The sequence below is a fragment of the Watersipora subatra genome, chromosome 3, assembly GCF_963576615.1.
Source record: "Watersipora subatra chromosome 3, tzWatSuba1.1, whole genome shotgun sequence".
Taxonomy (NCBI): Eukaryota; Metazoa; Bryozoa; class Gymnolaemata; order Cheilostomatida; family Watersiporidae; genus Watersipora; species Watersipora subatra.
The window spans coordinates 70,303,461-70,432,050 of record NC_088710.1 but is presented as its reverse complement, the minus strand read 5'-3'; the positions used below and the strand labels follow the sequence as shown (position 1 = coordinate 70,432,050).

General features: G+C 37.0%; 5 protein-coding genes across 9 annotated transcripts in view; 2 read left to right on the top strand and 3 right to left on the bottom strand.

Annotated features, from left to right (window-relative positions):
- Positions 1-22,076, bottom strand: part of LOC137392027 (E3 ubiquitin-protein ligase CHFR-like) — a 28,451-nt gene extending 6,375 nt beyond the window's left edge. The window contains exons 1-8 of one of the 2 annotated variants that reach the window (XM_068078615.1): positions 21,972-22,076; positions 20,727-20,817; positions 19,294-19,400; positions 16,189-16,281; positions 15,242-15,395; positions 13,321-13,475; positions 12,029-12,096; positions 11,605-11,767 (exon numbers count right to left, since the gene is read on the bottom strand). In XM_068078615.1, coding sequence (XP_067934716.1) covers positions 11,605-11,767; positions 12,029-12,096; positions 13,321-13,475; positions 15,242-15,395; positions 16,189-16,281; positions 19,294-19,400; positions 20,727-20,817; positions 21,972-22,074 — 934 coding nt within the window. In that variant the 5' untranslated portion in view covers positions 22,075-22,076. Of the gene's footprint in view, positions 1-11,604; positions 11,768-12,028; positions 12,097-13,320; positions 13,476-15,241; positions 15,396-16,188; positions 16,282-19,293; positions 19,401-20,726; positions 20,818-21,955 lie in introns of both variants that reach the window. The other variant, XM_068078616.1, reaches the window with a different exon arrangement.
- Positions 22,077-38,918: 16,842 nt separating this feature from the next.
- Positions 38,919-80,984, top strand: LOC137389548 (adenylate cyclase type 2-like). The gene is made up of 22 exons (XM_068075582.1): positions 38,919-39,253; positions 39,607-39,771; positions 41,732-42,070; positions 45,553-45,702; positions 51,810-51,967; positions 52,828-52,939; positions 61,321-61,448; positions 62,938-63,096; positions 64,234-64,381; positions 65,632-65,781; positions 67,159-67,403; positions 67,952-68,039; positions 68,247-68,345; positions 68,909-68,995; positions 70,027-70,199; positions 71,638-71,722; positions 72,432-72,587; positions 72,776-72,922; positions 75,676-75,806; positions 77,860-77,969; positions 80,234-80,358; positions 80,796-80,984. The coding sequence occupies exons 1-22, from the start codon at positions 39,167-39,169 to the stop codon at positions 80,973-80,975; spliced, it is 3,222 nt and encodes a 1,073-aa protein (XP_067931683.1). The 5' UTR covers positions 38,919-39,166; the 3' UTR covers positions 80,976-80,984.
- Positions 80,985-81,129: 145 nt separating this feature from the next.
- LOC137389549 (tyrosine-protein phosphatase non-receptor type 2-like) lies at positions 81,130-106,292 on the bottom strand. 2 transcript variants are annotated; one of them, XM_068075583.1, is made up of 13 exons: positions 106,122-106,292; positions 102,983-103,082; positions 102,751-102,851; positions 90,170-90,268; positions 89,491-89,640; positions 88,998-89,225; positions 88,718-88,785; positions 87,218-87,410; positions 86,646-86,840; positions 85,287-85,441; positions 85,130-85,150; positions 84,507-84,601; positions 81,130-81,748 (listed from the first exon to the last, which is right to left on the bottom strand). In XM_068075583.1, exons 1-13 carry the CDS (start codon positions 106,194-106,196, stop codon positions 81,639-81,641), a joined length of 1,590 nt encoding a protein of 529 aa, XP_067931684.1. In that variant the 5' UTR covers positions 106,197-106,292; the 3' UTR covers positions 81,130-81,638. The 2 variants fall into 2 exon arrangements, with proteins under 2 accessions (XP_067931684.1, XP_067931685.1); XM_068075584.1 differs by lacking the exon at positions 85,130-85,150.
- Positions 106,293-106,545: 253 nt separating this feature from the next.
- Positions 106,546-120,563, top strand: LOC137392077 (serine/threonine-protein kinase greatwall-like). 2 transcript variants are annotated; one of them, XM_068078697.1, is made up of 10 exons: positions 106,546-106,652; positions 111,405-111,598; positions 112,562-112,787; positions 113,949-114,142; positions 114,246-114,410; positions 116,157-116,375; positions 116,812-117,403; positions 117,530-117,702; positions 120,134-120,346; positions 120,429-120,563. In XM_068078697.1, the coding sequence occupies exons 2-10, from the start codon at positions 111,443-111,445 to the stop codon at positions 120,561-120,563; spliced, it is 2,073 nt and encodes a 690-aa protein (XP_067934798.1). In that variant the 5' UTR covers positions 106,546-106,652; positions 111,405-111,442. The 2 variants fall into 2 exon arrangements, with proteins under 2 accessions (XP_067934798.1, XP_067934797.1); XM_068078696.1 differs by lacking the exon at positions 106,546-106,652 and having other exon boundaries at positions 111,404-111,598.
- Positions 120,564-121,243: 680 nt separating this feature from the next.
- LOC137392078 (nonsense-mediated mRNA decay factor SMG9-like) lies at positions 121,244-125,599 on the bottom strand. 2 transcript variants are annotated; one of them, XM_068078699.1, is made up of 10 exons: positions 125,513-125,599; positions 124,623-124,874; positions 124,304-124,421; positions 123,495-123,679; positions 123,186-123,381; positions 122,921-123,006; positions 122,556-122,666; positions 121,714-121,770; positions 121,500-121,614; positions 121,244-121,381 (listed from the first exon to the last, which is right to left on the bottom strand). In XM_068078699.1, the coding sequence occupies exons 2-10, from the start codon at positions 124,780-124,782 to the stop codon at positions 121,303-121,305; spliced, it is 1,107 nt and encodes a 368-aa protein (XP_067934800.1). In that variant the 5' UTR covers positions 124,783-124,874; positions 125,513-125,599; the 3' UTR covers positions 121,244-121,302. The 2 variants fall into 2 exon arrangements, with proteins under 2 accessions (XP_067934800.1, XP_067934799.1); XM_068078698.1 differs by having other exon boundaries at positions 124,623-124,803.
- Between the last annotated feature and the right edge of the window lie 2,991 nt (positions 125,600-128,590).

Sequence of the window (128,590 nt, the reverse complement as noted above, 5' to 3'; positions counted from 1 at the left end):
CCAATAGATAGAGGAGTGTTACAGACCCTATAGATAGAGGAGTGTTACAGACCCTATAGATAGAGGAGTGTTACATACCCTATAGGTAGAGGAGTGTTACAGACCCTATAGATAGAGGAGTGTTACATACCCTATAGATAGAGGAGTGTTACAGACCCTATAGATAGAGGAGTGTTACAGACCCTATAGATAGAGGAGTGTTACAGACCCTATAGGTAGAGGAGTGTTACATACTCTGTAGAGGAGTGTACATACCTATAGAGGAGTGTTACAGACCCTATAGATAGAGGAGTGTTACAGACCCTATAGATAGAGGAGTGTTACAGACTCTATAGATAGAGGAGTGTTACATACCCTATAGATAGAGGAGTGTTACATACCCTATAGATAGAGGAGTGTTACATACCCTATAGATAGAGGAGTGTTACAGACCCTATAGATAGAGGAGTGTTACATACCCTATAGATAGAGGAGTGTTACATACCCTATAGATAGAGGAGTGTTACAGACCCTATAGATAGAGGAGTGTTACAGACCCTATAGATAGAGGAGTGTTACAGACCCTATAGATAGAGGAGTGTTACAGACCCTATAGATAGAGGAGTGTTACATACCCTATAGATAGAGGAGTGTTACATACCCTATAGATAGAGGAGTGTTACATACCCTATAGATAGAGGAGTGTTACAGACCCTATAGATAGAGGAGTGTTACAGACCCTATAGATAGAGGAGTGTTACAGACCCTATAGATAGAGGAGTGTTACAGACCCTATAGATAGAGGAGTGTTACATACCCTATAGATAGAGGAGTGTTACAGACCCTATAGATAGAGGAGTGTTACAGACCCTATAGGTAGAGGAGTGTTACATACTCTGTAGATAGAGGAGTGTTACATACCCTATAGATAGAGGAGTGTTACAGACCCTATAGATAGAGGAGTGTTACAGACCCTATAGATAGAGGAGTGTTACAGACTCTATAGATAGAGGAGTGTTACATACCCTATAGATAGAGGAGTGTTACATACCCTATAGATAGAGGAGTGTTACAGACCCTATAGATAGAGGAGTGTTACAGACCCTATAGATAGAGGAGTGTTACAGACCCTATAGATAGAGGAGTGTTACAGACCCTATAGATAGAGGAGTGTTACAGACCCAATAGATAGAGGAGTGTTACATACCCTATAGATAGAGGAGTGTTACAGACCCTATAGATAGAGGAGTGTTACATACCCTATAGATAGAGGAGTGTTACATACCCTATAGGTCGAGGAGTGTTACATACCCTATAGATAGAGGAGTGTTACATACCCTATAGATAGAGGAGTGTTACAGACCCTATAGATAGAGGAGTGTTACATACCCTATAGATAGAGGAGTGTTACAGACCCTATAGATAGAGGAGTGTTACAGACCCTATAGATAGAGGAGTGTTACATACCCTATAGATAGAGGAGTGTTACAGACCCTATAGATAGAGGAGTGTTACAGACTCTATAGATAGAGGAGTGTTACATACCCTATAGATAGAGGAGTGTTACAGACCCTATAGATAGAGGAGTGTTACATACCCTATAGATAGAGGAGTGTTACAGACCCTATAGATAGAGGAGTGTTACAGACCCTATAGATAGAGGAGTGTTACAGACCCTATAGATAGAGGAGTGTTACAGACCCTATAGATAGAGGAGTGTTACAGACCCTATAGATAGAGGAGTGTTACATACCCTATAGATAGAGGAGTGTTACATACCCTATAGATAGAGGAGTGTTACAGACCCTATAGATAGAGGAGTGTTACAGACCCTATAGATAGAGGAGTGTTACAGACCCTATAGATAGAGGAGTGTTACAGACCCTATAGATAGAGGAGTGTTACAGACCCTATAGATAGAGGAGTGTTACAGACCCTATAGATAGAGGAGTGTTACAGACCCTATAGATAGAGGAGTGTTACAGACCCTATAGATAGAGGAGTGTTACAGACTCTATAGATAGAGGAGTGTTACATACCCTATAGATAGAGGAGTGTTACAGACCCTATAGATAGAGGAGTGTTACATACCCTATAGATAGAGGAGTGTTACAGACCCTATAGATAGAGGAGTGTTACAGACCCTATAGATAGAGGAGTGTTACAGACTCTATAGATAGAGGAGTGTTACATACCCTATAGATAGAGGAGTGTTACATACCCTATAGATAGAGGAGTGTTACAGACCCTATAGATAGAGGAGTGTTACAGACCCTATAGATAGAGGAGTGTTACAGACCCTATAGATAGAGGAGTGTTACAGACCCTATAGATAGAGGAGTGTTACAGACCCTATAGATAGAGGAGTGTTACATACCCTATAGATAGAGGAGTGTTACAGACCCTATAGATAGAGGAGTGTTACAGACCCTATAGATAGAGGAGTGTTACAGACCCTATAGATAGAGGAGTGTTACATACCCTATAGATAGAGGAGTGTTACATACCCTATAGGTCGAGGAGTGTTACATACCCTATAGATAGAGGAGTGTTACAGACCCTATAGATAGAGGAGTGTTACAGACCCTATAGATAGAGGAGTGTTACAGACTCTATAGATAGAGGAGTGTTACATACCCTATAGATAGAGGAGTGTTACATACCCTATAGATAGAGGAGTGTTACATACCCTATAGATAGAAGAGTGTTACATACCCTATAGATAGAGGAGTGTTACATACCCTATAGATAGAGGAGTGTTACATACCCTATAGATAGAGGAGTGTTACAGACCCTATAGATAGAGGAGTGTTACAGACCCTATAGATAGAGGAGTGTTACAGACTCTATAGATAGAGGAGTGTTACATACCCTATAGATAGAGGAGTGTTACATACCCTATAGATAGAGGAGTGTTACAGACTCTATAGATAGAGGAGTGTTACAGACCCTATAGGTAGAGGAGTGTTACATACTCTGTAGATAGAGGAGTGTTACAGACCCTATAGATAGAGGAGTGTTACAGACCCTATAGATAGAGGAGTGTTACAGACTCTATAGATAGAGGAGTGTTACATACCCTATAGATAGAGGAGTGTTACATACCCTATAGATAGAGGAGTGTTACAGACCCTATAGGTAGAGGAGTGTTACAGACCCTATAGGTAGAGGAATGTTACATACCCTATAGATAGAGGAGTGTTACATACCCTATAGATAGAGGAGTGTTACAGATCCTATAGATAGAAGAGTGTTACAGACCCTATAGATAGAGGAGTGTTACAGACCCTATAGGTAGAGGAGTGTTACAGACCCTATAGGTAGAGGAATGTTACATACCCTATAGATAGAGGAGTGTTACATACCCTATAGATAGAAGAGTGTTACATACCCTATAGATAGAGGAGTGTTACAGATCCTATAGATAGAAGAGTGTTACAGACCCTATAGATAGAGGAGTGTTACAGACCCTATAGATAGAGGAGTGTTACAGACCCTATAGATAGAGGAGTGTTACATACCCTATAGGTAGAGGAGTGTTACATACTCTGTAGATAGAGGAGTGTTACAGACCCTATAGATAGAGGAGTGTTACATACCCTATAGATAGAGGAGTGTTACAGACCCTATAGATAGAGGAGTGTTACATACCCTATAGATAGAGGAGTGTTACAGACCCTATAGATAGAGGAGTGTTACAGACTCTATAGATAGAGGAGTGTTACATACCCTATAGATAGAGGAGTGTTACAGACCCTATAGGTAGAGGAATGTTACATACCCTATAGGTCGAGGAGTGTTACATACCCTATAGATAGAGGAGTGTTACAGACCCTATAGATAGAAGAGTGTTACAGACCCTATAGGTAGAGGAGTGTTACAAACCCTATAGATAGAGGAGTGTTACAGACCCTATAGATAGAGGAGTGTTACAGACCCTATAGATAGAGGAGTGTTACATACCCTATAGGTAGAGGAATGTTACAGACCCTATAGATAGAGGAGTGTTACAGACTCTATAGATAGAGGAGTGTTACATACCCTATAGATAGAGGAGTGTTACATACCCTATAGGTAGAGGAGTGTTACATACCCTATAGATAGAGGAGTGTTACAGACCCTATAGATAGAAGAGTGTTACAGACCCTATAGGTAGAGGAGTGTTACAGACCCTATAGATAGAGGAGTGTTACAGACCCTATAGATAGAGGAGTGTTATTGACCCTATAGATAGAGGAGTGTTACAGACCCTATAGATAGAGGAGTGTTACAGACTCTATAGATAGAGGAGTGTTACATACCCTATAGATAGAGGAGTGTTACATACCCTATAGATAGAGGAGTGTTACAGACCCTATAGATAGAGGAGTGTTACAGACCCTATAGGTAGAGGAATGTTACATACCCTATAGGTCGAGGAGTGTTACATACCCTATAGATAGAGGAGTGTTACAGACCCTATAGATAGAAGAGTGTTACAGACCCTATAGGTAGAGGAGTGTTACAGACCCTATAGATAGAGGAGTGTTACATACCCTATAGATAGAGGAGTGTTACAGACCCTATAGATAGAGGAGTGTTACAGACCCAATAGATAGAGGAGTGTTACAGACCCTATAGATAGAGGAGTGTTACATACCCTATAGATAGAGGAGTGTTACATACCCTATAGATAGAGGAGTGTTACAGACCCTATAGATAGAGGAGTGTTACAGACCCAATAGATAGAGGAGTGTTACAGACCCTATAGATAGAGGAGTGTTACAGACCCTATAGATAGAGGAGTGTTACATACCCTATAGATAGAGGAGTGTTACAGACCCTATAGATAGAGGAGTGTTACAGACCCTATAGGTAGAGGAGTGTTACAGACCCTATAGATAGAGGAGTGTTACAGACCCTATAGATAGAGGAGTGTTACATACCCTATAGGTAGAGGAGTGTTACATACCCTATAGATAGAGGAGTGTTACAGACCCTATAGATAGAAGAGTGTTACAGACCCTATAGGTAGAGGAGTGTTACAGACCCTATAGATAGAGGAGTGTTACAGACCCTATAGATAGAGGAGTGTTACAGACCCTATAGATAGAGGAGTGTTACATACCCTATAGGTCGAGGAGTGTTACATACCCTATAGATAGAGGAGTGTTACAGACCCTATAGATAGAAGAGTGTTACAGACCCTATAGGTAGAGGAGTGTTACAGACCCTATAGATAGAGGAGTGTTACAGACCCTATAGATAGAGGAGTGTTACATACCCTATAGATAGAGGAGTGTTACAGACCCTATAGATAGAGGAGTGTTACATACCCTATAGGTCGAGGAGTGTTACAGACCCTATAGATAGAGGAGTGTTACAGACCCTATAGATAGAAGAGTGTTACAGACCCTATAGATAGAGGAGTGTTACAGACCCTATAGATAGAAGAGTGTTACAGACCCTATAGGTAGAGGAGTGTTACAGACCCTATAGATAGAGGAGTGTTACATACCCTATAGATAGAGGAGTGTTACAGACCCTATAGATAGAGGAGTGTTACATACCCTATAGATAGAGGAGTGTTACAGACCCTATAGATAGAGGAGTGTTACATACCCTATAGATAGAGGAGTGTTACATACCCTATAGATAGAGGAGTGTTACATACTCTGTAGATAGAGGAGTGTTACAGACCCTATAGATAGAGGAGTGTTACAGACCCTATAGATAGAGGAGTGTTACATACCCTATAGATAGAGGAGTGTTACAGACCCTATAGGTAGAGGAGTGTTACAGACCCTATAGATAGAGGAGTGTTACAGACCCTATAGGTAGAGGAGTGTTACAGACCCTATAGATAGAGGAGTGTTACAGACCCTATAGATAGAGGAGTGTTACAGACCCAATAGATAGAGGAGTGTTACAGACCCTATAGATAGAAGAGTGTTACATACCCTATAGATAGAGGAGTGTTACAGACCCTATAGATAGAGGAGTGTTACAGACCCTATAGATAGAAGAGTGTTACAGACCCTATAGGTAGAGGAGTGTTACAGACCCTATAGATAGAGGAGTGTTACAGACTCTATAGATAGAGGAGTGTTACAGACCCTATAGATAGAAGAGTGTTACAGACCCTATAGGTAGAGGAGTGTTACAGACCCTATAGATAGAGGAGTGTTACATACCCTATAGATAGAGGAGTGTAACAGACCCTATAGATAGAGGAGTGTTACATACCCTATAGATAGAGGAGTGTTACAGACCCTATAGATAGAGGAGTGTTACAGACCCTATAGATAGAGGAGTGTTACAGACCCTATAGATAGAGGAGTGTTACAGACTCTATAGATAGAGGAGTGTTACATACCCTATAGATAGAGGAGTGTTACATACCCTATAGATAGAGGAGTGTTACAGACCCTATAGATAGAGGAGTGTTACAGACCCTATAGATAGAGGAGTGTTACAGACCCTATAGATAGAGGAGTGTTACAGACCCTATAGATAGAGGAGTGTTACAGACCCTATAGATAGAGGAGTGTTACAGACCCTATAGATAGAGGAGTGTTACAGACTCTATAGATAGAGGAGTGTTACATACCCTATAGATAGAGGAGTGTTACATACCCTATAGATAGAGGAGTGTTACAGACCCTATAGATAGAGGAGTGTTACAGACCCTATAGATAGAGGAGTGTTACAGACCCTATAGATAGAGGAGTGTTACAGACCCTATAGATAGAGGAGTGTTACAGACCCTATAGATAGAGGAGTGTTACAGACCCAATAGATAGAGGAGTGTTACAGACCCTATAGATAGAAGAGTGTTACATACCCTATAGATAGAAGAGTGTTACATACCCTATAGATAGAGGAGTGTTACAGACCCTATAGATAGAGGAGTGTTACAGACCCTATAGATAGAAGAGTGTTACAGACCCTATAGGTAGAGGAGTGTTACAGACCCTATAGATAGAGGAGTGTTACATACCCTATAGATAGAGGAGTGTTACATACCCTATAGATAGAGGAGTGTTACATACCCTATAGATAGAGGAGTGTTACATACCCTATAGGTAGGAGTGTTACATACCCTATAGATAGAGGAGTGTTACATACCCTATAGATAGAGGAGTGTTACAGACCCTATAGATAGAGGAGTGTTACATACCCTATAGATAGAAGAGTGTTACAGACCCTATAGGTAGAGGAGTGTTACAGACCCTATAGATAGAGGAGTGTTACATACCCTATAGATAGAGGAGTGTTACAGACCCTATAGATAGAGGAGTGTTACATACCCTATAGATAGAGGAGTGTTACAGACCCTATAGATAGAGGAGTGTTACAGACCCTATAGATAGAGGAGTGTTACAGACTCTATAGATAGAGGAGTGTTACATACCCTATAGATAGAGGAGTGTTACATACCCTATAGATAGAGGAGTGTTACAGACCCTATAGATAGAAGAGTGTTACAGACCCTATAGGTAGAGGAGTGTTACAGACCCAATAGATAGAGGAGTGTTACAGACCCTATAGATAGAGGAGTGTTACAGACCCTATAGATAGAGGAGTGTTACAGACTCTATAGATAGAGGAGTGTTACATACCCTATAGATAGAGGAGTGTTACATACCCTATAGATAGAGGAGTGTTACATACCCTATAGATAGAGGAGTGTTACAGACCCTATAGATAGAGGAGTGTTACAGACCCTATAGATAGAGGAGTGTTACATACCCTATAGATAGAGGAGTGTTACAGACCCTATAGATAGAGGAGTGTTACAGACCCTATAGGTAGAGGAGTGTTACATACTCTGTAGATAGAGGAGTGTTACATACCCTATAGATAGAGGAGTGTTACAGACCCTATAGATAGAGGAGTGTTACAGACCCTATAGATAGAGGAGTGTTACAGACTCTATAGATAGAGGAGTGTTACAGACCCTATAGATAGAGGAGTGTTACAGACCCTATAGATAGAGGAGTGTTACAGACCCTATAGATAGAGGAGTGTTACATACCCTATAGATAGAGGAGTGTTACAGACCCTATAGATAGAGGAGTGTTACAGACTCTATAGATAGAGGAGTGTTACATACCCTATAGATAGAGGAGTGTTACATACCCTATAGATAGAGGAGTGTTACATACCCTATAGATAGAGGAGTGTTACAGACCCTATAGATAGAGGAGTGTTACAGACTCTATAGATAGAGGAGTGTTACATACCCTATAGATAGAGGAGTGTTACATACCCTATAGATAGAGGAGTGTTACATACCCTATAGATAGAGGAGTGTTACAGACCCTATAGATAGAGGAGTGTTACAGACCCTATAGATAGAGGAGTGTTACATACCCTATAGATAGAGGAGTGTTACAGACCCTATAGATAGAGGAGTGTTACAGACCCAATAGATAGAGGAGTGTTACAGACCCTATAGATAGAGGAGTGTTACAGACCCTATAGATAGAGGAGTGTTACATACCCTATAGATAGAGGAGTGTTACAGACCCTATAGATAGAGGAGTGTTACAGACCCTATAGATAGAGGAGTGTTACAGACCCTATAGATAGAGGAGTGTTACAGACCCTATAGATAGAGGAGTGTTACATACCCTATAGATAGAGGAGTGTTACAGACCCTATAGATAGAGGAGTGTTACAGACCCTATAGATAGAGGAGTGTTACAGACCCTATAGATAGAGGAGTGTTACAGACCCTATAGATAGAGGAGTGTTACATACCCTATAGATAGAGGAGTGTTACAGACCCTATAGATAGAGGAGTGTTACAGACCCTATAGATAGAGGAGTGTTACAGACCCTATAGATAGAGGAGTGTTACAGACCCTATAGATAGAGGAGTGTTACAGACTCTATAGATAGAGGAGTGTTACATACCCTATAGATAGAGGAGTGTTACATACCCTATAGATAGAAGAGTGTTACATACCCTATAGATAGAGGAGTGTTACATACCCTATAGATAGAGGAGTGTTACAGACCCTATAGATAGAGGAGTGTTACATACCCTATAGATAGAGGAGTGTTACATACCCTATAGATAGAGGAGTGTTACAGACCCTATAGATAGAGGAGTGTTACAGACTCTATAGATAGAGGAGTGTTACAGACTCTATAGATAGAGGAGTGTTACATACCCTATAGATAGAGGAGTGTTACATACCCTATAGATAGAAGAGTGTTACATACCCTATAGATAGAGGAGTGTTACATACCCTATAGATAGAAGAGTGTTACATACCCTATAGATAGAGGAGTGTTACATACCCTATAGATAGAGGAGTGTTACATACCCTATAGATAGAGGAGTGTTACAGACCCTATAGATAGAGGAGTGTTACAGACCCTATAGATAGAGGAGTGTTACAGACTCTATAGATAGAGGAGTGTTACATACCCTATAGATAGAGGAGTGTTACAGACTCTATAGATAGAGGAGTGTTACATACTCTGTAGATAGAGGAGTGTTACAGACCCTATAGATAGAGGAGTGTTACATACCCTATAGATAGAGGAGTGTTACAGACCCTATAGATAGAGGAGTGTTACAGACCCTATAGATAGAGGAGTGTTACAGACTCTATAGATAGAGGAGTGTTACATACCCTATAGATAGAGGAGTGTTACATACCCTATAGATAGAGGAGTGTTACAGACTCTATAGATAGAGGAGTGTTACATACTCTGTAGATAGAGGAGTGTTACAGACCCTATAGATAGAGGAGTGTTACATACCCTATAGATAGAGGAGTGTTACAGACCCTATAGATAGAGGAGTGTTACAGACCCAATAGATAGAGGAGTGTTACAGACTCTATAGATAGAGGAGTGTTACAGACCCTATAGATAGAGGAGTGTTACATACCCTATAGATAGAGGAGTGTTACAGACCCTATAGATAGAGGAGTGTTACATACCCTATAGATAGAGGAGTGTTACATACCCTATAGATAGAGGAGTGTTACATACCCTATAGATAGAGGAGTGTTACAGATCCTATAGATAGAAGAGTGTTACAGACCCTATAGATAGAGGAGTGTTACAGACCCAATAGATAGAGGAGTGTTACAGACTCTATAGATAGAGGAGTGTTACAGACCCTATAGATAGAGGAGTGTTACATACCCTATAGATAGAGGAGTGTTACAGACCCTATAGATAGAGGAGTGTTACAGACTCTATAGATAGAGGAGTGTTACAGACCCTATAGATAGAGGAGTGTTACATACCCTATAGATAGAGGAGTGTTACAGACCCTATAGATAGAGGAGTGTTACATACCCTATAGATAGAGGAGTGTTACATACTCTGTAGATAGAGGAGTGTTACAGACCCTATAGATAGAGGAGTGTTACATACCCTATAGATAGAGGAGTGTTACAGACCCTATAGATAGAGGAGTGTTACAGACCCAATAGATAGAGGAGTGTTACAGACTCTATAGATAGAGGAGTGTTACAGACCCTATAGATAGAGGAGTGTTACATACCCTATAGATAGAGGAGTGTTACAGACCCTATAGATAGAGGAGTGTTACAGACTCTATAGATAGAGGAGTGTTACAGACCCTATAGATAGAGGAGTGTTACATACCCTATAGATAGAGGAGTGTTACAGACCCTATAGATAGAGGAGTGTTACATACCCTATAGATAGAGGAGTGTTACATACCCTATAGATAGAGGAGTGTTACATACCCTATAGATAGAGGAGTGTTACATACCCTATAGATAGAGGAGTGTTACAGACCCTATAGATAGAGGAGTGTTACATACTCTGTAGATAGAGGAGTGTTACATACCCTATAGATAGAGGAGTGTTACATACCCTATAGGTAGAGGAGTGTTACAGACCCTATAGGTCGAGGAGTGTTACAGACCCTATAGATATGCAGTACAACCTCTACCTATGATTAACTTGATGCATAAAACTTTTAACACACCATGAAAAAGATCCAAAGCAAATATTTTAGGCTAGAGTCAAACTAATTTCCATAACATGATGAAGTCACTCGATGCAGCGGAACTTCATCATTGAATTTGAAAAAGTTGATGATAAAAATTAAAACTAAAATGTAAAATAATAATAAGTTAGAGTAAGCTATCTCTCTCACGTCTTCCTATGAATCTATACATTGCAGACTAGTACTTTCATTCGTCTTTCTAAAGTAAGATAACTATAAACCTTTTTATAGTTTACTCATTACATATTACTATAAAGCATTAGTTATATTGCTATGTGTAGCTACCTTCAGTATTTATTTACAAGTTATTATAGATTTTGAGGACGTTAAACCGATTAAACGAATTACAGTGTATTCTTATGGGAATATTTGACCTAACATATGACAGTTTTAAAATACAGAGCAAGTCTTAGAATGAATTAAATTCATGCGTTTAATTGGTTAAATACTGGATTGTAAAGTACTGCTGAATTATTAATAAATGTAGATAGATATTATACTTGAAGTAGTAGTCTATAGAAACGCAGATTGGTAGAACAAATCCTTAGTGACAATAATGGAAGAGAGCTGTGGTTGGGTGGTTATTAGAGAGAAACAGACAAATATTTCAGACTGACTACAGCGGTATATATACGAACCATTATAGCCTGGACACTGCCTGCATACGGGCACATTCATGTTGACAGGAAGATGAATAGGTGCTGCAGCCGCAGCCCCACCATCATCAGAGTTGTAGGAATCCTCAGACTCATCATAGCTCTCATCACTATCCATCCCATCTGGACGCCAGTCTTTCAGAACCTACACAAACACACCCTACAGGTTAGACATAGCATACTGGCGACTAGAATATTGTCCTGTGGTACAGCGTACAAACCCTATGCTAGTAGAGTGAGTCAAGTGGTATGAATCAATGATCATATGAAGCAGGTGTGTAGTAGATGTATTATTTTGCTGTGGCTGACACCCTTCTTGCTAAGTTCTACTGCCATGGCTAGTAACTAAGCACTAATATAATTGAGAGATGATAGCAGAAAGTAGGAACAATCGGATTGGACTGACCATAACTGGTTGTTTAATAGTGTTGTTTTCATCGAGCACATCGAGTTCATCCCTTGGTCTCTGCTTGTCTGCAAAACACACAACACTGTCCAGTCACTGCACCTCCTTGTAGCCAAAAAAATTTCTTTTAATGCAAAAAATACTATGGTAAAACAGCCTAGAAGACTGGCTAGGCCTTCTCACCATTCTTAACAAGAAAGGAACATACATGCTGGGTATCTACTATATAATATATGAATATCTCTGAATATTGGCAATGATAATCCTATTAATAACAATAATAATAATGATGTGAACTATAAACAAACACTTTCATAACTCAAACTATTCAGTAACTGATTTATGTTCTAAGGAGGTCAATACTACTTGTGTATAATATACAATATACTACTTACATAGCAGCAATACTACTAGTGTATAATATACAATATACTACTTACATAGCAGCAATACTACTTGTGTATAATATACAATATACTACTTACATAGCAGCAATACTACCTGTGTATAATATACAATATACTACTTACATAGCAGCAATACTACTTGTGTATAATATACAATATACTACTTACATAGCAGCAATACTACTTGTGTATAATATACAATATACTACTTACATAGCAGCAATACTACTTGTGTATAATATACAATATACTACTTACATAGCAGCAATACTACTAGTGTATAATATACAATATACTACTTACATAGCAGCAATACTACTTGTGTATAATATACAATATACTACTTACATAGCAGCAATACTACTTGTGTATAATATACAATATACTACTTACATAGCAGCAATACTACTTGTGTATAATATACAATATACTACTTACATAGTAGCAATACTACTTGTGTATAATATACAATGTACTACTTACATAGCAGCAATACTACTTGTGTATAATATACAATATACTACTTACATAGCAGCAATACTACTAGTGTATAATATACAATATACTACTTACATAGCAGCAATACTACTAGTGTATGAAATACTTGCAAATAGTAACAAGACTCAGCCTAAATAAGGCGTAGCCCTGATATGTTCAGCATCTATCAGCATGAGAAAACTCGAGTAAGGTAATCATAATTGTGACCCATAGAATAGTAGCTAGCTCCATGCATTGAATGTTAATGGAGCTGTGCACCTCAAACATTGGGAGTACATTAGTTACTTCTGTCTGTCTGTCTGTATGCATGTCTGCCTGCATACCTGTCTGTATGTCTGTATATAAATCAGTCTCATGAGCAAGAAAGTAATAAAGAGGTCTACTCACTGGGATTAGATTTCAAGTAGATCTCAATTAAATTGCGAAGTATGTGGTTTTGAGCTACAGATGTTGCCTTTTTTCTGCACGTTGGACACGCTTTTGACGTCCGCATCCACTGAGAGAAACAGCCAGCGCAGAATGTATGCATGCAAGGTTGCAAGCTGCAAGTAAGCAACGATTAGTGCAGAGATGGTAGTGTGGCTTACAGCGGGTTGTTCAAGTATCGTCCTGTTCAGGATTATGGGAAAGCCTGACATCGAAAATATCTTAAAACTATTGTTGACAATACCTACACTTCAGATCCTCATATGAAGCTTTCTTTTGGAAGACATGTCCCAAATATTAACCTACTAGCTGTACTACCCGGTGTTGCCCGCGTAACAAAAAAAGTATTTGCACAGAAAGTTGATTTGTATTTAACATATAACAACATTTTCCATTTTAACTTTCAAACTACATATCATGAGAGAAGTGTTTTGTGTAGTTGAAATAAATTAGGAGAAAATAAAAACAACTGTAAGGTTTTCAAACTTTGTCAAACAACTGTAACTTTCAAACTTCCTATCGTGAGGAGAATGTTTTATGCAAGTCAAATAAATTAAAAAATAAAACAACTATAAAAGTGTTTAAATGCAAATGTGAAATAATTATCAAGTAATAGCTAAATTAAGTCTGTTTTGCTACGATTACAATAAAAGATGCTTCGGTAATGATACAATTAATACGAACTGAGAAATCAAAATAAAAATCCTGAATATGTAGAATTAATAATAACAATTCTTGCATAGAAGTGTGCGAGCATAAAAAAGGTTGCTGTTCCAGCAGAAGCTATCCATCAAAACTTTGAATACGACGATACTGTTACCTCTTGGTAGTGGTACAAATGAAAAAGTGAGATATCGTACTGTCTTTGTCTGACCGAACGGAGAGAAAGAATGATGAGGTTCTTCTTACGGAGATAATATAATTGTCCCCGTGAAAAAAATTGGCCTTCACCCCAGATATAGTAATTGAAACTTATGAAAAATATTTCTTAACAGGGGCATTGTAACGTGTGGGTGCACTGCTCAAATAATAATTGTGTGCATACGGTATAACAGGGAATATATAACTTCATCTTCAAGAAAGCTTATGTATCTCAGTGGTAGAGCGCTTGGAAAAAATCTTGTGGATGCAATCATTGTGAGTTCAAATCCTTCAGAGCTGTGACATTTTAATCCCTAGATTTTAATAGCTATAGCTGGAAGGAAACACATACCAACGCTGAGAAATATACATCTATATATAGACTAATGTATGAAATATAGAAACACCAATTATAAGTTCCGTTATTGATAAATCCACATAGATGTGTAATTATTATTTTCTGGTCTACTAACAAATTCAACTTAAGTATAAGAGCTTTTTATATTTAATATAGATTTTATGTCAAATGACAATTACCTTTTTAAAAAACAAAATAAATCATTTATAGCAAAAACAAAACGAGCAAATAATAGGCCAGAACTGAGGTTTTTCAGAAAATCCATTCTTTGATTATATACATACTAGCCAATAACTCAATACTTAAACTACATTTATTTGGAGCATATTTACGGCTACAAAATTGAATCAAATCAAATGGAGATCCGCCAGATGATGAGAAGAGAAGCGGGAGTTACCATAGCTCGAGCAGAAGCTAGATAGAGAGTGTTTATACCAGGCACTATGAGAGTGAGCTCTCTCTTTACACTGTCTCCCACTGCTATAATGGATAAACAAATTATAAACGCACATACAGAGTATACTTTTAAATTCAGAGTAGTAAAATGTTTAAAGATTGCATTGATACACTCATGCAATAATCATGTATTTTTTTAAGAACTGTCGGACAGCGGTAGCTCATAGCCGGTGTGATGCACAGGGATATGGAGCAACTAGGATGTACCTAACGCAGTCATAGAGTAGCTCTTGACAGATGCAGCACAAGAGAGTCTCTTCTATCTCATCCACCTGTCTTGTTCCAAGGGTGCCTCGACCCGCTGTATCCTTGGTTGCTTCTGCATCAAGTTTAGGATGCTTTCTCAGCGGCTCATCCGGATCTAAAACAGTTAGAATACAACATGAATATTCCGTGGAGCAGTCTTTACTAAATGACTCATTCTCCACAGAACTTCAAACAGAACCGCTATGTTTGGTTAGAGTGCTACCTAATCTCATCAGCTAAACCATGGAAGCTATCAAATTCCATAAACATATCTCTCCCAACTGAAATACCTGGTGTTATTGGAGACCCTGAATGCAATGGTACAGTTATCACATATCTTGGTCTTTAATTAAGAAATTCCCATAATCCAGATAAACAATACATATTTCACGTATAACATACCAAAATATTGCTAAGTCAGCAAATTATTTTCTTCAAAACATTACACACGCACAAAAGGAGAACAAGGAAAGACAACTCTTTCTCTCAACATGAAGACAGAGTCAGACGATGGTTTTTTGAATTTGAGTGTAATGCACACCATGTACAGGTAGACATGTTCCAGCATGTTGTCTACTTTTGGACGTCTAGTGATTGAGGAAATGGCTTATTATCAGAGTCAATGCCAAGGTGTCACCTCATGAGATGAGCAATAGAGTGATAACCTTTACACATGAGACAGGTTCTTTAAAAAGCTTGAAAGGTTTTGCAACATGTTGTACAAAAGTGAATGGCTTGGATTGTCAGGTGAGCTGCTGATATACAAACCCAAACCAACTAATTGACCAGGTGCCTGTTATCAAAGATGGTACTCATACAACTATTTAGCAAATATGAAACAATATTTTTAAACAAAATCTACTCAAAGCAAAACAAATTTGAATAAAATTGGATTTTGAAAAACTCACCAGCATCCACTTCCTCTACTTCGTCATACTCCTGGGTGGCTTCAAAAGTATCTGACAACTTCTTGTCGAGCAGCTCAAATGCATAGGCCACATCTGAGAGGATAAAAGATCAGATGTGAACAAAAAGAACAGCCTCAACACACTCGCTCAACCACATACATATACAGGATATGTAATATAAACGAGGTACAAATATGGGGTAATGAAGTATTTACGGAAACTGACTGAACACAAAAGTTGTATGTATATGTTATGCGTATGTATATGTTATGCGAACGTACATGCTCTGCGTACGTACATGCTCTGCGTATGTATATGCTCTGCGTACGTATATGCTCTGCGTATGTATATGCTCTGCGTACGTATACGCTCTGCGTACGTATACGCTCTGCGTACGTATATGCTCTGCATACGTATATGCTCTGTGTACGTATATGCTCTGCATACGTATATGCTCTGTGTACGTATATGCTCTGCATACGTATATGCTCTGTGTACGTATATGCTCTGCATACGTATATGCTGTGTACGTATATGTAAAGAGTAAAATAAAATCTTACTACTTTTTTAACTTTGCTCAAATTTTGACAGGCTCAAGTACATAATGAGAGGCTATTAGACCATAAGCAATTGTTCACATGATAATATCATTAAGGCTGTTGATTTGCCAAACCGACTTGTCTATAGTTGCACAACAACGGTTCTAAGGTTGGAAAGAAATCATGATTTTATTTCGAACAAATTGAATTTTTTCAATTTCAATCAATTTATTTTCAATTTTTATGCTTTTTTTGATAAAATTTGACTTTTCACTAAATTTTGTTCGACAAGTTGTCTGCGAATTGCATTGCACACCAGAATACTGGTAAACCCACTGTCAAGTACTAGTAACAATATTAGTAATGCTTTAGTTTAACAACTTCTTATATTTCTTGCATTCATCAGCCATATAAAATCACAATTTGCAAACTACATGTAAGTTAGTGGCATAGAGCTACTAGCAGTTTAACATAAAAAGACACTATGAAATATTTAAGCACATTCTTCCTTAGGGTGTTTGATGCAGTTGGTCATGCAAAATATAAATATCAGTTTGCCAGTTTTCTCGGTTGTTTGATTACTTTTTAATGAGTTTTGCTTAATTATTTTTTAATGAGTATGCTTTACTTTTTAATCAAAAGTAAAGCATACTCTTGCTATAATGCTTTCACTTGGGCTGATTGCCGTAAAGAGTTAGATGTTGTAATGTGATTTATTAAACAGAGTAGTGAGACAAAACTGTACCAGTTACAGGTGCTACCTCACAATTAATCCTACTTTGAGGTTTACTAAATAAACTCATAGGTCCTAACTCCAAAGGTCCTAACTCCATAGCATTGTACTACACATGAAGTCAATTACCGTAAAACCTCTATTTGAACGCCACTTTTATTCGAAAGCCACCTCTATTTGACCGCCACTATAAGAAAAGGGTTGAAAAATAGAACGCCACCATTTAATTGAATGCCACCTCTATTTGACATCACTTTGACATTCTTTGATCTTTATGAACCCATAATAGCAAAGGATCAGTAAAAAAATGTCCACAAAACGGCAGTAATACATGTAATGACACAGTTACATCATTAACAAGTAATTTTCTCATGGATGCTGTTCGTATTGAGGTTTTCTAACTCTAAAGCTTACGGTTTTTCCTTTAAAACCAACACCATAAAAAAAATTAATAACTGTATCATGCTAATAGTAAATACTTGTTTAACGCGATCTTGATACTTCGACGTACATGAAAAACGGCTTACACTTTGGTGACATTTGTACTACTATTTTCAGACTATAACTTGTGCTTAGTGCGCATGTGGCTAAAACTTCATCAATACTTTCATGAAAACCTTTTTCAGATAACAATGCATAGAAGTTTTGCTCTGCTAAAAACTGTTTAAATGCTAATATCGACTAGTTCAGCAGTGCAGAAAAAGAGTTGAGGTCAGCAGACTATGTGTAAAGTATTGAACGGCCAAAAGAAGATGAAATGGTTCCATACGAAAACAACAAGCAGAACGCAACCTGCCGATCAAACGATGCAAACATTTTTGTTTCAAAAATGTTAATTTTTGTTTTCGCATGTATTACAATTATGGTTTGCTTATTTCACTTGTTTTTGGATATATATTTGTAGCATTTAATAAATTATTATTATATAACTTGTAAATTTTCAGGTTGATAGCATATTATTTGATAGCATCATTACGGTTATGTAAACTCGGCTTACAATAGATCGACATTAATAACTACTTTTCCATTGCACATAAAAAGCCAGTTTTGGCTGGAAACTGTAGCAAACATATCAATGAGTGCAATGAGCTTTAATGTAACATTGGTAAAAATAGTTATAAAATAAAAATATGCCTTCAAATTTAGAATGAAATAAAAAATTGGAAACTCGATCAAATTGCAATGCAGGCTATGAGATCATCGTTGGTCAATTGGAAGCAATAGATATGAACTGGTAGAGATATTTCTCAGCTTTTCAAAAAATCTACGACAAATTGGAGGTAAGTCATAGCAGATATATTGCATCCAAATCGGTTAATGTTGCTCTGCTCAAAGGAGAGTGCAAAATATTAAAGTTAAATTGAGCTAAATTCTGCCGAACTATTTGAAAAATACAACGCGTCCCTCTATTTGAACGTCACCTCTAATAAAATGCCACTACAGGGAAAGGGTTGAAAAATAGAGCGCCACGGCGTTCAAATAGAGGTTATGCGGTATCTTCATCACACTTGCTAATTCATGACTGGAGTAGTTGTACAGATTTGTTACACACATAACAATATAAGATTGTTGATCAAAAAACACTGATTTTTGCAAAATTATGGAAAAATTGTGATTTTCCCCAAAAAAAATCACTATTTAAATCATGAATTACCTAAATCATTTGTTTTTTTTTTTTCGTACCAATCTGAACGATTCCATCCAGCTGGTCAGTTGTTGATGATAAGAGGTAACCATTTTGTAGCTGAGTTTGTAAATGTCGCTAATATCAAAGTCAAAACATGTTTGACTTTGATATTAGCGCTTCTTTAAGTCGTGAAAGTCTCTACTTACTAGATTCAGTGCTATTCTTTTTAAAAACGATATGTATTTCATCACCGTGGTTCAGATCAGCTTTCTTCTGTTTCACCTTTGTCCCATCCACTTGAGTTCCATTTGTGCTGATAAAAAATAATTTGACATGAAAATGTAAGAGCCTATGAATGCTCATAAAATTCTAAGTCATTATTTAAGAGGCTCACCTCAGGCCTTTTGTCCCAATCTCACTTTATCAAGAAATAATTACTAAAAGTGATATTAGGTTAACTGAATGTGAAGCTATATATGTGAGATATAACTATATGTGAAGCCCAAAAGGTGTTACTGTTGTTGTAACAAATAGGATAGAATTAGTGCATTTCTCACTTACTGCCTTCTTCCTCTCTCTTCCCCTAATCTTTCTCATCTCCTGCCCTCTTCCTTTCTCTTCCTCTAATCTCTATCACCCCTTGCCCTCTTCGTTTCTCTTCCCCTAATCTCTCTCACCCCTGCCCTCTTTCTCTCTTTTCCCCTAATCTCTCTCACCCCTACCGTCTTCCTCTCTCTTCCCCTGATCTCTCATCTCCTGCCCTCTTTCCCCCTAATCTCTATCACTCCTTGCCCTTTTCGTTTCTCTTCCCCTAATCTCTCTCATCCCCTGCCCTCTTCCCCTAATCCCTCTCACCCCTACCGTCTTCCTCTCTCTTTCTCTAATCTCTCTCACCCCTGCCGCCTTCCTCTCTTTTCCCTTAATCTCTCTCACCCTGCCTTCTTCCTTTCTCTTCCCCTAATTTCTTTCATCCCTGCCGTCTTCCTCTCTCTTCCCTTAATCTCTCTCATCTCCTGCCCTCTTCCTTTCTCTTCCCCTAATCTCTCTCACCCCTGCCGTCTTCCTTTCTCTTCCCCTAATTTCTTTCATCCCCTGCGGTCTTCCTCTCTCTTCCCCTGATCTCTGATCTCCTGCCCTCTTTTGTCCTACTCTCTATCACTCCTTGCCCTCTTCGTTTCTCTTCCCCTAATCTCTCTCATCTCCTGCCCTCTTTTCCCCTAATATCTATCACTCCTTGACCTCTTCGCTTCTCTTCCCCTAATCTCTCTTTTCCCCTGCCTTCTTCCTCTCTCTTCCTCTAATCTCTCTCACCCCTGCCCTTTTTCTCTCTCTTCCCCTAATCTCTCTCTCTCTCCCTTTGCCTTCTTCCCCTCTCTATGTCTCAAAGATCAATGGTCTCTATCTCTTTACTACTTGAATATAGCTTGATAACTACTCAACATCAAATGCCTCTATATTTTCTCATCTTATGGACAACCTAATCATTAAGATTCTGGCTCAAACATATCTCTTATATCAACACTTCAAGACTAGAGGCATGTATTTATAGATCTCCCAGAAAACCTAACAATACTTATCAAATGCAAGTAAAGATATCTGAAGTAAGCAGTCACTAGTATTAAATAATCTAAAAAGGTACCTTGTGTCAGTCAGATACACTCTACCATCATCGGCTGTGATCTTACAGTGGTTTTGACTCACTAACTTGTTTGGAATTGACAAATCATTTTCTAGAAACATCAAGTGAAATTACATGAAGTGAAGACATTGTGCAATACTACGATAGACAACGCATAAGAAAGTGAATTTTGCCAAATTTAACTGTACATGTAAGTGACAATTTGCAAGATGATATCCTAAACAGTGTTGAGAAAAGAAAAAAAAATCAGACTCTTTGGATTTAAATCAAATTTCTTAATGTTTATGATTCTTTTGATAAGTTTGATTTTTTTTGCGATTTTCGCTCATGTAAATTGGTTGTGTGGTGCATTGCACATCAGAATAATAGTGAACCCATATTTTACTATTGATAACTTACATGCTTCAATTTGACAAATGCTTATATTTCTCGCATTCAGCAGTCCTCCAATTATAATGTGCGAAATACATGTAAGTTAATGGAGTAGAGCTACTATCAGTTTCACACAAAGCACAGATGAGAGCCAAAGATAAAAAATGCTATGAGATAGTGAGGCAAAACTGTACCAGTTACAGTACCTACCACACTATTAAATCTTACTTTGAGGTTTACTAAATAAACTCATAGGCCCTAACTCCAAAGGTACTTCTGTAGCATTATACTGCATAAGCAGTCAATTATCTCCATCACACTTGCTAATTAATGACAGAAGATGGCTTACAGATTTGTTACACACTCATCTAAACAAGATTCTTGGTCAAAAAACACTGATTTTGCTAATTTTCAAAAAAATACACAACAAATCGTGATTTTTGCATGCAAAAAATCATAGTTTAAATCAACGATTTAAATAATTTGTTTTTTTTAGCCAACCCTAATAATTACATTATTATGAGTGAGATTTTTAATCATTTATTCAGTTTGTATTCATATTAAATCTTCTTGCAAAACTATATCAATGGTGAAAACAAAATATAAAAAAAATCCTTAAACGAACTTTTAAAGTTAATTTCATCATCAGCATTCAGATGGGGGGGGGCGGTGAGGAGCTTGACTAACCTATACCAACTCTTAGTCTTCTTGGAAACAATTTGTAGATCTGTAGTCAAAAGTAAGCAGATCGATAAAAAATGTCATTACTCTACAACACCAGATCCCTGTCTGTCAGTGACTGATACTGGCTGATGAATTTATAGACTAGATATCTGGGTAGCACTAGCAAAGGTAGCTTACAAATTTTAATACCTGGCAATCTTCCAATTGTGAATGAGGTGCCAACAATCTCTATTATTTCCTCAGTTGAACCGAGATTGACCAATCGAGCCCATGGTTTGCCAGAATCTGCCATGCTGCCTCTATGTGACAGAAAAACTGAGAGATGAAACTTTAAAGTAGAATATTATGGAAGTCCCAATGATGCAGCTCAGAGAACCATGAAGAATGTGCTTCTAAGCCTAAACTGTGTAAAAGCAGGAAAGACAAACTAGGCTTCAACAGTTCCTGTTACAGTACAGACTCCTTTGTTTGTCAGAAAATGAAAAATAAAATAGCATGAAATCTTGACATCATATTGACACAATACTGCAAATTACAACATATGGTATGTGTATATTACACACATATCGAAAACCCTTACACGAATACTTCGTATTGTAGATTTTTGCTACTTGTGTATTTGAGCTTTGTAGCTAGTCTCAACTAACATGACGATGTACACCAACTCTCAACCTGGTCTCATCTAATATAGATTTATTGAATAAGTTTAAAACATCACATCTATACACCTAACATGCAAAAGAGAGCTATGGATAGAGATCACCATTAAAGCGTGTCTTTAACATACATATTCTATAAGTTGAGTGACTATGAATATATCTTGCGTATCTGACATGCGATTCAGTGTGGTGTAATTGTATTTTACATTAAATTTTTCTTTGTTATTAGATTGTTGCAAAACTAATTAAGTGAATTAACCAGAGTGCTTATAAATTAGTCATAACTACACCGATTTTCACTTGATGTGATATGGATTACTATATATAATGGACCATCTTTGAGTCATGGAACCACCTTGATATAGCAGGTAAATCAGCACTATGGTGAATCAGCTAACAAACTGCAAATGACTGTTAAGAATAAAGTAAATGACAATATATATTGTGATTGGTTATGAGAAACAAGCAATATACATACGTGCATAATACGAATTAATAAACTTGCAACGAAAATTTATCAAGCAAAGTGCATTATAACTAAAATGAATATTACTGACTAACTTAAGCACTAACAAGAAATTTCAAAAGAAACTACGTACTAGTCTAAAACTTTGCAAAAATGCAAAGTTATTTTTTGGCGATAGCCTTACGCTTAATCCTATCTAAACATACTAAGATTTGTTGCATGTTCTTTTTATAAATTCAGTTTTGTTTTTAGCAATGATTTATTAACGAACTTCGAGCAGCTAGAAAAGATGGCTAATTATTCATTTTACCACCACCACTGAAATCCACAATTCCTACCAGAATTTTGGCTGACTGATCAGACCTAGCAGAAAGACTAGTGAGAAGCTTCACTTGCTGCAATGCATGAAGCCAGATGGGTTTCTCCAAAATTGCAGCTGCTTATGTGAAAAACAATTAATTAAAAAAGTGATCTAACCTAATGAGTTTATGGTCAACTGTATATTTTGCAACATAAATATTGAGTAAATCTTGTAAAAATCTCCTTGTAGATTTCTTCACGTTAAACCACCAAGGGGTGTAAGAATCATGCCTCTGATAAATGCGATGGCAAACCATTTTAGGTCCAGTTTCCAAAGGCTAAATTCACCTTTGGTATTTATACAGACCAGTGCAGGCCAGCTCAGCCTATTTTGTGTTGAAGTGTAGCGCACTGCTGCTCTGTATGACTGGTTTTTATATTTTGCTTATTTTCTTTGAAGTCTCTGACAGTTTTTGGTAAAAAGCTATTGGAATAGAGACTATCGTTTGTTAGCACTGAAGTAGGTTGGCTTCAACACTGAGCCCTAGTTTTGATGAGGGTGTCTGGTCGATTTGTATTTTCCTTGTATGACTTTGGTAGAGCAGGATGGCTCTCTTCCATGCTGAGGATTAGCAGGCATAGCCACGGCTGCTGTCTTATTGTTGTAGTAGGATAACAGAAAGTTTTTCATGGCATTGGCAATTCCTCTATACCTTTGATTCCTGCTGTAAATCTTAACACTTAGGTTTTGGGCTAATGGCTCAAACCATTTTAGGCTAAAAGGTTTCGCTGAAATAAAGTAATGTTTATAGTGAATGAGATTTGCTGATTGAGACCAGTGTCATCTGCAAACAGAGCTACGGAGCAGTCTACAATTTCTGGCAAGTCATTTATGATTAGTAAAAACAGTATTGGTCCAGTAATGGACCCTTCTTGGCTGCTTAGAAAGCGTACACATCAGTCACGTATTCACCCTGGCTAAGATTCGTTTGAAGTTGTATTCAACTTTCTACGTTCTTTAATTTTTCGTTTTTTTAAAGGTTCGCCGTCTAATTCTTGACAGAATCACTGTTTCTGATTCAGATAAATCAATCTACTTCAACTGATTTGAATCTGTTTTTTTTTAAATTGCGTGCCATAAATTTAATACAAATCTGAAAGAATTCAAAAACAACCAATCACGTACGTTTGAAAAAAATCAATATAGATTCGTAAATATCATAGATCTAAAAGTTTTCGCAGTTTTATTTTGTTTAGCTGAAGAACACGAAACAACAATTTATTAGTTTATCGCAAACTAACAACCAAGACTGCGTTTAAATGCGATCAATAGCTACAAGACAATGACATTACAGTATTTGGTAATTTTTATGGTTAAGTAACACTGAAAGGTAACAGCAAATCTACGAATGTCCTCTGCTGTCCACAGAGAGGTGTGTTCAAACTCAACTCGAACACAAAACCAATCGGAAAATAGTTTCCGGTAGCGCAAGCGTATAAGTTTTCGAGATAGAACAGTCGTAGGGACTTCTAGTGGCCCCGATGTAGTACAGCCGTATAACATTCCCAACAATAGAAGTGAAAGCTGTTATAACAACGGAAAAGCGAAAACTTGAAACAAGATAGGAAGTGCCAGCGGTGCATTACTCGAGTTAGGCAGTCCGCAAGAATCTTCCGCAACATCTCAGTTTTCTGCAAAGGTTCATCTTTCTGCTCAAGCCAATTGGACAATCGCACTAAATTATCGTGATGTTGCAGCCTACGTAACGCCTAATTGTTGCAGTCAGTAATAATAATAATAATAATAATAATAATAATGTTTTACATATTATTATTATTTGTGTCCGTTTAGAAGAAAAATTCATGTGTGGCTTAAAGTCTTTAAAACACAGAAGACAGTAACAGAGATTGTCTTTGTACATTAATATCGTATCAAACAAAGATACGTTTCCATCCATCCATGACACACTGACCGAAATGAACGCATCTACTCACTACATGACCACACGTTCTAACAATCTAAACGCCCTCTCCTGTGACTCCATACCTGCCAACTCTCACGCATTAGGCGTGAGACTGACGCAATCACCCCAAAGAAAAAATGAAAATGCGTGAGAAATGCGTGAAATTTTTGCCCCAATTTCCACAATTTTATATATACTATCATTGATACATCAATTGCCCCAAAACCAAATCCCACGCATTGCCCCACTCTTAGGTTGGCAGGTCTGTGTGACTCTGGTCAGTTTTTGCAGGGATTCATCCTCAGGACATCTCGGGAGATCCGCACTGGGGAGATTGTAGCGGACTAACAAAAAAAGACCTAGCGATCGGAGGGTCCCTCTCTTGCTTCTCATGAGGCTCTAGGGACTAAACATCATCCAGATCCAGATATCATCCCAATTTTAATTTAGCTACAAAATTATGACATCAAAATAAAGTTTACTCACTAAGATCCTCAATTTGAGCAATGATATACAGCCCCCCTGTATATCATTGATTTGAGGGGGCTGTATATCATTGATTTGAGACAAAAAGCGTAAAAAATCATTTATTGACATGTCACAACTTTTTTATACGTATTCATGTGTACAACACAGTATATTTGTTAAATAACGTGCAGGTACATACCTTGATACGACACTGTAGAATAAGCCGATCCGTGAGTTGCCGTATAGCTTATATGTCATAGCACCGAGAAGCCAATCAAGCTGTTAATCTGATAGCTTTAATACCATGGCAAAAGCATCACTTACCTTGACTTGTCTCACCATTGCCTTAGACATCATTAGGCTACATAATACCTCAAAACACGATTACACACCATGCCCCCTCTCCTAGGAAAAAGCCACCTCAGAAGATCCTAATTTCATATATTGTTATTTCCAATCAAGTTACAAACTTCCAAGATCAAAACTACAATTTTCCTTTTATCCCAAATACTCTATCATCTCCTTCGCTTCCCAAGGACTCTTCCTCTGCAGCTAGGTCAAGGGTCTTGGACTCCTCTTGACCAGTGCAGGCGTCTGTCGTGCTGACAGGTTTGCTGTTTTTATAAACCCTGGGGTCTCAAAAGACTCCTCCAGGGAGCTTTTAGCAACGCCTACAGTTTCCACCCTGGCCTTCTCCGCACTCAAGCTTTCCTCCCTGGAATCGCCCTCTAGGCTTGGATTACACGAGCCAGGTCCAGCAGCCTTTTCTGCTTAAGCATGGGCGCCGGCAGAAACGCTGTCCACCGCGGGCCTATCTTTCACAAATCTAGCGAGCAAACAGGCTTTCACCTTGGCCATTTCAGCTAAGACGCCTTGGAGGGCGACAGAGCTCTCATACTCTTCACTCAATTCCATTTCCTCCTTCTCTAACTCCCTAATCTGCTCCTCAAACCTGCGCTGTAACCTCTCTCTCCTTAACCTAATATTTTTCCTTTTCTCCTCAAATTTATTCTCTTCCAAAAAGCTGTCGCTTTCTATTTCGTCTAAAAACTCATTCACTTTGTTCAATATAGAGGCTTTCTGAACTTTTCCACTGTTCTTTATTACACCGGCATAACTAGCACCAGATCGAGAAATTGATTCACTAGCTGACATTATGTCTAATTCTCTTTCAGCTTGATCCTTAAGACCAGACACCATTGGTTTGGGTGTTAATAAACGCTTAGGTTCCATATTTTCCTTCAAGTTCATTTTAAAACCTTAAAAGACGTCAGGAAACTCCTTTTGGTCAAAATCATCTTTGCACATACTATTAATTTCAAGCAGTTTTAGCTGATGTAACTCATGTAATCCTAAAAGATTTCTCCTAGAACCTGTTAAAACATACACGGAAGTGTCGACTGACCTAAAAGTGCTTCTGATTTCAACTTTACAAATTCCAGCTACAGATAGAGAAGATTCATCTGCGCCATATATACTACGTTCAGGTTTACTCAAACTCAGACCAAGCATTTTACTAGTCTCTTCTGTTACCGTAGAAACTTCTGCTCCTGTATCGAGTGTAAACTCAACATTTTTCCCATTTACTTTTAAAACTTGTTTAATGTCACTACTACATAGCCCATCTTTATTGCTTTTGGTGAATCTCACTCTATGTGGACTTTTTCTAAAACTCCTACTTTGTCTACTAGACTTGTACCTATCCCCTGATGGGCTTCTACTACTACCACTGCTGCTATATCTCTTACAATCACGTCTAGACTCTCGTCTTTCAATACACTTGTTGCAAGGACAATCCTTAGAAATGTGACCTCTCCTTGAACAAACATAGCACCTAGCACTCGAGCAATCCCTAACATGATGTCCTTCCCTGTTACAAGCAAAGCAAATAATACTTTTAGCAGAGGAATTATATCGTCTAGGTGATGACCTTTTATAACTTTGCCTACCTCTCCACCCAGGTGAAAAGGTGTCAGATCTAGCACTACCTGAACTATCTCTTCTAGGCAGCCTATAACTAGAATGCTCATCATGAGATTTCTCAATCTTTCTAGAAACGCGGCAAACAGGTGCAAGAAAACTACTGTCACTTGATTCCACCTTGATATCTCTCTTAGCATCACTGATAATAAATTCTGATTCTCTAGCTAAATGTCTAGCTTTCAATCTATTAGATAACTGCTCCCAAGTTAAGTCAGTCTTTTGCATTAGCCCTTTTCTGGCACCGGAATCACGCAAACCATTCACTGCTAAAGCTACACAAAAGCGCTGCCTTAAATCATCATTACCATCACCGAAATTCATATCTCTACTCAACTTTTCCACTCTCACCAAGTATTCTCTCTCTTCTTCCCCTAAAGCCTGTGAGACAGTAACAAACTTCATCGTTCTCACAAACACAATCTCCTCCCTCTCATAATGACCTCTCAAAAGATTTAAAGCCGTTTGAGAAGCATCAGCTGCTTGGCTCGCAATATCAAACCCTAAGCTTCTCAGTAACTCCATTCCTCTGCTACCGATAGCGCCCAGTAAAACTAACAGCTTAGTCCTCTCCGCAAAGAGTGGGACCCCACCTTCAGTATTATCCATACGGAACGAAGTAAGCTCGCACGCAACCTCAAACTCACTAAGCCAAGACTTAAAAGAACTAGAGACGTTTCCACTATCTAGCCTCAACTTAGGGAAAACACCAACATCTAGCTGTCTAGCAGCCATAATCGCACACAACTATGACAACCACTTTTGACACACCTAACAATTAACACCTCGAGGAATCACTATAGCACTACTACGATAATGCTACTCCACTACCTATACAACGTGGCAACCCAAATCTATAAATAACAATCACCTACCCGAACAACGCTACGACACAATAGCGTTACTAATTAATATTACCAACCCTCAACGATATATTAGAACAACACAGTATAATAACACCCCTCAATTAATTAATGTAACAACACAGTATCCTGCCTACGACGCCATGTTAAATAACGTGCAGGTACATACCTTGATACGACACTGTAGAATAAGCCGATCCGTGAGTTGCCGTATAGCTTATATGTCATAGCACCGAGAAGCCAATCAAGCTGTTAATCTGATAGCTTTAATACCATGGCAAAAGCATCACTTACCTTGACTTGTCTCACCATTGCCTTAGACATCATTAGGCTACATAATACCTCAAAACACGATTACACACCAATATTTACCTATTTTTTTATTTTTCAATATAATGGTTAAAATTGAACTTACGTCTGCATACCAATTAGTAGAGTGATTAATGGTTGCTAGATGTATTCGAATGATGGCTTCCTGTGGGATTAGTCTAAGCCAACCATTTTGTATCCCCTTTGTATACACATACCTACTGAAATGCTGACACCAAGCGTCAATATTTGTTGCGAGTTGGAGTTGTTTTTATTCAATGAAATGGAAGAATATTGCTCGTAATCTCATCTGTTCTGTGCGAATTATGTGAGTTTCTCAAATAATCAGTAGATGAATTGAAATTTTCTTGATCGGCTGCCAGTCTCAGTATTTTAAGCCAGAGAATGCACTAAACCAAAGATACAAGAGTTATTAAGTTTTTGCTTAAAATTTATGTCAGCTTAACTGCTAGGGATAAATTTAGACACGTAGATAATATGCCTAAACCGGTCTTATCCCATCACTGTTATTTGGTGTTTCCATTTCGGGTATGCCACTTGTTCTACTACGGTCTTTTTTATGCCACCTTTGGCGATGGTGTGTCCAGGATATGTAAGTGCTTCGAGAAAAAACTGATATTGGTCTTTGTTCAGTCCAATATTTACTTTTTCTACCCTCACCAATCTCACTCGCTCTCAAGTTCTAATTAGGATCTTTCAGTTGTGTCTCACTTCCCATAGACGACAATGTAGTCTGCAACTACCATAACACCTTCTAAACCAGCATTTTAAAGTCTCTATTATTTAGTCTCAACTTATTTAGTCTATACTAAAGTCTCAACTATTTTGTATTGAAAGATAAGCCGATACCTTCCGAAGAGATTCCAGAATGCAGTCATGTTGCTTGATGCTTCATGTAGTTTTACTTGCAGAAAACCATTTGAAGCGCAGTGATAATACATTGCTCTGCCTAGCTCTGATAGGATGCCTTCCAATGTATGTATTGGGAAATTACTTCTCCTGATTGTTTTGTTCAACCTGGCTGGGTCACTACAAAATCGTAGTTTTCTACGGTATTTGATTTTTGCCTATCCAGGTTGTAGAATAGTCAACTTTAAATATGATTCTGGCATCATTGATAGCACCACTTTGCAGTACACACATCGAGCTAGTTCTATGTTTGGATGTGTTTTTATGCAGTATTTTTTTGATAGACTGATGTGATGGCCATTCTTGGCAACCATCGTTACAAATGAGGAAAATGTGAGAATACTCGCATACATAGACAATACTCATACAGTGCATAGACAATGCTTGCACACTAGCACCAAAGTAGGCGAACAAATGTACAGTTCGACAATAAACAGCAAAGCACATTATATGTATAAATAAGCGCTAACACTTATTTACACTAACAACTACTTGAATGGATTTGATATAAGTGGGCAATAAAGCACAACTCTAGATTACTGTCATATTTTTCAGATGCTGTAAGATTATATTGTCATAGTTGAGCATGCCCTCTCAAACTGGAAGCCTGAGTCTATTAGTGTCTTTGTTGCGAATTTTACGCTTTGGTCAGGCAGTCTGTTTTGAGTCAGGTCTTTCTAAGAATTGATGGTTTTGACACAACGTAGCGGATGTCAGGTCTGGTTGAGATTATAAGATAGACAAGACTACCAACTGCTTGAAAGTAAGGAAATCCTGATTTCAAAAATTCTCAATGTACATTTTTTGTGGTCAAGGTCAGCTTTCCAGATTTGTTGTCTGGCATTTTACCTATTTGCATCCTGAGGTATGAAACATTCTAGCATCTGCTTGGCATAGCATTTCTGTGACATGGTGTACAAGCCATCAGGACTTTTGGCGAAGTCGATACTGAAAAACCATTGCCGGTGTCCTTAATCATCCATGTTAAATTGCTTGCATAGCTTTGTCTTGGTTGTATTGATAGTGTTAAGTTAGTTGCTGAAGATCAGTATATCCTCTACCAAAAAAGTAAAATTGCCAATGAGCTGCTCACTGAATTTGTATACACAGGGTCATTGAGAATCGCCATCAAGCCTTCCTCCTTGAAATAGCTAGTCAGGGTTGTATGCCGGTTACGTGCACTTTGCTTTCGTCTGTAAATAAACTTCAAGTAGCAAGTCAGTGGCTCACCATCATTGCTAATTTCTTCGAACTCTGAAGGGTAATGTCAACATCCGTGGAAGCATTGAGATAAGCTCTTCTGACATATATTTAGTGAATATGCATCTTGTTCATTGTTTTTAAGGGAGTTTATAGAGGTGAATGCAGAGGTTGGTGAGTGTGTGTCTGTGTAGTCCACACCTTCAACTTGCGTGCATCCTTTTGTCGCCTACCAGGTTTTGTATTAGTTTTCACCTTCTTGTTTTATGGTGTAAACCCAATGATTTTTAGCCTGAGTACGCTTGTCGGGGAGAGGGACAAATTCCCAGTTGTCATCCTTGAGAAGTAAGTCTATCTCGTTCTTCATCGCTGCTTGCCATCAGAGTTGCTTCGCCATTTGTGATGAGTACAGACTATAAAAACTTCTAATGCTTGCTGGCTATTAACGCAGCGCTCATACAGTTAGCACAAGGTAACTGGTTGGAATTGTAACTGGAGGACAAGTCAACTCAGGCCACACCAATAAGCATACCAGGCCAGACTGGGTTATATCAGCTGATAATGTCTCTTATAGTGCTAGTCAACAGACATCATGGAGGTAGCCTTTTTGTGATCTGGCTTTTTAGAGCTTAACCTTTTTAAACATGGTTATGCCTTTCCGTTTTTATTGGCCTTTTTCAACTACTATCAATCTATAGATTCAAGGATTTTTTTATAACAATTTCTTATCTTTTTGCCTTTAGACATTGTTTTTACATTTATCAGGTGTGTTGTGTAGATTTTTCAAGTTGATATATCTCATATAGTTTATGTATCTTATATAGCTTATATATCTTATATAGCTTATATATCTTGTATAGCTAATATATCTCATATAGCTTATGTATCTTTTATAGCTTATATATCTCATATAGCTTATCCCACGAGCAAACGAGCGGAGCGAAGTGTGGGAGTTTTTATGATAAATGCATGTGCACACAACTTACGAAAATTATTCATCAACAATGAGAGGAACCCTTGGCTAGAAATTTTATCAACAAATTTAAGCATCGGAATGTAAAGTCGTTAAAGTATAATAACGAGACAAAACACATTTAAACCTATTTGAATATGTTACCAAGTCTTTGTAAACCGTCGGTATTATCTTTAAACTTACCCATCTGATCGGATTATACACAAATAGACAGATTAATTTGAACGAAAATTGCCACAAAAAGCTTGAAAAGCTCGGTTTAATAAAAGTTAAGACCGAAAATTGAAACGCCAATAAAGCCGTGCGACAGATAGTAGAACTATTTAGCAGTGCGCATTTCACGAGAAAACCGTGCTCATTTCATCAGTCTATGGCATTTTTTACTTGTAATCGAATTTATTCGAAGGTTTCTGTAATAAACGTAGACCGTTTGAGGCGTAGACTGATTTACAGGTACGAAATTGTGGTACACAGTTTATCAGCCTGTGTTTTTTGTCCAATCACCGAAGGTTTCATTATTTGAAACGTTAGCCGAAATTCTTTACAACTTATGTACAAGCTAGGGCCGAACTACAACGCTCCTTCATGACGAAAACATTTTTTATTTTGCTACAGTTTTATACGCGTGAATGCTCCTACTGCTTTCTGTTAAAGATCGTTTATCAAAACCATTCTACATTCAACGCAACAAACTTTCAAACTGTGTATAGCTTGCCATTTTACTTCTAATTTTGCATTTCAGAGTTATAATAAACATATTTCTTTATTGTTGAATTACATACATTACAGTAAATTAGGCCTACAGCTTTATAACACTTTTGTAACAGCTTTTATTTTGCTGCAGTTTGCAGAAATCTTCGAGACGCGTGAACGCTCATAGGTTTTCTAATATTGCTGTATTACTATATTAACAATATTGGTTATTTTAATAATATCAGTGCATTCTACTTATAATATTGGCCAACATTGCATTTCTCCTATTGCAAGGGAGAGACATAAACGTGTAATATTTTCCTTTCATTGTTGTTGTTTGTCATGACCAAACACTTTTTAAATAAATTTTCTAAAAACCTATATAAATACCGCAACTTCTCGATATTGCTACCTATGACGTTTTGAAATGTAAACAAAATTGTGTATTGGTTTTCTATTATTACTATATTAATAAAATTGATTATTCCAAGAATATCAGTGCATTTTACTTCTAATATTGGCCAATATTGCATTTCTCCTATTGCAGGGGGAAAATATAAACATCTTTTCCATTCATTATTGCTTATTGTTGTATATAATAACACCCACACCCAGTACATTACAGCTACCATTGCAGTTATCCTATTGCACTGCAGAGCCATTTGATTGCTAATTTTGCATTTCTCGACCATCAGTACCCTTTATTTTTTTGCCAATATCTCTGGCCATCTCGTTGGTCGTGGGCTGTATGACAGTGGTATGAGTTGATATATCTCATATAGTTTATGTATCTTATATAGCTTATATAGCTTATATATCTTGTATAGCTTATATATCTCATATAGCTTATGTATCTTTTATAGCTTATATACCTCATATAGTTTATATATCTCATATAGCTTATATATCTCATATAGCTTATGTATCTCATATAGCTTATATATCTCATATACACTGTAGCTTATGTATCTTTTATAGCTTATATATCTCATATAGCTTATGTATCTTATATAGCTTATATATCTCATATAGCTTATGTATCTTTTATAGCTTATATATCTCATATAGCATATATATCTCATATAGCTTATATATCTCATATAGCTTATGTATCTTTTATAGCTTATATATCTCATATAGCTTATATATTTTATATAGCCCATGTATCTTATATTATATATATACATATTAAATATATATAGGGCCCATATTATATCTTATATGTATTTTATATAGCTTTTGTATCTTATATAGCTTATGTATCTTCTATAGCCTATGTAGTTTAGATATAATTATATAGCTTACAATTTTTTTTTGCTTCTTCTGTCTCTCATCACTCAACTGCAAAGTTTAACACAACATCTATTGCGTTTATTGCCATTATCAGAGTGGTTTTTGCCACAAGTGTATCCTTAGATCTTTCTGGAACTACTGTAGGTTAAAGATTTAGCATTGTGAGACAACCTATCTTGGCTAGGTTGTCTCAAGCATTTTCCACAGTATCTTACCATGCTGTTAATTATAAAAATGTAAGCATATTTTTTGACTTACAATTTTAGCTGTAGCAGATTTCTATTGCGTAGTCCCTCATTCATTAAAATTGTTTTCACCTGCTATGCCTGGCAGGCAGTCTTTGCATGGCTTAGGAGGTGACGATTGCATTTCTCTGCATAGTCCAGAAATATCACCGCAAGATGTGCAAGCACCAGTGTAGGTCTTGAAAGAATCCTGAGCAGCACTACTTATATATACTGGATGCTGCTAGCATCCAGAACTGTTTGAACAATGCATTGAGTAGTTGCCCGTTCACATGTATGAAAGGAGGTATGCTGTGGAATGTATCCTTTGCAGAAGAAACTGCTCATCGCTTCTTTGTTTTCACACTGAGATCCAGTGAGGTTGAGATCACAATCCCCTATGATTTGCTATTTTTATGCGTGTTTCAAGGCTGCCATCTTCCAACAGTGGTTCACAGAACCTGTTTAAGGATCTTGTTCACAACCATTTACTAAGTTTTATTTATGTATGGTACACATCCTCAGCTAAAAGCATCCAATGAATTCGGAGTTGTCTCGCCATAGATGGTATGTGTCCAAAATATTTTAGGAGGGTGGAGGCTCACTTGGTATGGAATGGCACACAAAAGAAATGATAGTGGTCTGTATGTATCAATCTTGTACCTAGTAAAAACTGCATGTACATAATTTATTATAATATAGCATTAAAAGCCTAAATTATTGCATAAATTAATATTTCTTTGCTAGAGGTTGGCAGCACCAGTGACAAAGTGAAAATCCAAGGAAAGGTTCTGGAGATCTGTTGCTATCGTTACTGTGAGGTTATGGCTAGTAAAAAATATAACCAATAAACAAAAAGAGCTTTCTTCTATAGCAAGCTTCAAAACGTACATTTCATCATACTTTTATTAAAAATTACAGTACTAAACTTTACTGTTGAGGTAATATTCAGTAATAATTGTGACTTGTCCTATCAAGCCATTTACTCAAGTGTGTGATGTATCAATTTATCAGTATTAATAGTATCACCTTAGAAAGTAGAAACTACATGTAGTTGACCATCTACAGCTAAGGTTACAGCTAAGGCTACAGCCAAGGCTAAACGAGTCTTTCATTTATGCTGGTCACTTCAGTCAATTTATCTTTCACCTCTTTCGCCTTTTGATTACCCTCATCACCATATACAACACTATTGTTGTAAGATATACCCTCATCACCATATACAACACTATTGTGGTAAGATATACCCTCATCACCATATACAACACTATTGTGGTAAGATATACCCTCATCACCATATACAACACTATTGTGGTAAGATATACCCTCATCACCATATACAACACTATTGTGGTAAGATATACCCTCATCACCATATACAACACTATTGTGGTAAGATATACCCTCATCACCATATACAACACTATTGTGGTAAGATATACCCTCATCACCATATACAACACTATTGTGGTAAGATATACCCTCATCACCATATACATCACTATTGTGGTAAGATATACCCTCATCACCATATACAACACTATTGTGGTAAGATATACCCTCATCACCATATACAACACTATTGTGGTAAGATATACCCTCATCACCATATACAACACTATTGTGGTAAGATATACCCTCATCACCATATACAACACTATTGTGGTAAGATATACCCTCATCGCCAAACACAACACTATTGTGGTAAGATATACCCTCATCACCATATACAACACTATTGTGGTAAGATATACCCTCCTCACCATATACAACACTATTGTGGTAAGATGTACCCCCCTCACCATATACAACATTATTGTGGTAAGATATACATACCCTCATCACCATACACAACATTATTGTGGTAAGATATACATACCCTCATCACCATACACAACACTATTGTGGTATCTTTGATGTAGGCTGTTTCTATGTCTACTCGACTACCGTAAAACCTCTATTTGAATGCCATGGGGCTGTATGTTTCAACTCCTCCCCTATAATAGTGGTCAAATAGAAATGGCATTCAAAGAGAGGCTGGCATTGTATTTTTCAAATAGCTTGTCACAGAATTTTGTGAAGATAAATTTTACCCTCTAACGGCAAAGTGAATGTCATCTATACTTGGCACCCTTATTCGGTTGGAGCGACATTAACCCTTTTGGATGCAATAAATCTGCTAGCTTACCTCTAACTTGTCAAAGATCTTTACATAAATATACATTGGGAAGCTGAAAAATATCTCAACCAGTTCATATCTATTGCTTGCAATTAACCTGCGATGATATTATAGCCTGTGTCCTGCTTTGCAATTTATTAGAGCTTTCAATTTTTTTATTTCATTTTAAATTTTAAAGCGTTTTCATTTTATAGCTACATTTAACGATGTTGTATAAAAGCTCATTACACTCATTGATATGTTTGCTACAGTTTGCAGCCAAAACTAGCTTTTTATGTGCAATAAAATAGGAGTTATCAGCGTTGATCCATTGCAAGCCGAGGTAAGATAATTGTAAGGATGCTATCAAATAATATGCTATAAATCTGCAAATTTCTAAGTTCTGTAATAATCTATCGAATGCTACAAATGTATATTCAAGAACAAGTGCCATAAATGAACCATACTTATAATACACGCATAAACGAACATTAATATTTTAAAAACAAAAGTATTTGCATTGTTTCCTCGGCCAGTTGCATTCTGATTATTGCTTTCGATAGAACGAACATCTTCTGGCTGTTCAATACATACTTTCCACAATGCTTTCTGAACTCAACTCTTCTTTTGCACTGCTGAACTAGTCAATATTAACATCCAAGCACTTTTTTGAGCAGAGCAAAACTTTTACGCGTTGCATTTCGCACAAATTATAAACTTTTAACCCAGATGGGCGCTAAGCACAACTTTTAACCTAAAGCTAGTCATTCATATACCATCGTAAATGTAAACCGTTTTTTACATACGTGCGTCAAAGTATCAAAACCGGGTTAAACAAGGAACTATTGTTAACCTGATACAGTTATTAATTATTTTTATGGTGTTTCTTTGAAAGTTTTAATGAAATGAACGAAAAACTTTGGAAATCGAAAACAAACTTTGATACAAACAGAAACAACGAAAGAATTTATTGTTATTGATGTAACCGAATCATTGCTAGTAGGATTTTGTGGATACTTTTCTACTAATCTCTTTCTATTATGGGTTCTTACAGATCAAAGAATGGCAAAGTGGCAGTCAAGTGGGGATGGCATTCGATTAAAGTGTTGCGCTTTATTTTTCAACCCTCTCTCTATAGTGGCAGTTAAATGGAGGTGGCGTTCAATTAGAGGTCTTACCGTAATTCAAATTGTAACACCTTAAATTGTATGTTAGACTTTTAAAATATGTTTAGCTTTAAAAAAAATATTAAATTTAACAATTCAACAAATATCAACTCACACCTTTGCAGCTTTGACCTAATGTTCATATGTAAAGGTCTAGATGACCAGTGTGTGAAGTTTTTGTTATGATATAATACCTAACAGAAGTTTTCAGAGTCCTAGCAGCATATTCTACCACATGCACTGTGGTACAGGTAATGGCTGTTTTGAAATTTACAGCTTGTTTACAATTTAGCTGTTGCTGCCAATGTCGCTGCTGCTTGTTGAATTGTTTTATTCGATGTGCAGAAAGTATATAAGTGTAGGAAGTATATAAAAGTGTACTGAAATATGCAGGTCTATCACTGCATCATTATGCTCTGTGGTCACAAATACAACAAAAGGCATTAAGACTCCTATTACGCTTAAGCATTTGCTAGATCATTTCAAAGTTGTCCTCTCTTGCTCTAGTGTAAATATTTTGTTTTTTTTTGTCATGTACCTCTCAAAATAGCGATACAAATATGTATTGCGATGGTCAGAGAGACAATAGAAAAAAATGACTATTTTTAAAGCTATTATTGCCCTTGCATTACGAGACATTGATGGATGAAGCACGCTATCCGCTATAAGGCCTATCACATACTTTCCTCCATTGTATACTCCACTTCAAAAGTTTACTGAAATGCTGTCAGTAGATCAAAGTCAGTTATTGCTTCTTGATTCCCCAATGTATGTATTTTATCATCTGAACCAGGTCTGTTGTCGAGATGTCAGATGTCACAAACCGATATCACCTAACTCAAAGTTTATATTGGAATGGTCTTATGAGGCTCGGTTAGCTCATCTACAAATATGATGTACGTGATAAACCACTACTCCGCAGTTAATGTTAGGATAGGGTTGACGAGACCAAGCTCTACACTCTAAACAATCCTGTCTAAATCTGAAGTTTAACAGACAACTTCTATATGCAAACGGCGCAAATTAATCCCTGTTTAATTTAAGGTCATTTGCAAGAAAGATTACTGTTTAGTGGCGTCAATTACATAAAAAATAGTTAGGTGGAGGTGATTGATGAAGTCATGGTTGACTGCTTGACGTATCTCATTAGTAAGAGTCGATCGGAAGAAGAGAGCTCAGCAATTTCTGTAATCCAGATTAAACAGGGAACACGCCACTAAGATTTTCTATTCCTCCACTCGCTCTCTCCGTAATGACCAACTGCCCTATAGGCATGAATGAGCAAGATATTACTCTACAGTAATCAGTAGACAACTGACAAGACTGGAGCGTTAGGCAGATGACTAGAATCAAAGCAGCCGCGTGGATGTTTTCTAACGACAATGTGATTTAGAGCTGCTGCCGAACTCGACTTGGATTTAACAGAAGTAAGGAGGTTAGAGCTGCTGCCAAACTCGACTCGGATTTAACAGAAGTAAGGAGGTGTGCATAAGGAGCTATTGTTAGAGTAATTACCCATTTGGTTTTCTGAGGCAATCCAACAGCAGAAGAAGATCTGCTAGGGTTTATGGCTATATATCTCTAAGCGGAGTATAAAAGATGCTAATTGCAAGAGATTAATGCTAAAGATGGGCAGAGATATGCATCAACTGTTATCTTCATCGCTATTACTGCAAGAAAACTGTTAGTCTCACCAGAGTTGCTGCCCGGAATTATAAGCTAGCGCTGACATACGGATATGTCTTCGACAAACCACCTGCCATATTACTCGGAGTCTGAAGTTACAGAATATGATGACAATGGGAATAACCGAAGATCAAATAAGGTATGCGTAGATTATAATTATGCAGGAGAGAGTTTTTTGATGGATAATTATTCTAATGAGAGAGTTATTAGATTTGAATTTAATCAGTAAACAGTGAACTAGTTCAATACAATTACTAACCATCTGCAAAGTTACCAAATGTACCAGTGGTTCTCCTTGATAAAGTGTCTTGTAATAACATTTCTATTCAAAATAATAATTTGAGAATTTCATCCGTTTCTGTAGATTTTAAGCATGAAAAGCTGTAGCCTTGGGCATCTAGTGTCTTGTTTAATAAGTCATATGCAAGCTTTACTCAGATTTGTGATGAATATTTGATAATGTTAACTCATGCGCGTTCTCTTTCGCTATAGAAAGCGAGAGAAGAGATCATGATGAAGATAGAGATGCTTTCAGAAGACTATCTCAATGTAAGAAAGCGAATCATTCTTCTCGTCTCGGCAGCTCTCACTCTCCTAGCTTCAGCTATTGTTCTCGGAACTATTCTCTACTTTAGGATCCGTAATGACAGATTCAAGGTTTGCTATAATACCTGTTTGTTGAAATGCTGACATGGTAACTTCAGCTGCCACCATGTAACCAACCAGCTAATCAGATTATCTTACTTTAATAACATTAGTTAGTTTTTTTCTATTTTTCCTTCTCTGCCATAACAACTGACAGCTGATGCAGTTTAGTCGATAGCCATACTGCTCTACGGGATAGAACTCCATGGATAGCTCTATGGAATAGAAAGGTAAAACAGAATAATCTGTGCTGTGACAACCTTCTCTTGGTTTCTTATAAACTTGCCCTTAGGAAATGGTTGGATATTTACTATGGTGTATGAAATTTAATAGTAGATAGTATGGAATGTGCTTATAAAAATAAAATTCAATTGTAGATAGTATGAAATGTGCTTATAAAAATAAAATTTAATTGTATAGTATGGAATGTGCTTATAAAAATAAAATAAAATTTATTCGTAAAAAGCAGCAAACATATGTACATTAAATGCTTCAGGCTAGTATCAACATACCTACACAACATCCATGGCATCAAGCTATGATACACTATTTTTATTTCAATGTATTTGTTCCTGAAAATATAAATGCCTGCATGCCCTTTCAAAATACAAGTCACCTGGTATGTTTAAAATCTTAATATAGTTTAAAGAAACACTGGCTTGTTCATTGTTTCTAGAAAGCTCTTCATCTGATGGTCATATTGACACGCGATGTAACAATATAGTCTACACCTGCGTTCCTATCAAAGCTAATATATCAATTGTAAGCAATGCTTTAGCTAGTTACTCTGTATTCAGGTATTTCAAGAGGCAATGAAAGTTTAATTCTCCTGCACATGCTGTCAGCTTTCTGCCGACTTGTGAAGTATTTGCATGTGTTTGGGTATATCTAGGGCCACCATCCCTTACCCTTCCTCTTCACTCTTTCCAATCTTTTCTGTATTTCCTCTACCCTTTCTCTTTACCTACTGCAGTTGTGTAACTCGAGATAGTCTATGCGCGGACAAAGCGGCTAGCATGTTAGACGAGAATGTTGCATAACAGATGTAGGCAGATTGGAATATGTGCCTCTACTTATAGGAATCATAGAGTCTGAGAAAGAGGATGTTTCGTAGCATTTTATTAATTATGTGCAAACGAGAAGCAGTGAGAAAAGAATGAACAGACAGTGGTTGGTACATAACTCCATCATTAGCTTCCACCTAGAACAGTCTTTCCATTGCAACAAGCCATAATAAAAGTAACGGCTAGCTATTTATTGTAATATAACTAATCAACGGGAGGGGCTGTGACTATCCATTCGGTGCTGTAAATAGAACAGAGAGGTACACTGGCAAATGTACTGCCTTTTGCGTGTAGAACTTGTTTAAAATTGAGCCCTCCCTTACACTTATTATCAAAAACTGGTAGGATAAGTTAGTAGGATACAATTTTTTACAAATTTTTAAAAGTAGCAGCTATTTCATTTTTAGATTTAAATTAAACATGAATTTGTGTGTTCTAGTCACCGGTTTATATGATAGTACAAACTGCTAGAGCTGACCAGACAAGAGTCTATGGCAAAAAATCAAAATTATTGTTGGTTTTTTAGCAATGTCGAGGATTAGAAATATTAGATTCATTGTTAAAAACTGAATGACTATAAGCGCTGTTAACTCTCAACTTGGTGTGATAGAGATGCAGCGGAGCTGTCAATGATACTGTAGTAACAGGTACAATATATCCAAACTCTTTAGCCATGTAGAGCTAACAGAATCTTCTCAAGAACAAATTCTCCAGCGAAACACGGAAATGGTATTTACAAAAATGTTATTTAGATTGTATGACAATGAAAACTGATATAAAAATGTGATGCAAATGTTAGCTTAGCGGTATGCTATATTATTACAAATTTATTCCATGGGAAAATTATCACAAATTTAAACAAATTTGGTTGTTCACAGCCGGTTCAACACTGGCCACTGTGCTTTTAGGGAGTGTCAATCGCCCAAAGTTTCTTTGGAATCCTACTATGTCTGGTAAGCCTGGCAACAGTCGTAGTCACCTCCATCACCTACACCTTCAAAAAAACGATCAAAGTACTCTCTATGGCGCTATGGGTCTGCTTCTGGCTGCTTATCCTCATAGGCAGCTTCAGAACTCCATTCGCAGTCACTACAGTATTATCCATAAGCGTTGTGATGCTTTATGTTATATTTCCTGTTCCGATTCTCTGGGCTGTGATTGGAGGTTGCATATCACTCGTAGCTCATGGCTGCCTACACATTCGGGATTTGGAGGATCATGGAAAGCATATTCCACACTACATCATAGTAAGTATTATCTCTTACCTCAGATGTCCTGTGGTCTCTTCTCAGAAATGGGCATTAATTGTGGGGTTCTTGTCCAGCGACTGATCTCAAATCAAATCTTGTCTCGCCTAACTGAAGTATAAGAGAGAAAAGTGAAGTGATAATTTGCTGTTTACACTAGGCAGTGTAATGTCAGCATTAGAGATAGATTGCATACACATAAATTGTAACCTGTGTTCTAATAGTTAAAAACTTAAAATAAGTAATTCACTCGGAGTCGCACGTACTCTTCTGGACTAATAAGGTGAAAAACTGCTCTATGGCAGCGCTTAACAAACCGATCATTGTCAGATCCAAAATTTGACCTGTGATAGGTCTGTGATAGGCCTGTGATTGGTCTGTGATAGGTCTGTGGTTGGTCTGTGATTGGTAGGTGATAGGTCTGTGATTGGTCTGTGATTAGTCTGTGATAGGTCTATGATTGGTCTGTAATAGGTGTGTGATTGGTTCGTGATAGTTTGTGAGGGCAAATTGAATACAGTTCAGCTGCTGCTACTCTCAAACCTAGAACAGGGAAAAAGAAATATTCCTTTAGAGATTTAGTCTTATTTCTGTTGGAGTAGTTTATTGTTTGAGTTCTGACTTTAATTTGTTATTATTCACCAACAAACATATATTTCAAATCATAGAATTTTGGAACGAAAGGCACTTTATAAGCAGAGATTTGTCTAGGAGTTCATAGCTGATCATGATTATCAGCTATTCTGTGTTGAGTGGATCGAGTGTTTACTATTATCATATTAATGTGTTTTTTAGTACATGTACATGTGTATCTGTGCATGATGATAAAACTGTTACAAAATATTGACTTGGTAGTACAGGTTTCATTGCAGGTCTCTTGTTAACTACGACATAAGATATGACTATGACTCTAAGATATACATAGAACTGTTTTAATAAAGTTCTTTAGAATAAAAGGAACTTTTTCACTTGGGTTTGTTAGTGTATAGGAATTTGTTTAGGCTGATCACCATACGCAGGTCAACCTAATTAAGGTTGAGGTATGGCTAGTTAAGGTTGATGCATGGCTGGATTAGGTTGTTATAGGGTTAGTTAAGGTTGCTGTAGGGTTAGTTAAGGTTGATGTATGGTTAGTTAAGGTTGATGTAGGGTTAGTTAAGATTGATATAGGGTTAGTTAAGGCTGATACATGCTTACTTAGGTTGATGCATAAAACCACAGTGAATAATACTGATCAATATTGATGAGAATACTTACCGTAAAACCTGTATTTGAATGCCGCCTTTATTTGAACGTTACCTCTATTTAAGCGCCACTATGGGAGAATGTTTGAGTGCCACCCTTTAATTGAACGCCAGTTCTATTTGAACACCACTTCTATTTGAACATTCGCGATCTTTACGAACCCATAATAGCAAGTGATCAGTAGAAAGGTGCACACAAACCGTACTAATAATGACTCGATTACAATAGCAGTTAATTCGTTTGTTGTTTCTATTCATATCAAAGTTTGTTTTGCAATTCTAAGTCTTTACAGTTTTTTGTTAAACTTTGAATGCAACACAATAGAAATAATTAGTAACTGTATCAGGCTAATAGTAGTTCCTTATTAAATGCGGTCTTGATACTTCAATGTATGTGAAAAATGTTTTTTGCATTTACGATGGAATCTATGCTACTACGCATTTTTAGGCTAAATTTTGAGGCTATTTTGATTACACACGGTTTCTCTTTAGTCGCACGAGAAGTGTATACATACATGTATACATTTACATGTATACGTTGGTCTTAATCTTTAAGAAGTTGGAATCATACTAATAAAAAATAAAGCATGAAAGGGAAGAAGCCTAAAATAGAATGCAGCTAGAATGTACATAAGGTAGCTAGAGTGTACATAAGATAGCTAGAGTGTACATAAGGTAGCTAAAGTGTACATAAGGCAGCTAAAGTGTACATAAGGTAGCTAGATTGTACAATGTACAATCTATGTACCTTCTTATGTACATTCTAGCTACCTTATGTACAGTGTACATTAGTACCTGGTACTAATGTACACTGTACATAAGGTAGCTAGAATGTACACAAGTTTGCTAAAGTGTACATAAGGTAGCTAGAGTGTACATAAGGTAGCTAGAGTGTACATAAGGTAGCTAGAGTGTACATAAGTTAGCTAGAGTGTACATAAGGTAGCTAGAGTGTACATAAGGTAGCTAGAATGTACATGAGTTCGCTAAAGTGTACATAAGCTAGCTAGAGTGTACATAATGTAGCTAGAGTGTACATAAGTTAGCTAGAATGTACATAAGGTAGCTAGAGTGTACATAAAGTAGCTAGAATGTACATAAGGTAGCTAGAGTGTACATAAGTTTGTTACCAGTGTTAACACGACCACCAGCTAACATTCTCAGGTTTAATCACAACTATATACTCTATCTGTATGAACTGCCACACACGATCCCTCACCCACTAATGCTCCCTAAATCAGGGTTTCATCCTTGCCTCTGATGACATGAATGGCCCCAAATATTGTCATAGTCGAGGCCATTATAATATAACTTATTCTTGACTCTTTCTGATGGGCCAGAGGCGTATTCGAATGCTGTATAGCTACGCATAGCTGTACACAATACCTAACTGTATCAGTGGCTGCGAACAAGAGATCTAGCAAAGAAATAGTGAATTCATTAAAACCTTTTTGTACACTTTTGCTCAACAAATGGAACCCGGAGGCAGCGTAACACTGTAACAATTTAGTCATGTATTAAGAACTGTATTGGCTGTTACGTAATTCTTTTGAGCATTCTCATTTGGGTGTTATTTTGCCACTTGTAATACCATATTATTGTGTTACTGTATTACCAGTTTTTTGTATTACGGTGTTATTGTACATATTGTTGCATCATTTTATACTAATAAAAACAAGATTTTTTGTATTACGGTATTATTGTACATATTGTTGCATAATTTTATACTTTATTGTTGTGTTACTGTACTATTGTATTGCTGCGTTAAGTATTAAGTATTCATTTGGTATAAAGTTATGTTCTTTATTAATAACCCTATGAAAGTTCTGTATCAAGTGTTTTAATAAAATATATTACATACACTTTGTTGTACCAAACGTACATTAGTGAAGTATGCAATGGTCAGGTAAGTTCACTCAGCTATCCAGTTTAAACAGCTATTTAGCAAACGCTAGTGAAGTTTCCGTTTTAGAAAACACTGATTTTCCCAATAATTGATTTTGTACTGTCACAGTGATCATGATGTGGTATAACACTGAAGGTAGACAGATATGCTTATGGGTGCTGCATTAAGCTGGCATGACAGATAGCAGCAACGCAGCAGGGGTGGCAGCAATAGAGTGATGCCCTCCATAAGTATTTTCCTCGCTATTATGTACTTACATCATATTTGCATCTGATGAGCATCTGGTGAACAGGCTCTGATCTTTATGGAAAGCTTTCTGTAATTGGTTGTAGATCACTACAGAGCAGTGCTGCCTGTTGGCTGCCAACATTTTTGGAGCCTATGTCAAGTTAACGACGGAACGATTCCACGCGCAAGCCTTCACTCAAACATTTGAAGACCTGGAAGCTCGTATTAACCTTCAGAAAGAGCGTGAGAGGCAGGTAAGGGACGGGGCGGTAGAAGCTTTTTAACAACAGGACTTAAGGTACTAACTAGTTTTCATAAACAGCAGTAGAAACGGAAGTCGGCCAGCGGCATTATTTAAAGATAAAATATGGCTAAATACAAGGTTCCTTTACAGAGCAGTTTTGTGCAAAACAATTTTGTTAGTCAACAGGCCGGATTCTCCTCCATCAGCCTCAAGTTTAGAATGGTTTTGGTTATCTGACCACGCGTTAGACCAAGTTTAGGGATGTAACGACGAACGCTGCCATCACTATGGTTACACGATGCCATCACTATGGTTATACGATGCCATCACTATGGTTACACGATGCGGTTAATCCGCAAGTCTGTGTCATCCACAAGATGGAAACAGCCAAAATCCGCAAGTCATGTGTGTTTTGTTACTAGCAAATTTTTATCGATAGTTTCATGCTTGTGAAAGATGAAAAGCATACTCCCAGCACTCGCGAATGATAGCAAAAAATGCCGCGCAAGCTATTCCGCTTTAAACATTTTCAACATTTCAGCCGTTCTTACTTTGATTTGAGCAGTCCCGAATGCATCGCTATCATATCTGGTATAGAGATCTTTTTTTTTTAAAAACACCAGCACTAGTCTGCAACATGCGAATATTCATTGATACACTTACCATACAGTTACTCATGGTGGGCACAATTCCAAATCTGCATCATCCGTGCGATGGAAACAGTGCATTTCTTATGTCTAACTCTCATATACAGTCCATACAGCCAAATTGTGACATACTATTAGTTTCATACATTTTCACTTTTAATCACCGTTTTAAATGCATATTTTAAGAAAACTCACTTGGCATCCACATTTAGTTATTAGGTCACACAGCTGCAATATAGAATAGAAAGTCCTTTGTCTTCCAAAGTGTATGTCTGAAAGTGGGTGTACAGTTCCTTCAACACGCCTGCTGTTTGATTGTAATATGATTGCCCATAAACCTTATCTCTAGTTGAGCTAAATATAGGTAAGGCAGTATAGTAGGTGATATATGGTTTCCTTTGATGTTAGAAACTGTATCTGCAGAGAGCAACTGGAATGAAATAAAACAAGATATGTCAAAAATGATTTCCTAAGATGTTACACTCGTAATGTTAGTAATTTACCATTGGCTATCCAGTTAGTTTCAGTGAGTTATTCGCATTTTTCATATCAGTTCAGAGAAAGCTGCATTTGTTTACTACGTTTTGCAGAACATTGCTCAGAAATAAAATAGTCTGATTGTTCTAGAGAGTTCTTTAACACTTCGAAGGTTGGGCCTGAGATAATTTGGGGAATTGTCTTCCCATCTGATCCGACCCTGAGTAAACTCGGCTGAGTAGTTTCACTTTGTTTTTCTGTACTTTCGATTTATGTCGGATTACGAAGTTTTGGTCGCACTGTGTGTGATATGTTCTTCAGTCAATACCAAAGTTTCAAGGCAATTGGACTATCAGTTATTGAGATAGACTAAGGGCACTTGTAACTGACCAAGACTACTAGTTATTAAGATAGACTGAGGGCACTTGTAACTGACCGAGACTATTAGTTATTAAAATAGACTGAGGGCACTTGTAACTGACCGAGACTATTAGTTATTAAGATAGACTGAGGGCACTTGTAACTGACCGAGACTATTAGTTATTAAGATAGACTAAGGGCACTTGTAACTGACCAAGACTATTAGTTATTAAGATAGACTGAGGGCACTTGTAACCGACCGAGACTATTAGTTGTTAAGATAGACTAAGGGCACTTGTAACTGACCGAGACTATTAGTTGTTAAGATAGACTGAGGGCACTTGTAACTGACCGAGACTATTAGTTATTAAGATAGACTGAGGGCACTTGTAACTGACCGAGACTACTAGTTATTAAGATAGACTGAGGGCACTTGTAACTGACCGAGAAATAAAAAATGGCTGCTGACAGAACATTAGTTTCTAATGACACACTGATTGACATTTTTGATTACGAAGGATCCAAACTAGACACAAGGATCCAAACTAACAAATACACACACTTTATCAGACTCAGTGTACATAACAAATACACACACTCTATCAGACTCAGTGTACATAACAAATACACACACTCTATCAGACTCAGTGTACATAACAAATACACACACTCTATCAGACTCAGTGTACATAACAAATACACACACTTTATCAGACTCAGTGTACATAACAAATACACACACTCTATCAGACTCAGTGTACATAACAAATACACACACTCTATCAGACTCAGTGTACATAACAAATACACACACTCTATCAGACTCAGTGTACATAACAAATACACACACTTTATCAGACTCAGTGTATATAACAAATACACACACTCTATCAGACTCAGTGTACATAAAAAATACACACACTCTATCAGACTCAGTGTACATAACAAATACACACACTTTATCAGACTCAGTGTACATAACAAATACACACACTTTATCAGACTCAGTGTACATAACAAATACACACACTCTATCAGACTCAGTGTACATAACAAATACACACACTCTATCAGACTCAGTGTACATAACAAATACACACACTCTATCAGACTCAGTGTACATCACAAATATATACACTCTATCAGACTCAGTGTACATAACAAATACACACACTCTATCAGACTCAGTGTACATAACAAATACACACACTCTATCAGACTCAGTGTACATAACAAATACACACACTCTATCAGACTCAGTGTACATAACAAATACACACACTTTATCAGACTCAGTGTACATAACAAATACACACACTTTATCAGACTCAGTGTACATAACAAATACACACACTCTATCAGACTCAGTGTACATAACAAATACACACACTCTATCAGACTCAGTGTACATAACAAATACACACACTCTATCAGACTCAGTGTACATAACAAATATATACACTCTATCAGACTCAGTGTACATAACAAATACACACACTCTATCAGACTCAGTGTACATAACAAATACACACACTCTATCAGACTCAGTGTACATAACAAATACACACACTCTATCAGACTCAGTGTACATAACAAATACACACACTCTATCAGACTCAGTGTACATAACAAATATACACACTCTACCAGACTCAGTGTACATAACAAATACACACACTCTATCAAACTCAGTGTACATAACAAATACACACACTCTATCAGACTCAGTGTACATAACAAATACACACACTCTACCAGACTCAGTGTACATAAAAAATACACACACTCTATCAGACTCAGTGTACATAACAAATACACACACTCTATCAGACTCAGTGTACATAACAAATACACACTCTATCAGACTCAGTGTACATAACAAATACACACACTCTATCAGACTCAGTGTACATAACAAATACACACACTCTATCAGACTCAGTGTACATAACAAATACACACACTCTATCAGACTCAGTGTACATAACAAATACACACACTCTATCAGACTGCATCTGTACTGCATCTCTATCTGTACTGCAGTCATTATGTTTCTTCAATTATCACTTCTTTGAAAGAGTGTACAAAAACTATTTACTGTTTGATTTCTGTTTTTTCATTGAATCCTACAAGCTTGGAACTCCAATATGATATACAGTTCAAAAAGAATTGCGCTACTCTAAGTGCTTTCACAGTCAAGTGAAAGTTCGTAATATGTTCCAGGATCTGAGATTATGCTTGTTCCACAAGATTAGGTCTAAAATGTTAAGAGACTGTTCTGCTCTGTTTTTGCCTCTTTTCTGCTTGGTCACTTTGGTTACCATGCGTTTAAACCGATGACCAGCTAGAAAACAACAAATACATGAAGGCTTATAGTATCTTGTGACATATTGGCTGAGTGTTGTGGGAGCTCAGTTGCTCACTTGTTTTGTCTCGTGGTGAAAGTTGCTAATATATTAGTCAAGGTTCATTAATCTTACCTTCATCTAGGCAGTACTATTTAATATCCTGCTTGCTGTTCTGCGTAGAACCATTCCATAATTCTTGGCTACCTTTACGGACTAAAGATAAGCTAACTTTGTTGTTCTGTTATTTGCAGATGCAGTCTTGTAACATTTCTTGTCAACTTTTCTGCTCATAAGTATCACATCAATTTATGCAGCTAAACCCAAACCATATCGAAGGATATTAAGTGTTAAGACAACCGCTTATAAAGCTTAGATTATAGATATGTCTGTCTTAACAGTACCATTCAATACATACGATATCAATATTAGTGTAACTGTGACCTCATGCCCACAGTGTCAGCCATAGGGCTGGGTATCAGCCACTATGATATACATATATTTAGTGTTCACTATCAACGATACCATATCTAATACACGATGTCAACAAGTGACTAGACTTGTAGGTGTTATTCCAAGTTGACAAAAGATTATTGTCACAAACTCTGGTACAAGTGTTAACTGACATATACCTAACAGCTCCTCTTTCACAATACAGGGTAATACAAAGTTCTCAACACGAGTTATCAACCATTGTATGCCTGACACTCACTGCCTGCCATGCTCTCTCTAATGCTCCGCATCAACTCTAGTATACATGTGCGTGACACTTTGTGGCAACTCTAGTATAGCTGCCGTCTATTTCAAATATAATGTACCTGACACTTGTTTTTAAATATAGTGTACCTGACACTTGTTTTTAAATATTGTATCCTTGACGCTTTGTGTCAAATCTAGTATACCTGACATTAAAGGTCAACCATGCTACACCTGACCTTAAAAGTCAAGCTGCGTTTACACCAGCCGATATGCAAACCGAGCTTTTGTAGTCGACCACTGAACGATTTTATGGGAGCTATCGACCAGATTTTTTTCGTTCACACCAGGACAAGTTTGGACAGAGAGTGGACGTTTTGCTAGTTTTTATTTGCAGGGTCAGATAACTTTAGCTGATATATTTTAGTGAATCATGCTTTGCATTTTGTTGACTGTTTCCTACAATTCCTACAAGGTTTCTCGTGGACTCTTTTAGCAAGTTTACTGATTGTTTTGCACTGCCCAGCTCATCACTAATAATGGATAACTATAATAGGAGGAACGATCATTTGCTGATATCCGCTTCAATTATTATAACCACTGCATGATAATTGAAGCATATGCTTCAATTATCATGCCGCTGTTATAATAATTTAACGCGATAATTATTATCGCGTTAATAAATCATTAATGTGATAATAGGCCTAGTTATCGTGGATCAACAATAATTCTGTTGATAGCACCCCTAAAGGGTTGCTATCAACACCAATAATGGATAAGAGGGGTGCTATCAACAGAATTATTACTCACAGTCGAAGCTATGACAAAAACGTGCGCAAATCTGAAAACAAATATGGTGTTCACTTTACGTAAATGACAACGTGTGACTCGCTGTGAGTCTGATTTCATTGGTTACTGAATTGAATTGGTAATTGAAAATCGGTCTATAATCATCCACCGTTCAAGCACAGCCCGATAAAAATTTTCTGAACAAAATCGGTCTCGGGCTCGTTTGTGCTTTTCACATGATGTGATTGTCGGTCAGTGAGAAAATCGAGCTAAGAATCAGCAAGACATCGGGTAGTGTGAACACAACTCCAGCCACACCATACTAGATGCTTGTGTCAACCATACTGCGGGCCAACACTAGTGCCAACCAGACTATAATTGACACACAAAATCAGCCATACCATTATAGGCATCTGGTATTGAAGTAAAATAATGGATTAGCCTTGTAAAGGTTCCATCGAAGATGAAAGATTGCTCCATCTGGCAGAGGGCATAATCCTTTGCTGGATTAACAATTTTGGCAAGTTGCCAGTACAAACATGGTAGCCTGCGCGGTTCCATGCTCCTTCAATGCCAGTCCCTAGTCAAAACTTATTGTCACTCAGCTCTTGGGTTTAGCCATTTATACGCATCTAAAGGTTCCCGCTCAATTGAGGTGGTTCATTTAGGATGCTGGTTGAGAAGTCCAGGCAGAGATCGTTTACAATGTGTAGATAGTAAAGTCGCTTATTAAAAAAATATCTAAAACATCCTTACAGTGAGACACGCGCTATGTTCACTCATTCAGTTAGTAATCTTTCTAGGAACAACTGCTCTTGAGTATTATACCCGCTGACTTAGCGCATCGGATGAGACAATCGATGATAGAGAGACTGAATGAAGAGACTGGAGGGCAGAGTAATAGCACAGCTGCCAAACGTCTCTGGCATGATTTCTATGTCCGTGAACACAAGCAAGTCAGGTTTGTCCCGCATCTTATCTTGTAGTTACTTTATGTTGGGTTCCATGCCGGCGGCCATACCTATGAAGCCGTCTGCGTTTACTATTCCGCTAGTATTTGTAGTATCTAGGAATGTCGTGTAGGAATGTCGTGAGTGGTTGATTTACCAGGCAACTATTTTAACACGCTCTGTGGTTAAAAGTTATATATAGAAAATGCAACGAATGATATAAAATTGAAATTCTTCGGTAATAATTATAATTTCTAATAAAGATTTATCTCTAGCCAACTGCCTCCAGGTGCAAAATATTGACGTCAATCAACCAAATGCAGCCACACATTTTACTCTTTGTCTCTAATATGCTGTTTATAGGTGGGTGGAGTAACAGGTCTTGGGCCGGGTAGTCTGAGAGAGTGAGTTTATTTCTACCCATCTCCCTGTATATCCGCTATTTATCACATTTTAGTAAAAATGAGACATTTAAAATGAGCTTGAAGGAAAGGGCTCTCACGTCTCATCCCAATACAATCTAGTTTATTAAAACACGATTATTACAAATTATTCAGCACTTACGCGTAACATGGACCTAGAGAGTGTAGGCAACTCACTAGTGTTGGCTCACCAAGGTGAGCCTCAGCTACATCAGAACCAGGCGTGATGCTCTTAGCTGACATATAAGCTTATCGGGCTAGCTTCCTAAAAACTAGAGAACTACGGATGGACGCAGTGAGATTATTGTCAGATTATCCGCTAGCACCTTGATTGCATAATTATTGTTTGTCATTGCTAACTCTATTAATCTACGTTTGTCAACTCAAGCGTATTTAGTGGTAAACTTTTCTATCAGTTCAACTCTATGTTTTGCCGCGGCTACTTGTAGTATCCTCTTTGCTGACCTCGTAAACTTTACTGATCTTACTACCAAATGCAGCGCCAAGGACCTGGTGACAATGCTCAACGAGATATATGGCAAGTTCGATGGCATCGCTAGTGTAAGTAGCCTCTTGCATATATATTACTCTATTTTTCTTTAAGGTAAACTTACGCAAAATTTTAGCAGATTTTCTCAGAAAGTGGCTGTATTTTTCTGTTATTAACGATTGTGTTTGAGGTGGTCTGATTGCCAGGATGTATCAACATTAAAATCGACAAAACTTGATCGCGGTTAAACTGCTCGGAAGAAAAATATTTGTCGAGATGACATCACTAGTTGCGTGGCTGCCTGTCTCTCTCGTTATTCATATTAGCTATTGCGTTCAAGTTGCAGCTTCACGCTTTGCTATCTTGTCGGTCTCTTTGTCTAAGTGCAACTGTAGGTGTCATAATCGCACTTTCGCTTAAATCTGAGCGTTTTAACCGCTCGCTGTCAAGTTTTGTTAATTTTAATCTTTAAACATCCTGGCAGTCAGATCAACTCAGACATCAAAAACAATTGCGAATGATAGAAAATACCCGATACTTACTGATATAGTCTACTAAAACTCTGGGCAAGTTCATCTTTAAGTGTAGAGACTAGTTGTCTACCGGATCTGTCTGAAACTGTAGATGTACGGCTACAATCAAACATCTTAAGATCTAAAGGAGGTGGTCAACGACTGGTTTTTTCTTCATAGAGAATCTATAAAATAAAGTAACTTTTCTCTCAGCAGAAATATGTTTATATCTGCTGGGAGGAGAGCTCTTATGATCAGGCTAAGTTGTATTATGTGGATTATGTTGAAGCACTGGTTTTTTTCCATTGCAGTCTGTTAAGAGCGGATTTAATATAAAAATATGCCATGGTGAACAGAAAGTTTGGATTAATGGAAGTACATTTGAGTATTTCCATTGCTTTTATAAGTGCATAATAAAATGCCAAACATTTTTACTTTACCCTAGGACACTTATGTATTCGCCTCATCTAACTTTCGCGTTTTCACGGAGTCATCCTCTTGCGAAAATTTCATGTGCGAAACTAAACTATCATAACGAACGAGCGAAAACGCGAAATTAAATAGCTTTGTTCATTGATAGTCCAAGAAACAAATGGCAGCAAGCGATCAAATTGCATTATCGACCTCGCCCACACCATTCTACCTGCGGTTCACAATTACAAATTAATCCCAAATTTATTAAGAAAATTTTTCTTATCAGTGAACCAGGCCCGTATTCCCTGGGGCAGCTGGCCGGCTGAGCCGTTCCAACTTTTTAGGAACTTTCCGCGGCTAAGTACAGTCAAACTCTGATAACTCGCCCTCGGATAAAATGTAACATTTCATCTCAAACACAAGGTTAACTCGAACAGATTTGTTTGGTCCGTTCCCACGCAATGATAAATTGCTTCAGATAACTCGACCTCAACATCATTTATTTGAAAAGTTATTTGCCCAACGGCTATGGAGACGGTTTTTATCGCTGTAGAATATCACTTTATTCGAAGCCATAGAGACAAACATCAACTTTCAGTAGTTCTTAGGCGTCATTCGTATCATCATCAGTGGCAAAATATTCTTGTTAACGACCTTTATAAAGGTTTGCAAGATATCAAGTTTTACTAAACAACATAAAATAAAATCGGCAAAATTGATCTTTGTTAAAACGCTCAAAAAAAAAAGATGTCTTTTTTCTGAGCATTTTAACTGCGGTCAAATTTTGCCTATTTTAATTTAAAAACGTCCCGTCAGTCACATCACCTAAAACAAAACAAATCTCAAAAAATAGAAAAATGTTGATACTTTCCGATAAAAATTTTTAAAACTTCACACGAGAAGCCCGGCTGAGGCCCTACATAAGAAAAACCTGTTGGGGGCTTACATCGCCCCCCTCAACACCCCCAGGTGTTCATAACTAGTTGCCTAACATTAGCCGCCCCAACTTGCAACCAGTGAATACAGGCCTGCGGTGAACTGAACCTGAGGAATCTAATTATGTTTGTTCCACTGCATTTATTTTCACATCACTATATTTTCGCACTCATCAGAGCTGCGAAATTAAGATGCAGTGAAATTTTACTCTGTATGCTACTCACGAAACTAAATACTAGCGAAATATAAGTGTCCTAGGGTAGTACATATACCCTTGTTTGATCACTTCAACATATGAATTTTCCAACTTTCAATATAGAATTTGATCAAATATTTGACTGTACTCCCCAGGTTACTTCCATCATATGAAGTTTGACAATTTTCAAAATATTGAAGTTTTGTGAATGAAAGTGAGGCAGCTGATGCAATATAAAACCAAAAATTACATAAACAATATATGACCTAATTTAAACATCAATTAGTCTAATTTCGAGTAAATTAAATTGTGTGTCTTCATCACTGCCTTTATCTCATAACCCACTCAATGCTGTCACTGCCTTTATCTCATAACCCACTCATTGCTGAGTCTACCTTTATCTCATAACCCACTCATTGCTGAGCCTACCTTCCCATACAGTTGTTTTTAAGGTAAAGAAACAAAAGCAACCTTTTTTTATTTACTATTGGTTTATAGATTTGGTGATTTGACATTTCTATTTTAATTTCTGCTACTTTTGTTTATTTTAATGCTATGTGTAACTACTCACAGTAGTCATTAAATAATTGAAACAGATTAAACAAATTATAGTAGATTACAGTAGGATGATCTGCTCCAACATACAATACAGAAAACAGAGTAAACTAGCTTCTTATGAAAAGGTTTGACTTCATGTTACTCAAAATTGCAATTGCAAAACTTTAAGTTTTAAATAAATTTAACGAGCAAAACTAGTATGCTGTCATTATTTTATATTTCTGCTGAATGTGATAGAAAATGTGTATCTTTATGTCTGTGAAGAAATTAATTGGTTTACCAGACATTCATATAGGAAACATGTTTTATATGATTATATTGCTGAGAACAGACTGGGGCATTGCGCTCTCTGTCACCACACCTGTAACAGGTGTCACAGGTGTCGTGAGTCTCTTTAGGAGACATTCAGTGTTTGGGTGGAGACAAGTGTCTGTAAAGCACCTCTTTGCTTCTTAATGTTGCCATAGTAGCGACACGGAATTTTCTTGCCAGGTTTGATACAAAGACCGAGCTGTTTAAAACAGTGTCTCCAGCTCTTATGTTAGATTTTCTTTGTAACCTTGAAGTATTGACCTTTGGACAATCCATGGCTGCTTTCTGATGATTGGCTTTTTTTTCGTAGTTGCTGGTTGCCATTATGTAGCATCTTCACTTCTCACCATCATTTGTGCAGGATGGACACTAGTTCTGTACTATTATATCCCGCAGTTCATTTGTCAGCCCTGGCAATAGTATCAATAGACCTGTGAAATCTCTTTCCATGCCTTGTACTTTGACCCACTCCGTTTTTAAATCCAAGCATTGTCTGTGATTTTGAATAATAGGTTTGAAGTAGCCCATCAATTTCTGCAACATTTTTTACATCAGATACCGCTTCTTTGTCATTGCCAGTTCAACTAGCAACATTTCCATCTTTAGTTAAATATCTGTCACTCTCACCACCTACTCTGTCACTCTTACCACATACTCTGTCACTCTTACCACCTACTCTGTCACTCTCACCACTTACTCTGTCACTCTTACCACCTACTCTGTCACTCTCACCACCTACTCTGTCACTCTCACCACCTACTCTGTCACTCTCACTACCTACGAAATGGGACCATTTTTTAGAATTTGTCTAGAAAATATCCTGCGATCCTTCACGTAAAATCCATAGTTTGCTGGGCATGTAATAGGTCATTTAGAACCTTTTGGTACTTGGCCTCCAAGAATGCTCCCTCGACATACAAAACAGAAGGTGTGTAATGCATGCGGCGTGTAGTGAGAGGAGTTGATGCTGATGCTCAAGCTGTAGTCATACATTTAAGTGTATGTGTGTGGTGTATGAGTGTGTAGAGGTGTGTGTAGTGTATGAGTGTGTATAGGTGTGTAGTGTATGAGTGTGTAGAGGTGTGTGTAGTGTATGAGTGTGTATAGGTGTGTAGTGTATGAGTGTGTATAGGTGTGTAGTGTATGAGTGTGTAGAGGTGTGTGTAGTGTATGAGTGTGTATTATAGGTGTGTGTAGTGTATGAGTGTGTGTGGTGTATGAGTGTGTAGAGGTGTGTGTAGTGTATGAGTGTGTATTATAGGTGTGTGTAGCGTATGAGTGTGTGTGGTGTATGAGTGTGTAGAGGTGTGTGTAGTGTATGAGTGTGTATTATAGGTGTGTGTAGCGTATGAGTGTGTGTAGTGTATGAGTGTGTGTAGTACAGAACTTTGTTTAATGTGTGAGGGTGCAAAGTAGGGGTGTGTAACATAAGAACTTCTCATATTAAAAAGGATGAGGCTTGTAACAGAGAAAATGTCACTTTGGGTAATTGTATATCGCTGGGTGGCAAATAGAGAGAGTGTCTGAGTGTCAGCATATGATGGTTGACTGCTGACTGATCCAAACACCCATATTTATAGTTCAGTAATTGTCCAATTTGTGACTGTATTGATCAATTGGCTCATTTCCTTGTCATGTCAGCTAAAGATGAAAAAATCTGCTTCCCACTACACTAAACTAACTAGCTGTGCTACCCGGCATTGCCTGGGTAATAAAAAAGTCTTTGATCGGAAATTTTATTTGAATTTAACATATAACAACATTTGCCATTCTAACTTTCAAACTACATATCATGAGAAAAGTGTTTAGTGCAGGCCAAATAAATTAGAAAAATAAAACAATTATAAAAAGGTTTAGATGTAAGTGTAAAATAATTAGGTAGTAATAAATAAACGATTATTTGGTAATGTTACAATTAATACGAAATGACAAAACAAAATAAAAATCCTGAATATGTAGAATTAATAATAACAATTCTTGCATAGAAGTGTGTGTGTATAAAAAAGTTACTGTTCCACCAGAAGCTATCCATCAAAACTTTGAATACAACGATACGGAGACAATATAATTGTCCGCGTGAGAATAATTGGACTTGACCCCCAGATATAGTAATCGAACTTTATAAAAAATATTTCTTAACAGGGCATCGTAACGCGTGGCTGCATCGGTAAAATAATCGGCGTGTGCTATAGCTATTGCCGGAATGACAGATCTACAGAGATATTTTAAGAAATATATATTAGCAGAGCTACCCGGCGTTGCCCGAGTATTAAAAATCACCTTATAAACAATGAGAAGTAGTGAGAGTTATTAGCTATTAATATTAGAGGGGAACGAGACATCTCGAGTATCGACCTGTCTTGTTCCGGATCGACCTAACTATTGTCAAACTCGAGACAGGAAATAGAACTAAAGCGCCTGCGCACGGCTGTTAAAACATGGCTTCTTGCGGTAACAACAACAACTCCATATATTGTAATGGATTGCGGGCAACTGCCTTTAAAGTTATATCCGGTCCATTACTACCTGTTATTATTGATTATGTTGGCCACCGAGTTTAATTATGTAGTCCGGACAACAACCCTGTTAATATATTGTAGTCCGGTTCTGTGTCCTTAAAACAGATACCGGGTCGTATCCAATTACCCTCCGGATAATCCGGTTGAATAAATAAGACTGTTGCGAGTAAAATATCTGTATTTTATCGCATGGTGTCCAAACACCAACTGCCCTTCATAAAATTCGGGCCTCTTTTATATACAACTAATCGCGGGTAAAACTTGCCCGGACACGGAGAAACGAACTAAAGGCCGTGTCGACCATAGTCCGTGTTCCGGGTAACAATGACATTATTGTAGTCCAATGTAAGAATATATACAGTAATTCATATAATTTCATGAGTACAATTTAAATATAATTCACATACTACTATTAATACACAAACAAAACTTAACATTAATGAAACAATAAGAATGAAAGTGTTATCGTGTGTTCTTTTAGTTGCGGTACTTCTTTGTAGATCTGGCTATCGGTTTCCTTACACATTTCATTACAATATAAAGTAAGACCTATTCAATAGATGTTAAAAATATACATGTACAAAGCGATATGTTTATAATAATTATTATCAATCAAGCTCAAAATTCTTAGAAATATATAACTTGGCTATTTTAGAGCTGTTTGTGTCACTTAACTCACTTTTGTTTACTAAAAATACAGTCATATCGCTATTAAAATGTTGTGTTTAAATCGTTTACACCAGGATAAAATTCAATTTAAAAAGAGGTTTATCAATTTCATATATTAAGTGCGCTAGTCCTTGTGTAGTGAAATCATCACCAAATGCTCATTATTTTACTGTCTCGTGTCATGAGTCTCGAATTTTTACAAGACAGTGTCTCGAGTCTCGTCTCGAACTTAAAAAACCTGTCTCGTTAGTAGTAGCCATAACTATATGAGTATAAGATGCATGTTAGTAGTAGTCATAACTATATGAGTATAATATACATGTTAGTAGTAGTCATAACTATATGAGTATAAGATGCATGTTAGTAGTAGTCATAACTATATGAGTATAAGATGCATGTTAATAGTAGTCATAACTATATGAGTATAAGATACATGTTAGTAGTAGTCATAACTATATGAGTATAAGATACATGTTAGTAGTAGTCATAACTATATGAGTATAAGATACATGTTAGTAGTAGTCATAACTATATGAGTATAATATACATGTTAGTAGTAGTCATAACTATATGAGTATAAGATGCATGTTAGTAGCAGTCATAACTATATGAGTATGAGATGCATGTTAGTAGTAGTCATAACTATATGAGTATAAGATACATGTTAGTAGTAGTCATAACTATATGAGTATAAGATACATGTTAGTAGTAGTCATAACTATATGAGTATAAGATGCATGTTAATAGTAGTCATAACTATATGAGTATAAGATGCATGTTAGTAGTAGTCATAACTATATGAGTATAAGATACATGTTAGTAGTAGTCATAACTATATGAGTATAAGATACATGTTAGTAGTAGTCATAACTATATGAGTATAAGATACATGTTAGTAGTAGTCATAACTATATGAGTATAAGATACATGTTAGTAGTAGTCATAACTATATGAGTATAATATACATGTTAGTAGTAGTAGTCATAACTGCAAATATGTAATGGTTTAAATGCTGAGCAGTAACAGGTATTGTGAGGCAAATCCAGTGGTTATATGGATGAAACCACCCGTGGTTAGTATGCCAGTTATTTTGCCGCACATTCATCAGCAACATGTCACTCTTCCTTCCTAATCTTCCAACTTTGTCCCAGCAGATTGTCTGCTAGACACCAGCTCTTGGCCAGACTGCAGGCCCATAAGTATTTCAGCATCGCTTGTCCCTTTATATAACCAAACATTATTGCTGGTTGTAGGTTATGCATGCCACAAACTCCTTCACTACTGCTGATACCTGCAGCGATGTTAAATTTCATTGCGCTGTAATAATAATGTGTTTTGTTGAGATATTGTTGTGCATGTAGTTGTACATCATAAAGTCTTGTGAACTTTGATCTACATATAATGTTACGTTTGGTAAAATAGTCTCAAACACTGTGTTATTTAAATGCGAGGCAAGTCACTGATACTAATTGAACCTCCATTTATAATGTGCTGACTATAGCTGATCTAACTTGTCCTTGCAACCAGGAAACACAAGTGCACAGAAGATGTTTTTATGAGTACTGTATTTATGATGATGCTTAACTGAGAATTACCGCTTCATGGTTTGTTATTTGAAGGAGTCGTGTTCCGGATGTGGGCCTGCTAGTAGCTTTAAAATTAATCTAATTTCAACAGACCACTTTAATATTACTCCTCGGGCTTTAAGAATTCGCAGATACATTCCTTTCCTCATGAATCAACTTCTAGCTATGCACACTTTTCTTCAAGTTGTCAGTTACTGGTTTTAACTGTTTCCTATGTCAATAAAAAACCGATGAGCTGATATGTTATGATACAGATACAGTAGCGTAGTAGGCTATATAGATATAGGCTTTACAGCTGCATGACATCAGTACCCCGACTAGGCCTGAAGATATGAGATCTGGCTAAAGTCTGTTTTCATCAGTCGGCTGGAAATGTACCACAATTACCATTAGCTCAAGTACATGCGTTATGAATTGCGTCTAATTTTAGCTTACCAATACAATCAAGTGGGAGCCTATTACAGGATGTCAGGTAATAAATATGGCTAATTACTACAGGGCAAGTGAGCGCTCTAGAACAATTCAAGGCTCATGCTGTGAATATTTATCCTCATGCTCTCCTGGTCTTACGAGTTTTATAGATTTGTCAACTGTGAAACGTCTCCCTAGTGTCTTCATTCGATCTATAAGTTGATCTATATGTTACCACTTTGACATCATTGTGGTAGAGCACTCCTAATAGTCGTTAAACGCAGAGGAAACAGCATAGAGGTATACAATGAAACCTACTGCAAGTATGTGACATTGTAGGCTAATGACTGTACGAGAATCAAGACACTGGGTGACTGTTACTGCTGTGTCTCAGGTATGCCTGTCTCTAGACCTCAACATGCACAGAATGTAGTCAAGGCAGGTCTACAGATGGTGCAAACCATCAAGTAAGTAGGAACAGAAGAGGCATTACACATGTATTCTCTTCTATGTCTGTCCAACTTGATAATCCATAGATATATAAACCTTTATATATCTATGTGATTATCTTATTGGAATCGTTGCATTTAACCAGCATTTTCTTGTACAGTGCCTATCAGGCGTGTTGTATAGTGTATACTATATATAATATATAATTTATAGCAAGAATATGATATAGTATATAGCAAGGATGTTGTCCAGAGCAAAGCAAGCATGTGGTATGGTGTATAGCAAGGATGTTGTATAGATTATAGCAAAAAGATTGCATATTGTATAGCAATAATGTTGTACAGTATATAGCAAGCATGTTGTATAGTATATAGCAAGCATGTTGTATAGTATATAGCAAGCATGTTGTAAGGTGTATAGCAAGGATGTTGTATAGTTTATGGCAAGCATAGTGTATATTGTATAGCAAGCATTAGTGCAGTCCATACCAATATGCTGTGTGGTGTATAACAATTGTGTTGTATTATTTATGCAATTGTGTTTTATAGTGTATGTCAAACAGGTTGTATAGTGTGTATCAAGCGTGTTATCTAGTGTACATCAAATGTGTTCCACAGTGTACAGCAAGATCGCTGATAGAAGTTTGCCAATAACGCTAAAATGGGTAACATCGTCTTTGTTCTTGTTTGTCATTAGGGAGCTTTAGCCAAGCAGGAAATGTGGTTGGATTTGTAAGACTGGAATGTGGGCTTGTCATAATGTAGGCTGGGCTAAGTAAACATGGGATAATGGGTGAAATGTCAGGATGTGGGCCTAAAAGGGAGTTTGTTGTTAGTGGACCTCAAAAGAGGAGGATTATTTTTAAACAAGCTTACAGATGAGCATATTTGAGACCAGAATAAGCTGGATTTGGAAAAGTCGAATCCTTTATGCTAAAAATTCATTGACAATAAAATATGGTGTGAGCTGTTAATGTTTTGTTTAACTCATTTATTGAATGTTTTGTTTGAAGTATTCATACATATGGTATATACACACATTTAGATGGATCCATATGTACATACATATGGTATATACACACATTTAGATGGATCTATATGTACATACAGATGGTATATATACACATTTAGATGGATCCATATGTACATTCATATGGTATATACACACACATTTAGATGGATCCATATGTACATACATATGAGCGCATTCAAAGATGCGCTTATGCGCATACAAGAACATGTGTGAAAATATGTACATGCGAACCTGCGCACAAGTGTATGCACCTACATACATACAGCAATATAAACACATGGGCTACATCCCATCATAATTTTGTCTCATAATATGTATGTGGGCCATATTTGAAGTATTTGACTGACCTTGTCTTTGTCACGAGCTTGGACTACGTATTATGCCGCCTTTATGTTTACATAACAGCCGGTGTAGGATATGGTTATACATATTACAGATATTCCTACATAAATATGACTTATCTGGTTTATTTAGGCTTATACGAGATTCTACGACAAGCATCCTTGACATGAGAATAGGGGTGCACACTGGGAACGTACTATGTGGTGTCCTTGGTACTGTCAAATGGAAGTACGACATCTGGTCGGAGGACGTGGCGTATGCCAACTTTCTGGAGTCTGCTGGCATACCCGGGTATGTTAATACTGGGCATGTAAGGCTGAAACCTTGATGTTTATGAATAGTATTTCCTTGTGTAGGCTACCCTTAAAACTAGGATTTGTGCAGGTAAGACCAGAGTATGTACAGTTGCAACGAGGATATGTGCAGGTAAAACCAGAGTATGTACAGTTGCAACTAGGATATGTGCAGGTAAGACCAGAGTATGTACAGTTGCAACGAGGATATGTGCAGGTAAGACCAGAGTATGTACAGTTGCAACTAGGATATGTGCAGGTAAGACCAGAGTATGTACAGTTGCAACAAGGATATGTGCAGGTAAGATCAGAGTATGTACAGTTGCAACGAGGATATGTGCAGGTAAGATCAGAGTATGTACAGTTGCAATGAGGATATGTGCAGGTAAGACCAGAGTATGTACAGTTGCAATGAGGATATGTGCAGGTAAGATCAGAGTATGTACAGTTGCAATGAGGATATGTGCAGGTAAGACCAGAGTATGTACAGTTGCAATGAGGATATGTTTTGTTTCGATGCAAGCTGAGGACTGAATTTATGCTCCGCTGGTTTGTAGAAAAAAAGAGAGTGTCTTGCATTCTTTGCAACTCCATCGTATCTGCCTCCATCTTGCTAAGTCTGTAAGAGAGTGTAACAAGAAAACTAAAATAACGTGATTTCAATCCTAAACAGATTCACTTAATCTCAACACGAATCTCTAACACTTGGTTCTCAAATTCGGTTCCTTCAGCTATTTTTGTTCGCCACTAGTGATTAGTTGATGTCGCTGTTGTCCTTCATGTTCTAGTTATGATAGATATGCTACTGTCATGCATAAATATCTGCGATGGAACAGAAAAACATTTTGAAATACCTTTAGTTTTAAATCACCGTGGAAATATGTTTTAGTTTATACTTCTGAAATTAACTTTTCAACTCAAGCCTTAATGTATCTACATTATTCTCATGTATGTACCTTTACTAAATGCTGCCACAATCATAGAGAATATTATAATGAATCTAGCATTATAGAGAGAAAACATTGTGTAAATACAAAGACACGTTGCCAGATGTCAAGAACAATATGGCTACTCTTCTACAGATGCTGGTGTTTAAATTAATTAATTACATTTTTAATAAACTAATTTCTATCAGGAAGATTCACATATCAAAGGAGACGATGATACAGTTAGCCGGCAGCTACAATGTGACTGAGGTAGATCCGTGCTTGCTTGACTCTGATGGGCTGCCTCTAGAGACCTATCTCATCAAAGACATTAATACTGACAATCTAAACACTTGTGTAAGTATGCACTGTAAGTCTGCGCCTGTAACTCTGTGCTGTAAGTCTGCGCCTGTAACTCTGCGCTGTAAGTCTGTGCTGTAAGTCAGTGCTGTAAGTATGTGCTGTAAGTCAGTGCCGTAAGTCTGCGCCGTAAGTCTGCGCCGTAAGTCTGCGCCGTAAGTCTGCGCCGTAAGTCTGCGCCGTAAGTCTGCGCCGTAAGTCTGCGCCGTAAGTCTGCGCCGTAAGTCTGCGCCGTAAGTCTGCGCCGTAAGTCTGCGCCGTAAGTCTGCGCCGTAAGTCTGCGCCGTAAGTCTGCGCCGTAAGTATGCGCCGTAAGTCTGCGCCGTAAGTCTGCGCCGTAAGTCTGCGCCGTAAGTCTGCATCGTAAATCTCGGCTGTAAGTCTGTGCTCTTTAGTAGAAGGATGTTTGCTTGGTTGTGATATTTTTCAGTTACTGTGAGTCATAACTGATGATTGTGAACCTGTGTAACTTATGGTTACACCCATATTATAAGCACATATTAGATATGTACATGTCAAGTTGGACAGGGCTTACACTTGTGTATAGATATTATTTACTAACATACCACTAAACACGCTCATCATTCTATAGTTTTTTATAAAAGCGATTCACGCTTAGTCATTGCTTTGTTTGAGTTACGGACCTGCACCTTTTATGTACTGGAGAGTTTATCATACAAAAATGTCTTTGACCCACAAAGCAAAATTGAAGAATAATCGAGAAACAAGCGATGCAGGTGGTAATTTATAGTTTGCTTTGCATGCATTTTTCACACATTAGTGTTTTGGTAAGTCCTAACCCCGCAATCGCCGCCATTAATATGATATGCTATATTGCTAACAGTAACACTAATTTAGCTCTCGATAATCTCTCCATAGATGCTACCAATCTTTCCATAGATGTTGCTAATCCTGACTCTTATGGTAATAAATTGATGGTTGGTCAGAGTGAATCACTGCTATCTTTGATCATTTCCTACGGGCTGAGCTCCTGTGTATATGATCGTCTCAGCATATTTGGGTATCTTTGAAATGTTCTATTTCAGTCGCTACAAGTTGGGCATGTTCACATGATTAAACTCGTTGCATTATCTATCCACATAGTATATAGATGACATTAGATTCCTCTCTCGAAGCTCTACCACAGTTAAACTGTTTGTTAGTAGACTAAGGTCGGGCGTACTTCAAACTTTCTAGACTTTCTAGTTCACTCTATTTAGAAATAAATCCATGTGCATTTATTACAGGAAAGAAAGGCCTCCTTTCAGAGGACCCGTTCATTTAGCAGCACGTCCTCCACTCAACAGTTATACACTTTTCTCAAATCTTGGGGAGCTCCCAAACCATTTGAAATGTTGGCGAACAATCTAGTCGTAGATGACACAACTCCTAAGAGGGTGAATACACTTCTAATTTTTTTTCAATTTTGTGAGCAAATCAGACAGAAGAAAAGAAGAAGTTTACATGTATTATGTAATGTTGGCATGCGTGAGGAAATAAGGAGAGATCTCCTGTAACAAATTCAGACAGAAAGTCTCATTTTTATTTGAATGACCGCTAAAAAAAATAAAAAGGCCTACCTTTTGTTTCATTTTTAACAATTTTAGAAATTATTTGTCATTTGTACAGAATAGCACTTTGCTTGTTTGAACTTATTAGAGTTTACTGGGATCTAGGAGAATGCTATTACAAATTACGTTATACCATATATTATATATCAAACTCATTCAGATATGTTTCACAGGTGTTAGCCTGTAGTATCTGGATGAATGCCAAAAGATTTGAACATAACACATTCCAAGCATCTCAGGACACAGTCAAACTTTTATTTTTATGCTTGCTATTACAGCTGTAATCCAAACCACAACAGAATTAGCATGTTAATGAACACACTCTCGTATACATACTACAGGAGGGAGTTAGGTTATTAGTTAAACCGTTAGTTCAGTCACTCATCAACAGTCCTGTTTAGTCTTCTACTAGTCTACTTGAGTATGTCAGGAATCAAAATGGTTTTTAGCCTTGCAATGGTGCTAGTCGTATACATGCAGGTATAGCCAAACCTTGCTGTTTGTGTTTCCTGTTCTTTTGAGAGCCTTAAGCCTTTTTCCCATTTACGTCGCAAAGCACCGGCGACAGCAACACAGGCTATTGCGGTGAAATGTGAACCTACATGCCGGGTACTGCCGGTAGTTGCCGGCGGTTAACGCAAGAGTTTAGCACTGTTCAAATTTCGCAAAAAGCCGCAGGCAAAACCTTCCCGAAATGCACTGTACAGGTGAAGATCACCATTATCAAAACGGCATGGCGAGCGAACATTTTATGCGATTATTATCGATGTAGCTTTATATGTAAACAGAAGCTGCTGAGCCTAGCGTCACAAGCGTTTGGCTGCGCAAGTTACCGCCGGGGTCTTGCAATCGATATGGGAATCAGGCTTCAGGCTTTACCGCAACTGTTGAGAGTCTTGATGTAAAAACCTAGTTGTGCTGGTGCACCAAGGTTAGGTCTGTATGCCTTGCATCAACATGCAGCTTTTGAGATGTTATTAGAATGAATGTTGTTATTTTCATTATCGTATTATAATTCTTCATCCTTGATTATTGAAGGCTGCTGTTTTCTAGGAATCCTCAATCACTCGGCTAGTCTCACTTGTTTAAGTAGGTGTATCTTTGTGTCTATGCCATTGGCTGAACAACAGATCTTCATTCTTGCAACCTAATAGATTTATAATCTGAACAATAAAACAATTTAGCTAGATTAGTTTTTTGTAGAGCTATGAAATGTTGGAAGCTTCTGCAAACTCTGCCTTTTTTCCGGATTACCTCTGCAAAGACTGCAATCTACGATTGTGCTATTTATCTGACAACTGCCCTCCGAGAGGCTCAGGAAAACACAATAATCCTCTCTTGCAAAAAACATTAACAAAGTTGAGATCAGAGTCAGCTTTTTGTCTCTCGATCACTGTATTTATCTATTATATATTCACAGCAATCATCAACATTACTATATTCTATGAGTAAGTATTGGCTCTCTATGTCTATGCATTGGAAGCTTGTTTATTTTAGTATGTCCACCCTTCTACAACTCTGCCAACAACTGGCTCATCCAACAGCATTGATATTCAAAGTTTTATATGTAAAGTGAAAGAATATGCTAGACGTTATTTCATTTTCATTATATGGTAAAACTTGTCTCCAAATGCTAGTATTATTAACCCATACTTAAGTTAATAATCAGTCAGTCAGGGGGTATAATTGACCATACTCGATCATTCATTGAAATATGATGTCAGAACCCAAACTGAATGTGCATTGACTTGGAACTTAGTCTAATAATTGAGTCAGCTGGCAGTAGTAATTGTTATCTTGTTGTTTTTAGCCAAATAGTTTTAGAGATATCTGGTATATTTTTGTTATCTGTATGAAAGTTGTCTTTACAAATTCATAGTCTACCTGGGCTAGATTGGTCATGGTTTTATGAAAAATTTGCTTTACTCTTTGTGTTAACGATTTTCCTAAAAGGGCGGTCTCCCATCCACCCTGTACTAGTTGTAAATGATTACAGGCAGAACTACGTGTACCTGATAGCACTTCTTAGTCTCCCTTACTTTGGATTCATAACCTACTTCTTTAAGGAAAGGAAACACAACCAGGTAGGCTTTATATTCCAAAACACACTTCAATTAGAGAAGAGCTTGTTTAACCCACATTATTCAATCAAAGATATTTTAATATGTATTCTATGACAAAACACCACTTTTGTATGTCAGTGATCGTTATATCAGAGTTGAGTGAAAGTTATAGCTATTGCTCCCGGCTGCACTTTAAATGATTGTGAGTGACATTTGTCTTATTTGCAGCATAAGAAACCATCACAAATCAAACACAGTGACATACCATACCACCTCATGATGGCTTCCACACTCATTGCCCATTTCACCATCGTATTGGTCACACATGTAAGACACAGATAAGCTTCATTTCATTATTTTTCAGCATGTGTCAGGGAGCATCTGCCCAAGTGCTCGATTGGCTTAAACCTTAGTTGAAACTGCCCAAACTTAAGTGAAAGCGTTCCATGCCTGAGCCACATTGTAGAGGTTTTCTTGAGGTAGGGCTGTCCACTCTCGGTTAAAGGTTCCCATTCATAAACCACAATTTTTTATGAAATCTAAATTTCTCAATTTTGAGTTACAATTTGCTCATTTTTAATTTGATTACCCGCTTATAAGTTACAGTTGTTTGGTTTTAGAACATTGTTGCAAACCTTTTGAGTTAAAGATGTGCACTTTTGATTAAAATTACACCCTCGAGAGTGGCTCAGTTTTTAGTTAAAGCAGCTGAAGGTGAAAATAGGCTTCTATTGTGCGTTTATTATTGTTGCTCCGCAGAGCTCGAGACTGATTAGGAAGCCAATAATTCACTTGTGATGTCAAAGGGTTTTGGTTGCAACTTTATTCGTTGCTTTCTGCCACAAACTTGTCTTGTCTGAAACTAACCTTTGCTAATGAACACATTTCAGTATGTAGGCGTACCACTCGGAGAACTTCCTGGAAACTTCTCAACTGATGCTATATCTATTGTCAGCGACTATGCTGACTTGACTGGAGTAAGTCATGTAAGATGCTAATTAGTACAGGTACACGAGTAAGTTAGCTAAGTTTTCAGATGAGTGGGGGTATTCTCAGCTATGTCTGTATTAGATCCCACAGAGACTTGTGGTATTTTTCTATCTATCTTTAAAGGTGTCTCTGTAAAAGTAGAAAGGAAGTGAGATAGATAGAGAGCGAATATTTCTATAAGATTACAATGCAATTTATTTAATCCATTCTTTAGTTAAAAAACAAGCAATAATAATAAAATAAGTTGCTGTTGTGACTCTGCATTAGCAATACCTGAATGGAAGTTTAGGTTCTGTGAGGAAGTCTCATAGTTGTTAGTGGTGATAGAGATATACTGTACGACGATGTTGTAAGTGGTGATAGAGATATACTGTACGACAATGTTGTAAGTGTTGATAGAGATATACTGTACGACGATGTTGTAAGTGGTGATAGAGATATACTATACACGATGTTGTAAGTGGTGATAGAGATATACTGTACGACGATGTTGTAAGTGGTGATAGAGATATACTGCACGACGATGTTGTAAGTGGTGATAGAGATATACTGTACGACGATGTTGTTAGTGGTGATAGAGATATGCTATACGACGATGTTGTAAGTGGTGATAGAGATATACTGTACGACAATGTTGTAAGAGGTGATAGAGATATACTGTACGACAATGTTGTAAGTGGTGATAGAGATATACTGTACGACAATGTTGTAAGTGGTGATAGAGATATACTGAACGATGATGCTGTAAGTGGTGATAGAGATATACTGTACGACGATGTTGTAAGTGGTGATAGAGATGTACTGTATGGCAATGATCGTTCTTATGGAACTGACCAGTATTTGACATATTCTTTGTCTTCATGTATGTAATCTGTAGTTCCAATTCTGTCATTGTTTCTTCTACAAGTACGGGTTGATGATTATAAAAAATAAAACATAAACATACATTGTATTAAACATAATAAAAGTTTTATTATATCAACAGAGACTTATGGTATATTTCTAACTATTTTTGCAGGTTTCTCGGTACTCAGATCTCTTGATGATTCTACCAATTTTCATATTTACTTATGCGAGTGCCACCCTGAAGCTCGTGGTTAATGTTGTCTCTCTGCTGGTGCTCATAGTTATCCTGGTGGTTAGGGAGGCAGCTTACTACCTGCCCTACCGCAGATACATCAGAAATGAAGGGTTGGTCAACTTCACTAACATACGTGTACTTACCACATAGGTCTACAAATAGATGAGAAAATTTGAAGATGAATGACCAAGTTGCACTTCTCCGGAATGAACGGCAGTAAAAACGAATCTTTGGTCACAATTTTTTTTGCTTTACTAGGAACTTTCAATCGAGATGTTGTTTGATGCAGCTTAACCTAAATGCTAAGATGCAAGTAATTGTGGATTTGCAAAAATTTATTGCTCTGCTGAATTGATATTTGTCACAACGCCTGGAAGTGTCAGACCTAGCCTGTGAGCGCTGATGGAATAGTTGTGTTGCTTTTGTTTAGTTATTTCAGTAGCTGTAATAACGAGCATATTTTTTGCTAGGTTTAATTAGGAGTTAATAATCTCCAGCTTTATGAGCTATATTTAAATTATATTTAAACCAAAGATTACAAAATATTTTGCAACCTTTAAAATCAAGATTTTAAAGGTTGCATGACTAAGAGTTGTGGGAAACCGCTAATGGGATACAATAAACCATAAAAGTTTCTAGAAGGCTCATAGCTCAATCTTACACCAGTAGAGTTCTTATGCCTAGTTCCGTTTTGCAAGGCCTGGTTCAGACCAATATTTTTGGATAATCAATCATGTGTTTCAATTCGCACGAGCAGTTGTGTCCCCGATTATTTGCGATACAGCAATTCGCAAAAAACACACGACTTCGCGTGATTTGCATTTTGGCCAGCTTCAAGAAATCACGTGACATCATCATCATCCTTACTGACTTTTTTCACCATTTAAATCTATTAAATATGACAGACAAAAAATTTTGCAACAGACCAAAAAGATGAATTGCTGCTTTCCTATTGTTAAAAGATTAAATAAAAGGAAGCAGGAAGTAAGATACAGAGGAAACCCGGGAGATGGTGAGTCAGACCGCTTATGATTGCAAGATGAAGAAAGGCCACTTCAACTCCTGGTTAAATCATACAAAATATTCCATTTTCATACAAGATATAATAACTACAACTAACCCATGAAAACGAAGACCTTACATTGTTAGTAAACAAAGTCCTGTCTCTTTTGCGGTGGAGGGACAAAACCACATAATGAGCCTGAAATTATGGCGGCACACTCAATTCACATCATTTTAGCGTAGCATAGTGAACCCACAACAACGTACGACCCGGCAGGATAATGCTCTTGTGGAGGGCGCCACGATTTAGTTGCGCCACCCTGTGATTTCATAGCTATTTGGCTCACATCAATCGCACGCCTGCATATGTTTGCTTTTCCTGGGCGCAGTACCTCACATGCCATTACACTCTATACATATGACATTGGTTTGAACCAGGTCTAAGGCTCCACCTGTTTTAACGTTGGGCTTTTGCGTTCATACCATTGGCTGCATGTGCTTTCTCATGATCAACATTGCTTGCTTATGTTGTATTGCTTGTTTTAGGAATGAGAAAGTAATTCCAGCAATATACGCAGCTATTGGCTGTTATGTATTTATCAGCATTCTCCTTCTCCTCTACAGCAAACAGGTAGATAGATATTAACATTATTTACACTAGCTAAGGCTGTTTAGAGCAAATTAGACCATGTGACAAAAAATAGTAAAGTAAATTGGGTGTAGTGAAAGAAAAAGCTACTTTTGTATAACGCCGTTCTGCAATGTAACTTAGCAAGATGTTGGTGTCTGATAAAAGGAGTTGTGGCTTGTTTGGTTAAACAGCAATGAAGTGGATGGTCAGGCAGATCGGAGATACGATTAGAGTATTTTAAACAGCACATATTTAAAAAGATATTTAGCTCCTCACCATTAAGGGCGATCAAACGCTGGTCATAGCTGTCAATATCAGGTAGCATAACCATGAAGCATAATTTTTAAAACCTTTCTAATTTTTCTTTATGTAAGACTTTTTTTTGGCAAGAAAATTATTGCAGTATTCAGTCTGTCTGCATATAATGGGACTGGCAATTCGATTTTTATAAAATCTTTCTCAAATTTAGTATTGCTTGTATTACCGCATGCGGATTGTAAAAGGACATCACTTTGCTGTTTTTCATTGATACAGCATTTCGGTTAGCTTCAGGACAAGCTTGTATCATAAATTACAAGTTATTGGTGTATGTATTATTTGTATGGATAGTGAGCGGTTCAAAGCCTGTGAGCCTCTGTAAGCCTGTGAACCTTGGTTCTCATTTACCATCACTGCTATTCACTATTTACCTTCTCTTGTTTCTATGTAGATGGAGAGCAGTCGGGCAACTCTTATTGTATGGAAAATGCAGTTTCATGTGGAGATTGTCGAGGTGGAGACTATGAAAAATCTCACTAAGCTCTTACTCATGAACATTCTTCCTCAGCACGTGGCTACCTATTACCTGGAACGACCCATACAGGAGGTTAGCGTCAGCATCTCATACAGTTCTAAAACAGTAGTTAAAGGTCACTCAGAATTGGCCCTGCAAGCTCTTCCAGCGTGTGCAGTCATAAATGTTTATTTGACACCTGAATGTAGATTCCAAATATATTCCTGATTTCCAATATCCTAAACAGCTGGTTGCTATAAGACCACTTTACTAATTTCAAGGAGCTGTATCACGAAAGCTACGACAATGCTTGCATCATGTTTGCGACTGTCATCCACTTTGATGAGTTCTTCAAGATGAGCAGTGGTTATGACAGAGAGCATCAGTGCCTGCGTCTTCTCAATGAGATCATTGGAGACTTTGATACAGTAAGCTATGGTCATACAAAGTACAGTAGACGCTCCTACAACGTAAATAATTTGCTCCGAAAACATTTACGTTGTAGGGATTTTATGTTATACGAGCTGTAAAATACATGTAAATTGGCACATAAAATAACACATTTCAAAATCTTCTCAAACCTCTTAAAATAAACATTTTAATTTAATGGCTGTATAGTAACTGTCACTATGGTATTATTGGTTTGTATGGACAACTTTTCTCTTTTGTCTTATCCCATGACCAAACATGACCAAAGTGAGTGTTTGGGAGCTTTACGATAAATGCATATGTGCACACAACTCCCGAAAAGTATCCACCAACAGCCATACCCAAACCCTTGTATCGAAATCCCATCAAAAAATTTAACCATTTTTCTTCCGAGTCGTTTAGGTATAATAATGATACAAAACACCTATACACCTATTTAAATACGTATGTTACCAAGTCTTTGAAAATTGTCGACAATATCCTAAAACTTACCCATCTGATCGAATGATACATAACTAGAAAGATTAAAATCACCATTAAAACTTGACAAGCCTTTTTAATCAAAATTAAGACTGGCCAACAAATGGCCATCTTAACTGGCCATCAGACTGGCACCCATAAAGCCGTGCGACAGATAGTAGAACCATAAAGCCGTGCGACAGATAGTAGAAAAACATGCACATTTCACCAGTCTATGGCCGAAATTACAGCTGGAATATCGTTTGTTGCTCTTTCTCCCGAGCTCGAAACATTATTGACTTACTTGTTAACAACTTCGCTAGGGAGCGCATCACTCGATTAGCTATCAATGACCAAATCCTACAACGTAAAAGAGACGAGACTACACTGCGCGACCTTTAACAGAACACTGCACTTATCTAACAAAACTATTTCTACTATTTTCGAAATGAACTTTTTCTAAACGCTTTATATGTCTCCTTTCTATATTTCTATAACTATATACGTATTTGCTTTATTATTAGTCTGATACAAAATACTTTACATATACTTATATAGGGCCTACATATAAATCTATTTACAACATTATTCTATATCATATACCATTATTCCATTTCTATTACTTTATATACAACTTTACATTCCCCATATACTTTCCATTCACAACATTCTTGACATTTTTCTATACTTACACTTCTAAAATAGAACTTTTTTACCTTTATATATCTATTTATATTACACTATCATATACAACTGTAATATCAACGATTAACCAATTACTTATATACCTGGTTTCACCCAACTTTACCTCCAAAATAAAATATAATTGTTAGTTGCACCTTTGTGGAATCATTCTCCCTCAAATTTATTTTATATCATCTCGAACAACTCTCATTTACACTATACTATGTCAATTCGTGCTGACAACTACTTTTTCAACAACCAGCACTACCCTTTATTTTTTCAATTATCACTTTGGTCATGGGCTGTATGACAGGGGAATTTCTAGTCACTTTTACTTGGTTTAGGGCCCATGATTATGGTAATTTTGTGTCAAGTTAAGAAGATCACACACCTTTAATATCACTTTAAATCGATTTCTCTACTTTTTTCTGTACAACAAGACCTGTGCTGTGAAGAAAAAGGTGTTTATTTCTACCATAAAGCAAAACCAAAAGTATATCATGACTATAATAAAAGCCGTGTTCGCTTATCCATCTGCTCGAAGTCATGAGTTGGAGGTTAGGATAATCTCCAACTCATTACATTCAGCTTGGTCGACACTCTAACATTTGCACCAATCAATCGCCTTTAGGTATTTTGTATACTTGTGCAGCGACTTAATATCTGCGCTTCATTGACACACCTGGCGATCTCTTACAGTGCACTGGACAGCAAGGGTGCTAGTATATATAATAGAGATACCTCTATGGACTGACAGGGTACTAGTATATATAATAGAGATACCTCTATGGACTGCCAGGGTACTAGTATATATTATAGAGATACCTCTATATACTGCCAGGGTACTAGTATATATTATAGAGATACCTCTATAGACTGCCAGGGTACTAGTATATATTATAGAGATACCTCTATAGACTGCCAGGGTACTAGTATATATTATAGAGATACCTCTATAGACTGCCGGGGTACTAGTATATATTATAGAGATACCTCTATAAATTGCTTTCTCTCCCAAGCGCAGCAGGAGAGAAAACGGTATTTTCAAGGCTAATTATGAGACTCTCGGTATGCAAATCGAATATGAAAACTTGCACCGACTTGATGCTTTACGTTATTTGGATTTTTTACATAGTACGAAGCAAAAACTTTACATAAATTTTTTACGTTAACTGGAATTAGGAGCTATAGGAACTATTGGAACTGTAGGAGTGTCTACTGTAACATCAATAAACTAGCTGTGTTTAGACAGCATACTTTTCTTACCAGTTAGCAAATGGCAGCAAACTGTTGACGAGCTGTTGACATATCGAATGAACCCTGTTAGTAAGCAGAATAGCTGCTATGAAAATTACTAATTATTGTCAGCTAAATATTGGTGTACGGAATGCAGTCAATCAGCTGTTAGCAGGTAGAATATTACCAGTAAGAAGATATCAGGTGTGATGTTGCCATATCCTTTTAGACATCGATAAATTCTATAGCGTATGCCTTTCTTATTATATCTCTTTCGGTGCTATTGCTTTTAAACTTGCCTTTCTGCACTCTGTAACCTAGTCTACAACTAATCTCTCCACATGTCACTACGCATGGTCTTTCATGCATTCAGTTGCTGTCAAAGTTGAAATACAGCGCCATAGAGAAGATGAAGACAGTCGGCAGCACATACATGGCAGCAGCTGGTCTTCAACCCGGCAGAGATATTTATGGCATCAGTAATGGAACTGTCAGCCTATCTCGGTAAGCCAGCAAAAACAGCAAGTTGTAGTTCTAGGCTAGAATATGTATGGTGAGCTTTGGGAAGTTCGTCTCGGCTCAAATTTGGTTCAGTATTGATCACTTTATCCACTAAGGGATTATTGAAAAAAGAACATTCTAGTTTTATTTCTTTTGCATTTTATATCAAGAAACTACATTGTAGATGAATGCTCGGTATTGCCGGGGTAAAAAAAATTCTTGCACAGAAAATGAATTTTCTTTAACGTATAACAACAGTAATCATTCTAATTTTTAAAAACCGTGTTTTGTGCAGTTCAAATAAATTAAGAGAAAAATAAAACAACTGTAAGGGTTTTCAAACTTTTTCAAACAATTAACTTTTAAATTTCATATCATGAAAAAAAGTTGTTCAAAAAAATTGAGAGAAAAAATAAAACTACTGTAAAAGTGTTTAAATGTTAATGTGAAATAGTTAGCAAATAATGGCTAAATAGTCGGTTTTGCTACGATTATGCTGAAAAATTATTTTGTATACTGTACAGTTATATGATTTTAATTTGTTTCAGTGTTGTAGCGAAAATATCGTATAGCGTAGTATAGAAACTCATAGTAATTATGGTAAAAATCATCAAAATTTCATATACATACTGTACATATTAAAAATTAGTAACAGAGCAATATGTTAACCTTAGTAACTATAGTTACCTACAGTAACTTTAGTGTATTTAGTGGTTATGATCTGCAAGAAAATGTAACATTACAATGTACTACATGCAGTATGTACCATGGAGAGTACTTACCTTCGAGACAGACGTATAAAATAAACGCTGAATTTAACGCTTTAACACTTGAAGCTAATTTTTAGTATGTATCTTACTAAACTAAACTTCAACTTTGTCATGGGCCAAAATTGTATTCAATCTGTTTTCGAATTTTGTTTTTGCTATAACTTATAACAAATAACGCTGAACCAAGCAACAACGTATATCTCTTTAAGGTGTTGTAGGAGGGATTTCGGCAAATAGCATATCGACATTTTTGTTATTATTTCGTAATCAAGTACACCTACTGCAAAATTTTGATTGCCTGAGAACTTTTTGTTAATATTGTATGACAAAGAGTCGAAAAAAAATCCTGCTTGTATGGGGAGGACAGAAAAATCATTGTGTTCCATATAGTAAGGCATAAGAAAAACTTATAACAGGGCATCGTGACCTGAGGGCACGCTGTATTAATTAATAATTGAGCGTGTACAATTGCGAAAAGGGTATACAGTATATGGTAAGAGCAATGGGAATGGTAAGAACAGCTTAGTTTTGTAGTTAGGTAGGCGTGGTTACAAACTTGAGGTTGCATTCTTTGTGAGTTCAAATCTAGTATGAGGCGCATTGTTCTTGTCTAGATTTTAATCGCCAGAGTTGGACAGACGAACGACAAAACTTTGAAATTTATACATATAGATTATACAGAGCAATTGTTTTAATGTCATCTCATCACATTACTGTCATCAAAGGTTGTTGGTCTTTCTACATCCGTAATACTGTTAGTAACTTTCTAGCTTATGCACTAACCTGGTGTACATCTGGCGTTTTAGTTTTTCATTGTTCTCATGACAAAGTCAAGCAGACCAACTTAAATTTTTTAATCAGTTATTTTATTTCCATGACTTATTCTCTTCCTAAGGTTCACTATCAGCATCCGCTTTCAAATCCGTGTTCATATCTACATAGCTTACTGAATTGTTTTTATTTTGATAGGAAAGTTGAGTTGTTGGTATTTAGGAATTAAATAAACGTCAGAGATTGTGGCTGATTCTATAGGGAGTCAAATGGCCTTACCTGGTAGATATTTAGCAGCCAATAAAAGACAAAGCAAGTTTTTCATGGTGAAATTAGCAATAACAGTCGTAGCCAAAGTGCGATAAAATAGATTTTACGAAAGCTAGGTGAAGGGTAAGCAACCACATGCACAGATGCATCAATGGCAGTTTATCCATGGGATGCTTTGGTTGCTACTAGTAGGTTGAGCCTAGGATTAGCTTTAGAGTTACAATGAGCTTCGGATGTGCTTGTAGCAGGACACCACAGCAATTTGTTCAAGTTATGACCGAGTTTGCTCTAGCCATGTTCTCTGTGCTAGACAATATCAACAAACACTCGTTCAACAACTTCCGCATGAGGATTGGTAAGTTTGCTCTTTCAGAAATGCAGTGCATACATGAGTATTGCTAATTCTAGAGTTGTCTTATCTGTGGTAGAGAACTGCATCTAATCACGTTTTTAAAATTGTCATTTTAAAAGCCTTACAGAAGAGTGTCTGTACGCTCTCCAACTTACGAACAAGAACTGTTCTGAATGGCCATTCATTAAGCAACTTTGTTCGTAAGTTGTTTTGTGTGGAAAAAGTTATATAAGGATATTTAAGGATTGTATAAATAATCTATATTGGTTTGTAATGCATTTAAAGAACACTAAATAATAACACAATGTGCTTTATAAAGATGTGTACAACTAGAGAGAAACAATACTACTGTAAAAGAAATGCTACTGAATTTTTACGAAAGTGTTGCTGGATGTCGCGATTATGTTAGCTGTGTAACTACATGGAAGGTTAAACTGTAATCTACTGTTTATATAAAACTGTTTATTTAATGATATTTGCGAAAAAGAGGAATTACACAGAAAAGGAAAATTGAAGGCAAAAGAAAGTGAAAACTGTGAAAAAAGAAAGCCTCACTACTAGGGAAAAGGCACCCAATACAAAGTCTAACTTACGGCATATCTGTACGAACATTTTTGACATACTCACAACACCGTGCATATCTACTGTTGTTGATAACATGAATGTTCGTAAAGTGGAATCGCATCTGTATCTCTAATGTTCTCCCTGTTCCGCACTGATTAGTTATGAGATTAAAGCACCAACCTTGTCTCAGGAATCTATTCAAGTAATGCATTTTTGACACCATTGGTAGGCTGCCTGCTAATGTCTGCTAATATAAGTGTTTGCACTTCTTTATGAAGTCGCCTAATATCTTCTGAACAGTGCGAATCATTTGGGTAACCACAGAGAAACTGAATTCACCATCTCTTCTTAAAACTGGTTTCATCATCTTCTTCAACCCCATTATGTACATGTAGCACTGATGTTGCTAATTATGTTCTACCTTCATCATAGTGCACATCTTTTCTGAACTCTGCTGTTTTTACAACAGTTTTCTTCATCTAAATTCTAAAGCCTAGTTCCCATATTGATTGCGAGACCCCAGCAGTAACTTGCGCAGCAAAACGCTTGCGACGCAAGGCGGCTTCTGTTCACATATAAAGCTGCATCGCTAATAATCGCATAAAATGTTCTCTTGCCATGCTGTTTCGATAATGGTGACCTTCCCTGTACAGTGCATTTCGGGAAAGTTTTGCCTGCGGTTTCTTGCGAAATTTGAACAGCGCTAAACTCTTGCGTTGACCGCCAGCAACTACCGGTGGTAGTTGGCAGCACCCATTTCACCGCAATAGCCTGTGGTGCTGTCGCCGGTGCTTGGCGGTGTATATGGAAATCAAGCTTTAGCCTCCTGTTTCATTTTGCTACTTTCAATCTCTCAGCCTGATAGTTGGAATTAAAAATTGACTGATTCTTCCCATTGCAAATTTTCTGAAAACACTCCAAGTAAGCAAGCAAGTGTGAAAGAGTGAAGAATGTGAATCACTTCAAACTGTCCTCATACGAGTAGGTTGACTGTATAAGTGATAACTTGATGTAATTTGAATCTAAGGCACATGTCCTTGTTGTTCTGATTTTGAAATGCAGCATTGCAAGCAAAATTAGAGCTTATGCATTCTGAAAAGTTCCACTATGTTCATACAAACTAAAAGAAGAGTGCATGCATCTACATGTAATATACACCATGTAATGAATCACACTGCCGGTTAAATCCTTTGGCGAATCTGTTTGCATGCATAGATTTGCCTCCCAGCAGTTGAATACCTTTCAAAAATTAATCAAATGGGAATTCGACAATGAGAAGCCATCTGCTTACCCACTTGGAAATATTAATTTAAGCCTGTGTTTTCAATAAACTTATCCTCTATTTATGTACTATTAATCAGTATTCTAACATTACATTGATTTAGCAATTTGAACCGCTTTACAATACAAGACCCAATTCTGGTGGCTCCAAAAATGTATGCTCTGGCCCTCCAGAAGACTGCTTGTCACTTGATAACCATTCTTTTTAACGCCTCGGTCTCAGGGTTACTAAATTTAGTAAAGCTTTTGTCTCTCACAATATTTACCAGTTTAAGGCCATGTGGCCACTTAGAGGAGCTTACTACAAAGTTTCTAAAACCATGTCGAAAGCTACCGCTGATGAGTTGCCCCACTCCGCCTTATATATTGAAAATAACAGCTATGAGAAGCTCTAGATTTCTCCATGTTTATATTTTGTTTAGGACTAAGTCATGGTCCAGTAATAGCTGGTGTCGTGGGTGCTCAGCGACCTCAATATGATGTTTGGGGTGATACAGTCAACATGGCCAGCAGAATGGACTCAGGAGGTGTTATAGGAAAAATTCAGGTTCGCTCTCACTGATACCAAAAGATGAATAAACATGTACTGCATTGTCTATTACTGTATCCAGTCAATATATCCAATGCCATATTCAGTCACTATAGACTTGACCCAAATGCTGTTCAACTATTTAGGCTGAATATAAAAAGCGTAGCACATTCTGTTCGTCTTATTGAACACATCATTAGTAAGTACCTTGCTATGTTTTGATGATTGTAATATTCGATTTCACAAACGGTTGAGTACTGTGCTTACACGAGGTTATGCATGATGGAGTTTGATCACAACTATGACAGGGGGTGATAGTCTCTTCAAGGTTATGTAATAGGTTCACATTGGTTTGAGCACAGGTACATACTAAACTTTCTTTGTCATACATTATTTTTCCACTTAGCCTATCGTATCAAATACTAGAAATTAATACATATATTTATTATTGACAGATGACAAAAAATACTGGCGAACTGTTAATGGCTGGAGGATACCCGGTGGTATGTCGCGGTGAGACAATTGTTAAAGGTAAAAGAGAACCTGTCACAACTTACCTTCTCGAGCCAGTTAGCAACCGACCGGCAGCTTCTTCGACAGCAGAACACAATTCTGTATCAGAAACAATTTGTTAATTTTCCAAAAGACATCTTGCTTGTGTTTACAAGCACACTAAGATAAAAATGCAGCATTATATGTTTGTTAGAAAAGCTTGCCAAAGGTGTTTAGGTGGCCTGTTACGGTGCAGATTCAAATACTCATAGCGATATAAACCACAACTAAGTAATATTTTCACTCAAGTGTGAATATTTATTTACACATAAAACAATTTATTTTTATATGAGAAACATTTTTGTAAAAAAGATACATTTTTCCAATCTCTTTGGAAACAATACAAACCAAAGTTAGAAGACAAATGTCTCCTACTCAGCCAACTTTATCTCAGAATAAAAATGTGAAACAGTGTTGTCAGCTAAGCATAGCCTAATAATAACAAAACAAATGTTTAATTCTTTAAGGTAGATCATTTGTTGATGAACATCAACCATAATTTAATGAAAGAGAATGTGCCAGCGCAGCGATACAAAATATCCTAGCTAAGTAGAAAATTCGCAGTGTGGCCAACAGTTGACCTGACAAGAGAGTACATGGTCTTCAATTGGTGGTAATTCATTAAACTCCAGCTACGAAGTGAAACAAGATATAAGCTGCAGCTCACCTCGCACAATATTCCTTTTATCTAAGATCAGACAAAATTCTATCGGTAAAATGTATTTATGAAGAGGTTTATAATAAAGCTATGATGAAAAAGGAGACTGATAGTAGAGGATGCCTGCAGCCACTAAGATGGATATCCCTGCGCCAACCATCAATCCCCAATGTGGAAAGAAATTCGGGTCTGAGTTACCTACAAACAAAGGAAGCGACTTTTCAAAGAGTGCTTCAAAGGGAGACTTATCTGCTACAGATATTCAAATAGAATCTGCCAAAAAGAATATGTATATGTAGTGAAATACGATTTCAACCAAAATACACATTTTTCAATAAAAGTAAACACATTAATCGTTAATATAATAGTTAATGTTTTTTACTTGACGTTTAATGATTACAATTGCTGGAATGTTTAAGCTATTGGAAAAACTATGCTTTATTACAGCGCGTGTCATACCAGGCTATCAGGCTACTAACAAGCAGCAAATCATTGCCAAAGGAATATATGCATACTAATCAAAAGGTATACATTATGACAGTACAAAATAAAAATGAACAAAACATCAATAGCTTACCTTAGAATGTTGAGCGCAGTAATATGACAGTTGCTGCATTATGAAAAGCACTTTTAAAAATATGGTTAGACAAGAGTTAGTTGGATACATGAATGTTTATATTTCCGGCGAATATTGTATGCTAGGAGTACACACGGTTGTTTTAAGCAAAAAAGCTCTCAAAAAATGAGTCAGAATCTTATAGCGTAAAACTGATGAAGATGCCTTACCTACATGTACGAACACAAAAAACTACTCATCTGATGATGTTCCTATGACAATGTGATGAACAATAAATAACAGCCCAGTTTTAAAACTCTTAGTACATTATAGTCGAAATCTTATTACAGTATATCCCCACATATAAGCCTATCTCGCATATAAGCTGACCCTAGGAAAACAGCCATGAAATCAGGGAATTTATAAAAGCCAACCTTACAAATCGTGACACGCCGTATGTACCTATTAAAGTGAAAAGGTTGCAAAAATGGAGCAAATTTCGCAGGTTTAGTACAAAACGTTTCTGATTGGTGAGTAGTTGCATAATTAGTCTATTGTGTCTCCGCTTAATTGAAAGGAAACAATCATGTTTGCATTGAGCCAATGGAAAACATCTTTGCACTTCACGCTGACCTTAGTTTCACTTCGGACAAACACATTTTTATAACTATTTCTTCGCGATGATCAGACACATTACAGCTATGGAGGTTTCAAAAATTGTAGATCAATGGACTGCTGATGACTATTCATTGGGCAATAGTAGTAGTAGTGACAGTGAGTGTTATGTTTTACAGTAATAATAATGCCTCAAGCTTATAATCTATAGTAATAGTGGTAACTCCACTGACTTGGCACACGCTTCACATGTCAATCACGATAATATGAAGAGGCCAAAAAGTGTCCAAACTCATTCTGCAACACATTTATGGCCTTTTTATAGTATCAGATGATGTAAAATTTTATGCTAATTAATTTGGTCAAATGTTATGACAACTTATATGCGGCAGCTTATGTCAAATATTTATTTTTACCTAATATTTAATTGTCTCCGTAAACAATTTATTTGGTAGCGAAAGAGTTAATGGTAAGGGTTAATGATTTAACCAAACAAAGGGGTCCAGCTTTTACGCGTATATAAGCCAAACCACTTAGTTTAATAAAAAAAATTTGTGCTCTAGAATCGGCTTATATGCTGTGATATACAGGAAATATTTTTCCTGAAATTTTTTGATCTTATTATTAGCACCGTATAAGCAAAATCTTGCAAAAGATAGTTACAAACCTTTCCAATTGTTATTGGACACGCCTAATTAATTACATAAATACAATTTGATCATTTCCTGAATGATGACCGCAGCCAAGCTATTGCACTTGCGCATGACTACCGAACACGTGACTACAGAACACGCGACTACAGAACACGTGACTACCGAACACGTGACTACAGAACACGTGACTACCGAACATGTGACTACCGTGGTTTTAATTCATACTGACACAACTGTACAATAGTTATTTTATCATCTGGTGTACATGGACAAGAATTTGAGCTGTTGCTTTTCTGTAAAACATTTTACTTCAATACAGGCTGATATCTTCTTGGCATATTGCCAAATACATGTACCTGCTATAAGTGGCTAGATTAAACGAATATATTAAGTTTTTAAAAAGTATCGATAGGGAGTCGGTGTTTTCTAGAGACTAAGGCTATTTCTGGGGTGACATTAGGGAAAAATCAAACAATCCAAGAAAACCCCAACGGCATGAATAAGGAAGGATATTTCCCATGAATTTCATAGAATATTCAGTGAGAATGGCTAGTTTTATCAATTTTAAATGTCTTATTTCTTGCAAGGTTACTCCAAGGTTACCCTTTTTAATTTCTATGAACTTTGGAGTATATGTACTCCACTGATAGGTCAGTGGTTAAGAGTATGGCGCAGATAGCCTGCTTTTTGCAGCCAGCCATGATAGCAATTTATACACATCCCTATATACTCTCTCAAATGGTGTGCGTTTGTTAAGAGGGAGAGAGAGGAGAGAAGGAGAGAGAGGGGGGGAGAGAGGGTGGGAGGAGAGAGGGTGGGAGGAGAGAGGGTGGGAGGAGAGAGGGTGGGAGGAGAGAGGGTGGGAGAAGAGAGGGTGGGAGAAGAGAGGGTGGGAGGAGAGAGGGTGGGAGGAGAGAGGATGGGAGAAGAGAGGGTGGGAGGAGAGAAGGTAGGGAGAGAGAGTGGGGGAGAGAGGGTGGGGGAGAGAGGGTGGGGGAGAGGGGGGAGATAGGGGGGAGAGGGAAGAGAAGGTGGGGAGAGAGGGGGAGGGGGAGAGGAGAGAGGGGGGAGAGGAACCTTACCACTAGATTTTAATAGTTGTGCTTGAGTTAAAGCAAGCATCTTTAGTCACCTGTAGCGAGTTGTTTAGCCCGCATCTCCTCGACTTTTTCTTTGAGCTTTCTCTTTCTCTCCTCTCGCATTTCTTCTCGTTTTCGTTTTATCGGACTAAAAGGTTTAAACACGATACTGTCATTATTTACGACATAGAAACGTGCAAAGATATGACTCCTATGTCTAGAATGAACGTAATGACAAGCAAAAAAAGCAATTCTTGCTGTTTTTTCATAGCTTTTTTCTCATGTTGCTCCATACCAGCTATCAGCGGGTGACTACAAGTGTTACAAATAAATGAGAGCTGAGCCTGAGTTAACACCAACAGGATTAAGAAAGTTTGGCAGGAAAAATCCAAGCAGAAACAAAAGTGTATACAAAGAAGGAAGTGAATAACTAATTTGACTGTGAGCATGGCGACAGTGCGTGTGAGGAGCGTACGAGGATCACACTTGACATACCCATCCAAGAGCTAATAGGAGACACTTTATCCACCTCATTACCAGGGTATTACCACACTTATGTGTCTCCCATGCTTCTTGGCACAATGTGTAAAGCAAAGGGTAAACCCAATCCGACAGCCAACAATAGCAACATTATGGAAACTATGAGTTAAGCCAAAAAAAATAAAATTATACTTACTTGTTATACATCTCGATAGGTCTGGAGACATAGCACCATCAATATCATACAAAGGCATGATAAAATAAAAAAGTACTTCCTAATGTTAGCTACTAGCGGCTTAACTAGCAGGAACAATAAATAAAATGACACTAGATGGCTTATGGGCAAACCGTACCTGCGATTGGCTGGATCTAAACCTTCCACATCCTCCCCAGAAACATTTCCTGAGTTATCAGCTTCAGATGACGTAGGTACAGCACCAGGAGCAGATCTCTGCCTATCAAATGTACTTGGGGGCCTTGGTGGAACCGGTGGTGGGTGCTCGTCCACCTGTAGAGATATTAACAATTATGATAACAATTATGTCAATATACTAAATCTAATGTTGATCCTAAGTCTATTTAAACACTGATATTAGACAGATAATAACATAAATAATAATAATAATGCCAATACAGTATACTTAATGTTAATCGCGGGTCTACTAAAACACATATCAGATATCACATAAATGCAAGCAAAGTGCACATGTGGCTACATTATGTATAACTTTAGCATTCTTCTACCAGCTGCACTTGCTAGCCATGGTTCCCCATCATATTAAATTATAAATTTGTCAACTTAAACAAGAATTATTGCAGAGGTATTATTATGTAGCTAGTTGTTAGAGTCACTTAAAATAAATGCAAACGACGAATATAATATCCCGTGGAAACCTTACCAAGGACGCAAGAAATCACAGAGAGGACAAAAGGGACAGAATAACACAAGTTGTTTGCCACTAACTAGACTGCTATTCTCCAATCAAGATAGATGCATGCGTCAGGTGACATATTTATAAACTGCTTGTTCACTTCTAACTAGTGGTTTCCAACCAAATTCACAGCCAATCATCTTTTACATTATAGGACTGCAGGAAATTATCTAGTCAGTAGTGCACCAAAAACCCATCATGAAACCATCCAATGAGTATACTTAAAGATTGAATTGCAACAAAAGTCACATTACAGTTATTTGGTATCAAAAGGTTCACCATGTCTTACTCTGTTGTGTTGTAGGTGCAAAATATGTGGAGACGTGATTACAAGCTCTTAAAAGCTCAAAAATGAACAGTTAATCGCAGCCATCACGAAAACGCCGTAGATTGGAATCCCTTTTCAAAACAGCTCAAATGGGACGTAGTTGAACATGATGGATTCTGTTTACACTTTCATGCAACCTCAGTTGTCGAAATATTTTCACAAATATATTCACAAATATACTTCACGCTTTCAATAAAACCATGTCTACTGTTTTTGCGCGTCTGTTTCATCAAAATTGTCATACTGTCACTTTGAGCACTGATATCTCAAAACCTACCGTAAAAATTCAATTATTCGAGTGCATATCATCCTCTGATAAACACGAGGAGCCTGTTGGTCACCTGTCATAGTATAATAAACCCAAATAAAGCGTGTATATAACATTATATAGGCATTAATTCCTTGTCATTCAGCAGAAGTAAATTGAAATCTGTCAGAGATTAGGCACTAACCGAGGCAGACTTGTGCAGGCTGGTAGTGCGGGTTGGTGGGTCAGGAATATTGGTCTTTGTCTGCGGTTCTGATGGGAAGGGGGCGGGCTGTGTGCGCTGAGGTTTAGGAGGGGGCTGGCCATTACTCGCTCCTTTTTCATCAACTGTCAAACTACTGGTCCGCACCGGTGGTGCAGGTCCGTTGTCCTTCGCAGTCTGCGAGAAAAAACACGGAATCACTGAGTACAGACAGTGATTCTAAGTTAGAGCTAAAGCAATATCTACTTCCAGGAAACCTCTCAACATACAAATACGCACTTTAGTATTTGTTTCTCTTTTCCTGAAAGTAAACAAAAAATACTGAGTTCCAGCTCTACAACGACACTCTGACACTGACACTCTACAATGACGCTCTACAGTGACATCGCTTAGCAATGACCTCAGGGTCATTGCATACATGACTGAGTTATTAATACTCATCACAGAACAGAGAAGACCAGTCCATACTTTAATCTTCAGTATCTATGATTAACATCAGCCTCTAGTTGAATCAGGAGAAATAAAATGCTGAAACAAAGGATATCCTTGCTTACATTTAAAATTGAGGTCATTTCTTGTGTGTCAGGATCAGAAAGGTCGGAACTGGACTCCACCAACTCCTCTTCTGTGTCGGATATATGGTCAGGTTGCGGTGACGGAGAGGGACTAGCAAGCAGGGCATGAGCACCATCCAGTATGGCCATGTAAGAAAACTTGAGCTGTTCTGGTCGTTGTATTAGGCCACACCTGAAGTGAACAAGACTTTCACGTGAAAAAACACTTGCTTTTAAGTAGAAACAACCTTTAGCTAGCAAAACCACATTGTGTTCACAGAGCTATTTTTATTTTTACTATTTACATTCCGATTCATATCTCAAAACCAGCACCCAAGATTGACCAGTAGAAATATGGTCTTATAGACAACTAATAAAAACTACTTAATAACAAACCGCTTTGGAGTTGCCCACCCACTTTCAGCATTCTTATTAAAGATGGGTGTTCTGAGAATTCTGCCAAGTTTTGAACCATCAGAAGCATATAATTCTCTACTTATATCTTTGTTGCTTTGTTACGAGCAGTAACTAGACTGTGTGACGCCTGAACTGTTGACAAGTTTAACATTTGTATAGTACTAGTTGAATGCTTGGAGTTGTCCGGGTAATAAAAGTTTGCACAGACAAAATTAAAATCCTGACTATGTTGAATTAATAATACCACTTCGTGCATAGAAGTGTGTGTGTGTATAGAAAAGGCTACTTTTCCAGCAGAAGCTATCCATCAAAACTTTGAATACGACGATACAGGTACCTCTTGATACTGGTACAAATGTAAAAATGAGATATCGGACTGTTTCTGTCCGACTGAACGGAGAGAGAACATAGAGGCTATTCTTACTCGAGATAATACAACTGTTCGCATGAAAAGTATTAGAAAAAGCGCGAAAAAACATCGAGAATCATAGAATTAATAGAGTTTCAATTAATACGTCATTTAGCGTATAAAATCGGAAAATGGTGTATATAGTAAGAGCTATGAATCGTAAGTCTTCGTAGACTTGTGGTTAGACAATCGGATTGCAAACATGTGGTTGCAATCTTCAAGGAGTTACAAATATTTGTGAGATTTTAATTCCAAGATTTTAATAGCTATAACTAGACATACCGAAGGACATACACACAAACTTGAGATTTGTATATATATAAAAGTTCAGCTTAGTAGAGTGTTTAATTGTTATTTTCAGTCAATTGCTTGTCAATCAGAATAAAATAGAAGACAATAGCCGAAAAGGCACTTGGTCACTTACTCCTTAAAATATTGTCTACCTAGAATAGGTAATCCCCTTTCTGCCACTAAGGACAGTCAAAGCAGCAATGATATTTTGTATAGCAAAAACGAAGGAAGTAAAAGCAAACCCAAATGAGAAAACTTCCCTAAGCAGCAAGGAGAGCAGTCTAAGGACTATGTCTGCTCTGAATGAAAGTCTACCAAGTAAATACAGTAATGTTTATTTGGGTCATAAGTTTAACTGATGCTGATTTTTTAGCAAAATTTACCTGTATCTTCTGAGATCAAGCAGCATAGAGCGAAGATCCATTGTGAGAAGACTTTTTCTGCGCTCTACCTACATAATAATAAGAAATACCATCCCCATCACATCATTCATGCCATTCAATAGCTACTCAGGTTGGTTGTACCCCTGGCCAGATCACAAAACATAATTAAATAACTAATGTGATGCGCATGTATAAAAACAATGGTTTTAATTCTGCACTTGACAAAAAGAGCAGAAAAAAGGGACAGCTGCTTCGAAACATCTGACTTGCCATGGAATACCTGCACTAATGCAGAATCCACCAGACAGAATGTGCCAGATCGTCCAATACCAGCGCTACAGTGAATAACTGGAGGGCCTACTTCCGCCACTTCAGAGCGCGATGAAGAGATAACTCCTGATTGTCGTACTGCGTCGAGAAAAGATAGAAATGACTCGGAGTTCTTTGGGATGCCAAAGTCAGGCCAGTCTATGTAATGAAATTGTAGTACTAGTTTTGCGTCTCTGGTCTAAAATGAACACGAGTAATAAATTAGATGAACACAGATGAGATTACAATTAGCGTAGCTGGTCGGAATCCATTGGTGCTGCTAAACAACCCTACAAGCGGCGCATGATCCTGCGAGACTATTCTCTCTTCTCTGTGTATTTATTTGGGTTTTCACCAGATCCACTAACACAGAAACACAAACATTGACAAATTATAGTTGCCCTGACTATAGAAATGCCATCACAGACAAACTGAATGCTTTCGTTGGCTGAAAGACAGCTCACCTCAAGATTGATGAGCCGCAGGGTCCTAACCAGAAAATAGCCATGATCGTCAGTTTTTATATGCTCCACCTGAATGCCAACATCAGGGAAAGACATAGTCTCATCACCGCCGTACTCACAGCCAATGGGGAAGTAAGGGTGGCACTTTAGCTGGTAGTATATAAAACAGGAGTTCATCACTATGGCATCGAAAGGCCACACACTAACTAGCGATTATACCTGCCACTCATCTTTTGCCTGGTACAACGAGGCATAAGAGCAAATTTTAAAACTGAGTGAAAAGCTATCATATTATCTGGGTATAAAACCTCTTCCTCGAGCTAACAGCTCGGCTCATTTCGCGTCTAAACTGCAGAGTTTTAAATAAGCCAACTTCAAAGCATCGCTGTTTATAACAGGCAGCTATTTGACTTGAAACTGCTTTTCTGTAAGCAGTATACACTGGTTATAGACTGAGGAAACGTACGGCAACATAACTGAATTATAGGCTGAGGGCGTGTGTCATGAAGTCCCTGACAGTCATTTGCTGTGAGCTTACAGATATAGAGATAGCTACATCAACCATCAAAGGTTGATCAGGCAGATCAAAACAATAAATTGACAAAAAATCTGATGAACTGATGAGGCGTAACGTCACAAATTAACCAAGCTATTGCTGTTAAAGAGACATACTACTCACCCGACCATCTTCTACAACCCTGTTTAACATCAGGACTCCTCGTGAATTCTGCTGCCACACCATCAGCCAAAAGTGTCCCGAAGTGTTTCCCAGAGGCCCCTAAATATATTCTTATATTATAGTGGGTGTTACTACATTTACTCCAAAACTACTCCAAAGGCAATCTCACAACTACGCGAAAATTACCACAATTTTCCCAATTCAAACACTTATTTTGCACCTGTTGGTCACGAGAGCCATCAAAAGTCAATGGTGCAATGATATAATATAATGATATAACACCAAATCTCATACATTCAATCTTGGTATGCGTGTCGCTAACTCATTTTATTATTTAAACTGGATTGATTCAACTGAACTGATATGAACTTCTCAGGCAAAACTGAGATGCAGACTCGTCCAATCAGAACTCTGTAAGAGTACATACACTGGTTTTACTTCATATCTCAACACCAAACACCACAGTCAAAACGGGTCTGCTTGGCCAAATTCAGCTGACTGGAATGTCAGTAAGTAACGGGATTTGTTGTCACACCCATTGTTTGTAAAGGCAACATTACAATAACCAAATTACAAACATTACAATATACCAATAACAAATTTTGGCATGGCAAGATGAGGAATTGCAGAGATGCCTTAAAGGTTTACTTGCAACAAAATTCACATTACAGTTATTTGGTATCAAAAGGTTCACCATGTCTTACTCTGCTGTGTTGTAGGTACAAAATATGTGGAAATGTGAATATGAGCTCTTAAAAGCTAAAAAACGAACAGTTATTCGCAGCCATCACAACAACGTCGTAGTTTGGAATCTCTTTATTTCGATGACGTACTCGAACATTGTGGTTTTTGTTTTGACGCGTGATGTTATCACATGAAATTAAAGGCCAATAAAAGGCTCAATATAAAATGTCTCATAGCGCTAGTTTACGACAAACACTGCGGGTTCTACCGGAAAGCCCTTATCGATTATAGATGCTCACTACTTTACAGTTTCGTTTCAGCTTGGTCTAATCATCTAGTCGTAATCTAATCATGTGACCCATACTTCCTGCCAAACGGCGCAAACAATTTCTGCAGCAGCTTTCGACAGGTGACCAACAGGCTGGTTATGTTTATCAGAGGATGATATGCACTCCTTCGAGCTAAGGTTAAAAAATTTAACGAATTTTTACGGTAGGTTTAGATATATCAGTGCTCAAAGTGACACCCTTACAATGATGATGAAATATACGCATAAGGACAATAGACATGGTTTTATTGAATGCGTGAAGTATATTTGTGAAAATATTTTGACGAATGAGGTTGCATGAAAGTGTAAACAGAAGCCATCCTGTTCAACGTCCCATTTGAGTACCATAGTTTTGGAAAGGGATTCCAACCTACGGCGTTTTCAGGATGGCTACGATTAACTGTTCGTTTTCGAGCTTTTAAGAGCTTGTAATCACATTTCCAAATACTTTGCATCTACAACACAGCAGAGTAAGACATGGTTAATCTTTTGATACCAAATAAGTGTAATGTGAATTTTGTAGCAAGTCAACCAAGGAGGTTGATGACAAAGGAGATTGATGAGACAAGTTTTACTAGAGGCTAGTCCAGCAAAGCTTTCAAAGCTTTAACAGATTAGGGAGAAAATCTTATTGACTACACTTTATGCATGTTTGTTTAAGAACAGAGAGTTTTCAATATTCACATAGTGAATAGACAAGAGAGCTGAGGCTGCTTATGGTGTTGAAAGATTCGCAAGGGGTTTCAATGTACAGTCATTCATCGGCTTTAAAAGTTCATGATCGCGCCCAAACTTGGTTTCAAGATTTTTAACACCTCCGACTTTGACCAACATTTAGCTTTTGATCGAACCAATACGCCATTGCACTTCTACTCCATTGCAGCCTTTTTTCATATTACAATCGGTAAAAATCGAAGGCAAGAAATGTTTCAGCTGCCATCTCTGCATTGCTAGAACACCTCACTCGACTATTTTATAAGAATTTTTTAAATCGTAGCTTCAGCATAGGCCTTTGAGACTTTAATGTTTATGTAAAAAGTGGAAGAGTAGAAAATAAGAGTTTGTTTTTTCATGATCTTAGATAAAATATATTTTATTAAAATAAAACATGGTATACAGTATGGTATACAGTATGGTATACAGTATACAAGACTCGGAGTATGTGGCTGTGCGAGTCCGAGGTGGAGAACTGAGTAGAACATAGAAGAGTTTAGACAATCATGTAAACATCGTTTTATATGAAGCCTCACTTCCGGTGGCGGCGTACATTCATAAAATTTGCATACATTTGCATTGAGCTGAATTTTCTTACACTTTTTGAAGCTTAGAACCAGTACTAAAAAATAAATATTGACTGGAAGACTTTTATATTAGTCTAAACTAACAAAGAAGTTTAAATTCTAGTAATAATTAAAAAATAAATTATTATTCAAAAAACGGATTTACCTTTCATTTGATATACAATTTGAGTTTTTTTTAAACATTTAGGAAAGGAAAACTTTTAATATATGGGAATCACCAACAAAGTAAAGAACGGAGAAGTAGAATTGTTGTAGTTTAGGAACCCGAGCTACTTCTTAAAGTGGGTTTTTGGAAGGTGAAAGTTAGTGTCTCAGTAATATGTTATCAATTGGAGGCGTGGCTTTTCCGCCGCCACGGCTAACCAGCTATGACGTCAGTGTCTAAAATTTTATAATCTTAAACTTAGGTGAGGAGTACGAGTTGTTACATATACAGCAGTACAGTACATTTCCTAACATATGCGTGTCTATATATAGATTTCTATGAGACAGTCTCTGTATTTTACATATTACCTGCTCTCTTATTATATGTGTGTACAGTTTATGGAGATGAATAGTGAAAAATGCGGCAAAAAATTGTTTTCTAGACTTAGAGCAAATTAATATTACTATTTACACTAACTATAGTGGAAAAAAGAGTTTCAAATTTCGATCAAATCTCTTTTCAAATAGCCTTCTGGAGTGGATTATGACCTAAAACTGAGGTTTGACTACTTGCAAAGATATTCGCTGAAATGCTAGAGATTTTATGGTACGCATTGACTCGCCTTTTCATTTATTAGAACGTGATTGGTCTGTTTGCTACAGTGTATGCCCTATTGCAGGACAGTTGTATTTTGGGTATGCATCTGTAGTAGCAGCTACATTTACAAAATCCTTTGATTCTTATTTGGAGTACTGCACTTCTACTGTACGGTGTTTAAACAAAAATAAAATAAACTCAACCCATAAAAAGTGCATTTAGAAATAGAAAAACCGCATGATTACAAACCAAAATGTTTTCTGATTTTAATCATCTACTGATCTACACATACTTAAAGTGACATTGCCAACATATGTCAGAATAGCATAAAGAGATCTATAATCCACCAGGGCATACTAATATCTTCAACAAGTCAACAACCTTGAGCAAGTGTTTACTTTGCACATTTTTTTGAGCCCTTACACTTTTATAGTTTGTTGGAAGGCATTAAGCTGCATTTATACTGATTTGATATACATGTGCCGTTGTTGAAGCTCAATTGCATTTTCAATATAGTAGAACGCTCCTATAGCATATACCTCCTATATTCCATATAAAGACTCTACCATAAACTCAATATAACGTATAAAAATTAATACAAGGTTTACTACATAAAAATTCCACATAACATTGTGTGAAGTCGGAGCAAGTTATCAAATTTGAATTGAATGGTCACATTACTCACCATACTTGTGAGAGAAAAAATGACGGACGTATAATATTGTATCTATTTTACATGCAATTTCTATGCCATTTTAGTTTGTCGTGATAGATCGTCAGATGTGCTAACAAAACAGAGAATAGGTAGCTGTGTAATTGTTCATAAACACTTGAAGGCGATTGATTGCCGCAGGTAATCGCGTCAGCTTACCTGCGCCAATCAGCATCGGACTACCAATCTAAATGTCATGAGTTGGAGTATAGTCGAAAGTATCTTTTATCCTAACCTTGATTCCTAGATACAGATAGATGACGAACAGTTAGGCACTGCTCTTTTTATGGTAAAAATATATTTTTGTTTTGCCTCATCGTAGATGTATAAAATATTTGCTATTATTTTTACTTTGCAGAATAGACTTTGTTGTCTGTAAAAGAAACAAATCCTTGTATATGGACGCCAAAGAGGTGTGTTTCCCCATCAGCTTACATGTATTGTAAACTTACCGCAATCAATGTCGATAAAACCAGTAAAATTGATCATATAAAGGAGACAAGTTGTCGCTGCAAACCAATAATACTGAAGAGACGGTACAGCCAACAAATTAAAAAGTTAAGTCTAGTTTTTTTCCTTTTGTATGGCCAAAGGGGTGAGTAAGGAAAGACCTTGGAACAAATTAGGTAATTTACATGTATTTTACTGTTTGTATAAGGTAAATGTTCTTGGAACAGATTATTTACGCTGTAGGAGTGCCTACTGCATATTATAATATACAATGGAACATCCACTCACGAAAGACAACATGATAATTTAACTTTTAGGAGTTTTTTAGAAGTTATCATCATTATATCACATACTAGATGAATGCCCTGGGTTGCAAGGGTAATAAAAACAGCTCACAACATTACATTATTACTTACACTACCACACCTACTACATTACCTTTACGCTACCTGCAACTGTTTATAACCTGTTTTTATTACCAGCACAACACGGAGCATTCACCAAGTGAGACCAACTGGTAATTGTTACGCGTGTAATGAATATCTTCACCATTATTAATCCCTTTGCTCAGTTGAACGTCGTAGTCTAATAGATAAGCTTGATACCACCAGAACTGGAGGTTCTGAGATCAAATCTTCTGCAATGCGGATTTTTGTTACTAATTTTTTGTCGTTATAACTGAACAGACAGACACAGATTTCTATATATAGGCCTATAAATGAACTTTATAAATGTAATAATTATTTAATAAATATATAGGATCAGTATATATAAGATAACAAATATATTATATAGGAGAGTGAGGAATAACTGATAACTATAACCTTATATGATAGTAGAGTAAAATAGTACAGTAACTATGTTTGTTCTAAAATGTGACTGACTCAATCACGAATTTATAGAATTTGAAAAAACTGTGTAAGCTAATACGCAAAGCACTGTAATGAACTTTCATAATAAACTTGTGTAATTAACTCAATATTAGTCTGTTGAGGAAAGTAAATTGCTCATGTTAGCATAATACAGTCAAACATGGATAACTCGAACTTCACGGGACCGAGCAAAAGTGTTCGAATTATCAGAGCGTTCAAGTAATCAGAGCACTGTCACAAGTCCATGTATTTACTTATTTATTAGTAAATACATGTACATATACAAACTATAATATAAATCAAAAGCACAAATGGCTTGTTTCAAATTAAATGCTTCTAATGTAAAGTTTAAAACGTTTTTATCAAAAAGTATAGAGATTTTTCTATCACTTGATATTGGTTTGTTGTTTGAGGTGATGTTATTGCCAGGACGTTTTTTAGATTGACATGGGCAAAACTTGATCGTTGTTGAAATGCTAAAAAAAAGACATCTTTTTCTTTTGAGCGTTTTACCCACGATCAATTTTGCCGAATTTTCTTGAAGTTTATGCAAAGATTACCTTACTTTACCTGGGATTTGTTAAGAGCAACACTCCGAGGCAGTTCAATTAAAAGTTTTACGCGGTTTTACGGTACATTGTATATCACTCACGCTTTGTGAATGGATACTTATTGAATGTACACACGTATTCTGTGTTTAGGTCAAAAGATGAATAGTTTTTTTTAGCTAAGACAACGTATACGTTTAATTACAACAATTTTTAAGACGTTTTAAACATTCAACATTCCGACGTTGATTCAACACGGAATCAACGTCGGAAAACTATTCGTCACGGGCTAGCCGGGTCACGCACTCAAGGATTTTCGCCACGCACACATACAAAACAAAAACAACATGCTGTTTTTGTTTTGTATGTGCGTGGCGAAAATCCTTGCGTGCGTGACCCGGCTAGCCCGTGCTATTCATCGTATAGCAGTATAAATCAAATTTCACCAAACCTTTAGAAAAGTCGTTGACAAAAATATTTTGCCGATGGTGGTAATAACGACGCTTATGAATTACGAAAAGATGAGGTTTACCTCTATGGCTTTGAATAAAGTGGTTTTCTAAAGCGATAACAACCGTTTCGGTAGCCGTTGGGCAAAAAAACAGTTCGAATTAACAGTGTTGAGTTCGAATTATCTAAAGCAATTTATCATTACGTGGGAACGGACCAAAGAAACCGTTCGAATTAACCATGTATTCGAGCTATCCGTGGGCGAGTTATCCATGTTTGACTGTATATTCATATTAAATAAAGATATTTATACAAACGACAGAGTTTTAAATGGGATTGATTAAAGATGGTTAAAAAAAACTAACTGAAACAAATACAGAAATATCGTTAAACTGTAAATGAAGAAAATATGTAAAGTTTTGTATGTATTCGATGATTGTAGAAGGCAAGCTAAGAGCCAAGCGTGCTAACACTCTTGTGTCCACAGTCCTGGAGGTTTCGAGATCAAATTCTTCATGAAGCTAAATTTTAGTCTTTCAAACTTAATTGCCATAACTGGATAGACTGACACTCACATATATAAAGTAGGACAACTTTTGTTTCTAACAATTCAAGTTATGCGTTTTCTGTATGATGATAGTTTTTTAGTAAATGCTGATGTAAATAAATGTTTCCACTTACATTCTTGAAAACAATCATTCTGAGTAAAACGAAGTCACGATAACAACACAACACCCACCACCTCCTCTGATCACCATCCTCCCACTACCCGCGGTCCTCTCTTAGCCTCATCTAGACGGCCAGTGCAAAAGGTAAACAAACATACCATTCATAGTTTTTATTCGTTATTTCTCCGTTATTTCTTTTTCCATGCATACTTTTTCTATTTATGTAAAACATAATTCTAACATGAACTGGCTACAGGTTTTAACTATTACATGTATGTACAATTTACACAAATGTTATGTCCATGGGACATGAAACGAATTAGGGCATTTATATGAGTTTCTATTTATAAAACTTTCTACGCACGAAATAGCTTTTGGAACAAATTCATTTTTAAATAAAAGTTCCACTTTAATATGTTATATATGCTTATACTTAAGCAGTTGCCAATATTAAATTTGCCCAACAAAAACATTTATTCGAATTTGAGTACTGATCGGCTTGCAATTCATCTGGGATGAAATACAGACACTTGGACAACTCAGAAGATGAACTGAACGGTTTATACATAACTATTTATTCTATTGACTAGCTTTGAGCATACGTTGGCCATTGCTTTACCACAATGAATAGTAGGAACAGCTTAAAATGATTTAGACAACATAAAGCATAAAAAAAACACAGAGATGTTGAATAACAGCACTTACTAGCAATTCAAGAGCATGTATATTGAGAAATGATAAATTATACCAGCCACAGTACTACCATTATATATACACGTAGCTCGAAGGTGATTATATTCAGTTGGATACCATATTATGTTCTATTTTGGCTCAATAATGTTTTATTACGTGTATCTAGTTATCGCTCGTCATGAACGCTTAAGAGAATATATTGTAATGAGTGAACCAGGATCGTGCTTCACACTGAAATGCTATGCTAATTTGATTGATTAATGGATGTCACATCATGCTATTTTAAATAAGTGACCAGGTTCATGTAGGTCTAGCTACCACAAATATCTGAATCACTATAAGGTTGTATGACTCGGGTGGAGGCTTTGCTTTTACCATAGCCATGAGAGTACAAATTGAGAGTAAGTTAACTTTCAGACGAGAGGGCGATGTTGAGAAGTTAAAATCACTTGAAACGATAATAAATGCATTGAGTCTTTTGGCCAATCATAATACTTCCAAGTACTAGTTTCAATATCTACACCTAGTTGAGTGTCTCCTATTAGGAGAATCGTTACATTGCTTTATTGCAAGCATAATTGTAGAATGAAAATGGCTCGCTATGTTGATTTAATAATGCAGTTTGTATATTCTAACAACCAATTTGCATTTGGATAAAAGACAACTGCATTGAAGGCCTTAGCATAAAAACTTAGCTAAGTGTTATCTAGTTTTCTTACTCAAGACAGCCTTTTTAACTTCTTTTGCAGTCCTAAATGTAAGTTTCCTAGAGCAAATATTATTTTATAAGAATAACTCAGGAGCATAAGAGCAGAAAAGTTAACTAATACAACACTTTTACAAACAGACTACTTGAAAAAGATTGTCAATAACTGGAATGAGTCCAACCCAAAACAAGTGAAAAGCGTTCAGCAGTTTACTACTCCATATGTTAAATGGCTCGTTCAGAGAGAGTCCAATCGGTGTGAACCACTGAACGAGTCATGCACAAAGAAAATATGTCTGCAATGCTCTGAAGTCATTTTGGTCTATTGACTCATGAGTGAACAACAGCACTAACAATCAGTCGTGTAGTGTGAGAAAAAAAATGGCACCCAGATGCTCTTCGGTTTACAAAGCAGTTCGCAAGCTTGCTCAGAAAACCTTACTCTCGGTAGTGGGAAAAAATAGTAAAGACACTGACGCTATGGTAATGCAATAGAAACGAAGCCGACGCGTATCAATCTCAATGCCTAACATTTATCAAGAGAATGGATCTCTATTACAAATGGCTTGATTAAAATTGAATGGAAGATTTTGTAAAATTTTTCCAACCCATGGCCTGTCTAAGAATCCACTAGCCTAGGCTGTTGGAGCAGAGTTGTAACAGTGGCATAGCACATGAACTTCTTTCAACCCATGGCCTGTCTAAGAATCCACTAGCCTAGGCTGTTGGAGCAGAGTTGTAACAGTGGCATAGCACATGAACTTCTTTCAACTCATGGCCTGTCTAAGAATCCACTAGCCTAGGCTGTTGGAGCAGAGTTGTAACAGTGGCATAGCACATGAACTTCTTTCAACCCATGGCCTGTCTAAGAATCCACTAGCCTAGGCTGTTGGAGCAGAGTTGTAACAGTGGCATAGCACATGAACTTCTTTCAACTCATGGCCTGTCTAAGAATCCACTAGCCTAGGCTGTTGGAGCAGAGTTGTAACAGTGGCACATGAACTTCTTTCAACCCATGGCCTGTCTAAGAATCCACTAGCCTAGGCTGTTGGAGCAGAGTTGTAACAGTGGCACATGAACTTCTTTCAACCCATGGCCTGTCTAAGAATCCACTAGCCTAGGCTGTTGGAGCAGAGTTGTAACAGTGGCACATGAACTTCTTTCAACCCATGGCCTGTCTAAGAATCCACTAGCCTAGGCTGTTGGAGCAGAGTTGTAACAGTGGCACATGAACTTCTTTCAACCCATGGCCTGTCTAAGAATCCACTAGCCTAGGCTGTTGGAGCAGAGTTGTAACAGTGGCACATGAACTTCTTTCAACCCATGGCCTGTCTAAGAATCCACTAGCCTAGGCTGTTGGAGCAGAGTTGTAACAGTGGCACATGAACTTCTTTCAACCCATGGCCTGTCTAAGAATCCACTAGCCTAGGCTGTTGGAGCAGAGTTGTAACAGTGGCACATGAACTTCTTTCAACCCATGGCCTGTCTAAGAATCCACTAGCCTAGGCTGTTGGAGCAGAGTTGTAACAGTGGCACATGAACTTCTTTCAACCCATGGCCTGTCTAAGAATCCACTAGCCTAGGCTGTTGGAGCAGAGTTGTAACAGTGGCATAGCACATGAACTTCTTTCAACCCATGGCCTGTCTAAGAATCCACTAGCCTAGGCTGTTGGAGCAGAGTTGTAACAGTGGCACATGAACTTCTTTCAACCCATGGCCTGTCTAAGAATCCACTAGCCTAGGCTGTTGGAGCAGAGTTGTAACAGTGGCATAGCACATGAACTTCTTCCAACTCATGGCCTGTCTAAGAATCCACTAGCCTAGGCTGTTGGAGCAGAGTTGTAACAGTGGCATAGCACATGAACTTCTTCCAACTCATGGCCTGTCTAAGAATCCACTAGCCTAGGCTGTTGGAGCAGAGTTGTAACAGTGGCACATGAACTTCTTTCAACCCATGGCCTGTCTAAGAATCCACTAGCCTAGGCTGTTGGAGCAGAGTTGTAACAGTGGCATGGCACATGAACTTCTTTCAACTCATGGCCTGTCTAAGAATCCACTAGCCTAGGCTGTTGGAGCAGAGTTGTAACAGTGGCACATGAACTTCTTTCAACCCATGGCCTGTCTAAGAATCCACTAGCCTAGGCTGTTGGAGCAGAGTTGTAACAGTGGCACATGAACTTCTTTCAACCCATGGCCTGTCTAAGAATCCACTAGCCTAGGCTGTTGGAGCAGAGTTGTAACAGTGGCATAGCACATGAACTTCTTTCAACTCATGGCCTGTCTAAGAATCCACTAGCCTAGGCTGTTGGAGCAGAGTTGTAACAGTGGCATAGCACATGAACTTCTTTCAACCCATGGCCTGTCTAAGAATCCACTAGCCTAGGCTGTTGGAGCAGAGTTGTAACAGTGGCACATGAACTTCTTTCAACCCATGGCCTGTCTAAGAATCCACTAGCCTAGGCTGTTGGAGCAGAGTTGTAACAGTGGCACATGAACTTCTTTCAACCCATGGCCTGTCTAAGAATCCACTAGCCTAGGCTGTTGGAACAGAGTTGTAACAGTGGCACATGAACTTCTTTCAACCCATGGCCTGTCTAAGAATCCACTAGCCTAGGCTGTTGGAGCAGAGTTGTAACAGTGGCACATGAACTTCTTTCAACCCATGGCCTGTCTAAGAATCCACTAGCCTAGGCTGTTGGAGCAGAGTTGTAACAGTGGCATAGCACATGAACTTCTTTCAACCCATGGCCTGTCTAAGAATCCACTAGCCTAGGCTGTTGGAGCAGAGTTGTAACAGTGGCATAGCACATGAACTTCTTTCAACCCATGGCCTGTCTAAGAATCCACTAGCCTAGGCTGTTGGAGCAGAGTTGTAACAGTGGCACATGAACTTCTTTCAACCCATGGCCTGTCTAAGAATCCACTAGCCTAGGCTGTTGGAGCAGAGTTGTAACAGTGGCATAGCACATGAACTTCTTTCAACCCATGGCCTGTCTAAGAATCCACTAGCCTAGGCTGTTGGAGCAGAGTTGTAACAGTGGCATAGCACATGAACTTCTTTCAACCCATGGCCTGTCTAAGAATCCACTAGCCTAGGCTGTTGGAGCAGAGTTGTAACAGTGGCATAGCACATGAACTTCTTTCAACCCATGGCCTGTCTAAGAATCCACTAGCCTAGGCTGTTGGAGCAGAGTTGTAACAGTGGCACATGAACTTCTTTTTCAGCGAGATAGTCAACTAGAATTATGAACTTTGGCTACATATGGTCTTGTCAGATTGCATGGAAACCGGACCGCACCTATTACTTTGAAGGGACAACAACTCCTACAAAGGTTCTCCTTGAGGCAGAGAAACGTAGGACAATGCACAACAGGATCACGACGTCCCCGTTTTATGGTTTTTTCGTCTTACGATGAAAAGCATGACGGTTTTTTATCCCCTTGTTACAACATTTTTCCGCCATACGACATCAACAAAAATGTCGATCGAAATTTAAAATTTGGCAGTCGGTGTGCTGATTATGTAGAAATAATGAAGATGCTGATATGCTAGTCACCAAAATCCCTCTCACAGCGCCTGAAAGAGATACAATTCTCTCTCTCCTTTTCAGTTAAGCATTCTTCGTGTTTCGTAAATGCTTGATATTGTAAATTAGTGAAAAGTCAGCGAAAGGGAAATGCGTATTGCGTATTTATTGCATATTTTAGCATTTAATATAATATTTATTATGAACTATAATTCATTATAACTATATAACTACATATATAACTTTAATTCATTAGCTACAGGTCCTAAGATTGATAATGACGCTAAAGGAAGAAGTAAGAATCCTAACCATAATCATAAGCAGATAATAACTTCTAAATACACTAAAGTTACTGTAGGTAACTATACAGTAATTACTAAGATTAATATACTATTTTGTTACTAGTTTTTAACATGTACAGTACGAATATAAAATTTTGATGTTTTTTACCAATGGTGTTTGTAGTCGATAACTACTATGGGTTGCTATATACCCCTCTATATGACGTTTTCGCCTTACAATGCCAATACCGGTCGCAGTGAGGGGTTCCACTGCAATTACATTTACTTTTAGCTACGCTGGGCCTAATAGGTGAATGTCATGATTATTTCATTGAATGCAAGCGTAACTATCTGCCTAATCGTCCTCAGCATGTAAAGAAATGTCTTGGCAATATTCTAAACTTTCAGCTGGCAAACACATTAGCTAGCTCTCTATATGGATGTAACTATGAAAAGAATTATGAAATGTTACATACGTATGTCATACTAACAGGTGTTGCATGGTTTTGAACTGATGTGGGATTGACTTTGCATTTGTAAGTTTTGGTACTATAGAACTTGTAGACACTAAGAAGGAGTTGAGAGTTATTAGAGCTAAGTTAAGCAGAACAGCAGAGTACCTGGGTTAAAATGTATGTTCTGCCGGCGTCGGGAGCCTCTACCCGACTTGCATTGATGTAATTGTTTTCGCATCCTTCCAGTTTGACTCGATAGTCATCATCTAAAATTATCGAGAATCATAAACTCTACAATAATTGGTGTTACAGGCATCGCTGGGTCATAATTACAAGATCTGTGCTCAACTTCAATGTTTGCGTAAGGCTCGACACATGAAGAAAAAAATATACGCACATGGGCTCACGTCTCTATACCGATTTCTGTCTCTGTTTTCAGCACTTCTTGCTTGTTTTGATGAGAAGTTGTACAACACAGCCGCTTCATTCTGTATTCTCTACAAGCAATGAGCGAGTGACTTGAAAACTCAACCGAAGGATATGACGGAGGATATGGCGTGGTTCAACCTAGATCAGCTGAATATTTGGCTACACAAAGATAATACTGAAGGCACTACAACAAGTAGAAATGAGCAAGGAAATTACTCTGGACCATTGAGTAACTAGCAGACAGAGCAGCAGGATATGAACAAGCGGTGGCAGAAGATACTAATGATAAGATGCGGGTATCTGATTTGGTTATGACTCCACTGACTTTTGCTCGTCAGCGACTAACTGCATTCTTGTATTATTTATCTTAGCTGCCATGCAGTGTGCTCCGAAAAGAGACATTGTCAATTAGCTCATTCATTCCATGAGCTGCAGTGCGTGCTTCAGTAACATCGCATTAGCAGTTCTACATTAGTGTGTTATGTAACTTGGCTGCGAAATTCCACAATCAGATTAGTGGTGATATGTACAAATGGTGACTTCACTATGAAGGCCATGGTTTGCCAACAAATATCCATACATGATAGAGTGAATTTTCTCTAAGCACTTCTTAGATATGATGGCCCCCATCACTCACAAGCTTCACTACGCAAGCACACAGCTTGGACTCATGAACTACTTAAATGAATTCAGTAAATTTAGCAACAGCCACCTGTGCAACCACCAAGCATTAGCAGAACTTAAATATCAACTAATATCTGCCAAGATTTGCAACCAGCATTATATGATGAGACTTGAATACTGAAACCTTGATACCATGGAAAATTTATTAGTTAATTTTTCAAACCAAACAATAATAACAGTTTCCAACGGAACATGATTATTTATGCAGGGTGTTTGCTTCCATCTTAAATTAATAAATACAGACACGCTAATTAAAATGTCCCTACACACTGAATAAAACAAACAAATTTCTTTAGTTGAAAATCTTCAACTTGCAGTTGTAGCCTACTGGGCAATTTAAGATTTTATGGCTGAACCACATATTTTCACACCACTAGATGCTACAAGCCTTGTCAAGGTCCCTCTGGATTAGAACACTACTATACAATTAATTAAGCACATTAATTACGTTTAACACTGAATACAACACGAACTGATGTGTAAAAGCAGGTCATTTGCAGCGCAACAAACTGAATAGATAAAAACAACTGTCATCAGTCGGTAAAAAGTTCATTTGATTTTCAAGCTGAAAATAAAATCTTACTGTAGACATAATGTCAAAAATTTGTTAAGGTGAAGAGATGCTTGAAAGCATTAAAACCATTTTATTTTTTGTTGTGAAGATGATTTTTTGATAAAAACAGAGTTCGGGTCTAAATACTAAATCCAAATTAAGCTAAGAAAGAATGTCATGAAACACTGTTGGTTGGCTGCAAGAACTAATGTATTATCTTCCAAATTGTAGGCCTACATGAATATACGAAAACTATGAGAGTATTTTCAATGCGAATGAAAGCGGTACTTTACAGTACTCTACACTCCCTGCTCAGAAACAGCACAAAAAGATTTTATGCAGACAATGGTTTAAGTGTTCCTGCTTGAGTTATCAATATATGTGCAAGATGTTGGTGTATGATAACCATTGTACAGAAAAAACTATGGTTTGTTGGTATAAGCCTCAGAAAAAAGATTTAATACCATCCACAGATTCTTCATTTCCTTCCAGTATGCCATATACTAAAAGTCTAATCTCAGATGTTTTTAAAAAAAAGTTTACTTAAATGCCTCTTTTGATTGATATAAGTAAACTTACTCACCTTAAGGGTGCTTATTTATAAATGGCACATATTCGAGAGTCGTGATACACTGATGATTTCCCAACATGCAAGCCTAATAGTTGTACCAGATAATGCTGAATTTCACTAACTAAAAATGATGCACGTATTTCGGCATGGATTAAGATAACATTATTACTTACTTGAAACAAAACTAAAATTGTAAAAGCAGTAGTTGAGAACTAGCTGTGAAGAGCTGACGCCGGTTGGCGGTAGATGCAAGAAATTTAAATTTAAAAACGCTCTAAAAATTTAAAACACGCTCATGACAAAAGTTTACCTGAAGCAGAGATATATGTGAGACTAGAGCTTAATCAAAGAGTACAAAGCGCACTACGAGTTACTGAGAAAAGGCCATGAACATCTTCAAATTACTAATGGTGTAGCGAAATCTTTTTTTATCACGAACCGAAATAAAGTAGCTAATATTTTAGCAACTAAATTAAAAACTAAATTAAAAATTAAACTAGTGACTAAAATTTAAACTTCCTCACTTGTAAACCCAAAGTGATTGCTACAACTGCAAAAAATATATCTATTGCTTAACAAATGCTCAGTAAAACTAGACCAATCCGCTAACCTCCAATTAAAATTCGCCATGTTTCAATTTTAGACCAGTATTTGACATTCCCTTACTGAACTTTTGCTTGTCACCTTACAATGGTTTATACTAAAATAAATGGAATAAGTGAGCTATAGGCCTACGTTGCAATTTGGAATTGTTCCTCCAGTGTGATGTAGTAAAATTTTAATTATTTATAGATACATCATAGAGCCGGCTTGATAAGGCCGGTACACTGCAAGTTCAAATTTTTAGCACTAATACAAAGTAAAAACAGCAGGTTACTCATGCCATCTAATAGTAGCCCAAAATAAATTACAAATATAGGTTTCTCTGATCATGCTTGGCAACTCGGATCAAACTTGGCAAAAACACTCCCATGCATATCTGTGTGCATCCAGTGCTAAACAAAGCACTACAAAACCCACCCTACCTGTAAAAAAGCTAGTTTTACGTATATGAACATATATATATTAACGTATATCAACGTATGACTGATGTAATTCTAGATGTAATAGAAATGTACCAAGTTATTTTACTTAGTACTGCACCAATTTGAAAAGTTTCAAATCTTACAGTAAATTAAAAACACGGAATCTTAGTATTTCAACTGTACGGTGTAAAAAATGAACAATTTTTGCATAGTGCTACTCTAGTTACAACAAAATCTTTACATACACTTATTAGAAGTTCGTCTTTTTACTTACATCAAACACGTGTTTCCACTGCCCTTCTCGCGTAAAGTTTTCATATTCTTCTTCTATCATAGATGCCATTGTCATAAAGAAATAGTTAAATATGCAGATCCATAACTAAGTTTATAATGCTACGAGACGAAAAAAACTACAACTACTAAAATAAAACTATTCCGACGACCTATCTTTCCGGAAGTAGCCTCTTAAAATGTATTCGTTACCGTTAATAATATTTAAGCAAATATTAAAATAAATGTTAAAAAATTTATGGTTTACTATGTAAAAATTTATACATTATAAATTTACAAAAAATGTTTGCTAGTCTGTTGCTTGTAATATTTTAGATTTGTGGTACTTTTGTTTCATTGCTTTGAGAGAATTTTCAGAATCACAGGCTCCTAAATGTAACTAATGCGTAGAGTCAGGATATCAGGTTCGCCGAGGGACTTTTAAAATATTATATACCTTTGCGAATCTTATGGAGAATTACAAAATATTTTTAGTAGGAATTTTTAATATTGGTTTTGGTCTAATATATTCAAGGTAGAGCTCCTTAACTTAGTAAATCAACTATCTGTAAACTTAACATTTATGATCCAGTACAATCACCTTTGTTTATGATTGGTGATGCGATGTTGCATTTGTTGTGACTGTTTAGGTGGTTGGTTGTTGTTCTACATATCAACAAAGAATTGTATGAACTTATGTATTTAACATATGGAAAACAAGTAATGCCATCACTTTTACTAAAATACTGCAAGTACGTATGTTTAAGCATTCTGCATACATAAATAATTTCGCTCCAACACAACTCTCAATGGCCTTTACACACTGGTATGATCAACGATTAGTCTTTAGAGTTTTAAGACGTGTCTCATTGCACTAGCAGTTTTTATGGGTCGTTTGGATCAGGGCACTATACGTGTTTCCTGAAGCATCTGTTGGCTTTGAGTAAGATCCTGTTATTGAACAGTTGACCTGTAACATATATGTAGTTAGTCTTATTGTGTGTAGAGGCATGTCAAGTTATGGTTATATTGAAAACACTAGTTTTATTGGGACCTTCAGCAGATAGTGTTTTTTGTGAGAAGAGACATCATAGTCCTAACATCTACTCTCCAAGTGCTGTAGACCTGTCTATTGCTTTTCCTTTCTATCTGTTAATTTTATTGCAGTTTTTTGTACCATTTCAAAGTTCTAGGCTATATAATAGTTTCCACACGGTATCATTGTGTTTTTTTTACGATTTCATAGTCTGCTGTAAGATTTTGAGATTGACCTTTTTATGAGCATTGTGTTGGCTAGCTTGGACGCAGCTGATGTATGCGTTAATAAAAGTTATAGATCAGTCTGTGTGTTCACATTCATGATTTGAATAGTTTTGTCTAGCAGCAGCGTCATTTCTGTTATTTTATATGCTAGTAAATAAACTGTCACACCGAGTATCATTGTCTTAAATTTTCCCATTTGACAAATCAGCCGTATACAGCTTCTAGGTCAAATTCGTATCATCTGTTTTGTTGGTAATTTTGAAGCGCAGCTGTTTGTTGTCATGGAATAAGAAGGCTGAATGACAATTTACTACTTGTAAACATCTTGTTAGGTTGAACATGCCATGGTTGACTACGTGTTGTGTTTTGTCTGTTGTAAAACTCCTCAAGCTCTAGTTCACAATTTGTCATTTTATTGCTTTTCGTTGTACATTTTAAACTTGCAAGCGATTATGCTACTCATGTTATTATTGGCCCTACTCTGATAATTTAACTCATTATCAGAACCTGAACATTTAAATGGCGATGCAATTGTGCAATCATATTTTCTGTAACAGAGTAACAACATCATGCTTGAAGGTTTACTTGCAACAAAATTCACATAAGTTATTTGGTGTCAAAAGGTTCACCATGTCTTACTCTGCTGTGTTGTAGTTGCAAAATATGTGGAAATGTGGTTACAAGCCCTTTAAAGCTAAAAACGAACAGTTAATCGCAGCCATCATGAAAACGCCATAGTTTGAAATCTCTTTATTTCGATAACCATGTGAAATTAAAGTCTAATAAAAGGCTCAATACAAAACATCTTGTAGCACCAGTTTATGACAAACACTTCGGATTCTACCGGAAAGCCTGTATCAAATATAGATGCTCGCTACTTTGCAGTTTTGTTTCAGCCTGGGCTAATGATCTAGTTGTAATCTAATCATGTGACCCATACTTCCTGCCAAATAGCACGAACAATTTCTGCAGCATTTTTCGACTATCACAGGTTTATCAACAGTTTATCAGAGGATTATATGCACTCCTTCGAGCTAAGGTTAAAAAATTGAACAAATTTTTATGGTAGGTTTTGATATATCAGTGCTCAAAGTGACAGCATTACAATGATGATGAAATAGATGCTTAAAACAATAGACATGGTTTTATTGAATGTGTGAAGTATATTTTAAAATATTTTGACGAATGAGGTTGCATGAAAGTGTAAATAGAAGCCATCGTGTCCAACTACTTCCCATTTGAGCCGTTTTGGAAAGGGATTCCAATATATGGCGTTTTCGAGATGGCTGCAATTAACTGTTTGTTTTTCAGCTTTAAAGGGCTTGTAATCACATTTCCACATATTTTGCACCTACAACACAGCTGAGTAAGACATGGTGAATCTTTTGATACAAAATAACTGTAATGTAAATTTTGTTGCAAGTTAACCTTCAAGGTTTTATATCTGCCATATAGTGTTTGTGGCGCCCCTATAGTCCGTTTCTGCCATCAGTTCCTAGTTGGCTAACATTCATCATTGGCACAATATCTCTCTTTCCCTCTTCACCAAGCTCAAGTGGTTATATTCTTAATTTCAAGGCACTTCTGTATAAGTATCTAGTAGGTAAGGTTTAGTAAGGTATCATATTATCTAGATACCGTATGTAAACTTTGTTACTTGCTTTTTGTGTAGCAAAACCGAATCTTTGGACAAATTTTTTTCTCAGCTTCATAGCTCAGTTTCTATAATCAAACCTAATTCAATTATTATTTGAGCGCTATTTGACAATTAAGTAGTTATTTTGTGTGCGGTCTGTTCATGGATAATGAACACTTCTAATGTTATATTAGCAGTGTTGTTAAACACTTCTAATGTTATATTAGCAGTGTTAAACACTTCTAATGTTATATTGACAGTGTTGTTAAACACTTCTAATGTTATATTAGCAGTGTATTTAAACACTTTTAATGTTATATTAGCAGTGTTGTTAAACACTTCTAATGTTATATTAGCAGTGTTTTTAAACACTTCTAATGTTATATTAGCAGTGTTTTTAAACACTTAATGTTATATTAGCAGTGTTATTAACCATCTTTTATAAAATAAAGCAGTCTTAAGAGTGCCTTACATGATCAATACTTACAGTCTCCTCGTCTTGGAAAACAGTTAAAATCTATTTCGAGCCAATCAAATGCTAACTCTGCATAATTAATGCATAAGAAGAAGAGATGCATATAAAGAAATATATAAGGTTTAATAGTCACAGGACCAGCCCTAAAACAAATGCTTATTACACTAATCCATCCTGCTATAAAGCTTTTACTTAGAACTCTTTAGGTTAAAGATACAACATTAGGTTTGAAATGCATTTACCTAAAAAGGTTAAAGATACAACATTAGGTTTGAAATACATTTACCTAAAAAGGTTAAAGATACAACATTAGGTTTGAAATACATTTACCTAAAAAGGTTAAAGATATAACATCAGGTTTAAAATACATTTACCTAAAATGTTAAAGATACAACATTAGGTTTGAAATACATTTACCTAAAAAGGTTAAAGATACAACATTAGGTTTGAAATGCATTTACCTAAAAAGGTTAAAACTATCTAAATAGATAAGATTCAAAGATTATAATGATTTTAACCTACATGTAAAATGCTGCTTAAAGCACTACGTATGCAACAAGGTGCAGCTTTACCATCATCAAGTAGCATCCCCTCCATTTCATCAGAAGAAATAGTATACCGAAATTGGTTAACAGCCACTTTTTGAATTCTGAGGGGTGTTATTCTTTCTACCATTTTTTAATTGTGGACGTCTCATCTCAGTCCTTAATTACTTATATTCTTAAAATGGTTAGTTTTGGGTCTAAAAGAGTATTGCGAGAACTAACCCGTTGAAGTCTGTCCTAGTACTTGGATTAGATTCCAACTTCCAGTGGTGCTCAGAGCAAATATGGGGAAGTTCCTTGAGCGTTCTAAACTAATTAAAGCCTCTCCGCCAAACTTGATGCTGATTAGTCATAAGGTACAAGTCAGATCATTCAAGCTTTCTTACCTCACCTAAAAGATATTTACATTTCAATTCAAAGTGTTTTGTACCTAATGCTCTCATGATATTTAGAGCTACTGGTTGCATTCTTGCTTCACAAATAGATTTGAAGTTAATATCTCAATCAAAAATGTGAAGCCATCGACATGTTATACTTCTGCCTTGTAAGTAAAACTGCTGTCATGTATACATATTTGCTTGAACTAAATATTTTGCTTCAGTCTTAACTAGTTTTACAGTCTTGTGCAGTGGTCAGTCAGTATAAACTATTTGCCGATAATTGTGAAGGCTCTTTTTAGCTATTATATTTATATGGATTAACAAAAGTCTACTATTGACCCCCCATTCTTCTATAAACCTACGAAAGTTATAATTTTACAAGGCTGCTAGAGTAAGTCAATGTCATAAGATCTACAGCATTGGGTAGCTTGATCATATGTTGGAGAGTTGCAGTGACCCCACGGAGTTTTTTGTGAAAACTCTAAAGAAGAGCTACTTGTGAGAGCTACTAGTTTTATAGGTAGAGTTGCCAGCAAGTCAGTAGATGCTAAATTCTATGGATTGTGAATTTCGTGGCAGTCACTTGAAAAGCTAGACTTTGATTGTGGATGGCCATCACTGGTAAAACAAGGTTTAGAACTTGGGTTATTTAGCTTTCTCTTAAACTAGTGGTAGTGCAAATCTCGGTGCACACATCGGAGAGAGAGAGATGTCAATGTAAACCGGCACAAGCTATTTTTTAACCAATGGAAAAGAGCTACTAGCGATTCAAACAATAGCCATGCAAAATTTAAACATTAAGGGACAGTCTTCCTCTCGGCTAGTTTCTTCTTTATGTGGAACTACTAGAAAAATACTGATCTTTTCTGTTAATAAAAATGTAAAAATATTTACTAGCGCATCATGTAAAAAAGTGTCTTACATTCAGTGTTCCACCTGAAGTTAAAATTATAATAATGTAGTTTGATGAGGTGATTGTTTGTTGCAGAATCCAAGCGTGTGTCACTGTCAAGGTGCGGTAGTGCGATGGCATCAACCGCAAGTAGAAGGTCTGTGGATTCTGCCGGGATAACTCCCTCAATAGATGATTTTGAGATAATAAAGCCAATCAGCAGGGGGGCATACGCTAAAGTTTACATCGGCTACAAGATCCAATCCCCTGACAAGCTCTATGCAATCAAGGTGAAAATATAGTTTACTAGGTGAATGGCCGACGTTTCATGGGTAATAAAACAGTTTTTGCGCAGAAAATTCCTTTTTAATCCATGTATACAACATTTACCATTCTATCCTTTAAATGGTTTGTTTATTTCTGTGTGTCTGGCCAAGGCATTCTTAAAATATTTGAAAGCTCGAGGCATAGCTAAAACAGATTGTTGAAAAACATTTCTTACTTATGCTACACATTTGTTTAAGATGTAAAACAGCTTATAAACAGTGGCATGTAATGGTTAAGGTTTTTGACCCCATGAATTAGAGTAACTTGAACTAGTCTAAATCCTTACTATAGTAAGAGCCGTGTCCATCCTTCCATCTGGGTGTTAAGAAAAATTATTGTACCTCACAGTTGTCAAATACATACGTTCAGATGCACAGTTGTTCAGTCAAGTGCACTAAACCACTATTACCACTAAACCATAGTCACCTTGCCACATCTTGAAATAATAATACTTATAATCGCTACACATAATGGTATCTCATGACGCATCTCGGACTGCAAGCGTAGTTTTTGGGGAAGCCTGGGCATGTATTATTATCTAGTAGTTCAAGTGTGCTTCTAGCAGTTTGCCTCTACTAGTTCAAGCGCTGCAAGCGTGCGTATTTTAACCGATCACTGTAAACTGGACATGCAACAAACAAATACGTAGCTTTATATATGTAGATGGAGAAGAGAAGTTCTAGGTTGCAATGTAAAAATGCAACATAGCATTTTTAACCAAAAAATCAGTCTAGATTATCGCAAAGATTAGTAGTATGTAATACTTTGTAGGGTTCATATTACTTATTTTTCAAACGTTAGTAGAGTTCTACATATTGTTGTTTTACTGCTGAATCATACCTCAATTACACATGAGGCAGTAATCTATTCATGCTATCAGACCTTGCACTTCATTTTCTGTCTCAAGTTTTATGTTGCGTTTGCAGGTGATGAAAAAAAGAGAAATGGTAAACAAAAATATGACTGCTCAAGTCCTAGCCGAGAGGGCTGCTCTTGCTGTCAGCAAGAGCCCATATGTAGTGAAGCTTTACTATTCACTGCAGAGCACAGTAAACATTTACCTTGTGATGGATTATATGATCGGGGGAGATCTCAAATCCCTCCTCTCTATTTACGGCTATTTTGATGAAAAGATGGCTGTTCATTATGCAGGTACAGGCCCTTCTCGACAAGTTTCACACCTGGACCACATTTTAGATAACTGACTGATTTGTTTGGTTGTCATGAGTTTGTGTTCCAGTAAAATTAACACATTGTTGGGGTGTACAGTACAACAACCTGTTGCAACTTTATCTGTTGCGTGTCGTCTAGTTGCATGTCTTCTAGTTGTATGTCGTTTAGTTGTATGTCGTCTAGTTGTATGTCGTCTAGTTGCATGTCGTCTAGTTGTATGATGTCTAGTTGTATGTCGTCTAGTTGTATGTCGTCTAGTTGTATGTCGTCTAGTTGTATGATGTCTAGTTGTATGTCGTGTAGTTGCATGTCGTCTAGTTGCATGTCATTTAGTTGCATGTCATTTAGTTGCATGTTGTCTAGTTGCGTGTCATCTGGTTGCGTGTCGTCTAGTTGTATGTTGTCTAGTTGTATGGCGTCTAGTTGTATGTCGTCTAGTTGTATTCCTTTATATGGCTGTTAGCTGAAGGGCCACAGGCTGCTTCGTCATTCATAAAGCAAAAGTTATAGCAAAGTGAAAGTGATTCATAAACTATCTTGACTGTGAACATCATCAAATTTGTGTGCTGGAGAAACTGATATTATGTGGTAGACTCATATTAAAGTCATGCAATGTGCTATAATAGTATGTGATAAGGAGTAGGTTAAAGCCATGCAACATATAAACTGGTAAAGTATGTCAGCACTCTCTGACCTATTGCATTACTAAAGAATTGTTAACTCCTCTGTAACATTTTAGACACTTTAGATAGAGTAGATACTCACTCGAATTTATATACAGGAGTTGTCTGCTCACTGTCTATGATGATATTATTAATTGCCATGATCACACAACTCATTTACGATGGTTAATTGACTATAAAGCGATGCTATAATGACTCCACATTTTTTATAACAATTTTAGCTACTGCTTTTCTTGCTTACTCATTGGATTGAGAGCAATATGCCTTCAAGTTTGGTAAACTGCAGCATTTATCTGCAGCCGTCACCAACTGTTATGAATTTGTATTGTTTTAAATTGTTTAATTGGAGCTGGTGCATTATTTAATAGAAAGAATTTCTAGCATTTAAAAAAATTATTTTAAAGAATATAGATCCTCGATCATTTGGTGAGGTCAGTTTGCATTGGATGTCTTGCAGCTGAGATATCTCTTGCTTTGGAGTATTTGCACAAGCGTGGAATTGTTCATCGCGACATAAAGCCAGACAATATACTCATAGATCGAGATGGCCATATTAAGCTTAGCGATTTCGGGCTTTCGAGGGTTGATATGGATCACAGGCTAAACCTGAAAGATTTGCTCAACACTCCGACTTTGGGAAAGAAATCAAAGGTTATATTCGAAATGGCTTTTTTAATATTTGTTCTTTGTGTGTTATATATTATCATTTAATTTTTTTCTTAATTCATCGTACCCATTTGAATGTTTTTTGCAGGAGCACAATCGTACTCCTGGACAGCTTCTTTCACTTACGAGTCAACTTGCCTTTACTCCATCCGAATTAGACAACATTTCTCTCACTTCTCACTCTTCACCAAACTTAGAAGGCAACAGGAAGAAGCGATGCTATGACAGTATTCGGCAGAGCAGTCCGATCAAGGTAGTTTTTCTTTCTCACCAGCTGTACTACCAGGCATTGCCCGAGTAATAAAAAAGTCTTTGGACAGAAAATTTATTTTGTTTTTAACATATAACAACATTTGCTATTGCTAGCTGGATGCCCGGGTATTAAAAATTAGTTTATAAACAATGAGAGGTAATTGTTACTTGCTATTGCCTGCCCCTTGCTATTAGCCTGACACATTGCCAATGGCTAATTTGAGTAAACTTACTAAGAAGAGCTAACTATTTGCTCTCATGATTGAGTACGCACAAAATTACGCTACCGTTATCCATGCTGTTGCTCCATCACGTTACGTCATAATGGAAAGCGGTAGCGTATTTGTTCCTATATAACGACATATAAGGGATAGATGTCGAGCTTGATAGATTTGCCTAAAAACCTATCAAGCTCGTGTGGCTTAGTAAGGTGTCTGACTGGCAAATGGAAGGCTCCGAGATCAAATTTTCTGCACTACGGATTCTTTATTCCAAGATTTTGTAAGCTGGAACCGCACACATACACACGATCAACTTCGGGAAATATATATATATAGATTAGTTTTGCTTCACTTTTATCACAAGTCTAATGGAATAAAACTTATCTTGCATTTGTCAATTAGGTATACATTTATGTCATGGACTGAAAACCTTGGAAAAAATATGATAACCACGTAAATATTTGGAATTTTTGATACATTGGCATTTTAGTTAGCCTCTTTACAATTATATTTTATGTTCTAGCTACTCTATATAATATTACTATATCTTTATTATTGTTTGTTGTTAAAGTTTGCTACATTGTTGCTGCGTTATTGTCAGTTGTCATTTGGAGTCTGAAGCCTACATTTAAGTTTTTATATTTACTGAGTTACCCTGTGTAAGAAGTCTCTCATGGTAAGTTCAGGTTCTTCTGTAGCACAATGTTGATCACAAAGTTCACTAAGGCTATATATGAAATCTTCCTATGTTGATAGGAAGAGTTCATTTAACTCTTTGGCCATAGCCATCGTGAAATGAAATTCTATGAGCTCCACAAATATGACACATGTGGAAATGCAATTGTTTCTGTGACCCACTTTTAAATAAATGTTGGCACAAAATGAAACTTTAACTTACCCGTAAATACAAAGTACATGATCAAGGTGTTACACTTTTTTGACAAAGATTTTGCATGCTTTTTAGTTATGTTATTTTCCTTTTATAGATTTTAAAAAGCTGCATATGTTTTTTAAGGCTAAAAAGTTGCTTTCTATTTTTCTGTAAAAGAGAATCTATTATCTTTGTAGTGGTTTACTGTTTACAGAATGACTGACTATCCTTTAAGAGCTGCACTTGCAGCAATCAATTCTATCAGCTGCTACCTAACATGTAGGCTTCCTATTATCACATGAGCCTTCATTACATGATACTGTAGGTGTATCACAGTGACCACAGTTTGTCAGTAGAACTCAAGGAACTGAAATGAAGCCAAAACTATTATATATGTTTTTAAATGACACTGTTTTGCTCTGCATGAAAATTCATGTTTTAAGATGTCAACGAAATGGTTCCTGCTTTAATGGTGTATTGCTCTCAGTGGACTAACATTATATATTGATGTCTGTGTTCTGTGAATATTTAAATTCATGCTCTATTGCTTTGAACTTGCTTAGTTCACAAAGCATCAGTTTATGAACTCTCATCATTCCGAGATATGAAATTCAATTTCTTAAAAGGTTACTTTAATGGTTGCACGGCCTTGTAGACTAAGGCAACAACGGGCTTGACAGGAGCTTTCTTAGATGTAAGCCTCCTACCTCCAGCACAGAAAAAGCAGGCTGTGGATGTTGTTACCAGTGATTGCAGCATCGAGGGTCCTCGAGAAGCCTCCATGTCGATCTGTCAGTCTCTTCGTTTGACAGCAGCATCCAATGCATCTCTGCATATTCCTCTTAACATCTCTGAGTGCGAGGTGTCAAACAAGGTACCATGTTCTGTCTGCTTGTCTGAATTTGTTCTATCCATTTCCAATAATTGTGCGAGTTAATACTTTGATAGACTGCACCAACACTTGTAGATAACCTTGTAGTGTTTAGTAGATTAAGGTTTTCATCTTGTTGTATACATTTTATGTTCTTTATATAGATTCCTTCTTAGCATGCAGCAAACTTCTACAGAGGTTTTCCCTAGTGAAAGATTTTGGCTATTCATTAATTTCTGTTGCAAAACAGTTAAAAAAATTTTTGCTTGAATAGGCACAAGTGAAGAGTTTTGCATACGGTCATTAGGATACTTGGGATGAGTGCTGCACTATATTTGATCATAGAAATGTTTATTTTTGATTTTCTTTTACCATATTATTTAAGGTTAATTTGTTAAGTAAACTATCATTTTTGTGTCTATCTGCATACCTGTCACAGCTCACTTCCCCACTAAAAAAACCGATGGCTTTGACATCGCCAAAGGATGCTGGCGCACCGATACCTTTTCATTTATCACCCAACATTGGACCTGTTTCTCCCGTCAGTCCTGCCCGCTGCACTTCTAGCCCAGATTTCTGCACAACTCCACATGACTCCTTCGCTGACGCTTTTACATCCATCAAAACTACGGATGATAGTGAAAGTTCGTCACGCTTTCACATTTCAGAAGAAATAGGCAACTCGATTAACATCCAATCACGACAGTCCAAGTCATCATTTGCTGAAAGCCTCAGCGCTAACAGCTCGTTCAGTTGTGAGCAGACTGATTGTGGTGCTAACAAGTCTGTAGGTGAGAATTTGTCTCCTCGTGAAGATGTGCAGGCCGGATTACAGATTTCATGTGACACTAAACATCTCAGTCCAGATCAATCAAGTGAAAATGCTTCGTGTGACATGGTAACGCCAGAACAGAAACTGAAGGTTCTCACCCCAACATCAAAGGAGCAAAAGAGAACCAGATTTCAAAGCATTGTACGCTCCCACTCCGCGACGTTTGAGCGGGATTCACTGAAAACTTCTAACATGCCAGGTTCGTGCAATAAACAGATTCTCCAATTACTCAACTGGTGTAGATACCTGTTCTGATTGTTATCAATCACAAGAGACAAGTAAGATTTATGCAGAACTATTGTGACAGGTGGCACTGTTGTTCTAGAATTTCTAACTCCAGCACCTCACAAGGCAAGGGCATCTAGACTGAGGACACCAAAAAGCACGAGGAAACATCATGCAGAGATTACGCAGATACTTGGTACACCAGACTACCTTTGCCCAGAGCTCCTTTTCCGGCAGCACCATGGGCCAGAAGTAGATTGGTGGGCTCTCGGTGTATGTTCCTCCCACATTTCATATGATAACTTGCATTTGCCGTCTTACATTAACTCAAGGCGTAACATCAGTAAAGTCTAAACGTTTTGCAAAGATTATTATGGGACAAATTTACTTTACTGCTTAGCGATTTTCCATTTCCTTCCAGAACTATTTGGTGTGTTCGTGCACCACCAGTAATTCAAACAAAAAAAGGTATTGTTACCATTGTTGCTAAGTAAAGGTGCGAGCACATTCAAAGCGAATTAAGCAAAGCTGTAGCGGCTGAGGCGTCAAACGAATGTCACCTTAAAGCACACTTGGTGCAATATCATTCGCGTTCATCAGAAAAAAACAAATACAGTACACAGTTTTGATTATTATTATTATTAGTGATAGTGATTTGCATTAATTTAAATCAAAATATACTAATTATTATTTATTTACTTATCAGCTAGCTTTTAACTCTTGCGATTTCTTGCCAGTTATTCCTTTTGATATTTTCTCTTTTATAGTTTTGGTGTCTTGGATTATAGAGGCATGGCCTCTCTTTTACTAGTGCAATGAGTTGCTTTTCCATATCTGATCACGCTAATCCCACGACCAAACGAGCGGAGCGAATGTTTGAGAGTTTTATGGTAAATGCATGTGCACACAACTCACGAAAATTATTCATCAACAACGTCGCAAACCCTTGTACCGAAATCTCATCAACAAATTTAACCATTTTTCTGTGGAGTCTAAGTATAATAACGATACAAAACACATATAAACCTATTTAAATATATTACCAAGTCTTTGAAAAGTGTCGACAGTATCTTAAAACTTACCCATCTGAACGGATTATACACAAATAGACAGATTAATTTGGCCGAAAATCGTTATTAAAACATGCCAAGCCTTGCTTTTATCAAAATTAAGACCGGCAAACGAACTACTGAGCAACAGAGAATAGAATCATTAAGTCGTGCGCATTTCACACAAAAAATAACGTGCACATTTCACCAGTCTATAGCATTGTCGAATTGCTGAAGGTTTCTGTAATTAACGTAGGAGTACTGAAATATAATCGTTTCTTTTTTGCCGATTTCAAAGTAACTGACATTTTAGACACTTTTGAGTACTTTTTATATTCCAACTGATGTCCAACGCAGTGAAAGTAAAGGCAATGACGATATTTTTTTCTAACGAATCTTATGAGATTATTACAATATTTAATTATAAGTTTGGATGACTATTGAAGTGTTCTAGTCACACTAACAACATCGATGATGGGCAATATGTTACTGTTATTATTTTTTCTAAATAGTTTTGTTAAATAGATTTTCAAAAAATCTATATAAATATCACAACATCTTGATACTGTTAGCTATGACGTTTTGAAATGTAAACAAAATTGTGCATTGGTTTTCTATTATTACTGTATTAATAATATTGGTTATTCTAATAATATCAGTGCATTTTACTTTTAATATTGCATTTCTCCTATTGCAAGGGAAGAGATACAAACATATAATCCTTTCCTTTCATTATTGCTGTTTGTTGTACATAATAACACCCACAACCAGTACATTACAGCTACCATTGCAGTTATCCTATTGCACTGCAGTGCCATTTGACTGCCAATATTGCATTTCTCAACCATCAGTACCCTTTTTTTTCAATATCACTTTGATCCAAGGGCTGTATGACAGGGGAATTTCTAGTATTATTAATTAATCCATTTATTATTATTTATACACTAGGGTTTGGTACGAATACGCTTGCAGTATTTGCGGTCTATGACCTTGGAACAGCCAATAACATGCAAGAGGTCGCACTCAAAATCAAACATGTTTGAACACTCTGTAAAGGCAACAATCCTGCCGCTTTGTCGCATCGCTTCATTTTCGTATCAAATTTGCTCGTGTGCACACCTTAACACAGCTACTAACTAGGCTAAAAACACTTATGACAGTGTATTATTACCGCACCGGTGTTACATACTTACGCTTTATAACCCAATGTTAAACAAACCCAGTATTTATTACAAAACACATCCTACTACTATTCTAATCGAGGTTTGCATTGCATAAGACATTTAGGTCTATCATGTGTTGCCCAACATTATAGACTGTATTACATATATTACTATTGCATATTTATGTAAATATGGTAGAAGCTGCCATTTTAGCTATGTTGAAAGTATAAAAACAGCCTGATTTTTTTAGATTTGCTCACATAAGCTATTGCATGCAGAGGTGTAAAATACATGGTTGGTAACATTCGAATACACCAATCCATAAAAGGCAGATCAAGGAAAGCAAATCAAAATTTACCTTTGACATAAATAGTTGTTTCTTCGTAAAGCTAACACAATTTTGATGTCCCATCTTATATACTATTTAAATATTTTTTAACTAGAACTTCAGTTAATTAGCAAATATAATACGGTTGATTGGTGTTGTTATAGATATGCTTGTACGAATTTATGACCGGTTTCCCTCCATTCTGTGATGAGACTGTTGAGAAGATATTTGAAAACATTCTCCACAATCAGATTGAGTGGCCTGAAGGAGATGATGCGTTGTCAGAGGCAGCCAAGTCCTGTATTTTATCTCTCTTGTGTCATGAACCGCAGCAAAGAGCTAGCTTTTCTTACTTGAAGCAGCACAACCTATTCGAGGTCGGTATTAATAAAACTTGGTTTCTATAGCTGCAATTGGCAAATGGTCATGAAGCTTTTGACGCCATCTATTATCTTTTAGAACATCGATTGGGAGAATCTACATTCTGCAAAACCCGAATTTATCCCCCAGCCGAATGGCGATACAGATACCGGTTACTTTCAACCACGTAACCAGATGCATGGAATTCGACTATCCAACCTTGACCATTGCTAAGGTGCATGGTTGTCTTCCTCGCTAGCACTCTCTTCTCAGAATGCCTATTGAAATTTATACATCTTTAGATTGTATAGTATTACGTATGCAGCTTATTTTAATTTATATCAACTAGTCAAACATTTTAAATGCGGCTTTTAATATAATAACCAATTTCGTGTCATTTCAAGTTGGACTTAGTTGAACTATTTTACATTTCTAAAACCATAGTAAGTAAGTTCATTCCATAGCAGCCACTCTTGGATTACAATTAATGCTTGGTACTTCATATGCATAATTTGACTTCATGAAAACACTAACTCGATTTTGGAGGATTTTATTAGTCAGTAATGTAGGCTTGGCAGCCCAATTAGTATATTTCCTATTATTTCATGTAGACCCGCCTCTGGAGCTGTACCAGCCTGAGCAATGCTACTATTATTCGGCAGTTACTCTATCAATAAGTGTGCAGTTATTGCCCACAGAGCAGTGTGTCATGTTTTATGTGCTTTTATTTTTGTATCTTTTATTTTTGTCATTTCATTGCGGAACGAGCTCGTACCCATCAGTTATGTACATTTTAAATAAATGTACATAAATCACTTGTGCTTTGTGTAATATTTGTGAAACACAGGGGTATTCTGAGTAATAAACAGTTGTAGTACAAACACGGACTACTTGTTTCAGTCTGACCACATCTTTGACGCAATCGTGAAGCGGTCGGTAAATAACCCCAACAGTGCCAACATATGACATCAAATCATATTAGCAGCCGCATGTATTCGGATATGAACGGAGATTTCCTCACCGCTTCCCACATCTTGGCAGCATACTGAAACCTACAAATCAATAGTATTGCTTATATGTCCTGAATGTGAGCATTTGACAATTGCTGGAATAGCAAACAAGCTGATCGCCTCATGTAATAGTAACACCATCAAGCCAAACAAAACCTACCAGTTTCTTTCAGATAGGGTTGTATGGCTTAAGACTGGTGATATTGGCATTGCCATTGTTTCCTCGACAAACTTTCTGTTTAAACCTTCGGAGATAGAAGAATTCGGACAGGGTGCTGCAAAGAACGTGATAGAAAAAATTGCAACACTCGGTAATTGTAGACTAAACATACGATAAGCCATCGACATATCACCTTATGTATGCTGTCGCTTACATGTACTTGATGACTCCTTCGCTAGAGGTGTTACCTTAACATCTCCACCCGGTCCACCTAAAATAGTGCGAACAATACGCTGGACATGTATTATCAACAACATCTCACCATGTTTCCATGGCGCTGCTATTCTGCAAGTTTGCGTTATCCACAAGATGGAAACTCGTAAATCAAGCGAGTTTTGTTACTCGCAAATTTTTATCAAAGGTTTCATGCTTGTGAAAGATAAAAATAGCCCTTGCGAATGATGCGCAGTAAAATGCCTCGCAAGCTATTCCATTTTAAACATTTTCCATACTTCAGTCGTTCTCATTTTGAAAGCGTGTTGCTAAGCGATGCAGGAGTGTGCCACTATGACATCTGGTGTAAAATTATTTACGTTTAACAAAGCCCCAGCACTAATCCACAACATGCGAGTATCCATTAAAACACTTCTCGCACGGCGTCTCAACAGGCGCGCACAACTCCGAATCGGCAGCATCCGCACTATGGAAACATGATGAATGCATTTAGATGATCACACATATGTGTAATTTGTGCTTGCACAAATTAACAAAAGAGAGTATACACATGCATGCCGTTACAATGAAGTACAAAAACTTCCGCAACACTTTAAAAGGCAGTTCTACTTCAATGGGACCATGATACATTTGCATATAAGCACTCAAAGGAACACCTGCAGTTATAGACCGTTAATATGAACTATATATCTATTGATGCCACTCAAAATAAATCTCTCTCGTGATTCAGGTTGATCAGGGGTAGTTCTACCGCAGTTCTCATTTGCTGCGTTAGTTTCTTAGAGACAACTATAACTCATCAGCACGTTTAGTGGTACTTACGACGATAAATGCAAAGTGATGATTTGCTATAAATTTGGGTCAGACACGTTTCCATCAACTTCATCTCCGACTCATCTAGTCTGTCGATGGCACACGAGTTGTTGATAAACACTGAAAGAACAAAATTGCTGACATACATGAGATATTGAAGAGACAGCAGATTTTAGAGATATACGTAATGATTATGGACACAATATGCTTTATGGCAGTTCCCAGTTTCGCTTTTTTCATCAGTGCACACTGAAAATTCATTGTTGCCCATGAAACAACTGTAATGTGTGCAAGATAGTACATGTCATCACACCTACAGTGTATACTCATAATTCAAGTACACAGCCCTATGAAGAAGAGCTATGACATCACACCTATTTTTGATTTGAATTCGTTATGATCATCAGGTTTATCATTGGAAAGCTGAGGAGGCTTGAGCATCTCCACAGATTGTAGAATCCTGTAAAAGGCGGTCAAGGTGTGATAAAATGGTTTGTAGAACAGAAATGAATACAGACACAATATAATGATACAAACAAGCTTCGAGACCAGCACACTATGGAAGCAATGATGTGAGTCATTTTTGCTGTCTAAGAATAAGTAGGAGCAACTGAAAGGCAGATGCAATAGTACTACTACCTGTGTAGGTTTGGGTCGGTGAACCAGTTCTCAACAACAAGCACGATGTGACAGACTGATAAAATGAACATGACAAGCTCGAGGTTGGCGGAGTCACACATGTCCTCCCGATTGCTGTAGTCAGACGTGAACTTGGAGTTTCTCTCATTGTTGATAACACTATGTAGTACTGATGTACTGAATATCGGCTGACAATCTAAAAGTTGATATATCGTCAACCATAAGTTTAATAATTGGTTTTTCCCAATAGACATTAATAGATTTTTATAAAACTAGGTGAAAGGCAAAGAAAACAAACCAATAGCACACCAAGTAAAATCACTCTTTCCGAAGTGATGAATGCATTTATTCCCTGCGTCGTGTGCCCAACACCCTCACAGCCATACTCATTGAGCTCTGGAGCAAAAGGAAAAGGCTCTTTTTTGGGATGAGTGGCTAAGAGATTCATAGCGTGTGTCTTTCCTACTCCTTCGGTTCCCAGAACTCCGATAACCCTACAGCACACACAACTCCACCGGTTGATCGGCAAATCCACATATGTGGATTTTCTGACGCCTTGCACAACCTAATAGGCTTCCTCCGAATTCTATATGATAGAATTCGGAGGATGCCTATCATGTTGTGCAGGACGTCAGCAAAAACTTGACCCGAAGCCTCTTTGTACGAGTTGCTTGCTCAATGAGTTCAGATTAACAACGAAATCAAATAATGGAGTCACTTTAGGAATTTAATAAATTAAACTCGGTTTTATTGCCTTAACTGTGAAATGCCTGTATGATACGTATATATGTAAGTTATGTATTCCAAGTCTTATTCGCTTAACTATGCAAAGGTAACCATAAGTAGTGATATCGATGGTGAACAACAGTATTAAGAAGACTGCTTGAAGCCAATAGAAAATCGTTAAAATAGCCAATAAATTGGGTATAAGTGCGAAGGTTCAACATACATATGACTAACAGAAATACTTAGTGGTAGACAGAAGTAACTGAGATGATCAAATCAAGAGAATAGGATGATAGCCCTCATTCTAACAGTGAATATGGTAGGGCATAAAAAAGGGATATGGGAGCAATAAAAAATAATAAAATCAAAAATTAATAAGAAAAAACAATTACCTGTACTCATTATTATCTGTCAAGAACTCGAAGAGAGATTCACCACACCAGTTCATGCTGCCATCTACAATCTTGACTGCTGAGTGCTGTGGGACAGACTTGGTCCAGTCAGAGCCAGCTGTTAGCCACCAACACAGATTAAGAGCATTGAAAAGTGCATGGCTAAGTTAGAGAAATCACTAGAGCTAGGAATGCCGTCTGTTGCTGGCTAGGGAACCAGCAATAGACAGAACCACATCACTCTGATGTAGATTATTCTGTTTATAAGGGCTCTTTATAAGTGACACGATAAAGAATGTTCTAGAAGACGGCTACAAACCTAGTCCGGGCTTCATGTCATTCCGCTGACGTATTTTGTACGTTGGTGGAGGTGCAGGGAGTTCTCCAGACTGCAGAAGGTTAGGGATCGCATGTTTAGGAACATTGACTCCCCTGCCATCTCCTTCAGTTGGTTTCCACAGTCTACCGGTAACCCTCATCTCACCACTGCTAGCAGATGACTACAATAGGGTGTAACCAGTGTTTGGATGAAGACCAGTTCAGGAATCTAGCAAAGCGAATAAAAGTCAATCTAAAAAAGAAGTATTATATTAAGACCTTTTTATTTGCCAAAAGCACAATCTTGATTTGAAAAACCAATGATAAAAATTTACTATAAAATTAGTTAATACATTGATTACGATATAGCAAATAGTTAAATTTATTATTCTAATATTCTTATGAACTATTCTAAAACCTATACTTATCGATATACCGGTATATAAATGTGAAAGTATGTCTGTCCTTCCAGATATTATAGCTATTATTAGAACAGTGTAGCTGGACAACAATGCTGTGACACAACATCATGCCTACCGGCATTATTAACTACCTTACTGGAATTTTCCATTGGCAATGTGCCAGGCTAATAGCAAGCAACTCTCATTACTTCTCATTGTTTATAAAACAAAACACTTTTCTCATATGTAGTTTGAAAGTTAGAATGGCAAATGTTGTTATATATTAAATACAAATCAATTTTCTGTTCAAAAAGGCTTTTCTATTAACCGGGCAGCACAGCTAGTACATATATATATGTTTACTGATTAAGATTGACAACAAACTGTTTGACTGAACCTATTTAGTGAACATACTAGCTAGAAAATGAGGATGGCTGAGTATTTAACAATGTATGAGTAATTTCAGAGATTATAAAAGGTTAGCTTTTACCTTCTCATGTTTGGCTAAGATAATGGGAGTCTTAACAGGTGATCCATGCTCTAATTGAGACATTCAGAATGGTGGCTGAAACAAAAGGATGCATTAAGTTATTGGGAACCACTACCATGATGTCTATGGGCCACAAAATATGTTGGACTATTGAACCACTCTTACTAAAATGTCTATGGGTTACAGAACATATTGAGCTATTGATAAGCCCCTACCAAAAGGTCTATGGGTTGCAAACAGTTGCCATCAATTGTCACTTGTATATTCCAATTTCCAGATAATTAACAAGAGGCACATTTTATGCTATGCTTATAGAACGCAGGTACTTGCTGTAGAGAGTTTCTGTTGAAATTTAGCGCAGGAGGACCCAATGCGACAGGTTGATATAAGCAAGAAATGACAGACATTAGGAGAGACTAGGAGTTGATCAGTAAACTTGCACATAAAGATATAGCATAGTATTACTAACAAACAGTATCTACTATTCTCAATTCAGACTGCACTCTATTGTCAATACGAAAGTTACCAGAAATTTTCACGTAGGCAGAAATAAATGTAGAATTATTTGTTACATGGACGTAGTAGTATGGTGAATTATACCATTTTCATTTAATCAATAATAGCGATAAATAGTTTTTGCTCCCATATACAGTCAAACATGGATAACTCGAACTTCAAGGGACCGAGCAAAAGTGTTCGAATTATCAGAGCATTCAAGTTATCAGAGCACTGTCACAAGTCCATATATTTACTTATTTATTAGTAGATACATGTACATATACAAACTATAATATAAATCAAAAGCACAAATGGCTTGTTTCAAATTAAATGCTTCTAATGTAAAGTTTAAAACGTTTTCATGAAAAAGTATAGAGATTTTTCTATCACTTGAGATTGGTTTGTTGTTTGAGGTGATGTTATTGCCAGGACGTTTTTCAGATTGACATTGGCAAAACTTGATCGTTGTTGAAATTCTCAAAAGAAAAGACATTTTTTTCTTTTGGGGTTTTACCCACCATCAATTTTGCCGTTTTTTCTTGAAGTTTGTGCAGATTACTTTACTTTACCTGGGATTCGTTAAGAGCAACACTCCGAGGCAGTTCAATTAGAAGTTTTACGAGGTTTTACGGTACATTCTATATCACTCACGCTTTTTTAATAGATACTTATTGAATGTACACACGTATTCTGTGTTTAGGTCAAACGATGAATAGTTTTTTGTAGCTCAGACAACGTATACGTTTAATTACAACATTTTTTAAGACGTTTTAAACATTCAACATTCCGACGTTGATTCAACACGGAATCAACGTCGGAAAACTATTCATCACGGGCTAGCCGAGTCACGCACTCAAGGATTTTCGCCACGCACATACAAAACAACATGCGATTTTTGTTTTGTATGTGCGTGGCGAAAATTCTTGCGCGCGTGACCCGGCTAGCCCGTGCTATTCATCGTATCGCTGTATAAATCAAATTTCACCAAACTGTTAGAAAAGTCGTTGACAAAAATATTTTGCCGATGGTGGTAATAACGACGCTTATGAATTACGAAAAGATGAAGTTTACCTCTATGGCTTTGAATAAAGTGATTTTCTAAAGCAAAAACAACCGTTTCGGTAGCCGTTGGGCAAAAAAACAGTTCGACATAACAGTGTTGAATTCGAGTTATCTATAGCAATTTATCATTACGTGGGAACGGACCAAAGGAAATGTTCGAATTAACCATTTTTTCGAGCTATCCGTGGACGAGTTATCCATGTTTGACTGTACTTTTATACTCCTAGTCTTTTCATCCTTATTATTAACACATAAAAAGCCTGATACAAGGCAAATATGGATTCTTATATAAGAAGCCAGATAGTTATCGATAAAACAGAAACCAACTATGAATGTTCAAAACTAATAAAAGCTACATTCAAAGCTTCTATTACCATTGTATTATTTGGTAACTAAACAGAAAGGCATGTAAGCTTATCAACACGTAATATGCAAGCTTATAAGCATTCAAGTATAATCAAACACCTGTATATAAGTAGAAGGACACCTGGATAAATCTTTATAATCTTAAGACTAGGTTTGGGCAGTTTGTTTTAGCTTTCTACTGAAATAGCAGGCCGATTTTCCCAAATATCAATGGCCGAAAGTTTAAATATCGAAACCTTAGGGCCTAGATTGTCACTGCCGAATCAATGTCTTGCTAAAGGCATAGTTGGAATATCGATTTAGAGACTTTTTAATAATCAATGCGAATGATACATTTTTAAAAGTTTAACTATATTTGCAAGCACAGGGAAGTGAGGAAATCTATTAAAAAGTAATGAATCAGGGCCCTGGATGTCAAGTGATGTTTTTCTCTGAATGAACACCTTGAGACAAGTCAATATTTCAACTTTGTTTAATTTCGAATCCCTACTTTAGGCATTGTAAGTAATGTTGGACTTGTGAAACCTGTTATGGGTGAACTTGACAAAACACTCTCTTAGTGTGTTGTCTATGAGCTTGATTAATGTTTGAGAGTGATGTTTTATTGGACCAATCACAATTTGAAAAACGCAATAGCCAAACAAAGCAATTTAAACCGCCATACATTTGATCACAGGACACATTAATCATAATAAAAAGCTTTGAAATATATTGACGGTATTGGTATTTTGCAGCAGAATCTGTAATTTGTAAAATTTGTTACTGGAATCATACAACACCACACACTCGAAATTTATTTTATGAAACTACTGACATAGTTTGTGATAGCAATTTAATGACTATGGTAATTGTATAGTTATCTTCTAGAGTGTTAATTTCAACTATTCGAGAAGTCTATTTTTAGACGGTAATTTAGTAAGTAATTTACGGGTGTCAAGTTACCAGACAAACGTGATCTATTGTTACAAGAGCAGCAGTAAAGCCGACTAATATATGGAAAAACAAACTGGAGCTATTCCCAAGCTCTTTGAAAAGCTTATTGAGTACACACACAAAATTCTGACAAGCAGAAATAGATATTACTAACTACAATCAATGCAACCAGTTTTAACGGTTAAAAATGGTGGTGTGAGAACTCAGTTAGATGGAGAG

What these genes read in the sequence shown, in the direction of transcription:
- LOC137392078 (XM_068078698.1), bottom strand. Translation starts at nt 125,575, where the DNA reads ATGTCTCAATTAGAGCATGGATCACCTGTTAAGACTCCCATTATCTTA. An exon ending in CGAATTCAAATCAAAAATAG is followed by an intron (nt 122,667 to 122,920) that starts GTGTGATGTCAT and finishes TTGTTCTTTCAG; the next exon opens with TGTTTATCAACAACTCGTGT. An exon ending in ATCACTTTGCATTTATCGTC is followed by an intron (nt 121,771 to 122,555) that starts GTAAGTACCACT and finishes GCACTATTTTAG; the next exon opens with GTGGACCGGGTGGAGATGTT.
- LOC137389549 (XM_068075583.1), bottom strand. Translation starts at nt 106,196, where the DNA reads ATGACAATGGCATCTATGATAGAAGAAGAATATGAAAACTTTACGCGA. An exon ending in AAATGACCTCAATTTTAAAT is followed by an intron (nt 86,841 to 87,217) that starts GTAAGCAAGGAT and finishes TTTTTCTCGCAG; the next exon opens with ACTGCGAAGGACAACGGACC. An exon ending in GGCTAAACAACTCGCTACAG is followed by an intron (nt 81,749 to 84,506) that starts GTGACTAAAGAT and finishes CTTTGTTTGTAG; the next exon opens with GTAACTCAGACCCGAATTTC.
- LOC137392077 (XM_068078697.1), top strand. Translation starts at nt 111,443, where the DNA reads ATGGCATCAACCGCAAGTAGAAGGTCTGTGGATTCTGCCGGGATAACT. An exon ending in ACAAGCTCTATGCAATCAAG is followed by an intron (nt 111,599 to 112,561) that starts GTGAAAATATAG and finishes TTGCGTTTGCAG; the next exon opens with GTGATGAAAAAAAGAGAAAT. An exon ending in GATGGCTGTTCATTATGCAG is followed by an intron (nt 112,788 to 113,948) that starts GTACAGGCCCTT and finishes GATGTCTTGCAG; the next exon opens with CTGAGATATCTCTTGCTTTG.
- LOC137389548 (XM_068075582.1), top strand. Translation starts at nt 39,167, where the DNA reads ATGTCTTCGACAAACCACCTGCCATATTACTCGGAGTCTGAAGTTACA. An exon ending in AGTTCGATGGCATCGCTAGT is followed by an intron (nt 52,940 to 61,320) that starts GTAAGTAGCCTC and finishes GTGACATTGTAG; the next exon opens with GCTAATGACTGTACGAGAAT. An exon ending in CAACTTCCGCATGAGGATTG is followed by an intron (nt 77,970 to 80,233) that starts GTAAGTTTGCTC and finishes TATTTTGTTTAG; the next exon opens with GACTAAGTCATGGTCCAGTA.